Source organism: Dendropsophus ebraccatus, chromosome 15, assembly GCF_027789765.1.
Source record: "Dendropsophus ebraccatus isolate aDenEbr1 chromosome 15, aDenEbr1.pat, whole genome shotgun sequence".
Classification (NCBI taxonomy): Eukaryota; Metazoa; Chordata; class Amphibia; order Anura; family Hylidae; genus Dendropsophus; species Dendropsophus ebraccatus.
In genome coordinates, this window is record NC_091468.1 from 54,622,857 (window position 1) to 54,735,372 (window position 112,516).

Here is a 112,516-nt window from a genome sequence, read left to right on the forward strand (position 1 = left end):
AGGCTGAGGTCCGGGGGCGGGATCATGCGCTGCCCCCCCTGGGTCGAGTGGCCAGGCACCGCTGACATCTGGTCCAGGAGCGATGGCAAGAGATGGATGGAGGACCGCTGCACTGTCTCCCCCTGTGCTGTCACTTTCAGGTAGGGGGAAGGGGGGGGGGTTACTCCCTGCAGTCACTCATCCTGCCTGTCACCCATCGGCCTGTCACCGGTCCCCAGCCCTGGCCTGTCATCTGAATTCCGAACGCTTTTCTGATGTGCATCAGGAAAGCGTCTGGAGTTCCTGCACTCCCATAGACTTCTATAGGGGCGTCCATGCCTGGTATGGGTCCGGAAATCCGTCTAGATTTCCTGATAAGAAATCCAGGCAGATTCTCCAGATGTGTGAAGGGGGCCTTGTATTGTGAAATAGTGCTGAAGAAAGTGCACAAGACTGAACAGGCTGGCACTGTTCTTAGCTGATGATTTACACAGTATAGAACTAGATGACGTATGGAGGAAGAAAGGGTTAGTGATGCACTGAGTTTAGCAGAAATGAGAGTAACAACAGCAGCGGCAGCGGGATCACAGCTAAGTATTTTGCTGCTGACAGGAAGCTAAAGGTAGAGAAGATAACACTCTTTAAACATACAGTAGTGGATACATTGGTATTTACACTCATATTTACAGCTATTTTTGGTAAAATGTAATAAAGCAATACCTATAACCCACAGTTATCAACATATCCCCCTAATACTGTTGGGATTTTTCTAGAAATATCTGAAATGTCTAAAATGACTGTGACTTCTTGTTTGCTGCATAATGACTGTTCATCAATCATCAACTGATGGCTGCATAATGCTGAACAACACACATAGAATACTGATGAATTATTAATACAGCATATTGAGTATTTGTCTGCTGCCTGTTCGCCCGCTATATACACTATTAGTTCTACTGGAATATGTTCAAGCCATCGATTGTTTGCGGTATGAAATGAACATATGGCCTTCATACATGACATTAATGAGATGTCCTGATAGGGGTTTTTCTAACCTTTTTTTTTTTAACCCTTTCTGGCCCATTGTTCTTGGTTTTGTCACACAACATTGACAACTGCATGTAAATATTATGATCACAGTGATATTCTATATAGCCTCTAACCTGCTGATATGTCCCCTATAGCACATGGGGTGCTGAGGATGAAGGTAAGTTTCTGTTTACGTGATATTAGGAGTTTAATCCCTATGCTAATAAGTCGTCTTGGTGCACTGGGGGCGGGACTATCGCTGACCAATCTGATGATGACACAGGAAATCAGGAGAAACAGAAGACCAGAGGCTTGTATTGAGCTGGTGACACTGCACATGAACGGGTATTACTTCTTATGTAACAGCTGGAGTCGTGGATCCACTGACCTGCCTCTAGCGATGGCATAAGCCGCACCAGAGAGCGGAGTCTAAGGGGCCACTGGTCTGCACTACAGCCCGCTGCAAGGTGGGCTGGATTTGCTGCAACAGGCAACCCCCAGGAGAAACGTAGGCAGGAACACAGCAGGAATCACGTCTGGAACCAGGACAGCAGTCACGGGCTGCGACCACAGGAAGCAGGAACCATGGGTAGAAATCACAGGCAGAAACTGTGACCACACGCTTAAGGAAGCATGAAGAGGCTCCAACAAGGAATCCTGGTGCATGCAGGGTATTTATAGAAGTTGGCGTCCTATATTAGTTGCTGCAGCCAGCAACTAATATAGGGCACACTGGCCATTTAAGTTCAGCGTCCCCGCCACAGGGCGCGTGCACGTCGGATGAGGAAGCAAGTCCTGGGCGTAAGGCGCCCAGAGGGGCCAAAGAGATGGCAGCGCCGAGCCCCTACACATGGCCTCTGACCTCTGACACCAAATCAAGGCAGCGGGAGTGGACGTGGCAGCAGCCCGCAGCCCAAGATGCCATTACACTTTGCTATGTTTCCACCATCCCCTGCCTGCCCTGGCACAGAATCTTGCACTTATAAATATAAAATAAAAGAATTATAAAAGGTCACGTTAAAACATTACTGTTGACATGCCAAACGTTTGTATTGCATCAGATCTCAGTCCTGAGACCCACTCATTGGTTAGAGCCAGGTGATCTGAGCATTAGTATTGTCCACTCCTCGGCCAGCCTCCAGATACGAATGATTTACAGGAGTCAGGCTCCATAGACTATAATGGAGTCCAACTCCTAGAATCATTTGGATGTGGTGGCCGGCTGAAAAGTGGGACATGTTGCTGTGAAGCTCACCTGGCTAGAACTAACAAGCGCAGCAAACAACACTTGTGTTCACATTGTGTTTTTGCAATCCATTTTTTTCATCCGTTTTTTGCAAAAAACAGATGAAAAACGGATGCATTTGTGTGCATCTGTTTTGATCCGTTTTTTCATTGACTTCTATTGTAAAAAAAACGGATCTTTTTTTTTTTTTTTAACGGACACAAAAGTAGTGTCAGCTACGATCCATTTTGATCCTTTTTTTTTTTTTTTTTTTTTCTTTTTACAATGGAATCCTTTTTTTTTTTACAATGGAAGTCAAAGGAAAAACAAAAATGCATCCGTTTTTTTTCATCCGTTTTTTGCAAAAAAAGGATGAAAAAAAACGAATTACAAAAAGGCAGTGTGAATCTAGCCTAAGGCTCCTATTAGGCAAAGCGATTTTTAACAATTAACGATAAACGAACGCAAACGAGAGCTACCTAAAATCGTTCACCATATTACATAGAACGATAGTCGTTAGTTACAATCATTTCCATCTGATTTCAGCAAAAGAACGAAGGATGTGGAATTACACTGGACAATTAGCGAACGAAGGCGGAATTACAGCGAATAATTAGCGAAAAATGAACAATGACTTTAGGTTCAGCTCACAAGATGTGATCAACGACACACAAACGATTTTTCGATTGTTGCCTGCAAATACATGAAACGATTACCGTTTAAATCTGACAGATATAACGATTTTTCGCACGATAATAATCCTGTGTAACATGGCATAGTTTTTTTTCTATCTTAGAATAATTCTCTATGCTTTGTTGTGAATACAGCTTCCTATATATACTGGGTTTTGCTGCTCTTGGACACGTTCAAAGTTTTGATAAGGGTTCGAGGGGAAACAGTGAGTCAGTTTCTTGGCAGTAAGAGGTAAAAAAAAAAACACCTTACACATCGGCTGACGAGGAATATGGAGCTTACTTATACATAAACACTCTCAAGTATAACATAGAGGCCAAGCAGATGGACTGCATCTATCACTGACTATGCCACTTCATTGCAGCTGTGTGTTCTCTAGGCCAAGGGCAGAGTAAATTGAAAGCCAGCTTGTTGGTAAGAACTAATCTGGTCATATGCCAGAGAAAATCTGCAGAAAACACAGTACACTACCGGTGCATTTCCCCCACATCTGATGTTCATCAATGAGTGTATATTTCATTGTAAACTTGTAAAGAGGCGTCACAGTAAATAAAGTAGCAATGTGTGTAGATTACATTGACCAGACCAAGTGCACGCCGCTACTTGAAGCGACTCCGTATCCACAATCTGCTTTTAATCCAAGATCTGTCCTGGGGTCTGTTCGGCAGGTGATGCAGTTATTGTCCTAAAAAATAACTTTTACACTTGCAGCCCTGTCTCAAACTGGCATGGCCTAGAGTGTCTGTGCATTAGACTGGCACAACCTCTCCATCCCTCCTCCCTATCCTCTTCAGCATTAGGAAAGCTCCAGGCAGGATTTCTCCTAATCATCACTTGTCTGAACACTGCACAGGTGGCTTAAAGGAGAAGTCCGGTGAAATTTTTTATTAAAGTATTGTATTGCCCCCCCAAAAGTTATACAAATCACCAATAAACACTTATTAAAGGAAATGCTTATAAAGTGCTTTTTACCCTGCACTTACTACTGCATCAAGGCTTCACTTTCTGGATAAAATGGTGATGTCACTTCCTGGATAACATGGTGATGTCACAACCCGACTCCCAGAGCTGTGCGAGCTGTGGCTGCTGGAGAGGATGATGGCAGAGGGATGCTCAGTGTCACTCCAGTACCCTGTGTCCCACTGCCATCATCTTCTCCAGCAACCACAGCCCACACAGCTCTGGGAGTCAGGTCGTGACATCACTATTTTATCCAGGAAGTGAAGCCTTGATGCAGTAGTAAGTGCAGGGAAAAAAGGCACTTTATAAGCATTTTCCTTAATAAGTGTATATTGGTGATTTCTTTAACTTTTGGAGGGCAAGACAGTACTTTAATAAGAATTTTCACCGAACTTCTCCTTTAATGATTCAGCACATGTGCAGTGTTCAGACAAGTGATGAAGTGGCATTCCTAATGATGAAGAGGGTGGGGAGGAGGGATGGAGAGGTTGTGTCAGCCTAGGGCACAGACACTCTAGGCCATAGACGAAAGAAATATGGAATCCCCCATGGCAATCAATGAAGTGTCTGGAAAGACCAGAGATAGATTTTCTATGAACCGCATTGTGTGAATGGATATCTGTCAAGTGTTCGCTAATGCAAGTTTTCGACATTCTTTTCGTTGAACCCACATATTGTAAACTGCATAGATTACATTCCGCTACATAAATAATATATGTGCTTTTACAATTGATAAATGATTTGATTGCAAAGTTACGTCCTGTTTTGTACGATGTAATAGATGTTTGTTTAGTGGCATATTTACATAATGTACATCTAGGACTTCCACATTTAAAAAAGCCTACAGTACTAAGCCAGTTAGTGGTGTTTTTATTTTTTAAGTTGCATGCGTTAATGTTGCTAGGGGACAAAATATTGCCCAAGGTTTGACCCCTTCTAGCAACACAACGTATACCAGATGATAATACTTTCTGGCATTTGCAGTCTTGTAATAGTATAGGGACATATTTTGATATTATATTAGTAATTTCCCTATATTGGGGACTATATATAGTAGAGAAAGTAAGTTAATTCTCCTTTCTATTTCTCTTTCTATTATTTTCCACATTATTAGGGGTCTGTCTGTCCATCAAATGGTACGCTCTATTCTGAATTTCTGCCCTTTTACGTGCTCTTTCTATCACTGTAGTACTATAACCTCTAACCTTTATTCTTCCTGTGAGTTCTTCGGCCGCTTTCAATTAAGAGGCATCTTCAGAGCAATTTCTGCGAGTACGGATGAACTCACCCACAGGAAGATTTCTGGTAACATGGCTAGGGTGACTACTGTTAGCCTGCAATACGCCATTACTGGCGGTCGGTTTTCTAAATAAACTGGTAGTGATGTAACCATCTTTTAGGGATAGTTTTAGATCCAAAAATGAAATGGATTCTTTTTCAAATTGGTAAGTGAATTTTAAATTTAACGTATTCCCATTAATATATTTTACTAAATTTTCCGCATCAGACCTATTACCCTTCCATACCAGGAGGAGGTCGTCTATAAATCTCCCATACCAGAGAATACATTCTCTATACGGATTATTGTTGTGAAACACGACCTCCTCCCAGTAAGCCATAAAAATATTGGCTAATGAAGGCGAAAAACAAGCGCCCATCGGGCATCCGTTGGTCTGAAGAAAAAACGGATTCCCAAAAGAAAAAAAAGTTATTGGTGAGCAAAAATTCTATCACCATACACAGATAGTCACAAAGAACCTCATCATAATTGCTATACTTGTGTAGATGATACCTTAAAGCAACTAAGGCTAATCCATGAGGTATACTAGGGTATAGGGCAGCAACGTCGCATGAAAGCCATGCTCCCCCCTCAAAACAGGGGAGATGTTGCAGGGCTGCCAAAAGACTTTTACTATCCCTAATAAAACCTGTAGTGCGATTAGCCAAAGGTTGCAAATATTTGTCTGACCATTTACAAATTTGTTCTGAAAGCGAACCTATACCTGCCACAATGGGGCGGAAAGGAGGAGGAAAAACATCCTTATGCGTCTTTGGTAGCGCATGGAAAATTGCCATCACTGGGAAATCCGGAATAAGATATCTACCAAATTTAGCATTAAAAATACCCAAATCGATCCCAATATCCACAATGCTTCTTAGTTTCTCAGTAATATATTTTGTGGGATCTGATGGCAATTCCCTATACGTGACTGGATCTGACAGAATATTTTTTACTTCTTTAATATAAAGACCCACATCTAGCACTACCACAGAGCTACCTTTGTCTGATTTACGCACTATGATATTAGGATTATGTGCTAAATCTTGTAAGGCTTTTCTTTCACCAGGCGAAAGGTTATCTCTGTTGTTACCCAATTCAGAACTATTTTTGAGGGCAGTGAGTTCTTCCTCGATTTTATTCTGAACAATATCCATAACCGGCACTCTCGAATTAACCGGATAAAATTCTGGATTAGGAACAGAGAAACCCTTCATACACCTGATAGGATCTGTATGGGGAACATTTTGTGATTCTAGATCTAATAAGGTTTGTACACACATTTGTTCCTGAAAACACATAGAAAGAGGAATATTATCCTGACCAATTTCATTTAATGTAACATTAACATGGTTAGATGAAACAGTTGTGTCAACAGTGTCTTCCAACCTATCTTCTATCAAATTCTCTTGGCCCCAAAAAATGTCTTTTAACAGTAATTAGTCGCATAAATTTATTTACGTCCTGTAATGTGGTGTATAGATCAAAAGACTTCACTGGTACAAAATTTAGGCCTCGAGAAAGTACCTTAATATGTTCCTCCTGTAGAATGGACGCAGACAGATTGCAGACATCTAGCGAGACATTGTCCTTTAATATCTCCTTCTCCTGAATGGATTTCCTCCCCCGGGGTTTCCTCCCCGCCCGCCGGTAGGGCTTGCTCTGTTTTTTGGAAAGTCATTTCCCCCTTGTGTGCGGGAGCGGGTGTTTGGGGGATCACGATATACCGAGCTGGATTTGCCTCGACCTCTGGACTGTTAGGATCCGGACAGCAGGACAAGACAAGACAGTGAACCCTAAGCTCAGCCCCGCCCACTGTCCTCTACCTACTTGCCACAATCCGCCCTAAGATGGCGGCGAGCAACTTGGCGGCGGTCCCTGCACTGGCTAGGTGGGACACAAAGACAAGACAAACAGACAGACAGACAAACACAATGAAGAATAGTCAACAGTCCGGGTCACAACAATCGGGCAGCAAAAGTACAAAATCAATATCCAATAAACGTAGTCAAAGTCCAGGCAATATGGTCAAGGGCAGGCGGCAAGCAAGGGAAGTCAAGGAATAAGGCAAAGATCAGGAATAGCAAATACACAGAAGATACAAGCAGGCAGAGACTAAGTCAATAACCAGCAATGATATCCCAGACTGAGGAGGTTATATAGGAGGTCAGGGTTCTGATCCAGAACATCATTGGACCATCCCCCTGATCTCCAAGCACAGACACCTGAGAACAAAACAGATCCACTGGCAGGAAGACCTGTCAGTCACAGCAGAACCAAAACACAGATTAACCCTGACATGGCCAGACAGAACTCAGCAGGTGAAGTCGGGTGTGTCTCCCAAAGAGAGCAAATAAACCAGTGTTCAGACACAGCAAAACAAAACACAGAACAGAATAAGAGAATATCAGCGCCTTCTCGGCCACACAGCTTGAGCAGAGGGACGCATAACGCTCCGCAAAGATACCATCCTGACATGGACTTCTTTCGTTTAGGAAAACTTGGATGATTAACAGGTGGTAGACGATCCTCTGATTCAGAACCATCTGTCTGAGTATCAGATGTTTCCCCCTCTGTTGTGTCCAAAGAAACACTTTTCTGGCTAATATCGTGGTGCAGTGTCCCAGAACATGCAGACTACTACTCCTATTATGGCCATTTCTATTGCTGTGTCAATGCCTGTTCTGGTAAGTGTTTGCACTGCAACTGCTGCTGGTTTTCCCCTAGTATTCTCTGGTATTGTGCATTTTCATGTGTATTGTCATGTATTCCTGTGTATTAGTACAGTGTACAGTGGTATGCAAGGCTGTTGATCACGTGACCTGTAACCATGGTTCCTCCAATGGCCGACTAGTTCTGGCCAGGAGCAACCATGTGACCTCCCACTTCCTCCTAACAAGTTAGTCTTCCCCCTGCTTCCAAGCAAGGAGGATGTGTGTCGTCCCTCTCCTGCCTCAGAGGAGTTGGGCTTCTTCTCTGCAGCCTCTTCACCATAAGCAGAGTGACTGATTCTGCTGCTGTATTCAAGTCTTCGGCTGTATCTGCCTGCTCAAGTGACCGGATTCTTCTCTCTCATCTGTGTGTCATTCCGTTATCTCTCATCATCGCTACAAGGATTCACAGCAAGTATTATTCTCAAGCTAATCCACCCAGCAACGCTATTCCTCTCATACTCCTACTCCCATCATCCGGCACGTATTCTCACAGCCTATGCAGCACCACTCCTGCTTTATTTGTCAAAGCCTGCTATATACCCGGTTGCATCCGGACAGAACTGTTGCTACTAGTTACCTCATCTATAATAAAACCGCTGTTACTGAACCCTGGCATTGGTGTCCACTAACTGGTGCCCTGACTAAGTGCAGCGAAGAATCGCATGCCCATCATCACCCGCAGATTCCACAGACCGGCCCTACAGCTGTGCTGCCCTCAGGCCTATACCGTGACAAGTATAACCCCTGCAGCTGCCCCGGTCATTGCCCGCTCATAACACCAGCACTGCGGAAGTGGCCCCCAGGGGCCAGGGCATCGCATTTTTGGCGTCACGAACAGGATACAGACTGTGTTGTGCCAACTGTCAGTGTCCCCAGAACTGTACTGCTAATCCCCCCAGAGGCTTTGCTATTGCCGCGCTGCGGCCTGCTAAGGGGTCAAGTCAGCCGGTGACGCACTGTCTTCGCGCGCGCGCGCGCTCCGCCCCGGCCCTGCAGTATCCAAGCCTCTGTTGCAGGAGGGAAGGAGATTGTGCCCGGACCGCCGGAAGTGTTGATGCTGACTTCCGCCCTATTCCTCTCCGGTCCCGGACACCCTGCCTATCGGTGCCTGCTGTTCCCGCAAGCTCTCCTCGCCCCTACTTTCTTCCAGGCGCCTTACACCAGAACCCCTCGTTATGTCCACCGGCCATCACAGTGACTCTGACGGGTCCGGCAGTTCGCCGACGGCCCGAAGAAGGCTTCCCGCGGCTCCCGTTGCTATGGCTACCGCAGCGGTCCCATTCTTCATTGGGCCCAACAATCTTCCCAGTTATAAAGGAGAACCCCACACGTTGGCTGATTTCAAGGAAAAAATTTCCCGCACCCTTGAACTTGTCTCACTCTCTCCCACTCAGCAGGTGCAGTTGCTGCTAGGACAACTTGAGGGTCCCGCTGCCGAGGAGGTGCGGTCATGGCCAGCTACGGAGAAAGCTAATGTACAACAGATCCTGACCCGGCTGAGTAAAGAATTTGAGGTACAGTCACCCACGGAGGTCCGCCTTAAGTTTTATGACCGACGACAAAGGCCAGGTGAGACCCTCAGAGACTATGCACTAGCACTCCAATCTGCCTACCGGGCCCTGAGACAGGTTGATACCATAGACCCCTCGGCTGTGGAGAGTATGATCACTGACCGCTTCATAGAGGGGGTGGACTCTAGACTCATCCAGAGCCAACTGCGTATGCTAGCTGCCCAAAACCCTACAATGCCTTTCCTGGACTTCAAGACTCTGGCTCTGAGGGTGGTTGGCATCGACAGTCCCTGTGCCGGCTGTACTCCAGGTTCGGATTGCCCGGATCCGGTGGGACCTATACCCCCACCTCCAGTGCCCACTATGGTTCCACCAGTTTCCGCTATGCAAGCTGCCCAACAGTCTATCCCGGCTAATTCACCAGCGATCCCTGCTCTCCTTACGCAAGTGGTTGACTCTCTCTGCCAAGCCCTAAGGGGGCTACAAGGGGCCTATCCAACACCTCCACCACCACAGGACCCCTGCCCTGAGTATTCAGTTCCCGATCGGCCTCCTCCACCGAGACTTAGATCCCCTGAGCGCCCCTATTGCCGCCACTGTAGGCGACATGGACACTACCGCTCTCAGTGCTATCAGTTAAACGGGCTACCCCTGGGTCCGAGGGCCAACACCCAGGAGGTCGAGATCCAGGCCCGCAGGAAGCACAGTGGTTCTCAAGGTTCCTCTCACAATGCCCGCATGTGACTCTCTGGGTGGACGGAGTCCCCCTGGAGGCTCTGGTAGATACAGGTTCCCAGGTTACCACTATCCCGAGGCATGTGTTTGAAGAACATTGGGATCTGAGAACCCTAGGTCCAGTTGAGAAATACCGTCTGAAACTTATTGCTAGTAATGGTCGTCCTATTGTGCAACTAGGTTACTGGGAACCCACTGTCTGCATAGGGAAGCGGGAGCTAGCGCGTCAGGGTATCATTGTTACTGAGGCTCAGGGAGATAGTGGGACCGTGGTATTAGGCATGAATATTATCCGTCATGTATTCACTGAAGTGTTGGATGCCTTGAATGCCTCTATGTCTTGTGCTATGTCTCCTCAGTACAGGCAAGCCGTTCAGAAGACCATAAAGGTGCTCGCCGCTCAGCGGAAATTTGCCAATCCTCGAGGAGAAATCTGCCGTGTCCGCACTAGAGATGCTCGTCCGATCACCATCCCAGCTAACAGTGAGTTCCTCATCTGGTGCAGGGTCCGTCCAGGCCTCAACAATGCTGATTATGTGGCCCTTCTGGATGCTATTGAAATTGAGGGGCAACCTCTTGTCAGGGCCGCTAGAAGCCTGGTGACCGTCTCCAATGGTCAGGTCCCTGTCCGTCTGGTGAACCTTGGAGACTCCTCAGCTGACCTACCCAAGTTCACCACCGTGGCCATGTTGTACCAACTCGATCCTGAGGACATCATCTGTGAGGAGACCATCGCCTATCAGAGTTCCATCCGTGGCACTCAAAGGGACTCAAACAGGGCTCTCGCCCCTTGGTGGGATGAACTCCATATTGGCGATGCCAATACCCCACTTGAATACCTCCACGGCATCCTCAAGGTGGCCAAAAGGTATCACGAGGCCTTCAGCAAACACCCCCTCGATTTCGGGAAGACCAACCTGGTCCAGCATCGGATCAACACTGGGGACCATTTGCCTATCAAAGAGAAACATCGGCCAATCCCTCCTGCCAGCTATCAGCAGGTCAAGAAACTGCTCAAGGAGATGAAAGACTCTAACGTTATCCAAGAAAGTCAGAGTCCGTGGGCTGCCCCTATTGTCCTCGTGAGGAAGAAAGACGGTAACATCCGGTTCTGCGTGGATTATAGGAAGATAAACACAATCACCCACAAGGATGCCTATCCTTTGCCCCGGATCGAAGAGTCTATTGCTGCTTTGGGGTCAGCCGCCTACTTCTCCACCTTGGACCTCACCAGTGGGTACTGGCAGGTGCCCATGGCACCCGAAGACCGTGAGAAGACGGCCTTCACCACCCCCATGGGACTATTCGAATTCACCAGCATGCCCTTCGGTCTGTGCAACGCCCCCGCTACCTTCCAGCGGTTGATGGAAAGGTGTCTCGGCCATCTCAACTTTCAGAGTGTCCTGCTCTACCTAGATGATGTGATTGTCTATTCACGTACCTACGAAGATCACGTCCATCATCTGGCTGAAGTGTTCCAGGTCCTAATCGATCACGGCCTGAAAATCAAGCCTTCCAAGTGCCACCTTCTCAAACCCCAAGTGAACTATCTGGGGCACGTTGTGAGTGCTGAGGGGATACGACCCGATCCAGAGAAGATCTCGGCTGTGGAACACTGGGATACCCCTAAGACCGTCAAGGAGGTGAGAAGCTTTCTGGGATTTGCCGGCTATTACCGCCGCTTCATTCCCCACTTTGCCCAAGTGGCCGAGCCCCTCAATGAGTTACTCCGGGGTTGCCCTCGAGAAAGCTACAACCGACGACTCCCCGTCGAGTGGTCCGAACGGCAGGAGGTTGCTTTTCAAACCCTGAAACGCCTGTTGACCACGCCTCCTATCCTGGCCTACCCGGACTATAACCTTCCTTTCCGGCTTTACACAGACGCCAGCTTCCAAGGCCTGGGAGCTGTGCTGTCCCAGGTTCAAGATGGCCAAGAGAGAGTCGTAGCTTATGCCAGCCGGAGTCTTCGGGGTGCTGAAAAGAACGATAACAATTATAGCTCCTTCAAGTTGGAGTTACTCGCCCTAGTGTGGGCCGTCACTGAAAAGTTCAAGGACTACCTGGCTGCCACCCCTGTTACCATCTATACGGATAACAACCCGTTGGCGCATCTCAACACTGCTCGGCTGGGCGCCCTGGAGCAGCGGTGGGCTTCTCGACTGGCCAATTTCCAGTTTGAAATTAAGTACCGCAGTGGCAAGGCTAACGTCAATGCAGACCTTCTGTCCCGACTATCCAAGGGCGAAGAGGCCCCAGAGGACAGCGATTGGGAAGACGTAGAAATGCCTCCCTTCTATCAAAGGTTCGCTACCCAGAGTGCTATTGATGTAGCCGGGCCTGAAACGCCTTCGCCTCCACCTAGGGCCCCGCAAGACTTGGCCAGGTGGCAGACCATCCAGGAAGAGTCCCGTGTCCTGGGGGAGATCTATGACTACCTCTCTACTGGTCGGGTCCCCATGCGGATAAAGAGGCCCTATCCTGATGTCGAGCTAAGGCGACTCTGGAGGCAAAGAAAGAGGCTCTTCTTACAGAAGGGACTGATCCTGCGGAACTCTCTTGATCCGGTCTCCGGGGAGAGGTGCCACCAGATCCTCATTCCCCGACGAGACGCTAAGATGGTGCTAGATGCCTACCATGACCGGTCCGGTCATTTCGGGGTACACAAGACGGAGGCCACTATCCGACAGCGGTTCTACTGGATCGGGATGAGGGCTGACATCGAGAACTGGTGTGCTGAGTGCCCTGCCTGTAATACCTCCAAAGCTGGGGGAAGAGAAGTCAGGGCCCCTTTGCATCCAATCACCTCCCACCGGCCGAATCAGCTAGTCGCCCTGGACCATGTGAAGCTAGCCCCTACAAGATGCGGGTATACCTACGCCCTCACCATGGTTGACCACTACTCCAAGTGGGTAGTCGTGGTACCTGTCAGGGACTTGACCGCCAAGACCACTGCTCTTACTTTTTACAAGGAGTATGTAAAGCACTATGGGTGCCCAGAGTCTCTGCTGACAGACCGGGGTCCGGCCTTCGAGTCGCAACTTTTCCAGGAGCTGTGTGCCTACCATGAATGTAAGAAGCTCCGCACCACGGCCTATCACCCTCAAGGGAATGGTCTGTGTGAAAAAGTTAACCAGGTCTTTATCAACATGCTCCGAACGGCTTCAGTGACCAAGAGAGTAGAGTGGCCCCACTTGTTGGATGAACTAGTGGAGATCTATAACAATACCACTCATTGTTCCACTGGCTACTCCCCGTTCTACCTGATGTTCGGTCGCCAAGGCCAACTTCCTCAGGACCGTGCTCTTGGAGTCCAAGCTCCTGACACCTTCAACCCCCTACCTGAAACGGACTGGGTTCGGGAACATCAGAGGAGAATCCAGGATGCCCGGGAAATTGTTGACCGGAGGATGGGGGAGGCTCAGCAGCGCCAAGAGGATGCTTACAACCTAAGGGCGAATGCCACACCACTACAAGTGGGGGATAAAGTTTGGCTAAAGAAATATCATCGCTCTCACAAACTTGAAAGCCTTTGGGAGCCTGAGCCCTATGTCATCTCCTCTATCCCTTACCCAGAGACTGATGTGTATGAAGTCAAAAAGCCTGGGCTAGCCCCACAGACGGTGCATCGGAATAGGATAAAACGTTGCACTAAGGAGGACCTACAGGGCCTTACAGCACCGTGTCCGGTACCTGCATCCACGCCTCCGGCTCCCCCAGCAGCTCCAGCTAAACCTCTCTCTCTGGAAGAAATGTTCCAAGTTGAACCGTTCCTCATGGCCGTAGGCTATCCAGCGTTCCCTGTACCCGTTTCAGCGGTTTCTCCACTTCCAATTGTGCCTCCAACGACTCCATCTTTACAACCAGACACTGGGGGTGATCTTCCACCGGTACCTGCACCAATCACTGTTGAAGAGGATCCTCCGCTGAGACGGTCTGAGCGCTCTACCAGAGGAATTCCTCCACTCCGCTACAGAGACCAGAGCCCTTAAACTGTTTTTGTTGTCTAACTGTTTTGTTCCAGTTCCTGCAACGTTCAAGGTTCATGCCTGGTCCTCCTGACCAAGTTCCCTGTACTAACCAGCCATGAGCTGATGGACACTTACAGTAACAAAAGGTTCTCTAGTGCCTGTCCCAGAGCCTTTTACATGGACGATGTCTAATTGCCTAAAAGAGACTCTCCCTAACAGAGACACTTAACCCATTCCTTCCTAATGCACTTTCCTGTGATTGTGTGTTCCACACAGGGTATTATTGCATTTATTTCATTATTGCACTTTTCCTACTATTGTATTCCAGTGTTATCGAAGTCTTTGTATTTCCTCCTCTGAGTAAGCAAAAGGTTATTTAGATTGCCTCAGAGTAGAGTGCCTCTTTTGTAAAACAGTATATTTTTCCAGTGTCTAAGTCAGATAGCTCCTCCTCTGAGTAAGAGAAGTCAGTTTACATATACCTCAGAGAAAGTCCAGTTTATGTAGGAGTGTATTTTCTCATCCAGTCTCATTATTGTGTATTATTATCATATCTATAGCTGGAAAGATTTAGTTGAGCCAGTTCGTATGCAGATTTTTCTCAGATTTTCATTCAGATTTCTCTCCGGTTTCATTCAGATTCATGTGAGCCAGTTCTCCTCAAGACCTCGCAGTATTTGTTGTCCCTTGTGTTTCCTTTCCTTTTGTTTCCAGTATTTGTTTACCTCTGTCTTGTCCCAACGCAGTAGTTATCACACATAGTCTTACCTAATATTCACACTGGTCCATACATATTGCACCTTGGATACCCTTTCGTGTGTTTGGCCTATTGAGTAATTGTGTTGTATGATTGACCCGTATGTAAGGGGCCCCCATGTATGTTTGCTTTTATTATTTTGTTCTTTTCTCTTCCAGGTATCCAAGACATTTCACAAACACGCCAAGATAGTACACAGGTCTTCACAGTTCTTTTTTCCAGTAGGGTAACACATTTAACAGAAAACCTACTGTCTAACTGGCTGGAATATTGAGGGTCCCCCGCCAGCAGTTAAGTTGTCCTGGCTTACACGTCAGATGGTTCACGCACTAGCTACCTGGTCGCCAGAGTACGTTAGGCACCCCTAGGTGAAGTCCTGCCACTAGGGTTTCTCATCCTCTCTCTCTCTCTCTTCTCACCTGTCCCTTGGGCGTGGGAAACACACACTTCATCACACTCACTCTCATCATTCATTCCTGTTGTTTAATTGTCCAGTCTATTCATGTTTGCTGCCTTCTAGATTCGCCGAGGTCGGCTCAAATTTGCTAGGGAGGTATGCAGTGTCCCAGAACATGCAGACTACTACTCCTATTATGGCCATTTCTATTGCTGTGTCAATGCCTGTTCTGGTAAGTGTTTGCACTGCAACTGCTGCTGGTTTTCCCCTAGTATTCTCTGGTATTGTGCATTTTCATGTGTATTGTCATGTATTCCTGTGTATTAGTACAGTGTACAGTGGTATGCAAGGCTGTTGATCACGTGACCTGTAACCATGGTTCCTCCAATGGCCGACTAGTTCTGGCCAGGAGCAACCATGTGACCTCCCACTTCCTCCTAACAAGTTAGTCTTCCCCCTGCTTCCAAGCAAGGAGGATGTGTGTCGTCCCTCTCCTGCCTCAGAGGAGTTGGGCTTCTTCTCTGCAGCCTCTTCACCATAAGCAGAGTGACTGATTCTGCTGCTGTATTCAAGTCTTCGGCTGTATCTGCCTGCTCAAGTGACCGGATTCTTCTCTCTCATCTGTGTGTCATTCCGTTATCTCTCATCATCGCTACAAGGATTCACAGCAAGTATTATTCTCAAGCTAATCCACCCAGCAACGCTATTCCTCTCATACTCCTACTCCCATCATCCGGCACGTATTCTCACAGCCTATGCAGCACCACTCCTGCTTTATTTGTCAAAGCCTGCTATATACCCGGTTGCATCCGGACAGAACTGTTGCTACTAGTTACCTCATCTATAATAAAACCGCTGTTACTGAACCCTGGCATTGGTGTCCACTAACTGGTGCCCTGACTAAGTGCAGCGAAGAATCGCATGCCCATCATCACCCGCAGATTCCACAGACCGGCCCTACAGCTGTGCTGCCCTCAGGCCTATACCGTGACAAGTATAACCCCTGCAGCTGCCCCGGTCATTGCCCGCTCATAACACCAGCACTGCGGAAGTGGCCCCCAGGGGCCAGGGCATCGCAGTGGGACCCAGTTTTCAGAATAGATTGCAAAGTTCTTTGTTTTCTCCTTTCCTCCCACCAAGTGTATACCATGTTCTGTGAATAGTCCTTTAAATCTCTTGTAAATTTAGTTTTTTTAGTTTCAATGATAAGATTCTCAAACTCAGTCAAATTATTATTCATTTGTAGACTTAGATTTTCATAATCTTGTAGACTTTCATATTGTTTTAATGTAGATTCCACATCTTTAATGTTCTCCTCTAGGGCTACAAGCTTGCTCTCACCTTTAGTTATAATAATGTCCATCAATGTGAATGAGCATGTAGAGAGTGCGTTATTCCAGTCATTAACATAAGTTTCACCCTCCATAGCATTAGGAGGTTTTCTCACTCTCAAGCCCCGGTGAAGCATTTTGCGATCCATAAGGAACCCTATAAGGAACTTTCTGGGGTTACAATGGCTACACAACCACCATTGGACAACAATGCAAAAAAATAGCGGAGGTGTTTTCCGGAGGTACCCCAAATGAATCCAATGAAGAAATGAGGAAAACATTTTGGAATCTTGAAAAAGTTAAAACGAAACAACTTAAAATTTGGTGGCACGTGATATCACTGAAAGAATATGTGGATCGCAAAATGATTCCGCGGGGCTTGAGAGTGAGAAAACCTCCTAATGCTATGGAGGGTGAAACTTATGTTAATGACTGGAATAACGCACTCTCTACATGCTCATTCACATTGATGGACATTATTATAACTAAAGGTGAGAGCAAGCTTGTAGCCCTAGAGGAGAACATTAAAGATGTGGAATCTACATTAAAACAATATGAAAGTCTACAGGATTATGAAAATCTAAGTCTACAAATGAATAATAATTTGACTGAGTTTGAGAATCTTATCATTGAAACTAAAAAAACTAAATTTACAAGAGATTTAAAGGACTATTCACAGAACATGGTATACACTTGGTGGGAGGAAAGGAGAAAACAAAGAACTTTGCAATCTATTCTGAAAACTGGGTCCCACGATATTAGCCAGAAAAGTGTTTCTTTTGACACAACAGAGGGGGAAACATCTTATACTCAGACAGATGGTTCTGAATCAGAGGATCGTCTACCACCTGTTAATCATCCAAGTTCTCCTAAACGAAAGAAGTCCAGAGGTCGAGGCAAATCCAACTCGGTATATCGTGATCCCCCAAACACCCGCTCCCGCACACAAGGGGGAAATGACTTTCCAAAAACGGAGCAAGCCCTACCGGCGGGCGGGGAGGAAACACCGGGGGAGGAAATCCATTCAGGAGAAGGAGATATTAAAGGACAATGTCTCACTAGATGTCTGCAATCTGTCTGCGTCCATTCTACAGGAGGAACATATTAAGGTACTTTCTCGAGGCCTAAATTTTGTACCAGTGAAGTCTTTTGATCTATACACCACATTACAGGACGTAAATAAATTTATGCGACTAATTACTGTTAAAAGACATTTTTGGGGCCAAGAGAATTTGATAGAAGATAGGTTGGAAGACACTGTTGACACAACTGTTTCATCTAACCATGTTAATGTTACATTAAATGAAATTGGTCAGGATAATATTCCCCTTTCTATGTGTTTTCAGGAACAAATGTGTGTACAAACCTTATTAGATCTAGAATCACAGAATGTTCCCCATACAGATCCCATCAGGTGTATGAAGGGTTTCTCTGTTCCTAATCCAGAATTTTATCCGGTTAATTTGAGAGTGCCGGTTATGGATATTGTTCAGAATAAAATCGAGGAAGAACTCACTGCCCTCAAAAATAGTTCTGAATTGGGTAACAACAGAGATAACCTTTCGCCTGGTGAAAGAAAAGCCTTACAAGATTTAGCACATAATCCTAATATCATAGTGCGTAAATCAGACAAAGGTAGCTCTGTGGTAGTGCTAGATGTGGGTCTTTATATTAAAGAAGTAAAAAATATTCTGTCAGATCCAGTCACGTATAGGGAATTGCCATCAGATCCCACAAAATATATTACTGAGAAACTAAGAAGCATTGTGGATATTGGGATCGATTTGGGTATTTTTAATGCTAAATTTGGTAGATATCTTATTCCGGATTTCCCAGTGATGGCAATTTTCCATGCGCTACCAAAGACGCATAAGGACTTTTTTCCTCCTCCTTTCCGCCCCATTGTGGCAGGTATAGGTTCGCTTTCAGAACAAATTTGTAAATGGTCAGACAAATATTTGCAACCTTTGGCTAAACGCACGACAGGTTTTATTAGGGATAGTAAAAGTCTTTTGGCAGCCCTGCAACATCTCCCCTGTTTTGAGGGGGGAGCATGGCTTTCATGCGACGTTGCTGCCCTATACCCTAGTATACCTCATGGATTAGCCTTAGTTGCTTTAAGGTATCATCTACACAAGTATAGCAATTATGATGAGGTTCTTTGTGACTATCTGTGTATGGTGATAGAATTTTTGCTCACCAATAACTTTTTTTCCTTTGGGAATCAGTTTTTTCTTCAGACCAACGGATGCCCGATGGGCGCTTGTTTTTTGCCTTCATTAGCCAATATTTTTATGGCTTACTGGGAGGAGGTCGTGTTTAACAACAATAATCCGTATAGAGAATGAATTCTCTGGTACGGGAGATTTATAGACGACCTCCTCCTGGTATGGAAGGGTAATAGGTCTGATGTGGAAAATTTAGTAAAATATATTAATGGGAATACGTTAAATTAAAAATTCACTTACCAATTTGAAAAAAAATCCATTTCATTTTTGGATCTAAAACTATCCCTAAAAGATGGTTACATCACTACCAGTTTATTTAGAAAACCGACTGCCGGTAATGGCGTATTGCAGGCTAACAGTAGTCACCCTAGCCATGTTACCAGAAATCTTCCTGTGGGTGAGTTCATCCGTACTCGCAGAAATTGCTCTGAAGATGCCTCTTAATTGAAAGCGGCCGAAGAACTCACTGGAAGAATAAAGGTTAGAGGTTATAGTACTACAGTGATAGAAAGACCACGTAAAAGAGCAGAAATTCAGAATAGAGCGTACCATTTGATGGACAGACAGACCCCTAATAATGTGGAAAATAATAGAAAGAGAAATAGAAAGAAGAACCAACTTACTTTCTCTACTATATATAGTCCCCAATATAGGGAAATTACTAATATAATATCAAAATATGTCCCTATACTATTACAAGACTGCAAATGCCAGAAAGTATTATCATCTGGTATACGTTGTGTTGCTAGAAGGGGTCAAACCTTGGGCAATATTTTGTCCCCTAGCAACATTAACGCATGCAACTTAAAAAATAAAAACACCACTCACTGGCTTAGTACTGTAGGCTTTTTTAAATGTGGAAGTCCTAGATGTACATTATGTAAATATGCCACTAAACAAACATCTATTACATCGTACAAAACAGGACGTAACTTTGCAATCAAATAATTTATTAATTGTAAGAGCACATATATTATTTATGTAGCGGAATGTAATCTATGCAGTTTACAATATGTGGGTTCAACGAAAAGAATGTTGAAAACTCGCATTAGCGAACACTTGACAGATATCCATTCACACAATGCGGTTCATAGAAAATCTGTCTCTGGTCTTTCCAGACACTTCATTGATTGCCATGGGGGAGATACCAGTAGCCTCTCAGTGTGTGCCCTGGAGAGGGTTAACAAACCGACACGGGGAGGAGACTGGGTTCAGCTATTAAGGAAATTAGAAGCTTTTTGGATTTTGTATTTAGATACTCGCTATCCTAAAGGTCTGAATCTTAAAAATGATTTATATTATATTTATTGAAGTGTATTCACACTTTTGTATTAATGTATATTACTAATCCATTCCTCGTTTTCTTATGTACCTTGGTTTATAAGTAAGTCATGTGGTTTCCACGTCAGACTAGTTACGCCCCAAGGGGTGGTGTGTATGTGGAGACATGCATCTTACCATTATAAAAATGTATCAGTATCAAGCATAATCTGCCATGATTAAGAGGTTACACCTCGCAACACGTCGGCGCTGCTATGCTTTTATTTGTTTGTTATTTTAAGATGCATTCGCAATAAAGATAAAGATAAAGTTTTTACGGAGCTGGGAGCTTCTACCTTCTTTCTGGACTCTAGGCCATGCCATGTTTGACACAGGGCTGCAAGTCTAAAAGTTGTTTTTTAGGACAATAACTGCATCACCTGCTAAACGGACCCCAGGACAGATCTTGGATTAAAAGCAGCTATCTGACGGTACAAGGAGTTTGGGGGGGGGGGCAGATTGTGGGTACAGAGTCGCTTTAAATGTGCATCTGTCATCTGCTTTAACTTGGAAGGATTTTCACCATGTTTTATTTTACAGCTCATAAACTGCTGCGTGAGTATCTGCCTGGGACATCACACAAGTGAGGACTTTGGGAATGTTCTAGTTATCAGCAGATTTATCGGATGCCATTTAGTGATTACTGAGTCTCGTGCATTGTCTATACTGCAGATAGACAACTCACAGTTACTGGATGTCAGATACTGTCTGCAATCTAACTGCTGTCAGTTGTTTCAGGAGGTCCCTCAGATGGTTACAGATACAGAATAACTCATGTTAATAATGGTTTATTATTGTAACATTTATTCATTTTTCCCCTCTGTTCCCTAGGTAGAACAAGCCTCTGCCCCCACCACCAGTGGTATTAAACCCCCTTAGACACTTAAGGCCCTGTTACACAAATCGATTATCAACCGTATTTGGCAGATTATTGGCCTCTACAACCGAAAATCGATTCATGTAATAAAAGGCAATGATCAGGCGACATGCACGATGTCGGCTGAGCCTCCCCCCCCCCCCCCGTGCGCATTTCCCCGCCCCTGCACTTACCTGCTTGCTATTGGTGTGTGTAATATCGTGCGGGGAACAAGGAGCAAGCGAGTGCTGACCTGACAGGTTGGCGGTCACTTGCTCCCGCTGATCAGCCCATGTAATGGGGCCTTTAGACATTTGCATCCAGAATGTAAGCTAGGGAAATAGGACATGGCCTTGGCATCTGAGCCCACCCCATATGGAACAGGTACTAGCTCAGATATCAACTATTTAGGGCAGCGGAAGGGTTAATGTTAATATTTCTCTCGGCCAGAGAAGTCAGCAGAGAGCACTGTGTCAGACAGAAAATAAAACATTTCCTGCATGACATACAGCAGCTGATAAGTACTGGGAGACTTGAGATTTTTTAATAGAAGAAAATTACAAATCTATATAACTTTCTGACACCAGTTGATTTGAAAGGAAAAAGATTTTCACCTGACAACCCCTTTATTCAATGCGATTAGGTGGCCCATTTGTAAGAGCAATATTACAATGGAAACTGCTCCCTGGACCCTGCCTTATGACTGGAATTATTTCGTCAACACTAGTAATGGAAACGCAATAAACTATAACCCGTGCTAAATATTATCACCAGGAAGCTATTATCTAGGAAACACTGATAGTATTAGCCTAATAATAGCACATACACATATACTTTTGCTATGACACAATATTGTGGTGGGAGACAGGGAAGTCCAAGGGTAAATGTAACCCCATGTGATGATGTCATCCTGACGTGAACATTGCAAAACTGGTTTAACCCTTTCTTGGCCTTGGCTGCATCAGGGAGAGGATGTTAGAATCAAAGTTATAGTCAGATCTATCAATATTGTATGTATAGTAGAGAAGGCTGCTTTTTGTGAGATACTTGCCCATGAAATTTGGATTTAAGCTGTAATTGGATACTATGAAATAGGGTGGGTGGGGTTGAGTCGCTGCAAGTCCTCTGGAGCTTATTTCCCCAAGAACAAAAGGGTCTGACAGTGGAAAGGCACCATGCCCGATTCTACTCTTCCCAAACATTATCTGTCAGAGCCAATGTATATGTTGAATTATTTACAATAAAAAGTGTCCAGTAACATGACCAGATCGTACATAAAAAGCAAAGTCAACTGTGAAATCCAATGTAGGAAAGAGGGAATGCGGCACTCACCAGATGAATTTGTAATCAACTTTATTCCATTAAAATCATGGGATATGGATGAACGAGGCGACAAACCATTTCACGCATGCTGAGGGCCTAGACGAAGCGCGCTTACGAGTTGCACAAAACGGTCCACCGCCTCGTTCATCCACATCCCATGATTTTAATGGAATAAAGTTGATTACAAGTGCATCTGGTGAGTGCTGCATTCCCTCTTTCCTTCATTGGATTTACTAGTTGACTTTGCTTTTTATGTACGATCTGGTCATGTTACTGGACACTTTTTATTGTAAATAATTCAACATATATGTCAGCCAGTCACAGCTTTGTCTGATCTCTCTTGAACTGTTTTACCGACACCCTTGCATATATATATATATTGTAGGGATCTTTCCGGGGGATGGTGTGTTTGGACACAGCAGACTTGGACTTGTAGAATAACAGCTTGGCATTTATTTGCAGCATAAACAGTCCATCAAACAGAAATAAAGCAACACCGTGCTTTTAAGAACCAAACAAACAAAAAGGTCTTGCCCGTCTGGGCGCTTACTAACAGGTTTCTTCACCTATCAGACACTAGACAAACAGTGCGTCTTTCACCTGGATACCGCAGGGTGTATATATGCTCCAGCAGCGGCAGTATTCACAGCTCCCACCAAACACACAGGCTGTTCACTCCTGGCTGAGAGCTCTCCCCTGCACACTGAGCACACCTTTTGCCTTCTCAGGCTGATTAGGATCAGAGCTCACCTGATCCCAAAACCCACACTGGATCGAGGGGGAGGGATGGCAGATCCCACTACCAACCTATCCGCCATTCCAGTAAATCCGGCCCGGAAAATTAAATAACAACTCAGCAGTATATCACTGCTGAGCAACCGACCTCTTCCGGACTTACCATGTCACGTTATGTATCATGCAAAACAAGAGTCCGTGGAGCCTCAGTTACGAGTCTCAAAACACGGGATAGCCAGATATCTCTAGCCTGTTGCCAACGGGGTGCCTCCAAGATGGAGAGAGCACCACACCACCCTGATAAATAACCCCTTAAGTCCCACTCGGTTGCGAGTATTGGAACATAGACAGGGAAACAACAGGGTGGCCCCTTTTGTCAATGTCTAACTCAAGGTGCGAGTATTGCGATCATGACAAGGGCTTGCAAAGGCAGGCTTCCACCCACAGACAGCCGTTTCGGGGTTTTTGCCCCTCGTCAGTGTGGGGTAGGATTCTGGCTAGTTGGGGCAATGAAAAATCAACCAACAAAACACAGTAATCACTGAACTCAAGGAGAACAGCGAAAAAAATTCCAATGAAGTACTCAAGAGTCTCCACTGATGCCCCCAAAAATTTAAATATGCAAAACAAGAGTCCGTGGAGCCTCAGTTACGAGTCTCAAAACACGGGATAGCCAGATATCTCTAGCCTGTTGCCAACGGGGTGCCTCCAAGATGGGGAGAGCACCACACCACCCTGATAAATAACTCCTTAAGTCCCACTCGGTTGCGAGTATTGGAACATAGACAGGGAAACAACAGGGGTTATTTATCAGGGTGGTGTGGTGCTCTCCCCATCTTGGAGGCACCCCGTTGGCAACAGGCTAGAGATATCTGGCTATCCCGTGTTTTGAGACTCGTAACTGAGGCTCCACGGACTCTTGTTTTGCATATTTAAATTTTTGGGGGCATCAGTGGAGACTCTTGATTGAGTACTTCATTGGAATTTTTTTCGCTGTTCTCCTTGAGTTCAGTGATTACTGTGTTTTGCACGTTATGTATCAGCCTAGGTGAGATGTAGACCCCCTCGAACACTTTACCAGTGACATGTGTACAATATATATATATATATATATATATATATATATATATACATATATATATATATATATATGTTGTCCGCGTTTTATATGGTACTACGGTTTAATATGGTATGGTATATGTTTTATATGGTACTACGCTTCTTCCCATCATCTGTGACACTGCTATATCACCTTTGAATTGCCGATTCAAAGCACCTGAGCCTCACAGCTTCTCTCCTCTTGTGGATTAAGTCCTAAAGCACCTTAGATCTTGCTCCATCACCGATCATGTGGAACAGAGGAATAGGAAGCAGACCGTCTGTACTCCCCACATGCTACTGGCAGTGCCATGCTCAGAGCATGACCGCCTAAGGTGAGTGGAACTGTATTAGCGCATTAACAGTTTTACTTTCTGGCTATGTTCACACAGCGTAAAAAATATGGTAAACTACGGCCGTAGTTTCCATTAAAAACGACAGATGTAATCAGGGACGGATTAACTTTACTATAGGCCCTGGGCTGTTCACCAAGCCTGGCCCCCCCACACCACTGTAACTATGGTAACACTAGCGTGATGTTTATAGTACAGGATAGATGATACTGTGATGTCCTGATTTGTGTAAAATTGCTGTAAAAAAGGAGTGATTGTTTGCAAATCATGGCAGAACTGTAGCCAGGTGACAATACACTACTGAATGTATAAATCTGTTTGGGTGGCCATGGGCCCCCAGGAGCTCAGGGCCCCGGCCTACCACCCAAAGCGGACCTATTGTAATCCTCTACTGGATGTAATTTACCAACGCTACAGTGAACATAGATTTCAATGCAACAACGGCCGTAGTGCTCACACACAGCATGCACGACGGCCGTTGCTCACTGCAGTCATAGAAAAAAATGATCCTGACAGTTTTCTAGGCCGCAGTTGAGCAAACCCTCTGTACACACAGTGTAAGGCCGTGCTCATGGCCATAACTTGCAAGGAGGGTTATGGCCAATTGGATTGCAGGCACACCCAAAAGTGCCCAGAATCCAAATAGAAATAAAATGATGTTCTTGCGGCCAATATGGCAGTATCGGCCACATGAACATGTTAAGTAACGGCCACTGTTTTTACATAACATAAACACAGCCTCTATCTGCAGTATTACGCTATGTGCACCAAGCCCTGAACCCCCCTCCTCCTGGTGTCTTTTTGTTTTAACTTCAGTACTTCCCATGTACGATGACTGGCCGCCCCATTTTTAGAGTCTCCCACAAATCAGAACTAGGGGCCTAGACCCAAGCTTTTCACTGTAATGCCCAATGACTACATCCATGTGGCTGATACTGTACTCCAGCCCATACAAGCAAACAACATGGAGCAATAGACACAATGGTATGGACACTTGTCCACTTGTCTATGTTTAGTACTATGAGACCGCCCCCCCCCCTCCCCCATCATTTGTTGATGGCCTATCCTATTCTCATTGTATTTTTACCTTTGAAAAGTAGGTTCAAAAATGGTGTAATAATGACAAATAAGCAAAAATGTAATTATGTATATATGTAATCACAAAAACTATTGCATATCATTATATCATAGAAAGTATGTCTATGGGTAAAGCTATAGGTTGCATCCACTAATAGAGGAATGATTAACTGGTGGAGAGAAGAGAAAGTGGCAAAGTGTACAATATCACCGTCAATGTATCCTATACTAACATGACCAAAAATATACTTTGCAAGAGGAGTTAGGGTTGAACAAGAACCTCCATGACCATTGCCCACACCAACAAAATAATTCCTTATCACAGAAATAGACCGGAGAGAGAGGTTTCAGCGACTACAAAGGACTAAATTCAGTAAAAAAAAAAAAGTGTTGATATATAAACATAGTGAGTACCACCACACCAGCGTGTATCACCACCATCACATTCCTGGTATCTAAGTAACCGGAGCGCGCGCGCGGGGGGGGGGGGGGGGCAACATAGGAGAGGACGATTCAGTTTTACAGAGTTTGAGTCATGTTTACAAGATTCCGCAACTGCAAATAATATCTGTGCAGAGTGTAAGAGGGGAAGAAGTCACAAGCACAAGGTTTTGTTCCAAAGTGCAAAGGAGGAGGAGAGCGACGAAGGAAAGTTAAAGGGTCAGAGACGCAAGGGTGAGCTGGTGAATGTGCAGGACGTCAATGAAGAGGAGATATACTACCTACTAGGGACAGAAGCCGCGTAAGTACATTTTGGCAACTTTCTCATTAAAACAAAGAAATATGTTGGATTTGAGAACTGGAGGTGAGTAAAGGCCTGTACTCCATATTAGCTATGCAGTAAGCTAATGTACACATGTGTATAAAAGTGCCATCCATAAAGTGTCAGTGCTGCAATGTTACAAGTCATAAAGCATCTGCTGCAAATGGATGTGGTCCTGGCAACATGCATAATAATAGGTGGTGAATATGTTGTAAATGGTGTGCATGCTGCATTTAATGCATCTAAACAACTTTCTGCACAGTTTTAACGCATGTATATCTCTTTGTATACAGCACATTAAATAACTTTTATTCACTAAATAACACACATGACAAAATTATACAACTTTGTAATGTGTGTTATTTAAGTGAATGGCCCCCTTCTCCGTGTTCCCCCCACCCCAGAAGTGTGGTGTAGTATACTCAGTATACTGACGTCGTCGACCCAAGATGGCGGCCGGGTCGACAGCAAATACGTAAGTGTAATGCACCACACTTCCGGGGGTGGGGGGAACAAGGGGAAGGGGGCCATTCACTTAAATAACTCACATTACAAAGTTGTATAACTTTGTAATGTGTGTTATTTAGTGAATAAAAGTTTTTTTTTCTTTTACAAAATATTTTATTGTTTTTACCATAGTAAAAAGAAAACAAACAAGAATATCGCTCACAATATATAACCACCCAACCACCCACCCACCCATAGCACGGAGGGCCTAAAAAAAAAAAAAAAAAAAACACAAATGAATACATCAATCTTTCCAACCTCTCCAGAGCCTCTGAAACCTTGAGGTTGCTTTACTAGATCTCCTTGCCGCTATCTCCTCATAATTCTTCACCTTTCTAACCAGCCGCTTCCATTCTTCCACCACAGGGGGTAAGCGATTCACCCACCTCCTTGCTATCAGAACCTTTGCGCAACCCATTATCCTATTCAGTAATGAATTAATTTCCCCATCTTCCACCAACCCCCCCAATAGCAGCTCTGGAATAGAACACGACATTTGTAGAGGCAATCCCATTACTCCCTCAATATGATTCCTTATGTTCTCCCAATAGGTACAAATTAATGGGCAAGACCACATCATATGTATCATGTCAGCTCTCTCAGTGTGACATTTATTGCAACTCACAGTTTGTCTACCAAAACGGGATAGGGACTCAGGAGTTCTATAAAGCCAGAACAAAATTTTGTAGTGTATTAACCTATGTGCCGGACTACATGATGCTACTCCTAGATTCTTAACTATAATTTCCCACACTGTGTCATGTATCACCCCAAATGCCCCTTCCCATTTAACCTTTACCCTCTCTAAATGTGGTGTTCTTTTTTCTCTAACTAATATTCTATAAATTTTCGGCAAACACTTACCCCTGCCACTCCAATTACATAATACATCAATTACTTCATGTGATTCCACATATCTCCAATCCATCCCTTGTGAACAACGTACTGCATGCTTAATTTGAGCATACTGAAATCTGTGAATATCTAATAACCCATATCTGCTTTGCGCAGTTGCAAATGTGATCTCTTCTCCATTTTCAAATAAATCACGCACATATTTTACCCCCTTACTCTTCCAAAAACCTGCCAGATCCTGGCTCAAAAATTCCTTTAAATTACCATTTCCCCATAATGGAGTGAAATCCAACGACCCCTTAATTCCACACATTCTTTTCAAAGTTCTCCACACTCTATTATATAATGTAAAAAACGAAAATTTATCTAGGGGACCGCTCACGCCCTGTCCAGCTTCTAGTACTTCAAAGAAACTTTTCCCAAAGTTCCCTGTTCTAACTAAAATATGCTCTACTATCAAGGAGGTCTTCCACTTCGCCAGACCCTGGGCTCCACCAGAAATAGAATAGAGCCGAAAGTCCGGCAAGGCGAGACCCCCTTTACCAACCTCCTGACACAACATATCATATTTGATCCTAACCTGTTTCCGACCCCAGATCAACCGATCCATCATAACTCTAAGCCTCTTGAACCATACATCTGGGATCCACACTGGGGCCGCATTTAGAAAGTATAAGACCTGGGGTAAGACTACCATTTTGATGATTGCTATTCTTTCTACCATCGCTAAGGGCAACTTAAGCCAGGTCTCAACTTTCTTACCTATCTTATCCCACAAAGGTTTGATGTTCAACGCAACATAGTCCTTAACCGAGGGGCTAATCACCACACCCAGGTATTCTATCGACTCTTTAGCTTTCAGATCTTTATAGTCTATAACTTCCCCCTTCACAATTGGCAGTAATGAAGATTTCCCCCAATTCACACTAAAACCAGAGATACTACCAAATTCCTCTACCAATCTCATCACTCTATCCAGATTTTTCCTAGGGTCATCAACAAAAAGAATGACATCGTCCGCATATAATAAAATCCTATCCACCCCTCCTCTCAGACCAAACCCTACTACATCACATGCTCCCCTTATTGTTTCTGCCAAGGGTTCCATATATAGGTCGAAGAGGAGGGGGGATAGCGGACAGCCCTGCCTGGTCCCTCTTTTTAACTCAAAGCCTTCCGTGGGGACCCCATTCACTATCACCCTAGCCATAGGAGACGTATATAGCAATTTTATCCACCCTATAAATTCTGTACCCAACCCATACCGTTCCAATGTCCTCCACAGGAAGCCCCACTCCACCCTGTCAAAAGCTTTGAGCGCATCTAATGACAGAATGGAATGGGGACCCGGACCCCCCAACTGAATATTAGCAAAGGCTCTGGATATGTTGTCAAAAATCGACCTCCCGCGAATAAAACCCACCTGGTCTCGTGACACCAAATCCGGGACCACCTCAGCCAGTCTCCTTGCCAAAACCTTCGCAAAAATCTTGCAGTCTGTGTTGAGCAAGGAGATCGGCCGATACGACTCAACCAGCAAGGGATCCTTATTTTTTTTAGGGATCAAAACAATATTGGCCTGTCTCATAGAGTCTGGTAAGATGCCTTTACTACAGGATTCATTCATTATTGACAATAATCGTGGCATCAATACCTCCCCATATTCCCCATAGATCTTAAAAGGAAGGCCATCCGACCCAGGTGCTGTATCCCCTGCCATGCTCTTCAGTGCTTCGCCCAGCTCTCCCAAAGTGATGGGACTATTTAATTTAAGTCTTTGTTCTTCTGAGATTCGAGGCAGCGAGATCTTCTCAAAGAAAGCACTATATTCTCCCTCCGAGTGTGTAACATCTTCCCCATACAACTGGGAGAAGAAGTCTTTAACTACCTCCCGAATCTGTCCCTGATCTCGTGTGACGATCCCCTGGTCCCCCTGTATAGCTACAATGTGACCACTCTCCCCTTGCGCTTTTAGTACATTGGCCAAGAGCTTCCCTGGCCTACCTACCTCTATAAAATGCTTCTGCCCTGCAAAGAAAATTTTTTGTTGCGCTTTCTCCCTCAGATACTCTGAGTAAGCTTTTTGTGCACCTTTTAGTCCTTCCACATTAACCTCACTATTGTCTTGTGCAAATACTACGCCTGCCACCTCGACTGCCTCCTGCAAATTACTCTCCTGTACCCTAAACTGTTTTTTCTTACGGAATATCTCTCGACTGAGTAGACCCCTAAGAAACGCTTTAGAAGCATCCCATACACAGTGAAGGCTTGCTGTCCCTGTATTAATATCCCAGAATTCCTTCAATTCCTCAAAAAAAATTTTTTTATCATCAAACAGTGTTAGCCAATGGGCGTTGAATTTGAAAGATTTAGTGTGGTGTAGTGTCTGCTCCGCCACATCAATTTTCACTGTCATAGGAGAGTGGTCTGAAAGTGAGCGCGTCTCATATCTCATCCTTTTTACCCAGCGAAGGGCCTTTTCGTTACCCATAACTACATCAATCCTTGAGGCCGAACCCCTAGCTGGGCAAAAACATGAATATTCACATTTGTTACCATACAAAGAACGCCAAACATCAAACCACCCTACCTCTCCAGCTAATTTAGCAATAGGGGACGTACCTCTGGTAGTTTTAAGCTTAGGTCCCTTCCTGTCTAAGCATATATCAAACACACAATTTATATCACCACATATAATCAGTGGCAGCTCTTCTTTACCCTGCAACCAGGACAGTAAATCAAAAAATACCTGAGAGGAGAAGGGAGGCGGAACATAGAGAAAGGCGAGCACCATTGCTTTCCCATAGACTTTACATTGCACAAACACGTATCTACCCCGACCATCTATCTTTTTAGCCATAGTCTCAAACGGAATCTTATGGTGAACATACACCGATACCCCCGATGAGTATGAGTTAAAAACGGAGTGCAGTTCTACTCCTGCCCATTTACGCCTCAGCCTACCGATCGTTTCCTCTGTCCCATGGGTTTCTAGAAGACAAACTACCGCAGGCAGATGCCTGTTCACTACATCAAATGCCGCCACCCTCTTGGTCCTCTCCCCCAGTCCCCTCAGGTTCCAACAAAAGATATCAAAGCTCATTATACCTTAAAAAAAAAAAAAAAAAGGGAACCCTCCGTGCTTTACCCCGCCCCCCAAACCCCCGACCCCCTAACTGTCTCTCCGTGCTCCTTAAAGCCAGAGGGACTCTTCCCATTCCGTATACCAACTCCCCACTCCCCCCCCCCCTCCTCCCTCGCCCCACCCACCTCGCAAAGATATACAAAAAATGGAAATTATAATACAGAATCAATAACCCTCATTGTCTAACCATTTAAGGGCATCACCAGGATTAGAGAAAAAATGAGTGACATCCTTATGAATAATTCTAAGCTTAGCCGGAAAAATCAAGGAAAAGGAAATATTAGCCTGGTGGAGTCTTTTTTTTATATCCCGGAATGAAAGTCTCCTCTTCTGGGTGGCCCTAGAAAAGTCTGGAAAGAAAGAGACCTTCCCCCCGTTATAGGTTATTTGTTCTCGTCTGGCCAACTTAAGTAATACATCTCTATCGCCAGAACAAATAGTTTTAAAAATCATTGTCCTAGGAGGACTACCAGGTGGCAAAGGCCTGAACGGCACTCTATGCGCTCTCTCCAACGCAAAAAACTGTGAAAAAGCGTCTCTACCAAATGTCTCCTCCAGCCAAGTTGTGCAGAACTTAACAGGATCACTCCCCTCTGCCCCCTCAGGGAGGCCAATTACTCTAACATTTGACCGTCTAGAGCGGTCCTCCATTTCATTAATCCTGTCTTGAGACATCCTCAACTGCTGCGAAATGTCTTGGACCTTTTCCTGTAAATCCGCAACCCCTTTCTCCAAGGGGGAAATAGCTTTCTCACAGTCCAAAACCTTCTCTTTTATTTTAATCATATCCCCTCTAATAAGGCCAATATCAGATGAGAGGGCTCCAACTGTTAAAGATAAGTCCGACACCGCTTTGTTACAAGTTCTTATTTCATCAAAGATTTTATCCAGCGTAATTTTAGGCGCCTCATTACCCTGCTCCAGCGACCCCTGAAGCTCCTCCCCCTCCTCTTGCAGGACGTCAAACCTGGAACCTGTCTTAGTAGCTTTTTCAACCAGTGGGGAAGCAAGTGGATGATTGCGGGTTTTCCCATCTCCAACTGGAGAGTTCAAGAACTTATCCATTTTAGGGGAGACACTGCTCCCTATTTTTTTCTGCGCCGGTTTAGGGGCCATTGTAGCCGGTCAATTCACTTTCCCAACAGTCCTATCTAGGAGACAGAAGGGAGGAGCAGTTGAAATAATAAGAGCACAGAAAGAGGTGCACACTCACCAGCCCAACGTTGAGTAGTATTCACAAAATACCTGAGGAGGCTGAGGGGGCCAGAGAAGTACCACTCGTGGCCAAGGATGTCCAGCACCACAGAAAACCAGGCTTTCAAACCGCGTGACATTCAGCTAGACACCTAAGGCCTAATAGGTAAAACAAGGTGGATAAGCTTCTCCCCATACAGCAGCCCGGCTCAAGGCTGGAATCACTCAGGCCCACAGCTGAAGCTCACCCCCAAGGAGAACACAGGTCAGGCAAAAACAGTACAAGACGTTCAAAAAGAGCCACCCCTGGAATCCATGCATCCCAGCAAGTAAGCTCCCGGCCGGAGCCCCAGGGGGGAGGGGGAGCCCGGCGCGCTCGCACCACGCCAAACTCCCCCCCCCCCCCGGCGCCCCGGCCGGAGACCACCCCCTCCACCCCACAATAGAGGGGCATAGCTCAAATGTCCATCCCTCTGCCGAGACCAGCCAAAGCCATACTGTACTCACAGAGTCCCGGGTAGGATAGAGTGTGACCGAGGAGACGCGCCTCCAGAATGAAGACCGCACACGCAGCCAGACCAGGGGGCCTTCATACTCCTGTGCGCGGTCACGTGCTCCTGGCTGACCCGTATAGCGCCTGACCGGCTGCGCTGATTAATGCCACCTAACAGAGCCAGATGTCAGGCTATCACCAGATGACACGGCACTTTTACTTTACTTCTCCTCTCCTGGTGCCGGTATACGTCTCTTCCTCTCAGGCTCCTCTCCATCTTCAATCCGCACCCCGGCTTCAGTTAGAACAGTCCAGCCGAGGGGGCCTTCACATATTCGGCCAGGCTAATCCAGGGCAGCACATCGAGAGGCAGGCAGAGTCCGGAGGAGCGGGGGAGGAGCAAGGAGCCGTGCGTCCTACCTCATGAAGCACCGGACCAACGTACTCAATACACTTAACATATGGCAACTTTCTTATTAAAACAAAGAAATATGTTGGATTTGAGAACTGGAGGTGAGTAAAGGCCTGTACTCCATATTAGCTATGCAGTAAGCTAATGTACACATGTGTATAAAAGTGCCATCCATAAAGTGTCAGTGCTGCAATGTTACAAGTCATAAAGCATCTGCTGCAAATGGATGTGGTCCTGGCAACATGCATAATAATAGGTGGTGAATATGTTGTAAATGGTGTGCATGCTGCATTTAATGCATCTAAACAACTTTCTGCACAGTTTTAACGCATGTATATCTCTTTGTATACAGCACATTAAATAACTTTTATTCACTAAATAACACACATGACAAAATTATACAACTTTGTAATGTGTGTTATTTAAGTGAATGGCCCCCTTCTCCGTGTTCCCCCCACCCCAGAAGTGTGGTGTAGTATACTCAGTATACTGACGTCGTCGACCCAAGATGGCGGCCGGGTCGACAGCAAATACGTAAGTGTAATGCACCACACTTCCGGGGTTGGGGGGAACAAGGGGAAGGGGGCCATTCACTTAAATAATTCACATTACAAAGTTGTATAACTTTGTAATGTGTGTTATTTAGTGAATAAAAGTTAAACGCCGCACTACCCCTTTAAAGCAACAAGTAAGGTAGTTTGTGTTTTTCCATCTTTGCATGGTATTTGCATAGTACTGTGTATTCCAATTTTCACAGGTTTCTCCGATCATAGACGTGCTTGGTTAAAGTTTTACATTTCAAGCCAATAAACCAATAACATCAATGGCCCTACAGTGCATCAGCAATGCTTTAAGGACCCAAAGCAATGACACTCACAAAGTAAGGGCCCTATTCCACCGGACGATTATTAACATCATTAACGATTTCAAACGACAGCTATTGCGAAAGACCTGAAAACGTTCACTCATTTCCATGAAACGATAATCGTTACTTATGATCGTATTTGCAATAGTTTTTTCTTCCGTATTTCTTCGCTATTGCGTTTGTATCTACTGCAAACGACCGAACGACATCTTATTCAATGCGAACGATTTGCGAACGTTTTGCGAACGATCAACGATAAAAATAGGTCCAGGTCGTTAATCGTTAACTGCATTTCAACCAAACGATAATCATTCAGATTCGAACGATTTAACGATAATCTGAACGATTATCGTCCGGTGGAATAGGGCCCTAAGGTTGTTAAACTGATTTTTTATTTATTTTTTCAGGACAATTTATACAAAAATTACAGGGGGAGATTTATCAAACATGGTGTAAAGTGAAACTGGCTCAGTTGCCCCTAGCAACCAATCAGATTCCACCTTTCATTCCTCACAGATTCTTGGAAAAATGAAAGGTGGAATCTGATTGGTTGCTAGGGGCAACCGAGCCAGTCTCACTTTACACCATGTTTGATAAATCTCCCCTCATGTCTGTATTTTTTATGGAAAACCATAATGAATTATAGGAATCCCAAATAACATATGTCTATAGCTCAGTGACTAATATAACCGCCATAGCAGCATTCTTTGTGAATTGTAATAAGATGCGAGGTATAATCACAATCTGTACAAGCTTCTCTGGCGTCATGGACTTATCAATTTATTTTTATGGTCCCTGGTAAAAGAAGTCCCCTACTTTTACAGACTGTTTAAGAAAGGACAGGCAGCAACTATGTCACAGAGCCGCTCTTCACTGCAAACCATAGTGCATTATAACCTGCCGGCTCCAAAAGAGACATCATAGAACCCCATACACTACAAACCATAGAGCACCATAACAGGCCGGCCACAGAGCCCCAATACATTTAAAACCACTTAGCACCCATACAGTGCCTGTCTAAAGCACTGCCTAGAACCGAACTTGTCCAACAAAAATATAAAGTGCATACCTCCCAAGTGTCCCTCTTTTGGAGGGACAGTCCCTACTTTTGAGCCCCGTCCCTCTTTGCCCCTTACATGTCCCTCTTTTTGACCTAGGAATCAGATTTATATTAATAAACGTTCTATGTTGCTCTAGAAAGTGTTTGGTTTCTTACTGCATAACAGACCCAAAAATACACATTTTGATTCTGTCACGTGGTGCAAGATGGATCCTAAAAATTTTTCTAGTCAGATAAATCATGTGACATTATGGCCCCTTTCACCCATCATCTCACACATGCAGATCATATGGCCCCATACACACATCTGTAGGTGTTACGGACCTGTTTTGGGGCCATGTTCCGCGACAGGTGATAAGACCCTGCTTCAGAATATGTATTTATTGTGCGCCTTCTCTCTTGCTACTCCCAGCTGTAATCCTGCCATTGGCGGGCATGCTGAAGACCCTATTAGTTCTTTCAATCATATCCACAAAGTCCTCAGTATGAAAACTCCTCGCCCATCCCCTGTGATCGATTGAGCAGGGCAGTTCCTGACCTTTTCACTCTTTTTACCAGCGATGACTCTCCTATAAACATACAATCTCAGCTCGGCATCTGATCAGTAGTGTAAGATAGGCTGATGCCAGGGGAACAAGTGAACATACATAATAAAATTTAACATGTCCGATACACTAGATATCAGGGGGCAGATGAATTAGCCAAACACTCTCAGATGATATGAGAATTCTCGAGATTCCTCATGACGTAATATGTATGGCTACTTGCAGTTATTGCTGCTCCTTGAAGTCTTTGCATAGGTTTGTGGGTGGGAATGGAGGAGATATGTGATATAGTGTGTATACATGTATTAGAAAGTTCTCTGGCTTACTATTTTAGGACCATTTAACCCTCAATAAAACCACCTTAGGAATCGTGTGATTTGTAGTTGCCGTCACAGAACGGCCGGTGTCAGAAAAGATCGTCCCAGCTGGTACTGCAGTATCGGTCGGATGATCTTTACTGCCGCTGAATTCGGATGCGGGCACATCCGCGCAGGCCCGCATCTGCATTCCCCGCTGCCCGAAATGTGTAAACTGGCAGGAATTTCTGCGGCCGCTATTCACTGAATAGCGGCCGCAGAAAACTGACATGTCAGTTTCTTGCAGCACCTCTAGGGATCCCGGCCGGAGTGTATACTATGTGTATACACTCCGGCCGGGATTTCCCCAGCGGCAGCACTACGTAAGTACCGTAGTATTCATGGCCATGATCAATAACGGCCGCAATCAATATGGTACTTACGTAGTGTGGACATAGCCTATGGTAGTGGTAATACTTAAAGGGGTGCTCCAGCGTGGCGTCAGACACCCGGAAGCGGCCGGGAACCGGGCACCGGAGCGCCATGATGCGGGACCCGCCGCTGGAACCGGGGAGGTAAGTGGACGTCTTTTATTTCAGCCACCTCCTCCCCGGTCCCCCCAAAAAAGTGCCCCCACGCTGGCGCACCCCTTCAAAGGTAATATACAATCCATCAGAAAATGATCAGAAAAATATATTTTTTTTTAAGTTAAAGGGGTACTCAGGAGAAGAAAAATATATTTATATCTATATATATTTAATCAAACTGGCATCACAAAGTTATACAGGTTTTTAAATGACTTCTATTTAAAATACTCAAGCCTTCTAGTACTTATCAGTTGCTGTACGGCCTCTGTATTCCACCTCTGCCCATATCAGGGACTGTCCAGAGCTGTAGCAAAAACCTATGGAAAACTATTCTATTACTCTATGCACTCTTCCTGAAACAGACAGAGGAGGCAGCAGAGAGCACTGTGTCAGACTGGAAAGAATACACCACTTCCTGCAGGACATATGTGGTGTTCTAGGTTAGGTTAGCATAGTGTAGTGCTCTTTAGGTGTTGTTATATCAGCTCAGCCAAAGATGGTATTGTTGTGGTGCCAGTGCTTGTCCAGCACACAGGTATGGTGTGGTACCTGCTTTGTGTTGTGGTTGGCTGTAATGGTCAGTGACCTGCCAGGTTGTAGTGGGTCCTTTGGGCTCTTGACACAGTAGTCCTGAGTGGCAATTAACCCACCCGCACTATCAGCACCGCCACCCACAGAAAGGGGAAAAATAACCCAAGGTGTGCGGTTTGTGTGTTTGGGTGCTGGTGCGGATAAATTATGACGGAGTCCCAGTGATATGGAAATAGAACAGCTTTTACTGTGCAGTCTTTCAGTAGTACAACACACTTCAGTAGAATAGATAAATCTTCACATAGACTTTAGTACTTGAACCTGTGCTTGAGGAGGTGCCCAGAGTAGAAGAGAGGGAGTTGCAGCAGTGCTTGGAGAGTTGAGTAGAGCAGAATAGAAGAGTTGGTCGAACTTTGGAGAAATACTTTAGAGTGAATACTGTACTTGAACTCGTGTATAGACTTTAGTCTGAACACCTTGTGCCTTACAGTGTTGAGTGACCTGTCCTAATAGAGTGATACAAGCCCCAGTCGTGGTTATCTGGGTGAAGCTAAGTTTCCGGGGGTTACCTGCACTGCGAGATAGGATATGTAGACTTTCCTTTGGTGGCTTTGTCCTTTCCAGGCTAGTTCATCTGGTTCTTAGGATACTGCCCTGCACTTTTTAGACTTGTTCATGGCATGGGTTAGGGTGTTCCTGGACTCTTCTCCCTTAAAGTGCTTAGCACTGCATAGTCGATATAGTAGAAGTGATAGTAGAGGAACTAGTCTCTAGCTGCATCTGAAAACACTTGTGTCTTAGACTAGACTGTTATTTGGTCTCGGACAAGTGTCCTGGCATAAGCCAGGCCCTGGCTTGGCTACAGCAGGGATGTTTGCTCTGTGTGTCTTTCTCCCACGAGAATCTGAATAGAACTGAACTGTTCTTCCTCCACCAAGTAACTCCTCCTACAGGGGCTTAAGTGAACTTCCCTGTGAGTGGTGGGGATGAGTGTGTGCATAAGAAAGGAGAAAGATAATAGGTTATCCTATAGATCAGAAACACCACAGATCTTAACCCTTAGCTTCCTTCAGCCATGAAACACATAGGAATACAAAATACTGACATCCAGGTTTGAAACTTCAAAGTACCCTTCATCACCACTTAACCTGAATACAGAGCTTTTAAGAAAGGTACATGAGAAACATAAAAGAACACCTGTGGTGGGACACCACACATACAGCAGCTGATAAGCACAGGAAGGCTTGAGATTCATAAATAGAAGTCATTTAAATGAATTAAATGAAGCCGTTTTCATTCTGACCACTAAGCCTAAAACTCTCCCCAGTTCAGCTTTACCCTCCCTATAGAATAATCTCTATCTTTTGGTAAAAAAAAAAAACAACACCTTAGGCATGATTGCTGTCCCCATGATAATGTAAAAAAAGTAAAATAAATAAATTACAGTGAGAAAAAAAATATGATTAGATTTTTTTCCCCCGTATCTAGCAGTAATTAGTAAAAAAAAAAAAAAAGAAAAAAAAAATCGAGGCAACACATTTCACTTTAAGATGATTGGTATTAACAAACGTGTATGTTCTCATTCCATTTCATTGCCTCCGTATGAGGATATGCTTGTATTTTCTACATTACAGCACTATCAGAATTGCCAATAAATCCATCTAATGAATGAAGAATATACATGAGAAATCAATGAGCTATAAGGATAATGGGCTGCGCAGGCACGACTGTGATACATGAATTATTGAGCTGTTTCCTACAATTTCAGCCTGTCACTATAGGATTAGGAAATGGAAATGAAGAAACGTGTTCTTGGAGCGTTCATCCATGCATCACATCTATAGCTGCTAGTTGTATCTTCTATATAAAGCTCATGGAGATATGTCGGCATACATAGTTATATTAAATATGGGTTCCTAAAATGGGTTTTCTGGCAAAAGATTGATATGACGTGTAAATATGGGATCTCAGACCAATCCTTTCTATCACTTAATATTACGACAATATGGTTTCCTCCACAAGGAGGTCTCATTGCTAATGTTTAAGGAAATGTGTTATCAGAAAATGACATTGTTTAAACATATTTTTTAAGAATTTGTATGCCTTTTTTTTCAAATTTTCAATTTTTCTATCTATATTGTAAAGAAAATTTGGAAATCTTGCAGTTTTCATTCTCACCATTGGGGCTAAAACTAAGCTGAGACTTCCTGTTCTGTGTGTGGTGATAAGACATATGTCCCTCTTTGGCCGTCCAAAAGGTTGTGAGGTATGGATAAGAGGAGGCTGCTGTAAAGGGATTTGCACAGCATTGCAGCATCATGTGACATCAGTAGATAGAGGAGACAATAGCGGCTCGCTGTAGAATGACCCTTTCAAAGGTAACAGAGCGCGCTCAGTAATGCTTCACATTCATCTCAAAGGGACAGTCTGTCTATTGTCGTCTATGTCCATGAGTCTTGCTGTAAAGCATGTCACTAAATTCTGCTAAGAACAGCTCACACAATATATCAGCCCCCATAACAATGTACAAATAGTGAAATAAATAAAAATAAAAGTCAAGTTTTAGTATCTGATTGTAATCAGTAAAAGAAAATTTAGGTGGCACATCCCCTTTAATGTCCAGTCAAAATTGAGCCACCCATCCTCCCATGGAAACAGGAATGTGCGGCCAACATTCATATAATGAAGTTAATAGGCTCTATGAAGTAAGCACTAGCAGATAGGGTTAAGCGGTGACCATATCCCTTAAAAACCATCAGTTCTTAAAGGGAACCAATCAGTCCAATTGGGCTGATATGGTTCCCAGGAGCACTGTATAAAGCTCCTGCAACAGCCGCGGCACGTACCAGCCGCGGCTGCAGCAGGAGCTTTATACCAGAGAAAAAAGAGTTTTATTCCATGGTTTTAAAGGGGTTATCCAGAACTATAAAAAGCACAGCTACGTTCTTGCAAAAACAGCACCACCCCTGTCATCATTTTGGGTGTGCTATTACAATTTAGCTGCACTCACTTCAATGGAACTGAGCTACAGAACCACATCCAAACTGAAGAAAAGAGTGGTGCTATCTCTGGAAGAAAGTGGACATGTTTTTCCAAGCCTATACCACCCCTTTAACACAACTTACTTTCAGCTCTTCTTGGTGCTCATATGGTTTAAGACTATGTTCACACAGTATTTCACCGAATATTTATGCTCATTAACCCCTTGACGACCCTGGCGTACCCATACAACCAGCGGTCGCTAGAGGAGTTCAGAGCGGGGCCGCACGGAGGCCCCTCTCTGAACCACAGCGGTCCCGGGTGCTGCTTGTCCGATTGCCGTGCCTGCTAATTAAGTATTCAGATGCAGCTGTCAAAGTAGACAGCTGCATCTGAATACTATATTTCTCCACTCCCTGGTGTCTAGTGGGGGGGATCGTCCCCCCGCGACGTTGTTCCAGAGGAGCGATCCCGGCATCTGACCTGGGCTGGGGTTTACGCCGTAATGGCGCTGATCCCAGCTCGGCACTCTATTGCTTTCGGATGCAGCAGCCGAAAGCAATAGAGTGCCTATCTCATTGATCTATGCAGTATTACTATACTATAACCTCCCCTAATAAAAGTTTGAATCACCCCCCTTTTCCCATGTTATAAATATAAAGAAAAAAATAAATAAACATGTTTGGTATCACCGCGTGCGTAATCGCCGAACTATTAATTAATCACATTCCTGATCTCGCACGGTAAATGGCGTAAGCGCAAAATTGCAAAATTGCTCATTTTTGGTCGCATCAAATCCAGAAAAAGTCTAATATAAAGCTATCAAAAAGTCGCATATGCGCAATCCAGGTACCGATAGAAAGAACACATCATGGCGCAAAAAATGACACCTCATACAGCCCCATAGACCAAAGGATAAAAGCGTTATAAGCCTGGGAATAGAGCAATTTTGAGGAACATATATTTGTTAACAATGCTTTGAATTTTTTAAAAGCCATCAAATAAAATAGTTATGCATGTTACATATCGTTGCAATCATAACGACTTGAGGAACATATATAATGAGACAGTTTTACCCCAGGGCGAACGGCGTAAAAACAAAAAAATAAATAAATAAAATGCGGGGTTTTAAAAAAAAAAATTTTACCACACATTTAATTTTTTTCTGCTTTTGCAGTATACTTTATGCAAAAATTCAGCCCGTCATTGCAAAGTACAATTAGTGGCGCAAAAAATAAGGGCTTATGTGGGTTTCTAGGTGAAAAAATGCAAGTGCTATGGCCTTTTAAGCACAAGGAGGAAAAAACGAAAACACTAAAATTTAAATTGCCCGGGTCGTCTAAGGGTTAAGGCTAATGATCAGTGCAACTGATGCTCGAGACCGATCATTCGGCATTTGAAGTTGGATGCAGCCCTATTGAGTCCTGGAAAACATGGATACAGCCATATGCCATAGGTTTTATCCATGTTGTCCCAGACTCCCAAGGGCTACATCCAACTTCTTCTGCTACCGGTAATATCGGCATAAGAATTGTAAACTGGGCATCAAGTGACAACCAAGATGGCAGCAGATCCTGTTTTTACTTCCGCAGCTGACTCAAAATACAAGACTAGCAAAATCTCAATATGTTAGGAAAACACAATTAACAAATTGATGAGTAATGAAGACATTGCCTGCTTGTGTATCTATGGTTGTTGTAATATTGTATGTTCTCTTGGCTACTTGCCCAGAAATAAGACGGTAAGGTTTCCAGATAGTAAAACAAGGAACTGATGATCCAGGTCACAATGATCACAGCTGTAGAACGACTCAATAGTGTGCTGTGCTGAAAACCATCCTCTCTCACTAGTGGCACCGGAATGGAGAACGCCATCTTTCCTTTTGCTGTTATAGATAACAGCTGTCTTTTCCGATTGCCCCACACACATGCAACTTGTTGTCAATGGAGAGGAGAGAATAAGCCATTGCCATACTGGTCTGTTGGTGGCTTACCTCCCCAGGAGGAGGAATAGGTGTTTGCTGTACAGTTGTTTAATAGGAGAGAGATTAGTATAGAAGGCTGTGTATTCGGAGGGGGGGAGGTGTCTTGTATGTACTCACAAAAATTTCATAGAAGCAACACAATACCACAAGGAGAAGTCAGAGGTGGACCAGTTCCATATGTGCCACCTGACCTGTCTAGCCACTCCCAAGGCTGTTGTTTAAAGGATTTTTTACATGGGCCAATTATTGCAAAAAAAAATGGTTCCATAAATCGTAAACAATAATCTTCTAATGTAAACGCGACAACGATCAAAGGATGAACGAAAATCCATTCGTGTGTTGTTGATCGCATCTTTAGAATTGACCTCAAAACCGCCGTTTACAGTATACTTTACAAACGCAACTATGATCTTATTTGCCATCGCAAACACGTACGTATTTATAACTTTTCAATTCATCTGTACGTGGTAAGGACCCTGAGGAACCCTCAGGGTCCTGGTGTGGATGGCGGCTGTCCCAATGGGCCAAGATTGGTGCAAGGAGCTGAGGGGACAGGTAGAGACATCCAAGTACAAGCTGGGGTCTTGAGCTGGCATCAAATATTTGTAAATAGGTCAAGTGTAGGTCATACACTGTAATGGAAGCTTTTACTGGAAGGATAAGGGGTTGCAATGGTTCTTTTAGTAGCTAAAACAACTTCTATAGGCAGCATAGGAAACTGCAGAGATAGCAGTAGGAGCACAGAGGGAGGAGGCCTAACCCAGACTATGGCAGTAGCAAATATCCTGTGTCTTCTAGGAGGTGCAGCACACCAAGTACTACTATTCCCATCATTCAAGGAGTGATATCCACCTGATGCCATCAGCGACACCAAAGTCCCAAACCTTCTTGCACGGTTGTACCTCCAGCCAGCAAAACCTTCTTCTGAGTCTGCTGACAGAATAAGGCTATGTTTACTGTACATTCTTTTTATGTAAAGAACGGACGCTGATTGCAATGGAATCGTCATCTGTTCTCTACTGCAGGGGCAAAAGAAGAGCTATTGGAGCCTTATTGAAGAGTCTCAAAACACAGGACTAGCCAGATATCCCTCCGGGAAGGACCCAGCCAAGGGGTGGCTTCTGTAAGGAAACCACCAAAGCCACCATATTAAGTGGCCCTATAAGTCAATATAATGACAAGGGAAAAACCAAGGCCAGGTAACCATCCACATACAGCTGTTTCGGGGTGTTGCCCCTCATCAGTGTGGAGCAGGATTCTGGCTAGGTGGGAGCAATGCCTAGTAAAGCCATAAGAGAAACAGATCGCTGATCTCAGGGAGACCAGCCAAACGACAACACTGCCGGCTACCAGCAAAAGCGCTCAAAGGGGTGAAATCCTAGGTGCATTGCCCCTGGGAAACATGAATATGCAAAAGAACAACCCGTGGAGCCTCAAAACACAGGACTAGCCAGATATCCCTCCGGGAAGGACCCAGCCAAGGGGCGGCTCCTGTAAGGAAACTACCAAACCACCATATTAAGTGGCCCTATAAGTCAATGTAATGACAAGGGAACAACCAAGGCCAGGTATCCATCTACATACAGCTGTTTCGGGGTGTTACTGCAGTGGCGGCATTACATTGAAGTACTGTAAATGCAATGCCACCTGCTACATTCACATATTCTTTAGAACAGGCGTTAAAATAATGTACCTGCCTATTATTTCACGACGCTGTTCAATGAACAACGTCCAGAAAAAATAGTTGTTCACACAATGTAAAGTGTGGTGGCGGCTGCATTTTGCATTGAAATGAATGGTTACTTGATTTACGAGCACACCCGACGGTGCCCACAAGTCAATGTTAAAAAAAGAACTTTACTGCAGCCGATACAGAGGTATCGGCTGCAGGAACGTCCTGAATGCCACTAGGCAGACAGCAGTTTAACAGTGTCCGTTGCTATGTGTGAACATAGCCTAAAAGTGTTTTTGCGACTTTCCAAAACCACAGACATTCAGCCAGGGACAGTAAAATTATGTATGTGAGGCTAAAGCTTTCCCAGAGGCACAATGCTGGAGATGCTTCCATTCAATAAAGCAAGGATATTAACCATTAAATAGCAAACTATGGCCGACCACGTAATTGTAGTTTATCAGCTATGAGTGTTCATTGTAAATACTTTACATAAAGGGAATGGGTAATGTATTTTGTGCCGGAACATTCCCTTAAAGAACTTGGGTTGGAGACTTTAAAAAATATTAATGAATTATTTAAAAATAAGTAATTTTGTGCTGGAACATTCCTCCACATTGTATCCCTCTAAATTCACTGCTAATGCCCTAGTTATTGCAGTACCTTCGCAGATTTAACTATCGACTTGAAGAAAATATTTGGAAATTAACATTCACTGTCGCTTAGCAACATTATTCACTTATGGTTCCCTTGAGGGACAGACAATCCTCGGAGATTCAGGTTCAATCAGCATCGCTATACACCAGGGGTCAAATGTCACATGGATTTTCAGTGCTAATATGCATGAGTAAGCAATGGTGGATTACAATGTAACACATACGACTGCCTACAAAATGGTCATAGACTTGTATTTTCTTTTCTCATAGCCCACGTACTGGATTTTAGATTTAGATCCACAGTCAGAATGATGTTGTGTGTGTATATAGTATATCCTCTAACTATACTATCTAGTCAATATACGATCGCTGACCATCTACTACTAGCTCACCATGTAGGAATAGACTAAGCAATCAAAAATTGCTTAGTGTTGCAGTTTCAATGTTGAAGAGTATATATTAGTAGATCAATAAACACAAATAAATATGTAAATGTGATGAAATAGTTTATATAAAAAAAATGTGTTTTTTACCTCCATGATATGGCTTGTGATAATATTATGCTAATGTTATGTGACATGTGTAACATTATGATTAGATGCACAAGCCAAAAAAAATAAAAATAGCTGCACATCGCACCCATGGCTGACAGGAAAGCTTATTCAGCTACATTTAAAACCAACATCAGAAGTTAGTATATAATTTGGCCAAACCATATTGCCTCATGTACCACGTGCAGGTCTTCTGATACACATAAGTCCCTAACAAAAAAACATCACTGTGCCGGTCGGCGACCACAATCCCCGCAAAATGTGCGTAAGCAGAGAAGGGGGGCCACGGAATGGCCCTGCAACCTCATTGTCACAGGACCAGACCCTAAAAGGCCCCCCCAGACCCCACAGGCGGAAAAAGTGGATGCCAAGCAACACAAGTGTGAACAAGCTCTTACCTCTCTCTCTATTCCTCTGCAGGTAGAATGGGAGAATACTAGGAGATCCTCCCCTTATGTACACAGGTGCTTCCTACTAATTTGGATCACATGGGTCTTACAAAGCACGAGTGCTAGCCACAATGAAAAAAGGAACAGAATACATAAAATATGCACAAGCCGAAAAAACAGAAATGGCTGCACATCGCACCCATGGCTGACACGAAAGCTTATTCAGCTACATTTAAAACCAATATCAGAAGTTAGTATATAATTTGGCCAAACCATATTGCCTCATGTACCACGTGCAGGTCTTCTGATACACGAGTCCCTAACCAAAAAACATCACTGTGCCGGTCAGCGACCACAATCCCCGCAAAACGTGCGCAAGCAGAGAAGGGGGGCCACGGAATGGCCCTGCAACCCCATTGTCACAGGACCAGACCCTAAAGGAACCCCCGGACCCCGCAGGCGCCACCGGCGGAAAAAGTGGACGCCAAGCAACACACGTGTGAACAAGCTCTTACCTCTCTCTCCATTCCTCCGCAGGTAGAATGGGAGAATAGTAGGAGATCCTCCCCTTATCTACACAGGTGCTTCCTGCTAATTTGGATCACTTGGGTCTTACAAAGCAGGAGTGCTAGCCACAATGAAAAAAGGGACAGAATACATAAAATATGCACAAGCCAAAAAGACAGAAATGGCTGCACATCGCACCCATGGCTGACACGAAAGCTTATTCAGCTACATTTAAAACCAATATCAGAAGTTAGTATATAATTTGGCCAAACCATATTGCCTCATGTACCACGTGCAGGTCTTCTGATACACATGAGTCCCTAACCAAAAAACATCACTGTGCCGGTCAGCGACCACAATCCCCCCAAAACGTGCGCAAGCAGAGAAGGGGGGCCACGGAAGTGTGAACAAGCTCTTACTTCTCTCTCCATTCCTCTGCAGGTAGAATGGGAGAATACTAGGAGATCCTCCCCTTATGTAAACAGGTGCTTCCTGCTAATTTGGATCACATGGGTCTGTGTCAGCCATGGGTGCGATGTGCAGCCATTTCTGTCTTTTTGGCTTGTGCATATTTTATGCATTCTGTCCCTTTTTTCATTGTGGTTAGCACTCGTGCTTTGTAAGACCCATGTGATCCAAATTAGCAGGAAGCACCTGTGTACATAAGGGGGATCTCCTAGTACTCTTCCATTCTACCTGCAGAGGAATGGAGAGAGAGGTAAGAGCTTGTTCACACTTGTGTTGCTTGGCGTCCACTTTTTCCGCCGGTGGCGCCTGTGTGGTCTGGGGGGGCCTTTTAGGGTCTGGTCCTGTGACAATGGGGTTGCAGGGCCATTCCGTGGCCCCCCTTCTCTGCTTGCAAACGTTTTGTAGGGATTGTGGTCGCTGACCGGCACAGTGATGTTTTTTGGTTAGGGACTCATGTGTATCAGAAGACCTGCACGTGGTACATGAGGCAATATGGTTTGGCCAAATTATATACTAACTTCTGATATTGGTTTTAAATGTAGCTGAATAAGCTTTCGTGTCAGCCATGGGTGCGATGTGCAGCCATTTCTGTCTTTTTGGCTTGTGCATATATTTTGATTAGATGCACTTAAAGGGAACCTGTTGCCATAAAAATCTATCGGCATCAAGTTATAGAGGAGGAGGAGCTGAGCAGATTGATATATACCTTTATGGGACAAGATTCAGTGTAACTTGTCAATTATTAAATAAAATCTCTGATGTTTCAATGCTAAAGAGTCCGGTCCATTAAGTGACACCGCCCACTGGACTCTGTATCACAGAAGAGCAGGGATTTTAATTAACGTGTTACAAGTTATACTGAATCTTTTCCCGTAAAGATATATGTCAATCTGCTCAGCTCTTCCTGCTCTATAACATGTTGGTGATAGATTAGATAGTATTGTTTTGGTAACAGGTTCCCTTTAAGGGAGTTGTCCTATTATTAAGAATTACCCTTTGTCGGTCAAATGTGTGCACAAACACTCAAACATTCAATGAATACAGGAGATGCCATAGATGAGAACTATAATCTGCTATGTTCAGTAGCCCCTATAAACAGTAAATCTAGGGGAAGTGATCACCTTTGCAGCAGTCATAAAATTACTCAGGGCTAAAGTGTCAAGCAGGTGGAGTCAAACTGTTGAAGTGCTTCTGCATTGGAACCCAGTCTCACATCCTTGCCATTTCAGCCTGGAATAAATGACTTCTAGAAAGGCCCTCAGCTGTAGAAAAGTTAAAGGAGAAGTCCGGCAAAATTTTTTATTAAAGCATTGTATTGCCCCCCCCGCAAAAAAAAAAAAAGTTATACAAATTACTAATATACACATAATCAATTAACAATAACAATATACACATAAAGTGCTTTTTTCTCCTGCACTTACTACTGCATCAAGGCTTCACTTCCTGGATAACATGGTGATGTCACTTCCTGGATAACATGGTGATGTCACGACCCGACTCTCAGAGCTGTGCGGGTTGTGGCTGCTGGAGAGGATGATGGCAGAGGGACACTGAGGGACACAGGACACTGGAGGGACACTGAGCATCCCTCTGCCATCATCCTCTCCAGCAGCCACAGCCGGCACAGATCTGGGAGTCGGGTCGTGACATCACCATTTTATCTAGGAAGTGACATCACCATTTCATGCAGGATGTTTTGATGCAGTAGTAAGTGCAGGGAAAAAAAGCACTTTATAAGCATTTCCCCTAATAAGTGTATATTGGTGATTTGTATAACTTTTGGGAGGTAATACAATACATTAAAGGGGTAGTGCGGCGCTAAAAAATTATTCACAGAATAACACACATTACAAAGTTATACAACTTTGTTATGTATGTTATGTCTGTGAATCGCCCCCTTCCGGTGTCCCACCAGCCCCGCCCGTGTACCGGGAAGTGTGTGGTGCATTATACATTACCTGATCCGTGTCGAGGGCCGTCCGCCATTTTGTGCCAAACGTCATCTTCGGACGCACGGCCGAATCCCTGCCACGGCCCCCCCTCCGCCGCGTCACAACTGTGCGGGGGTGGTGGGACACGGGAAGGGGGCGATTCACAGACATAACATACATTACAAAGTTGTATAACTTTGTAATGTGTGTTATTCTATGAATAATTTTTTAGCGCTGCACTACCCCTTTAATAAAAAATTTTGCCGGACTTCTCCTTTAATGTTCGTGTTACCATTATCTGTTAGCTCATGTGTGAAGCTCATAGAGGGGGAATTTATCGATGGTGTAGTCCTGGGTAATTAAAGCCTACTCCTTGCCCTAGGCCTTCCTGTACTCCTGGACATATAGACATCAATAAGGGAAAACCCAGCTCTGAACTCCTCTTGAGCAAACCAGAAACATTGTAGTGACATGTTTGCCCAATGAATTAAAGGCGTTATCCAGCTCTACAAAAAACATGGCCACCTTTCCCCTTCTCTTGTCTCCAGTTCAGGTGTGGTTTGCAATTAAAGAGGTTATCCAGCGCTACAAAAACATGGCCACTTTTCCCCCTACTGTTGTCTCCAGTTCACGTGCAGTTTGCAATTAAGCTCCATTTACTTTAATGGAACTGAGTTTCAAAACCCCACCCAAACTGGAGACAACAGTAGGGGGAAAGTGGCCATGTTTTTGTAGCGCTGGATAACCTCTTTAGGCTCCATTTACTTCAATGGAACAGAGTTTGAAACCCCACCCAATCTGGAGACAAGAGAGGTGGGAAAGTGGCCATGTTTTTGTAGCACTGGATAACCCCTTTAAATTTCTAGCATGTAATACTACATGACCCTTGTAGTGGCCAGTCATCACCTCACCCAGTGACATCAGTGATTAGCCAGGAAGTCTCTGAAGGCTAAGGCTAGGTTCACACTGCGTTTTTGCAATCCGTTTTTTTGCAAAACAACGGAAGCCAATGGAAAAATGGATCAAAACGGATGCACGCAAATGCATTAGTTTTTCATCGTTTTTTTGAAGAAAAAAAAAAACAATGAAAAAACGGATTGCAAAAATACAGTGTAAACCTAGCCTAACCAGTGATGATCAGCTGATCATCACATGCTGGCTATTTCACTGTTATTTTCTAACCACAACTAGATTTTCTATTATCATCACTACATCGCTAATCCAAATATTTTTGGACTGTTTTAATACATATGATTTTTTTTTTCTATTTTCTTTTGTTACATAGAAATATTTTCTTAAATTTAGATTTTTTTTCTTTATTAATTTTAAAATCATATTATTTTATATTATAGCCCTATTAGGAAATCTAAGCACCTCTTTTTTCTCTGGTAATGTAATGTCATACTGCATTACATGCTGCATGTCCACATGAAGTGGATAGGATGGCTGCTAGAATGTTTGCAATACACATACATTTGCAATATCAGGGGGGCATCACTGTTCAAAGGAATCCCCAAAAATTAAAGGAGAAGTCCAGATAAATTCGGTAGCCCGCAGGGGAATTTGATTACAAGTATGAACTTACCTATCCACGTGCCAGTGGTGAGCGGCGGGAACGGTCACGGGACCCCTGCAATCATTGTGATCGGCGTCTTTTACACACTTCTCCTGCAGAGATGTCCCATAAGAGTTTATTTACTCTATGGTGATCCCAAGATGAATGTCTATTCCTTATTAATCCAGACCCAGATACCATGAATAAGAACCAGCTTGGTTCGAAACGCGTCGGTTACTTTTAAGAATGCTACAATACATTTATGAATTTTAAAGTGAGCAGAAAGAATCTGGTCCTGCTGGATTTAAAAAAAATGTCCTGACTTCTCCTTTAATAATTGTGTTTTACCATATCCATATAATATATACATATTTTTGATACTGTTACTACTATGTGAACAGAGTTATATAGTATTGGGACACAGCCCATTAAAGTGATTTTCCCATTAACAACATGTATTACCTAACCTACATGGATAAGTGATAAAGGTTTGACTGCTGAGACTCCAACTGAGCAAGGTAATGCCCCTGTAAGACCAATACTCACTGTCTATAGGACTGACAACACCAAATAAATTCTCCATAAATCCCTTCACAGAGAATGGAGCACGGGGGGTCTTGGAAACAATGTTTTCTTGAATAGCGGGGTCCTGGTGGTCAGACCTCCAGTGACCATTTATTTATCACTCTTGCTGTGGCTAGGTGATACATCCTCTTAGTATGTCCACCCCTTTAAGACATTCTATTGTCTAAACAGGACAAATCCTTTCCATGAGCTCATAGCCCTTTCTATATACTGTATATATATCTTACAGCGGAGAGAGGTGGCGCCTGAGCTCTACCTATTTGAGGGTATAAAATTATGACCTTCTCACCATACAGTGTACAGCTATTTTTATTTACAGTAAATATAGAACAAATCTCCGGTTTGCAGTCCACAATAACTTTGTTCTTCAGAGGTATGCTATATATACAGTTGCGTGAAGGTGGCAGGGTGATTCTATTACTACTGCAAAGCCAATGGAACCATAAGTAGAGAGTAAAATGCAAGGCTATTACCGGATTGTGATGAAACTATTGGTTTTTCCTACCAGGACTGGTCACATTATGAAGCGAAGTAAGGTGGAAATATCACGTTACATTATCTGAGGTCATATTTTACTCTGTGCCACCTTCTCAGCAATGGATCGGCTCAGAAAGAAGATTAAGGTATGTAACCAAATATATGTGTCAGCAGGCTGAGATCATGTCTACTAATTTGTAAATTTAACATGCATCCTTTATTCTACTTACAGATGAGTCCCTTTAAGGATTCTAGAAGAGTAAGGGTCACTCTTATTCTTCTTATGTAATCAATAGAATTATTTTATAATACAAATCAATACCAAATGATGTCCTAATATACACATTAAGGTGTATATTAGCTTCTGGGTTAAAAATGCTCTTTTAACGGTGTCAAAGAGGCAGGGCCTAGAGAGTCTGTCCCCTAGGCCTGCATTGCCTCTTGGGGCTTCTTCCCCGCCCTCCTTATCTTTAGCAATGCTCCCCGGCAGGATTTCTCCCTTTAATCTCTGTTTAAACTCGGCACATGCGCCGTCGCGATTTAAACCGACCAGACTCTTTGTTCTAGGCTACCGTGTCATTGCACCTGTGCCATCTTTTTTACCAGTGTTGCGCCACACAAATGACAGATCCCGAACTCAGGAGCAATGACACGGTAGCCTAGATCGAGTAGCCCAGTCATGTCAATGTGTCTGCCCTGCTTTGGATCATTATGGCGCATGCACAGAGTTTAAAGGGGAACTCCAGGTAGAGGTAAAAAAAAATGAAACTTCTGCAAAAGCATATAGCATTACTTACCTGTCTATCCCAGTTTGTTTTGAAACTACCAAAAATCCATTTGTTTGTTTTTTTTTTGTTCTGTATTGTGTTTCTGTCCTTCCTGGGTGAGCAGTTCCCAGAATGCAATGCTTTCCCTCAGCTGATCATCACAGTCCCCCACCCATCACAATCAGTAAAATTAGTGCTGCTTCTGGCCATTAAGAGATGGTGGATCACTCAGGGGATTGGGAGATCCAGCCAAGCCTCTTGTGAGATCACACCCTGACCCCTGTCTGCATCATCAGCCTGTGCTTAGCAAACACACACAATGTGAGACAGAGGCATGGAAGATTTGTCTCCTAAGGGGGGAGAGCAGTGGGAGCAGGAGACAATGTTAATTGGCACAGGGGCAATTTTTTTCACTTCCTGGATTTCTATCAGCTATCAGTGTGGCAGAACCATAGAGATATGGTAATACATTGTATAGACACATCTATATAACTTTTAATGTACTTTTAACAGAAAACAAGTTTTTCTTATCCGGAGTTCCCCTTTAAACAGCGCTGAAGAGAAGAAATCCTGCCTGGGGGCATTGCTAAAGACAAGGAGGATGGGAAGAAAGAGCTGAGAGGCGCCACAGGCCTAGGCCATGGACGCTCTAGGCCCCGCCTAAGTGACACTGAATTAACCGTTTTTAACCATAAAGACGGCACCAGGAAGCACTAAAGAGTAACAAAACACAGCTGCTTTCTTCCAAAATCAGCACCACACCTATGACTTCAATGGAACCCTGTTGCCATACCACACAGAAGCAAGAGTGGTACTGTTTCTGGAAAAAAACAGGGTTTTTTTGCCACCTGTGGATGCCTGGATACCAGTGATGCCTAGTGCCTGTGGTTGCTTGAATACCAGTGAGGTCTAGCACTTGTGGTTGCCTGGATACCAGTGAGGCCTAGTACATTTGGTTGCCTGGATACAATTGAGGCCTAGTACCTGTGGTTGCCTGGATACCATTGAGGCCTAGTACCTATGGTTGCCTGGATACCATTGAGGCCTAGTACCTGTGGTTACCTGGATACCAATGAGGCCTATTACCTGTGGTTGCCTGGATACCATTGAGGCCTAGTACCTGTGGTTACCTGGATACCAATGAGGCCTAATACCTGTGGTTGCCTGGATACTAATGAGGTCTAGCACTTGTGGTTGCCCTGATACCAGTGAGGCCTAATACCTGTGGTTGCCTGGATACCAGTGAGGCATAACACCTGTGGTTGCCTGGATACCAGAGAGGCCTAGTACCTGTGGTTGCCCGGATACCAGTGAGGCCTAATACCTGTGGTTGCCTGGAAACCAGTCAGGCCCAATACCTGTGGTTGCCTGGATACCAGCGAGGCCTAGTACCTGTGGTTGCCTGGATACCAGTGAGGCCTAGTACCTGTGGTTACCTGGATACCAATGAGGCCTATTACCTGTGGTTGCCTGGATACCATTGAGGCCTAGTACCTGTGGTTACCTGGATACCAATGAGGCCTAATACCTGTGGTTGCCTGGATACCAATGAGGTCTAGCACTTGTGGTTGCCCAGATACCAGTGAGGCCTAATACCTGTGGTTGCCTGGATACCAGTGAGGCATAACACCTGTGATTGCCTGGATACCAGAGAGGCCTAGTACCTGTGGTTGCCCGGATACCAGTGAGGCCTAATACCTGTGGTTGCCTGGAAACCAGTAAGGCCCAATACCTGTGGTTGCCTGGATACCAGCGAGGCCTAGTACCTGTGATTGCCTGGATACCAGTGAGGCCTAATACCTGTGGTTGCCTTGATACCATTGAGGCCTAGTACCTGTGGATGCCTGGATACCATTGTGGCCTAGTACCTGTGGTTGCCTGGATACCATTGAGGCCTAGTACCAGTGGTTACCTGGATATCAATGAGGCTTAGTACCTGTGATTGTCTGGATACCATTGAGGCCTAGTACCCATTGTTGCCTGGATATCAATGAGGCCTAGTTCCTGTGGTTGCTTAGATACCAGTGATGCCAAGTACCTGTGGTTACCTGGATACCAGTGAGACCTTGTAGCTGTGGTTGCCTGGTTACCAGTGAGGACTGATACCTGTGGTTGGCTTTGTACTGGTAAGGCCTAGTAGATGTGGATACCTAAATACCTATGAGGACTTGTACTTGTGGTTGCATGGCTACCAGTAAAGCCTAGTACTTATTATGGTTGCCTGGATACTTGTGAAGCCTAATAGCTGCTGTTGCTTGGATATCAGTGATGCCTATTACCTTTTTTTCCTGCACACCAGTAAGGCCTAGTAGATGTGATTACCAAAATACATATAATAGTTCTGGTTGCCTGGATAAAGGTGAGGCCTAACAGCTATGGTTGCCTAGCTATCAGTGATGCCTAGTACCTGTGGTTGCCTGGATACCAGTGATGTCTGGTACATGTTGTTGCCTGGATACCAGTGATGTCCAGTACCTGTGATGGTTGCTTAGATACTAGGGATGCCTAATACATATGGTTACCTAGATGCCAATGATGCCTACTACCTGAGGTTGCCTGGATACCAGTGTGGCCTAGAACCGTAGTTGCCTGGATACCAGCGATGCCTACTACTTGTGGCCACAGGCTGTATCCATGTTTTCCAGGACTCCCTTGAGCTGCATCCAACCTCATCAACCACCAGTATTCAAATACTGAACGATCCATCTCTCGATGTTTAAATACAGCTCAACTATAAAAGTGAATTACAATATCACACAGAAACCAAGGACAAGATTGGCGTCTTTTCTGTAAGAAAGCAGCTATGTTTTTTTTTTTACCACTACTAAATTACCCTTTAAGCCCCATCCTGTAACACCTACTGGATATTAACCCCGCCTCCTTTTAATGCCCAAATTGTACTAAAAAATTCAGCTTGTATGTAACCCTAAAGGGGTTGTCCAGCGCTACAAAAACATGGCCACTTTCTTCCAGAGACAGCACCACTCTTGTCTCCAGCTTGGGCAGGGTTTTGCTGCTCAGTTCCATTGAAGTGAATGGAGCTCAATTGCAAACCGCACCTGAACTGGAGATAAGAGTCGTGTTGTCTCTGAAAAAAAGTGGCCATGTTTTTGTAGCACTGGATAACCCCTTTAACCCTATGAGTTCCATAATACAGACCAGATGTGGTATAGAACTACCTATAACACAGAGACATGCTAAACCATTTATGCAAGTCCAATGAGAAAAAAGTAGAAACATAGGAGGGCACTCACCATAAAACTTGACTTTTATTGTGGTTACATTAAAAGCGATCCATTGTATTCAGGCGACCCAGAAGCCAGCACCATGCGGTGAATCACATGGTGCTGGCGTCTGGGTCGCCTGAATACAATGGATTGCTTTTAATGTAACCACAATAAAAGTCAAGTTTTATGGTGAGTGCCCTCCTATGTTTCTATTTTTTTCTCATTGGACTTGCATTTGAACCTGAACTTCTAAGGAGGAGCACCCCTAATCCGTTTTTACGGAATTATAGGCATAATCTAATGATATAACCTAACGGGACACTGTTCACACTACTTAAGTGCTGATCGCTGTTTCTTAATACAGAACTAAACCATTTATGCTTCAACTAGAATAGGTGGGGAACCTCCACCCCTTCAGCTGTGGCAAAACTACAATTCCCATTATGCCTAGACAGGCATGATGGGAATTGTGGTTTTGTCATAGCTGAAGAGCCGACGTTTGCCCATCCATGATACTAAAGCTATACAACTAGCCGCATTCCTGCCCTCATCTAACATGGCACCCCTCACCTCCTACAGGACCACGCCCACGATTACGTGCTTACGTCAAGACGTCTACTGCGGTAGACGCGACGCTATCAACCAAAACACCAGGACATAAGCCTCGCCCCCAGACTCTGTGTGACGTCAGGGCCGCCCCTCCCTCCCGCTCCCTCCCAGTCTCTGCCGCCCGCTCTCCCCCTCCCTCTCTCTAGTACGCGGCTGCGGCTCAGAGAAGGAGCGTCCTCGTTATCCGGCGGCCGGGGCCTCGTCTGCACAGCTGACATAGCAACGCGGCTTCACCCGCCACCCCCTCACACAGCGGCCCGGGAAGACAGCGCGTCACCGAGCAGACACCATGGTAAGCGGGGAGGACGGCAGCGAGGGCCGCATTGCGGTGCTGGAGACAGACACAGGCCGGGCCCCGGGCGAGCCGTCACCCCCTGTCAGCCGCTGCGGTTATTCACAGCTGATCGCCTGACGGCTGCGGTACCTGCTGTGTGTGAATGGCGGCAGATCTGTGTGTTTATTATGTGCCTACCTCCCATCCACCATTGCAGCCTATGTTGCAATGCAGCATTGCTGGAGGATAGGCAAGCTCAGCCCCTGTCTCCCACTCACAGGCGGGGTGCTGCCTGGTGTGAACGATGCTCTGCGGTAATCTACACCTTGATGTCATTGGCTTTGGCATCTTACATAGAAACCCTCCGCTCTGTGATTGACGTGGACCCCAGTTGCCCCCGTGACACCTGATCCGGGGGCATCATAAGCCAAATAAATCCTCCTCCTGTCCGCTGTATAGCCGTCGCATCTCTCCTATCCGTCGCTGGTATACAGATCCCTACGATTGGTCGGCGACTGATATAGGGGTTAATACGAGGACTGGCGGAGGAAGCGGTCAGAGGCTTATTCGCTAATTAGTACCCCCCCCCCCCCCCCCCCCACTGGTAATGCCCCCCCCCTGTGATTGACAGCTCCGAGCTCGCCGCCTTCTCCGCCCGTGCAGGGATACGGTACTCGCTGTGCTGTCATCTCCGATCCGTCCCCTCCTGATGGGGAATTACACGCTCGCCCACCAGAGCTGTGTGCGCTCCACTTGCTGCAGGCTGTGATGCTTGGAGAAGGGGGGTATGAGGGGGGTAGGGGGGGATGGAGAGGCTTCATGTGTCTGGGCGAAGGCTTTACTAGAGCGCTGTCTGAACATGCCGCCTGTGCCAGACTGTGTGTGGTAGCCAGAGGGGTGATGTGTGGCCGGCGGAGGAGAGGAGGAGGATGATATGGTTTATGGGATTAAGGATGAATACGGCTGTCAGGAGAGCGGCCATAATGGGCATGGTTAGGAAGATCGGAGACACCGAGGTGTTAACTACTTGTATGCCCTGGACTATGTTGTGGTGGTGGGTGTACAATGCAGTGTATGGCCTGTCCCAGAGGAATCCCCCTGCCCAGTGTGCTGTCATAGTGGCCCTCTTCCCCCCTGCCCAGTGTGCTGTCATAGTGACCCTCTTCCCCCTGCCCAGTGTGCTGTCATAGTGACCCTCTTCCCCCCTGCCCAGTGTGCTGTCATAGTGACCCTCTTCCCCCCTGCCCAGTGTGCTGTCATAGTGACCCTCTTCCCCCTGCCCAGTGTGCTGTCATAGTGACCCTCTTCCCCCCTGCCCAGTGTGCTGTCATAGTGACCCTCTTCCCCCTGCCCAGTTTGCTGTCATAGTGACCCTCTTCCCCCTGCCCAGTGTGCTTTCATAGTGGCCCTCTTCCCCCTGCCTAGTGTGCTGTCATAGTGACCCTCTTCCCCCTGCCCAGTGTGCTGTCATAGTGACCCTCTTCCCCCTGCCCAGTGTGCTGTCATAGTGACCCTCTTCCCCCTGCCCAGTGTACTGTCATAGTGACCCTCTTCCCCCTGCCCAGTGTGCTGTCATAGTGGCCCTCTTCTCCCTGCCCAGTGTGCTGTCATAGTGACCCTCTTCCCCCTGCCCAGTGTGCTGTCATAGTGACCCTCTTCCCCCTGCCCAGTGTGCTGTCATAGTGACCCTCTTCCCCCTGCCCAGTGTGCTGTCATAGTGACCCTCTTCCCCCTGCCCAGTGTGCTGTCATAGTGACCCTCTTCCCCCCTGCCCAGTGTGCTGTCATAGTGACCCTCTTCCCCCCTGCCCAGTGTGCTGTCATAGTGACCCTCTTCCCCCCTGCCCAGTGTGCTGTCATAGTGACCCTCTTCCCCCTGCCCAGTGTGCTGTCATAGTGACCCTCTTCCCCCTGCCCAGTGTGCTGTCATAGTGACCCTCTTCCCCCTGCCCAGTGTGCTTTCATAGTGGCCCTCTTCCCCCTGCCCAGTGTGCTGTCATAGTGACCCTCTTCCCCCTGCCCAGTGTACTGTCATAGTGACCCTCTTCCCCCTGCCCAGTGTACTGTCATAGTGACCCTCTTCCCCCTGCCCAGTGTACTGTCATAGTGACCCTCTTCCCCCTGCCCAGTGTGCTGTCATAGTGGCCCTCTTCCCCCTGCCCAGTGTGCTGTCATAGTGGCCCTCTTCCCCCTGCCCAGTGTGCTGTTTTGTAGTGCCCTAATTCCCCCAGAGAACTGTGGCTGTCATGGTGCCCCCCCCCCTCCGCCAGTTTGCCTGTTGCCAGTGCATGCCCTCCGAGCAATGTACCAGTCATAGAACATCTTCCCCCTTTACCCCAGATTGATGTGCCTGTCATGAGTGCCACCCTTCCCCCAGCGCTCTCTCCCCCATTTACCCCAGATAGATGTGCCTGTCAGGCGTGGCTCTCTTCCTTCAGCGCAGTGTGCCTGTCATAGGTAAATCCTATCTGTCACGGGTGCCCCCCCCTCCCTTCCCCGGAGGCTAATCTATAGATCACCGTCAGCTGCAGATCAGTCAGTGTCTACTGAATACTGCCACATCCACTGATGTCATGAGACTGAAGGGCTTTTATAAGAGGTCAATGAACGATACAGCGCCCCCCTGAGCTGGAGGATCCGTGGGGTTCAGGGCACTCCTGCAGTGTGGGCAGCGCCTCTTGGACTTGCTGTACATCTCATTATATGGTAGGAGCTCTGCAGCTTTTTCAGGTGCTCATTCATTACAATAGATGTTGGAGTCCCTCCAACCAAGAGAATTCACACTCCTATACTAATACAGGACTTGACCAGGATCATCGATAGCAGGGATGGGGAACCTTCGGCCCTTCAGTTGTTGCAAAACTACAATTCCCGTCATGCCTGGACAGCCAAAGCTTCACATGATGGGAATTGTAGTTTTGCAACAACTGGAGGGCCGAAGGTTCGTCATCCCTGATTTATAGCAAGTCACCTCCTACCTGATTTGATATTAGTCATAACCGGCTGCCATATGCCCGTGCCCGATACTTGCGACATGCCAGCTATGTGTGCGCCCTCCTGAGCCCACACCATGTAACTATAAGGATGCAAATGATTTCTTGCCAATACATTGAACAAGTCTAAGGGGCCTATCCCACGGGCCGATTATCGCTCTGTGGAATAGAGACAATGATCAGCCGATGATCGTGTCATCGGCTTATCGTTTATTTAGGTTCAAACCTCAAATTATCGGGCATCTGCTGCGCATCGCTGCGTGGAATAGCAATGCGACTCGGGCGACAGATGATTTCACAGATGCCATACATTACCTAAGCATGTTGCAGGTCTTCTCCTGCGATCCTTCTTCTTCCCGATCCCGCGCGCAGCAGCAGCTTCGGTGCGGCCTGTCTAAGCTGACAGATCGCTCAGCCAATCACTGGCCAGGACCGCCAAGGCCAGTGATTGGATGAGCGGTCTGTCAGCTCAAACAGGCCGCACCAAAGCTGCTGTGCGCAGGACCGGGAGGAAGAAGGATCGCAGGAGAAGACCTGCAACGTGCTTAGGTAAAGTATGATGTTTAAACAAGGGCTGCAAGGACATCGGCAACAATGTCCCTGCAGCCCTCGCTTAATGTTTATCGGGCCGTGTAATAGGCCCAGTAAACGAGCGCCGATCTAGCAGATCTGTGCTCATTTATGTTTGATCGGGCCCCCATCAGCCTGTGGAATAGGACCCTAAAACAGACAATAGAATTAATATATCCGGACACCCCTTCCCCCACCCTAAACGCACTGCCAGGTACTTGACGCTACTTCTCTCCATTGGAACATAGGATCTGGCGTTCCCAGTCCTTGTCCTCCTGACCGCATGTGTAGGAGGACACTTGGCTGCCCTCACACATTACATACGAAAATCAGACATGTTGCGTTTTAATATGATTGATCCTTCTGTTCAGCCAGGAGATAAGGTGTTGCCAGAAGTGCTTGGCGGCAGCTTGTCTCCTTCTCCCCACTGAAATAAGCAAGTGTGCTTGACCAGGGCGTGCATATGCTTTTATTGAGGTGTATGGATGAAGGGTCATTTGCCATCATGACCAGTGGTTTTGGTGGTTTCCCTACAGCAGCCACTTCTTGGCTGGGTCCTTCCCAGGGGATATCTGGCTAGTCCTGTGTTTCGAGACTCTTTGATGAGGCTCCACAGGCTCTTCTTTTGCATATTCATGTTTCCCAGGGGGCAATGCACCTAGGATTTCACTGCATTGAGCGCTTTCACTAGCAGCTGGCAGTGTTGTCGTTTGGCTGGTCTCCCTGAGATCAGCGATCTGTTTCTTTTATATCACGAGCAATTGGGGGGAGGCATCTAGCTATTATGGTAATAAAGTAGGTACAGCGGCGGTTTAGTATTGTAATCAGTGCGTTTCTGGCCACCCAGTTATGCATGGAGCCATAGCCAGCTTTATGTGCTTGGGCTACACTACGATCCCAGCACAGCCAGTGGGCCGGGAATCCCCACTGTGAAGGATGGCACGATAAACCAGGGCAATACGATGAAAGTGCTGCAGTGCATTTCCCATAGAGGATGCCCACACACTCCTAGCCTCCCCGCGGGGTAAGTGCACAGGGTGGTTAGGGCCCTATTACACGGGACGATTATCATGCAAAAAATCGTTAATTCGAATTTAAATGATAATCATTCTGCGTAATTGCAGGCAATGTTCGGAAAATCGTTCAGGTATCGTTGATTGATATCTGAACCTAAAATTATCGTTAATTGTTCTCTGTAATTCCATCTTCGTTCGCTCAAGTTCTGCATTTGTTCGCTAATCTTTCAGTGTAATTGCACAATGTTCATTGTTTTGCTGGGATCAGAAGGATTAAACGATCATAGTAACGATCACAATAACGATCGTAACTAACGGCTATCGTTCTGTGTAATATGGTGAACGATTTCAGGTTAACGATAAACAATCTCGTTTGTGATCATTTATCGTTAGTCGTTAAAAACCGCTCAGTGTAATAGGACCCTTAGGGTCCTATTCCACGGGCCGATGGGGGCCTGATTTATAATGTAAACGAGCGCCGATGTGCTAGATGGGTGCTCATTTACTGGGCCTATTACACGGCCCGATAATTGTTTAGCGAGGGCTGCAGGGACATCGTTACCAGGACCGGGAAGAAGAGGTGCGCAGAAGACCTGCAACATGTTTAGGCATGGTGCTTTTGAAATCGTCTGTCACCCACCGAGATTCGCTATTCCACGCAGCGATGTGCGGTCGGTGCCCGATGATTTTAGGTTTGAACCTAAATAAACGATCAGCCGATGATACGATCAACAGCTGATTGTTGTCTCTATTCCACGGAGCGATAATCGGCCGATTATCCCTCTGTGGAATAGGACCCTTATGCTGCGTTTACACGGAACGATTATCGTGCGAATTTGCACTATAACGATCGAATTCGAATGACAATCGTACGTGTAAACGCAGCAAACGATCAAGCGTCAAGCAAGAAATCGTTCATTTTGATCTTACAACATGTTCTAAAATCGTCGTTCGCAAAAAATTCGCAGATCGTTCTGTGTACAGTCGTTTACTGATTTTTACCTATGTGCGAGAGGCTTAAGCGATCGCAAAACGATTTTTCCGTACGATACATCGTTCCGTCTAAACGCTGATTGTTCTAAAAAAAAATCGTTCTTTTGACATCGTTAATCGTACAATCGGGCGATTATCGCAGCATTAGGGTCCTATTACACTGACCGATTTTTAACTATAACGACTAGCGATAAACGATCGCAAACGAGTTTGTTTATCGTTAACCTGAAATCATTCACCATATTACACAGAACGATAATCGTTAGTTACGATAGTTATTGTGATAGTTATTGTGATAGTTATTGTGATAGTTATTGTGATAGTTATTGTGATAGTTATTGTGATAGTTATTGTGATAGTTATTGTGATAGTTATTGTGATCGTTTACTCCATCTGATCCCAGAAAAACAATGAACAATGTGCAATTACACTGAACGATTAGTGAAAAAAACGTGGAACTTGAGCGAACAAACATGGAATTACAGCGAACGATTAACAATAATTTTTAGGTTCCGATCTATATCAACAATCAACAACATACGAACGATTTTTCGATCTTTGCCTGTGATTATCGTTTAAATTCAAACGATTTAATGATTTTTTGCATGATAATCATCTCGTGTAATAGGGCCCTTATGGCCCTATTCCACGGGGCGTCTAGAGGAGCAAATGAGCTCTCTCAGCGCTCGTTTGCTCCTCGTTCCCCGCTCGCTGCCGCCGGGTGAGTGCGGGAGGGGCGGCGGGGGGCTGCCCGGGTGATCGCTGATCGTCCGGGCAGCCCACAGGATACAGCAGCGTCTGCTGCTGCTTCTCCTATTCAACGGAGCGACGGCATGTTGAAAAGCAAGCGACTGCAACGATCAGTCAACATGAACGATGTCTGCTGATCGTTGCACTCTATTCCACGGGACGATTAGCGGCCGATATTCGTTCCGTGGAATAGGGCCTTAAGTCTGCTGCTGCAGCCCCTATTATACGGAGCGATGGCAGCAGATCGTTGCTTTCCTAATTGTTTGTCTTTCAACATGTTGAGAGACAACAATCGTCCGACGTCGTGCATGACGGCCGATCGTTGCCTTTTGTTACATGAAGCGATTATTGGCCAAATACGGCTTTGTGTAATAGGGATGAGTGGGACCCTTAGGTTTATATGTGTTTATGGTGACAATGAACGTGTGTGTGTGGGGGGGGGGGTAGTCTTATCAAGCAGCTGTCCAATAGAAATGTCCCATCTTGCCTAGAGCAACCAATCACAGCTTTCATTTCACCAGGGCTTATGAATATTTGATAGCTGAGCTGTGATTGGGTTTTACTGTAAAAATACTTGATAAACGGTCCCCCCCCCCCCCCCATAAGGTGAGATTTAGCAGAATTTGTGCTAAGGAATGGTAGAGCCTCTGCCCATTGCAACTAATTAGATTCTAGCTTTGTTTTTTTTAAATGAAGCAATCTGATTGGCTGCTTTGGGCTCCACTGTTCGTGTCTACAAGGTTTGATAACCCTCCCCCATTATGTAAGGGCTGTCAGACAGTCTCAGGGCCCTATTCCACCGGACGATAATTGTTCAGATTATCGTTAAATTGTTCGAATCTAAACGATAATCGTTCGGTTTAAATGCAGTTAACGATTAACGACCGAACGAGAAATCGTTGATCGCTTTATAAGACCTGGACCTATTTTTATCGTTGCTCGTTCGCAAAACGTTCGCAAATCGTTCGCATTGAATAAGACATTGGTCGTTCGCAATAGATACGAACGCAATAGCGAATAAATAGCGAAGAAAAAACGATCGCAATTACGTTCATAAGTAACGATTATCGTTCCATGGAAATGAGTGAATGTTTTCAGGTCTTTTGCAATAGCGGTCGTTTGAGATCATTAATCGTTAACGATTATGCAAACGATAATTGTCCGGTGGAATAGGGCCCTCAGGCTATCCGCAAAGGAGCGACTGTCATTTAATGAACAAAGCTCGATCGGTTGTCTGGTTGAGCAACATCAATGTTCATCGTGTTCTTACGGCCCTCTCTGGCACACAGTTCTCAGATGCAAATCCCCTTACTCAGGGAGTTGTACGGCTTAGGCCAATTTTTTTTAATTTTTACATTTTTGATTTTTTTTAGAGCAATTTTTAGAGATAATTGTCCCGTGTTATACAGCGCTAAGAGACAGATCGTTCCTTATACACAAATAGGAAGGCACCTGTCCTGTAATATACTGCTCTTACATAGCGGAGAGGACCTGTCCTGTAATATACTGCTCTTACATAGGAGAGAGGACCTGTCCTGTAATATACTGCTCTTACATAGGAGAGAGGACCTGTCCTGTAATATACTGCTCTTACATAGGAGAGAGGACCTGTCCTGTAATATACTGCTCTTACATAGGAGAGAGAGGACCTGTCCTGTAATATACTGCTATTACATAGGAGAGAGAGGACCTGTCCTGTAATATACTGCTATTACATAGGAGAGAGAGGACCTGTCCTGTAATATACTGCTCTTACATAGGAGAGAGGACCTGTCCTGTAATATACTGCTCTTACATAGCGGAGAGGACCTGTCCTGTAATATACTGCTCTTACATAGGGGAGAGAGGACCTGTCCTGTAATATACTGCTATTACATAGGAGAGAGAGGACCTGTCCTGTAATATACTGCTATTACATAGGAGAGAGAGGACCTGTCCTGTGATATACTGCTATTACATAGGAGAGAGAGGACCTGTCCTGTAATATACTGCTATTACATAGGAGAGAGAGGACCTGTCCTGTAATATACTGCTATTACATAGGAGAGAGAGGACCTGTCCTGTAATATACTGCTATTACATAGGAGAGAGAGGACCTGTCCTGTAATATACTGCTATTACATAGGAGAGAGAGGACCTGTCCTGTAATATACTGCTATTACATAGGGGAGAGAGGACCTGTCCTGTAATATACTGCTCTTACATAGGAGAGAGAGAGGACCTGTCCTGTAATATACTGCTCTTACATAGGAGAGAGGACCTGTCCTGTAATATACTGCTATTACATAGGGGAGAGAGGACCTGTCCTGTAATATACTGCTCTTACATAGGAGAGAGAGGACCTGTCCTGTAATATACTGCTATTACATAGGAGAGAGAGAGGACCTGTCCTGTAATATACTGCTATTACATAGGCCTATGAGGAGGCCTGTGAGGTTTTATAGAGAAGCCGTAAAAACAATAATAACAGACGTTCCTCCTAAATATAACGCTGCCCGTCCGTTGTTCAGGAGATTTATAGCCGGTGACATTTTATGGAAATGCGGAGCTGGTTCCTCTTTCTGCATTGTGTGATATCTCACTATGGTTATAATGCAGCGGTCACTCCTAGGTGATCCTGTATATATCTGTATTGCTGTATGCAGTATATTGTGTGATATCTCACTATGGTTATAATGCAGCGGTCACTCCTAGGTGATCCTGTATATATCTGTATTGCTGTATGCAGTATATTGTGATATCTCACTATGGTTATAATGCAGCGGTCACTCCTAGGTGATCCTGTATATATCTGTATTGCTGTATGCAGTATATTGTGTGATATCTCACTATGGTTATAATGCAGTGGTCACTCCTAGGTGATCCTGTATATATCTGTATTGCTGTATAGCATTGGGGTTTTTATCATTTTAGGGTATGTTCACACACTGCAGAAAAAAATAAAAGCGATATATTTATAATCTGCACCAGGTTCTCACAACGGCAGAAACAATAAATGCTGGGACTTGTAGCTCTACAACCCAAATAGTGATGACCCTGGCTGGTGACGGGGGGTAGCTAGGATGCCTAAGGCAGAGGAGTATACCGGCTATGTAAAGGAGGAACGTCCCTGACACAGGTTACCAAGCAACCTAGGCAAATCTGGCCTTCCTGGGAACTGCATTGTACATAGTACTGGAGCATGGTTCCCCCAACTTGTAGCAGAACTACTACTGCTATCATGCCCTGACTGCCAGAGGCAAGGGGCTCGGACCAGTCTCACACTGGAATTAATGAGGTTATTCAGGCTTAAAGGGGTTATCCAGCGCTACAAAAACATGGCCAATTTCCCCCTCTTGTCTCCAGTTCATGTGGGGTTTGCAATTAAAGGGGTTATCCAGCGTGGGGGCACTTTTTGGGGGGGACCGGGGAGGAGGTGGCTGAAATAAAAGACGTCCACTCACCTCCCCGCTTCCAGCGGCGGGTCACTCATCGTGGCGTTCCGGTACCCGGTTCCCGGCCGCTTCCTGGTGTCTGACGCCGCCCGAGATGCTACGTCTCAGGGCCACTCAGTGAAGGAGGCGGGATCCGTTTGAAGTCCGCTCGGATCCAGCTTCCTTCACTGAGTGGCTGAGCACCCCTGAGACGTAGCGTCTCGGGCGGCCTCCCACAACAGGAAGCGGCCGGGAACCGGGTGCCGGAGCACCGCGATGATTGACCCGCCGCTGGAACCGGGGAGGTGAGTGGACGTCTTTTATTTCAGCCACCTCCTCCCCGGTCCCCCCCAGAAAGTGCCCCCATGCTGGAGCACCCCTTTAAGCTCCATTCACTTCAATGGAACTGAGTTTGAAACTCCACCCAATCTGGAGACTAGAGGGGAAAAGTGGCCATGTTTTTGTAGCGCTGGATAACCCCTTTAAAAAACATGGCCCCAGGCTTCCAGAAACAACACCTCTCCTGTCTTCAGTTTGGGCGGGGTTTCGCAGCTCAGTTCCATTGAAGTGAATACCACACACAGCCTAAGTTGTTTAAAGGGGAACTATCAGCAGGTTAGACAAATCTAAACACCTGATGGCTCCCTAGTGGTCACGGGACAGTGAGGATGAAGGTTTCTCTGTTACCTTCTAATGGCAAGGGGGCGATAGTTCCCCTTTAATTTCTTTAAGAAGGGACTATATAGTGTGCTGCCAGAGGGAGGGGGAAGGAGAAGTTTTGCAATGTTAGGCTGGGTTCACACTAAGTTTTTACAATGCGTTTTTTTTTATCTGTTTTTTTGCAAAAAACTGATTAAAAACGGATGCGTGTTTGCATCCGTTTTGACATGTTTTACCATAAAAACGTACCTTTTTTTTTTTTTTACGGACACAAAAATGAGGTTGACTACGTTTTTTGGGTATGTTAAAAAAAAGCGGATCCATTTTGATCTTTTTTTTTTTTTAATGGAATTTATTGGGAAAACTGATCAAAACGGATGCACACACATGCATCAGTTTTTTCCATCCGTTTTGCAAAAACGTAGTGTGAACCCAGCCTTAGGGAGCATCAGAAGAAAGATAGGGAGAAAACACCAATTCCGTGGAGACCCCAGTGGTGGATGGTTGTGTTCACACAACGGCATTTTCCACCCCGATCTCTGTGCGGATTAGGATGTATCTTGTAGCTCGATCTGCGTCCGATGCTGATCCCCCGAGCTGCACCCTAGTGTTTTCAATAGGGATCCACCCTTCCAGCTTCACAGTTGGGAGATTTTATCACATTTCAATGTGGAAGCTGTACTGAGAAGCCAGGACACGGATTGGCTTCATTGTATAGAGTTATATTGGCAAGGTGCAAATATGCATCAGAGATCTATGGGAACGTCCTGGGATTGTAGTGCAGATACAATACGTCATGTGCAGACTACTATCAATGTATAGTGGAACTCGGTAGTTACTGACTCTCATATCTCAGAACTTTGTAGTTACTGACTCTCATACCTGCTACTTAGAATGCAGGCGTCAAACCTATGGCCCTCCAGCTGTTGCAGAACTACAATTCCTATCATGCCTGCACAGCCAAAGCTTTGGTCGTCCAGGCATGATGGTATTTGTAGTTCTGCAATAGCTGGAAGGATGCAAGTGTGACACCCCTGACCTAGAACCTAGGTTGTAGGAAGGAAATAATTTTGGCCAATGCTCAGAAATAGTCCTGTAACATCCACCTTTCCTATCTCTAGTCCTGGAATGGGGCTGCTAGTTGTACTTTTAATATATTTTCCCCTGCCAGATTTTTTTTTTTTTTTTAATAATTCAGGTATTCCCCACATCCAAAGCCAATAACACTTGAGAAGCTAATAATCTTGGTTCCTTGGAAGGATTTGCTGTGTACAGGCCTGTAGGGCACGTCATCTCTTACCATAATTGGTGGTGCATTACACCCCCGTGCAATTTTACATTTTGCTGCCTGCTTTAACCCGCAGCTCTGCAGTAACCCACTGCTGGCCTCGGTTATAGCTGGCCGTGCACTACAAATACTCCTAGACTCACCTGAAACGTAGCTGTATAGCACAGGTGTCATGTACAGGAGTCTTGGATGTGCTTAGTAAGTGTAAAATATAGGGTTAAGTTGTATTAAACTCTTTGCAGAACTGCAAAAATCCTACTGAAGTTAATAGAGATGTAAAATACCAGTGTGAACAGAGCTGACTCTGACAGCCGGCTAAAGGGCCTTTTACACGGGCCGATTATTGGTCAGGAGAGTTGCTAGAAATGCTCTTGCGACCAATAGTCAGTCTGTGTAAAAGTGACACTGATCAGCCGAGGATGGGGGAAACACCTTATCCTCAACTGATCGGGTCTTGAAAGAAAGCTTTAAAACTTAATGTCAGCATCACGTCTTCCTGTGTAAATGGGGTTATATATGGCCAATATGGATAAGAGAAAATTGACAGCACAGATAGGTATGTATCTGTGCTGTCAGTATAAAGATCGAATGCAGGGGCTGCACAAACAATTGCTGTATCTTTCGTGCAGCCCTGGAAACTGACATAACAGATATGTATTTATCTGTTCTGTCGGTTTCCAGATTACAATCAGCAGTCTATACTTGCATCCTTGCTGCTTGTGATCTGGCTTTTCCAGACCTCTGGCCACTGTTCGTAGCTTTAGGACCCACCTCCTCTGACTGTCAGTCATTCCAGAGGAGGCAGCGGCCTGAAGCCGGTGATTAGAGGACCAATGAACCAGATGCCAGGTCACAAGCAGCATGGTAAGTATAGACTGCTTGTGATATGGAAACTAATAACTGATAGCATGGAGATAGTTTGTTTCCCTTTATGGGAATCCGCCTCATATCCCCTGTTCACACAGAAAGATGTGTGGCATGAAGATACATTTTAAAGCAGGGGTAGAGGGAAGGTTCCTTACCCCTGCTTTAAAGGTTGCTTCAAACAGACTATTAGCCGAAGATGGGGCGTTTTCCCATTTGCTGTCAGTTTTAGGGTACTATAACACGGAAAGATAATCGGCCCCATTCGGCCGATTATCACTCTGTGCAATAAACACAACGATCAGCCAATGACAACTATCATTGGCTGATCGTTGATAGAGGTTTGGATCTATAATTGTCGGGCGTAATTGTCTTGGTGCAATAGCGGTGCGCTGTCGGCGGCTGACGATTTCCAAACTGTATACATTACCTATCCAGGCTGCAGGGCTCCTCTTGCGCTCTGCTTCTCCCCGGGTCTTGCACGCTCCAGCTTCAGATCGGCCTGTCTCAGCTGATAGGCTGTTTAGCCAATCACAGGCCGGGACCGATTTCCCCCGATATTGGGTAGCAAAATAGATTAGACTTTAAAGTCAATTGGCTTGCTGGGAACACGTTGGGCTATACAATGGCATCCCTTTTTGGCATTTTGCCAGCTTACAGTCCAGTGGTTGCCCTGAATCCTAATGTGAATTGTGCCTTTCTCTGGAGCCTGTCCCCTGGCCACCTTACCGGATGGAGGTAATTCTGGAGCCTGCCCCCTTGCCACCTTCCCGGATGGAGGTCATTCTGGAGCCTGCCCCCTGGCCACCTTCCCGGATGGAGGTCATTCTGGAGCCTGCCTCCTGCCCACCTTCCCGGATGGAGGTTATTCTGGAGCCTGCCTCCTGCCCACCTTCCCGGATGGAGGTCATTCTGGAGCCTGCCTCCTGCCCACCTTCCTGGATGGAGGTCACTCTGGAGCCTGCCTCCTGCCCACCTTCCTGGATGGAGGTCACTCTGGAGCCTGCCTCCTGCCCACCTTCCTGGATGGTGGTCATTCTGGAGCCTGCCTCCTGACCACCTTCCCGGATGGAGGTCATTCTGGAGCCTGGCCACCTTCCCGGATGGAGGTCATTCTGGAGCCTGCCCCCTGCCCACCTTCCCAGATGGAGGTCATTCTGGAGCCTGCCTCCTGCCCACCTTCCCGGATGGAGGTCATTCTGGAGCCTGCCCCCTGGCCACCTTCCTGGATGGAGGTCATTCTGGAGCCTGGCCACCTTCCCGGATGGAGGTCATTCTGGAGCCTGGCCACCTTCCCGTATGGAGGTAATTCTGGAGCCTGCCCCCTGGCCACCTTCCCGGATGGAGGTCATTCTGGAGCCTGCCCACCTTCCCGGATGGAGGTCATTCTGGAGCCTGCCTCCTGCCCACCTTCCCGGATGGAGGTCATTCTGGAGCCTGCCCCCTGGCCACCTTCCCGGATGGAGGTCATTCTGGAGCCTGCCCACTTTCCCGGATGGAGGTAATTCTGGAGCCTGCCTCCTGCCCACCTTCCCGGATGGAGGTCATTCTGGAGCCTGCCCCCTGCCCACCTTCCCGGATGGAGGTCATTCTGGAGCCTGCCCACCTTCCCGGATGGAGGTCACTCTGGAGCCTGCCTCCTGCCCACCTTCCCGATTGGGGGTCACTCTGGAGCCTGCCTCCTGCCCACCTTCCTGGATGGAGGTAAATCTGGAGCCTGCCTCCTGCCCACCCTCCCGGTTGGGGATCATTCTGGAGCCTGCCTCCTGCCCACCCTCCCGGTTGGGGATCATTCTGGAGCCTGCCTCCTGCCCACCCTCCCGATTTGTAGTTATTTTGGGTGCTTGGATGTGATCGTTTACCCGCGTCACTTGTTGGCTCGTCTTGTCACTTTCTTCGGTTTCCTTGGTATAATGTCTAGGAACAGAATGGAAAGACCTCTGGAATAGGTAATATTTGTATTCCTGGCGTTGTGCCATGTAATAATTAGCGGTGGCAATTGTTGTTGTGCACACCTTTCAGTGTGTATGAATGAGGATCGGTAAACATCCCAAGGCTTCGGCTCTACCGCTTCCTCCAGTGTTTACATTGCCAGGATAATACCAAGGTCAGCGAGCTCACATTTCCCTACACAAACAAGACTGGAAGTGAGCAGCAGATGGACCGCGCTCAAGATTTCTCATTATAGGAAAAGTTATATTTTATTTATTTTTTTTACTCCACTTTTTTTTTCTTTTTTTTTTTTTTATATTGTAATAAAAATGTTGGGTTAAAGGAGTACTCTGGGCTGGGGGATATTTTCGAGGATCGCCGGGGAGGGGGTGGAAGTTGAAGCCGGAGGTCACTTACCTCTTCGTTCCAGTGCCTGTTTCTGGATCGCTCTGCCCAGTACTCCCGTCCTGCGTCCGCTTCCTGGTCAGAGCTGCCGCATGAGATGTGACGTCTCAAGGCAGCTCTGCCATTCAGCAGCCGAGGCGGGACCCCGCTACCCCGTCTCATGCGGAAGCTTTTACCAGGAAGCAGCTGCGGGACGGGAGTACCGGGCGGCGCGATCCGGGCACCGGCGATGGAACGGGGAAGGTAAGTGACCTCCGGCTTCAATTTCCACCCCCTCCCCGGCGATCCTCAAAAATACCCCCCGGCCTGGAGTACCCCTTTAATTTTTTGTTTTTATGTCCTGTAAATTATGTATGTGTATTGTTTCTTCTCTTGTTTTTTTTACTGATCAGCGTGTACAACAATTGCTGCTGTACACACATGGCTTCTGTTTATATCGGCCATAGAAGCCATGCCATAGCTATATCCTCTGAGATCTCCATGACGTCATCTGACATACCATATTAAAGTGTTATTCCCGTCTGGGGCGTGGTGGTGACTGCCCAGACCCATTCAGAAAATGAATGGAACGTGGGGGGCTCTGAACACTCCATATCATTGCATCCATGTTGCTCCGTGTAATAAACACAACGATCAGGTGTAATAGCGGTGCCCGGCTGATGATTTCTAAACTGTATACATCACCTATCCATGGTCCAGGGCTCCTCTTGCGCTCTGCTTCTACCCGGATCCCGCGCGCTGCAGCTCCAGAGTGGCCTGTCTGAGCTGACAGGCCGCTCAGCCAATCACTGGCCGGGACCGCCGCAGCCAGTGATTGGCTGAGCGGCCTGTCAGCTGAGACAGGCCACTCTGGAGCTGCAGAGCGCAACAGGAGCCCTGGACCATGGATAGGTAATGTATACAGTTTAAGCAAGGGCTGCAAGGACATCGGTAATGATGTCCATGCAGCTCTTGCTAAATGATTATTGGGCCGTGTAATAGGCCCAGTAAATGAGCAGCGATCTAGCAGATCGGCACTCGTTTACACTTATCGGGCCCCCATCGGCCGGTGTAATAGGACCCTGACTTATCCTCTATGGACATTATAAGGGATAAGTGTCAGATTGCTGTCAGTCTGTCAGTCTTACCAGAGGGGACCCCTGGGATTTGCAGAATGGGGGGACAAGTGTTTGGCTTCCTTGGTTTTCTGTGGAGCCGGACATAGCAGGGGACAGTGCACAGTTACCTTACGCAGTTCTATAGGCAGTGATCGGAGCCATTACACGTATGTGAAAGTCACTACTTTGAGAGTCAGCTTCTCATTCTGGAGATCACAGGGGGTGCCAGTGGTCAGAGCCCCCATATACTGTGGATAGGGGATAACTTACAATGGGAGGGGTACTCCATGGAAGTTTTTAGAAAGTTATATAGATTTATAAGTTCTATTTAAAAATCTTGTCTTCCCGTACTTATCAGCTACTGTATGTCCTGCAGGACATGGTGTTGTCTTTCCAGAAGTGGCAGCAGAGAGCACCTTGTAACACTGGAAAGAATACAACACTTCCTGCAGGACATACAGCAGCTGATAAGTTCTTAAAGGCCACATACCTTCAATGAATGTCAACTGTATTGGCCAACCGTCTATTAAACCACCATATTTCTCCATGGCACCAGATTTCAGGGAAACAAAATTTCTGCTGCTTTTATGCTCAGAGAGAACAAGCCACAGCCAGAGGTGTCTGGCAGCGGCTGGCTCCACCCTTTCCATGCAGAACACATTTACCTGTGACTATCGACCTATGTGAAGTAAATGTCCGATCTGGGGCAGTTTTAGCTGTAGTCCATCTGCGTACTGTACAGATATGCCTGTATGGCGTCCCCGTTTCATGGGAAGGGACATTGTTTACTACACGTCCTTACAAGCAGTTGTATGTGGTTAAACATTGATCTTGATGTATGTATTTATATTGCAGACGTGTATGTACATAAGCCTTACCCTCCCCCTGAAGCCGGAGCTGGAGTCTGGATTGTCATATCTGATAGAGAAGCTCTTATGTGCACTTGGTCTGTTCTTCATACATCTCCACCAGGAACTTGTGATCTTTAATGTGTCACTGTCGTATTATTTATTTCTACAGAAATCAATAGTACAGGCGATTTTAAGAAACTTTGTAATTGTTTTTTTTAGGCAAATATGGCATTATCTGCATTCAAAAAAAAACAAAACTTTCCTCAGGTTCCCCCCCCCTCCTCTCTCTCTCACTGCTCATTATCAGGAAATCTCCACTCTCTTACATCAGTCGAGCCCTGTGTAACCTATGGAGAGGGGAGGAGGGAGATTAGTCGGCAGCAGAGATCAAAGGATTACACAGCGGGACCTGTTTGAAAGCCAGTATTCAGAGGTCAGAGGGGTCAGTGCTGACTTCAGAGGAGATAGCCCGGTGATGTAGCTGTAAATTAACTCTTTGTTGTCCTGTTTTGGTGCTTCCTCCCCCTCCACCCTTCCCCTCTCCATAGAGAACCATGAAGACAGGGGGGGGAGCTTCAAACTGCTTTTTCATGATAAAAATGCATTTTTCGGCTAACAAACCCAATTACAAAGTTTCTTAAAATCGCCTGGACTATTGATTTCTGGAAAAAAAAAAAATTAAATGACTGGTACACTTATCCAGGATAAGAGAACACAGCTGCTCCCCCCAGAAATAGGGCCACTCTTGTCATCAGTTTGTGTGTTATTGCAGCTTACTTACACTGAAGTGGCTGTGTTGTAATACCATAGCCAACCTGGGACAGGAGTGGCACTCTTTTGTTTTATTCAAAAAAAAAAAAAAAAAAAAAAACTTTAGTTTTGTTTAACCTGCTGATATTTCCCCTTTAAAGATGCTGCTGCTAACATCTTGGTGCCAGATACCAGAGGAGACCATTGGAGGCCTGTTGGAGCCCATCCCTGGTCATCTGGCCCGGAGACACAAATGGGATCTATACAATTTAAGGCAGTTGGTTTTATTGTTCTGGATGATCAGTATAAATGTCATCTTTCAGAGTGTGGATTTGCCTATTGCTTTCCTCTGTATACACTCACCACTAGCCCTCCCCCCATATTATATTTTTTGTCTTGCCTCTGTATCTGGCCATATAATTCCCCAGTCTCAGGAGATTAGCCTGAGTGTGGCAGCGGGGAGCGCTGTGTTACATCAGTCTTGTGCGTTGGTGGAGCGATTCCTGTGCGGCGTGTGCTCAGGCTGCAGGATTATTTTCTCTGCACCCACCTGCAGGACAGTAACAATAAACTTTGCCTGTATTCAGCTGTGCCCGAGGCAGCCGCACCGCAAAGAACAACTCGCTGCATTACAGAACATGGGGGTTTTATTTTCATAATACCGTATAGTAATACCGTCTAATTAAACAATAATGGATATTTTTTCTAATTAAAGCATAGTTGTTTTAGGTCCCTAAGCCATTGTGGTGGTGCCTTGCCTTTATGATGGCTTCTGTGCCCAGAGCACTAAGAATAAGGGTCCTGCTCTGCTGTTTCTCTATACCAAGGATGGGGAACCTTCGGCCCTCCAGCTGTTGCAAAACTACAATTCCCATGATGGGAATTGTAGTTTTGCAACAGCTGGAGGGCCGAAGGTTCCCCATCCTTGCTCTATACACTAAGGCCAAATCCATAAATCACTTTTTTTTTTTTTTTCTGTGAATCGGGATCCCAATGATTTCAATGTGGTCATCCGCACATACCTTTTGACTACTAATCTGTTCCGCAGGAAAATACTTGAACAGTTATATGGTCCGTTTTTGCTCCGACAGAAGTCAGTGGGTTCGTTTTCAACGGATGAGACGCAGATGCACTATCCGTTTGCTGTGTGTTATTCACTGAAGCAGTGCCTAGCAAGCCCCAGACAGGCTCCACTCTGTGGCCTTTTATTACCCTCTATCCATTTTTGTGGATCCGCTGGTTACATCTTCAGGACATCACCAATTCTGGGCAAAAAATTTATTTGCAGATGAGCTCTAAGCAGCAGAAGCAGCATGGAGGTCATTATAGAGCATTAGAGGAATAGTTCTGTTCACAACAGGTAGCCTTTTTAAGCTTTAGGTTGAAATATATTAGCAGTTTCCATCTGCCTTCTCACCCTCCTATTTCAATAGACTTGTAGTGGCATGTTCCTGACGGCAAAAAAGTATAAAAATAAAAAACTTATTCACCTTCTGCAGCAATGCTCTCCTCCAGTTTCTCCCTCTGTTTTACGACTCTGTGAGCCACAACGCTGGGGAGGGTTAGCGTCCTCTTGTGGCTGGAGGCATAATGCTACCAGTGGCTCCTGGCCCTGTCAAACGCAGGACTGATTTGGAGTGCACACAGTTAAAGGGCCGGTGGCACTTGCCAGGGTGCTTACATTGTCAGGTACCCGCTGGCAGAGCATCAAAAATTCTAGACATTTTCCAGACGCATCTGGAGCTGTGCAGAAATCTGGAAGCTCCCATAGGGTTCAATGGGGCATCAGTGCCAGAATTCCTTGCCAGGAATAGCCCGTGCCAGACTATTTAGCTTTATCCCTTTATTACCGGTGAGTAATTTTAAGTTTTCCGGCATGGACACCCTTCAAAAAAAATCCTTAAGGGTGCCTGTGCCCCATAGAACACTATGGGGGACATTTATGAATGATACGCCAGGGAGAAGGTGCAGAGTCGCTCCTTCGCCCTGATGTACGCCTCTCGTACACCCGCTCCCCTGATGGGCGGGCTAGGGGAGCTTGGGGGAGGGGGCGTGATGAGGTGGGGAGGAGGTGTGGCCTCCTCCCGCGTCTCATTTATCAGGATTTACGCCTGATAATCATGATCCAAATCCCCACCTACTTGGAAGCAGGTGTAGACTTAGTACGCCGTGTACAGATTCGGGCACCCGGCCGGATTGACTAAGAGACGGGAACCTCTTAGTCAATCCTACTGGGGAAAAGGGGCGTGGCCTAATATAAATCATAAATCCCCCCCCTTGGGTAGGAAATCTGTCTGGATTTCCTGATAAGAATTCTGAATAGATTTTCCTGACGTGAGCAGGGGGCATAAAAGAGACGATAGCCTGTCTTGTAAATATAGGATGGAATTATTTTTTTTTCTGTACTGAGATGAAAAGTTTTGGTAGGGAAAAAGTAAAGAGATGCTTTTCTCATGGTTTTCAGGTTTACTTTCACTATTGATTTATGAAGAGTTTGTTGAAATAACTGTGACAATGTTACCATAGGGCACCTTTTTATATTTATAATCTACTAAGAAACTTGAGTAACTTTGGTAAAACCTTGCATTACTCATACATGTACTAAGTTACCAGCTAGATTACAGCTCGGAGCAGCACTCACAATTCTGCTGCTCACCCCTGGTACCTAGGTCAGCTGCTTGCGGTCGCACACTTTCCAGCTGAACTCTGTACAACAATAACTTTTTTAAAATTGTACAGACATCTCTACTTACCATATAGTTTATTCACCTCTAAGCTGCCCTCTAGGGATAAGAGGTCACTGTGAGATCTCGATCTGTGTGCGTGACCATCGGCATCGGCGGCTTTGGACGAGGGGTCTTCACGTTGTTAGAGGGTAGGGTCCTATTACAAGGAGCGATTTTTAACAACTAATGCTACGTTTACACGGAGCGATAATTCGCCCAATCGGTCGTTTAACGATTTTGAGGCAACGATTTGGTTTTAAGAACGATCAGAGTTAGACGAATAAATCGTTAGAAAAATCGTTATTGCGACCATTTTTAAGATCACTTAAGCCTATCTAATGGTCCTTTTACACAGAGCGATAATTCGCCCAATCGAACGATTTAACAATTTCAAAGTAACAATGTGTATTTTCTAACAATCAGTGTTTAGACGGAACGATATATCGCTTGGAAAAATCATTATCGCAATCGTTTTAAGATCTCTAAAGCCCATCTCACACATGTTGTCCTTGAAAGACTGTTTACACGAAGCGATCTGCAAATTTTTAGTAAACGACCAACAATGATCGTTTGCTGTGTTTACACGAGACTATTATCGCTCAAGTGTGATCGTTATTGTGAAAATTCAAACGATAATCATTTCGTGTAAAAGGACCATAACACATAGGGTGAATCTTTGAAAGACTGTTTACACGAAGCGGTCTGCGAATTCGATAATCGTCCTGTGGAAGCGCACCATAACGATAAACAATCGCAAACAAGATTGTTTATCGTTAACCTTAAATCGGTCACCATATTACACAGAACGATGGTCGTTAGTTACGATCGTTACTAAGATTGTTATTGCGATCGTTACTATGATCGTTTATTCCTTCTGATCCCAGCAAGACAATGAGCGATGTGCAATTACACTAAACAATTAGTGAACAAATGCGGAAATTGAGCGAACGAATGTGGAATTACAGCGAACGATTAACAATAATTTTAGGTTCAGATCTAAATCAACCATCAACGACACATGGACGATTTTTCGATCGTTGCCTGCAATTACACAGAACTATTATTGTTTAAATGCAAACGATATAACAATATTTTGCACGACAATCGTCCTGTGTAATAGGGCCCTAAGAGGCCACTGTGAGATCTCCATCTTTGTGCGTAACCATCGGCACTGGCGGTATCAAACAAGGGGTCTTCACGTTGGTAGAGGGTAACATAGGGGCCTAATATCTTGGTGTCTCTACAATACATTGAGAATACTATGGCCCTTTGTGTTACTGAGGGATTAGTTTACAATATTTTTTATATACAATGGTCTTTTCTGGGCCGTTGTAACCTGAAACCATCTTCGTCATACCAAGACTGAATATAGGTCACATATGACTGGGAGATCCAAAATATCAAGTAGCAATAGTTTCTACTTCCATTGGTCTCTGAAAACACTAAAGGAATCCTATAATAAGTCATATAACTGTGCCAGCAAGCTATATATTGTGTATGGAGGAGAGAAGATTGAGGGGAAGAAGGGTCAGCTTGTGACAGATTAGTGCCAAGCACATACACCCAACCCAGCCCTAGTCTTCCTGCTCATCTAAGGAGACCAAGAATGAACTTTTCACCTTCATCAGGGGGAATGTTGTGGACGTCGTACCTCTCTCTGGCTATGCACTGGCTTACATGTTTGTAAAAAGTCAGTGTTTGTGGCTATTTGGTAATGTTTTATTCTAGAGTGGCTGTACCAAGTGGCAGATGGTTAGATTACATGTGTTTTTTTAGCATATTATATATAATCATTTGAGTTCATGATAGGACATACGCCGTGTAATGTTCCAGCTATAGGCCGATTTTCTTTAAACGGGTTTCTGTGACACTGAGACATTACAGCATGCCCAGAGAATGTCCCCTGACCGTATAACACGTTACATAGACTGCTCTGGCAGGGATACTTGAGACTAGCATGGGGGAACCCTGAGCCTCCCACACCACGGCCCTAGTATGCTCATCTCTTATGTATTACCCTGAGATCCCCATGCTTGGTTAGGTCTTATTAACATTCATTCTGCGGCAGAAGAACTCTTCACCTCCTTAGACAGCCTTACATGGGTTTAATAAAACTTTTATGTCTTCCTTTTTTTAACACAGCATTTTAATGTGAGTGTACACAACTCTCTACTACCTGTTACAATAAACTCAGACCTGTAGTTTCAGAAGAATCCTAAAGGGAACCTGTCACCCTGGCTGCCGGGGTGAAGGCCGCCCGACCCCCTGGTGGAGCCCCTTATACTTACTAGGGATGAGCGAACCGGCCGAGGTTGGGGTTCGTATGAACCTGAACTATCTGCTTCTGGTTCCCGCTGTCTGCCCGCTCTGTGGAGAGGGTGGATACAATCTTGAGGACCGCCTGGAAAAATGGGATACAGCCATAGCCATAGGCTGTATCCCAGTTTTCTAGGCGGTCCTCAGGCTGTATCCACCCTCTCCATGGAGCGGGCAGACAGCGGGAACCAGAAGCAGATAGTTCAGGTTCATACGAACCTGAACCTTGGCCGGTTCGCTCATCACTAATACTTACCCCTTCCTCGAAGTCCCGGATCCCGTCCCGTTGCCGAGAATCCACTTCGGAAGCCGTGCACACGCTCATCAGAGATGAGTCCGACACCCATAGAGAATGACTGGAGCAGGGCATACCAAGTACTGAAATACTTGCGATTTTTATATAGACATAAATTACAAATCTCTGTTGATTTAAAAGAATTTTTTTTGCTGAACAACCCCTTTAAAGGGAACTTGTTTCCTGAATGATAAGTCCTTTGGGCATTCCCCACCCCATCAGCCTTAATTGATCTGTTTGTGTATGTATAGATAGATCCATCAATCAAGGTCTGCAGGGCGGGAAAAGCATGAAAGTGACCATTGGTTCCTTTAAATCCATTTGCACAGAGGCCATGCGCTCTACTATGTGTAGTCTATATGTGTTTGGCTTGTCTTATTATTGATCTGTAGCTGTCATATAACTGACCTAAGGGATTACGAGTAGAAAAGCTTTACCTCCTGTGATCTGCAATATGTCTAGGGAATCTTTGTGGCACTTGATAGCTCGTCCTTCCAGTTTGGCCGGCTGTGTGATTACAGCCTTTACGTCGCTGACTCGATGACACTTTACTATGGAGTATAATTTGGTTAGCGCTGAGGAATATAACTGCACCATGTTTATTAGTAAAATCCACTTTTTACGCCTCCGTCTTTTGTGTAGACATCTAGTTTTTCCCAACGTTGTCTCATATGAACTTTGCTCCGCGTCGTGGTCGTCTGCTTTAAATAGTCCGGAGAGTCACTCATCGGTCCCGGGCTGTGTTTATGAACAGGTCCCATATAGGTGTGGGTTATGTGTCAGGCCTCAGAACTTGCTGCGTATGTGCAATCCCTTGGCCTTTTGCACAGATTTGAAAAGTGATATGCGGAGGGGAATCCTTACACATAAGAGGATGAATGCTGGCAGCGGGGCGGGGGACTGTCTGCTTAGACATCTGTTAAGTCACTTAAACAGAAGTTAAATAGCACAGCACAGTCCCTGCTGCCCGACTCAGCACATAGTGGGGTCTCTACGCCTATACCTTTATATGAGGAAAGCAGAGCTGGCAGGGTTTTGGTAATACCAATTACTGTTCTTGGCAGTAATATATATACACCGTGGTGCCTTGGATTACGAGCATAATTTGTTCCGGGACTGAGTTTGTAATCCAAATCTAGTCTTAAACCAAAGCAAATTTTCCCATGAGAAATCATTGAAGTGCAGACAATTGGTTCCACGCCCCCCAAATAATTTATTATTCTGAATAACATGTAACACAAATGAAACAAACATTTAGAAACATCTGAGTATGTGATGATATAAGCTATTGTACAGTATAGCAATCAGCATGTGGAGTATAATGTGTAGTAACTGCATAAGAATGAAAAAACAACAGCAGTTTGCAGATATAGGATGGAACTGCAGATCACCATAACGCAGTAGCGAAGTACAACAGGCTGGAATAGAGAAGCAGGGCTGCTGTCCGAGGTCTGTGTGGTCACATGATAGCAGTGGGGAAGGGGGGTGTTCAGCATGGACCAATCAGGAAGTGAGAATCACAGAGCTGTGCAGGAGGAGAGTGACAAACTTTTCTATACAGCAGTGTGAGTGGCGGAATGTAAGTGCAGGCACATTATAGCAGCAGTGTGTGTAGCTGAGTGTGAGTGCAGGCACATTATTGTAGGAGTGGAGAGGATGGGAGACACAAGGGTGAACAGAGCATGCAGGTAGTATGAAGGAATGAACAGGGCATATGTGGGCGCAGTACAGCAGCGGACTCTGTCCGGGGAGAGAGGGGTTACAGCTATGAAGAGGTTACCTCCCCAGTCTTGTCCCCTGATGTAAGCCCCAGCCTGAAGTGGATCTGCCATCTGCAAAGTGTGGGAGACTTCCTGAGTCAGAGTACAGTGCAATAGACCCCACTATGCAGACCTATTTCATCTGCTCCATTGTACCCATCTTCTTGCATTATGTGGCCCACATGCCCTGCTGGCCATGATTGATCGATCTCTCCTTATACCCAAGCAGCGAGAGATCTAACAATCCAGACTGACTGAGTAGGCAGAAGTCAGCAGGGGCCGCCTTGAAGAGACAAGGGCAGCATGAAAGTGATGACAGGTTCCCTTTAAAGGGGAATTCTTATCTGGCCATAAATGTCTTATAGATGCCAAGACCCGCATCTATCCTGAAATAGTGCCCCCTGGCTACTTCTGGCCTACCTGCAAGCATCGGGGGTGGTTGGGAAGTCAATACACAGCTGAACAGGATGTTTCACATAGTTTGCATGACTCCATCGAGTTATGTAACAGACATGTCAAAAGTTTCAGTAGTGGAATGGAGTAGTATGGAGTGTTCATACCGCGACCGAGAAAAGAGCGGCCACTCTGTGTGAGCAGGACGGCCCCATCGACTTACATAACGTGGACATCTCAGCGGAAGAGATTGCACTAAGGGGGCACACGCACGGTCTGTAAATGCGAATGACGTGCTACGGAATGGCGTTTGGAGCTTCCGGCATCACTTATTATGTGGAGAGTGCCGAAACTGGTAAAATCTTCATGTTACTGTACTGGCATGGCTTGTCAGTATAGTAGCACAAAGATTTAATTTAGTACGGGCGATTTTAAGAAGCTTTGTAATTGGGTTTATTAGGCAAATCTGCCATTATCTGCATTCAAAAAGACTTTCCCCACGTCCCCCCCCCTCCTCTCTCTCATCCACTGCTCATTATCAGGAAATCTCAAGTCTTTTACATTAGTTGGGCCCTGTCCTATGGAGGGGGGAGGAGGAGGAAGGAGATTAGTCACCAGCAGAGAGCAGAGAACAAAGGATTACACCATGCGTGAAAGCCGGTATTCAGAGGTCAGAGAGGTCAGTGCTGACTATCAGAGGAGAGAGCCTGTGATGTAGCTGTAAATTAACTCTTTGTTGTCCTGTTTTGGTGCCTCATCTCCCTCCACCCCTCCCCTCTCCATAGAAAACAATGAAGACAGGGGGAGAGCTTCAAACTGCTTTCTCATAATAAAAATAAATTTTTCGGCTAATAAACCCAATTACAAAGTTTCTTAAAATCGCCTGTACTATTGATTTCTGCAAAAAAAATAAAATAAATTAAACGACAGTGACACTTTAAAAGTTTGCCGGAGCTGGTAGATGCACTTGTTTAGGAACTGCCTTTTAATAGTTGTCCTACCACCCTGGATCACACTTGTATATATGTAATTTCTTGTTAGCAGCCGTTCCTTCATACTGCTTTCGTTGGGTGTGCACTCTCTATTTTAAACATGTTATAAAATAGTGGATAAAAAGTACCTGTCATTTCAGGTAACCTTGTGTGTGTATATATGATGCATAGGCTATTTATGGCCTTTATATACTTGTATAGGATATTTTTCTCCAGTTTTCTCCCCTGCCGTCTCCAGCCCTCATTTTCAGTTGTCCCTGAGCCAGAACTGTACCTGCATCTGTATCTATATAGTAAACTCTCTAGAAGAGGCAGCAGAATGGATGACATTATAGAGAAATACTGAGCAGTGTTAGCTGTGAATGCTGCAGTCGGTGAAATCTAGTATTACACACTCCTGCGGTGTCTGTCTGCTTTTCTCCAGCCACTCCTTCCACCTCTATTGTATTGACTTAAAGGGGGTACTCTGGAGAAAAAAAAATGTTTTTAAATCAACTGCTACTAAAAAGTAATACAGATTTGTAACTTCTATTAAAAATATTTAGTATTCCAGTATGTATCAGCTGCTGTATGTCCTGCAGGAAGTGGTGTATTCTGACACAAAACTTGCAAATCTGTATAGGTTGATTTAAAAACTTTTAAAGGTGGGAATCCCATATAGATATTATTGTAGATCTCTCCAATAAGAAAAAAAGTTTTCCTTTTAAGCCTGACAATTTCCTTTATTTTGTTACAGGGAAATGAAGCAAGTTACCCGTTGGAGATGTGCTCACACTGTAAGTAATCTTTGTGTTTGTAAGAAGATTTTTGTCCTTTTTGTATTCTTTAAGAAGTAGCTCCTGTACAGTAGGTCGGGGATCAGCTGATCACTGCAGATCTGTCTCTTCATACCTCAGTAGTTTGCTTTTCTTACATTAAATATTAATGCCCTTTTACACAGACCGACGATCAGGAAAATGAGCGTCCCTGGCAACTCCCCATTCCTGATAATTGGCCCCTGTAAAATGGCCAGTGCTCAGCCAACAAACAACAAACACTTGTCGGCCAGCAGCTTCACCATTACTGTTGACCACACATCACTGTGCAGATGGCGGGCTGCCAAAAATTATTAATTGAAAGGGCTGCAAAAAATGATCCAGAGATTTTGTGCTTAGTGTTACTATTAAAGGGATACTCCAGTCAAAAAAAATTTATAAAATTTTAATCAACTTGTGCCAGCGATTAGTAGCTTACTTTTATTAAAAATGACAAGTCTTCAGTACTTATTAGCTGCTGTATGTCCTGTAGGAAGTGATGTATTGCTTCCAGTCTGGAGAGCAGGAGAGATTTTCTATGGGGATTTGCTACAGCTCTGGACCGTTCCCGACATGCACAGAGGTGGCAGTAAAGAGTGCGGTGTCAGACTGGACAGAATACACCACTTCCTGCAGGACATACAGCAGCTGATAAGTACTAGAAGACGTGAGAATTTTTTTTTTTTATAGAAGTAAATTACAAATTTCTGGCACTTTCAAATTTTGCTGGAGTATTCCTTTTAAGGGCCGTATTACATGATCTGATATCCTCGATAAGCAAGCACCAATCTTCTTACAAAGCCTTACGTGGCTCGATTATTGTGCAGCAAGGGCTGTGTGTGTGTGTGTGTGTATATATATATATATATATATATATATATATATATATATATATATATATATATATATATATATATAAACAGTAATAACTCTGTTTTTGAACGCTTTGGAACTCGAACTGCTTGGTATTCGAACGAAAATTTACCCAGAAGTAGTGTTTGGAATTCGAACTTTGCTCGGTTTTTCGAACGTTTTTGCGAGCGTGGATGGTGGTTTGTACCTGGTGATTTAAGCAGTGGTGAGGCTTCACATACAGTACAGTGCTGTATAACACTGCTGGAGTGTATATACAGTGCAGTAGTAGTACAGGCAGTGCACCACCATCTCCCATACATTACAGTGCTTGGATGGGGGGGACGCTATACAGTAAAGGATGGGTGAGGAGTTGGTGACTACTGTACTATAATTGCTGGTTCTGATGAACATTTCTTATGTTTAATGTCCTGTACAGTATAGTGCTGTTCTGTACTGTAGTGATTATACTGAGCACTTATCAGTGTAATACATGAGTATTGTAGGTAATTATTGGTGGCTGCTGGAACCAATTAATCACATTTACATTATTTCCTATGGGAAGACACTGCTCGGTTCTCAAACTGCCTTCCGGAACCAATTAAGTTCGAGAACCGAGGTACCACTGTATATTATAATCTCCTTAGAGATGTCCATGCAGCCCTTGCTTTGGTGTGAAATACTAAAGATATATAACCTGATCACATTCCCCGGTGTCCCCAGGCCTTGTCTGTAGGATTCCCCAGTCACTGCAGCTGCAGCTCTCACTTCTGGTCCCGCCTCTGAGGTGACAGGTCACTCATCCAATCACTGGCTGCTGTGCAGTGGGAGCTACGGTTGTGGTGACCGGGAACACCTACAGACCAGGCTGGAGGACCCCGGGGGAGCCTGGACAGGTAAGTAATAATGGTGGTAGTATTTAATAGACAATCATCAGCCCTTGGCCGCGCTACCTATTACATGCATCGATGGAAAAGGCAACGATCAGCCGCTGATCGGTTCTTCCGCTGATTGTTGTCTTTATTAAACAGAGCAATATTGGCCTGATTTGGCAGATTATCACTCTGTGTAATAGGGCCCTAAGGGTTAGCAAATGTATCCCCCCTCCCCTGTTCCATTTTGTCGTCGTCATCATCATCATCATCATCATCATCATCATCATCATCATCATTATTATTATTATTATTATCATTGTCAGTAGCAGTTCAGTGATTAGTGTTGTGCTCCCTGTTTATTTCCCTGCTTTCTCTGTTACTAGAGACAGACCGAGCCTAAAAACAGGGTAATAAACAGCAGATTGCACGGAAGTAAGACACTTAGTGGACAAGAATTTAGAACATTTTTTTTTATGGGTTAAAGGGAGTCCTTTTTTGGTAAATTTATGTCATTTACAAATATTTTACAAATCACATACACTAGTAAATGGAGAAAAGCTGTTTATGACCCCTACTACTTTGGTGGCACAGCTGAAGAGATATCACTAAAAGCATTGAAAATATAGCGTCATTGCCTATGGTTTTGTTGTTTTATATTAAAATGTCTTTATGTGGACTGTGAATAGTGTCAAGGGGAGAAATCTGTGAGTCCCTGGGCCCCAGCACTATGCTGCTGATTATGCACAGTGGGGCACAGCAGTGCCAGGGCCCAGGGGATCCCCTTCTCAGACCAAATAAATGCTCTTACTCATATCTATCCAGCGATACCACCAATTTGGCTTTGTAACCCAGAAAACCCTCTTTAAAGTGTTACTGTCATTGTAATTTTTTGCAGAAATCAATAGTTCAGGCGATTTTAAGAAACTTTTTGTAATTAGGTTTATTGGCCGAAAAATGCATTTTTATCATGAAAAAGCAGTTTGAAGCTCTCCCCCCTGTCTTCATGGTTTTCTATGGAGAGGGGAGGGGTGGAGGGAGATGAGGCACCAAAAGAGGACAACAAAGAGTTAATTTACAGCTACATCATCGGGCTATCTCCTCTGAAGTCAGCACTGACCTCTGAATACAGGCTTTCACACAGGTCCCACTGTGTAATCCTTCGTTCTCTGCTGCCACTGCTGCCACTAATCTCCCTCCTCTCCCCTTCCCTCTCCATAGGTTACACAGGGCCCGACTGATGTAAAAGAGTCGAGATTTCCTGATAATGAGCAGTGGATGAGAGAGAGGAGGGGGGGGGGACCTGGGGAAAGTCTTTATAAATGCAGATAATGGCATATTTGCCTAATAAACCCAATTACAAAGTTTCTTAAAATCACCTGTACTATGGATTTCTGCGAAAAAAAAAAAAAAAAGTGATAAGTAATCATGTTTATTGCAAATCAGCCATGGCACTATTCCCAGAAACAAATGTTCAGTTCCCCTGCAGCGCCACCACAGGGGAGATTAGGCATTACACAGTTCACATTGAAATTATTGCATCCTTAGTGTTGTTCATTGGCATGTTGGGTCCTCCAGTGCTGCATGGGATCTCCTCTATGGTTATTGGATAAGATTCTAGATTTGGGAATTCCTCTGACTTATAAAAACATGGACACTTTCTTCCAGAGACAGCACCACTTTTCCTCTCGGTTCGGGTGTGGTATTGCAACTCAATTCCATTGAAAAGAATAGAGTTGAAATGTAATACCACACACAACCTGAGGAGAGGTGGCGCTGTTTTTGCAAGAAAGCAGCTGTGTTTCTACACTTAGATAACCCCTTCAGGACTCTTATAATTTTGTCTTTTTTTGTTTCTCTAAATGGTGGCCTTGACCTTGAGCAGTTGGTTTTCCGAGGGGAAATCCTCATCGCCACGGCCTATGTAAAAGCGCCAGTCTTTCTGATTTTGTACGTTAGAATACAAGTGTCTATGTATATCTTCAAGGGCATTGCCTGTGTAACGTGAGCCAGGAGATGGAAATAGACGCCTTGCCTTCAGCATTCAGTGCTGGGGTTATGAATCAAAGAGACTTTTAGTTCAGACGGCCATTTCTGTTCGGTGGGTGGTTGTTCGGGGTTTTAAACAGAGACGTTGACAGTAAAAGGTGTCCTGTATCACGCCGTCCTTACAGCTTCATCTCCAGTACGGTATCACTACGCCTCCTTATGCCTCAGTATAATACGGGAGATTCTTGGAACGCTCAAATGACAAGTCTGGGGATTCCCGGTGAGCTGCTGTCATTCTAGTTTATTCCCTCTAGACTTAAAGGGATTGTCCAGGATTAGAAAAAGAGTTGCATTCCCCCCCCCCAAAAAAAAACAGTGCCACTCTTTTCCTCAGGTTTTTTGGGGTATTACTACTGTTCCATTCACTTCAATGGAACAGGGCTGGAATACCACACAAACTGAGATCAGCTTCTTTCTTGCTAAAACCACCCGTGTTGTCAGGTTGTTTGCGGTATTACTATTCAGCGCTTTTGGTTGAAATGGAACAAAGCTTCAAAAACTGCATCCAAACTGGGGACAGCAGAGGTGATCTTGCCGAAAGAAAGCAGCCATGATGTTGTTGTCTGGAATAACCTCCTTTAAATCAGTTGATGTCAGAAAGTTATAGTCCAGCTTTCAAGTATCAGCTGCTGTATGTCCTGCAGGAAGTGGTGTATTCTGACAGTGTTCTCTGCTCCTGACATAGATGGCAGCAGAGAGCACTGCGTCAGACTTCAAAGAAAACACCACTTGCTGCAGCACATACAGCAGCAGTTAAGTACTGGAAGACTTGAGATTTTTTTAAATAGAAGTAATTTACAAATCTTTATAACTTTCTTATAGACACCCATTTATTCAAAAGATTTTTTTTTTTTTTTTTTTTTTTTAAGCTGGAGAACCCCTTTAAATTTTTTTTCTAACTCCGCGGTACCCTTTAAAGGGGTTGTCCATCAAAAATCTTTTTCTTTCAAATCAACGGATATCAGAAAGTTATATAGATTTGTAATTTACTTCTATTAAAAAATATCAAGTCTTCCCATACTTATCAGCTGCTGTACGTCTTGAAGGAAATGTTAGTTTATTTTCAGTCTGACACAGCACTCTCTGCTGACATCTCTGGCCGAGACAGGAACTCTGTCTCGGTTTTCTATGAATCCCCATAGAAAACTTCTCCTGCTCTGGACAGTTCCTGTCTCGGCCAGAGATGTCAGCAGAGAGCACGGTGTCAGACTGAAAATAAAACATTTCTTGCATGACATACAGCAGCTGATAAGTACTGGAAGACTTGAGATTTTTTAATAGAGGTGGTGGAGGTGGTGGCTGAGGGAAACGACGCTCTGGTCCCCGGTTCCCGGACGCTTCCTGGTGTCTGACGCGGGCCCGAGACGATAGTCTCAGGTCCGCTCAGCCAGTCAGTGACAGAGGCGGCATCTGAGCGGACTTAATACGGATCCCGCCTCCGTCACTGACTGGCTGAGTGGACGTCACGTCTCGGGCCCGCGTCAGACACCAGGAAGCGCTCAGGGACCGGAGCGCCGCGATGCAAGACCCGCTGCTGGAACCGGGGAGGTGAGTGGACGTAGTTTCCCTCTGCGCCCTCCTCCCTGGTCCCAGGAGAAAAATGCCCCCCGCTGGAGTACCCCTTTAATTTCTCACCCTTGTGTATTCACATCAGGTCAGTCTAAGGGCCCTATTACAAGTAGCGATAATCGAATCGGCCAATTATTGCCCTGTGAAATAGAGACAACGATCAGGCGATAACAACGACCCTCAGCTAATTGTTTTAGGTTTGGACCTGAAACCACATTGCTACATGTAATAACGGTACGGGGCCGGTGGCTAACGGTTCCCCAAACACCTGATACCTTACCTCTCCCCGCTCCCGGTCTTCTCTCCTTTGCTCCGCAGCTTTCCGGTCCTGGTGGCTGCAGCGTCTGAGGGGCCTGTCAGCTGACAGCCTGCTCAGCCAATCACAGGAGAGAAGACCAGGAGCGGGGAGAGGTAAGGTGTCAGGTGTTTGGACAAGGACTGCATGGACATCGCTAAAGATTATCGCGCCGTCTAATAGATCCAGTACAGGAGTGCCGATCTAGCAGATTGGAGCTCGCTTACTATCCTAGGCATACAGAGCGTCAGGATTGCCGTCCAAGGACCTGCCAGCTACCAGATCTGTTCTGGGAGATGTATCTCCTACATAAGATTTATGGTAATCCTCACATTCATTGCTGCAGGAACTTTAACCCCCTCTCAGCCAGTAACTTGATATAGTAATGCAACCGAGCTGGTCTTTCTCTAAGGCTCAGTTCACACTGTAATTTACCGATTACATCTCACGCATACATCCGCATCCTGTCAAGATGTGATGTATACATGCACAGGCTCAACTGTAGCTAGTATATGACTGCGTCAGGTCACTTCCCAAACACACAGGTGTAGTGTCTTTATAGCATGGTGGGCTGCACTTTTTTAGTTTGAGTACATACATGAATACATTCGGGGGAAAAAACAGAACTTGATCACTAGATGACTACGTTACCAGGTAAAATAGACTAATGCGCTCTCCTCATGACAGGTCATCAGTCAGTGATCCGCGGCCCCCTGCCCACTCCACCGCTGAGTGCACTATACAGTGGGTTGGGATGGAAGCAGTCGGCTCCAGTCACCATGCAGAGGTAGTAACTGCAATTCAGCTGCCGTTCATATGTACAGATCCAGAGCTGCAGTTACCAGGTCCGGCCACTACATGGTGAATGGAGCTAGCCACTTCTGTCCTCAGCTGATCACTGAGGGTGTCTGGTATCCACACTCTGCCCTATCCTGTGGGTAGCTCAACAGTCTATTTTGGCTAGAAAATCCCCTTTAAATTCTATGAGGTCAACGCCTGTCACCGACATCTCACTTCTTCCTACTGCACATGCCATGAATGGCACAATTGTAATGGGACCAAGATCTAAGATCCAATTTATAGCAAAACTGAAAGTGTCACTGTCGTTTTATTTAAAAACATTTTTTTTTTTATATATAGTACAGGCGATTTTAAGAAATGTTGTAATTGGGTTTATTAGGCAACTATGCCATTATCTGTATTTAAAAAGCCTTTCCCCAGGCCCCCCCCTCCTCTCCTCTCTCTCATTCACTGCTCTTTATCAGAAAATCTCGACTAGTTTACATCAGTGGAGCCCTGTGTAACCTATGGACAGGGGAGGGAGGAGGAGGGACATTAGTCGCCAGCAGAGAACAAAGGATTACACAGTGGGAGCTGTGTGAAAGCCGGTATTCAGAGGTCAGTGCTGACTTCAGAGGAGATAGCCCGATGATGTAGCTGTAAATTAACTCTTTGTTGTCCTGTTTTGGTGCCTCATCTTCCTCCACCCCTCCCCCTCCATAAGAGAACCATGAAGACAGGGGGGGGAGCTTCAAACTGCTTTTTTATGATAAAAATGCATTTTTCGGCTAATAAACCCAATTACGAAGTTTCTTACAATTGCCTGGACTATTGATTTCTGCAAAAAAAATGAAACTACAGCGACACTTTAAATAATTACTAGCCAAAACCCATCCTAAGTGCTTGTGCAGACTACATGCATCTATGGTGCCTTATAGGACAGATGCGGCCACTTCATGGTGACTATGATCATCCTGCATGTCTAATATCTAGGACTACATTGGGCAGCAGTACCATGCGGCAGTGTGAGCGGCTTTAGGGTTAAGCAGGCGCTGGCAGATCTGGATAGCGCTGCTGTTTCTTTTTTTCCTGGCACATTGTAGGTCAGGCAGGACTTGCATCTTGCTGTTTTGTAGGTCTTTTATTTTGGGATGCAGTCAGTGCGGGATGTGTGCTTGTCTAGGGTTGAATTTCGCCCCTCGGGCATAGAGTAGATGAGCTTCTCCTGTGCTCATTCACTCCTCGGTGTGCGTGAAGTGACCGATGATCTGCTTAGCTTGTCCACATTAATTATGCCATGTGATCGGGCGGTATTAGGCGAGCATTAGCAGCTCCTTTCTGCTTAGTCCCGGATTCGGCAGACTTCTCGGGGAGCCTCCGATTTGACTGTTATGGCGAGTGCCGGCAGAAAGCTTGGTAACCGGACGCGTTCCTCTCTGCAGGACTGAGTCCTATATACACTCTGTAAGCCACGCTCCTCCTAATAATCTTCTCTTCTCTCGCAGTCGATGCTGATGAGATCAAACGACTGGGGAAAAGGTTCAAGAAACTCGATCTGGACAATTCGGGATCTCTAAGCGTGGAGGAGTTCATGTCATTACCGGAGCTGCAGCAGAACCCCCTGGTCCAGCGAGTAATAGACATATTCGACACTGACGGGAACGGAGAGGTTGATTTTAAAGGTAAGCACGCCGTCTGACATTGATATATGACGATACGTTCCCCTTCTCCAGTCGTTTTTGTTGCACACTCTTATTAGCATGCTATATACCAGTCACCCCCCATGTCTTTGACACAAATAAGCGTGACGGCCTGCTTCAGATTAGGTTGGAGGAAAAGGGCCAAGGTGATTTGCAGCTTTAAGGCTCTTTAAGGCGCTTTAATGCGTACATCTCTGCACTGACGTCTGCCTGTATACACCGCATAATACATGCTGGACAAATGGCTTTGCAGGCTTTTTATTATAACCTTTCTAGTAAAAGCTTATGGCTTATTAAAGTGGATTTGTAAGCCCCCCCCCCCTTCCCCCATGCTATGCTATGAGTGGGAAGTAGAAGTTGTAGGCAAATACTATGGATATTGTTTATTGAAAAGCTCTGTTAGGGTTTTTTTGTGTCAGGTTTTATATTGGTGGGTGTTATGGGGTATCACAGAGACTCACAAAATTCCCCTTTAATGTAATACAACCCTGTCATCAAGTAAGGTATAGTATAAGGAAGCCTTTATGTGTGTCAGGAGCTTCCATGTGGGCAGCCAGTCAGCAACCAGTTTAGTGTAACAATCACCTCCTCGACCAGTCTGTAGAGCGATTGTCCCCAGTCTGTGGCAGTCCAGCTGTTACAACACTACAACTCCCATTGTGCTTTCTTATGGGATGGCATGATGGGAGTTGTAGTTTTGCAGCAACTGGAGGGCTGCAGTTCACACCTGTGCTCGACCGCAGTTGACACCATGTTGCCCGACCTGTGGCTGTCCGGCTATTGGAAAACCACATCTCCCACCATGCCCTGACATCAAGAGGCATGATGGGAATTGTAGTGTTGCAGGAAGAGTTTGGGAGCTGAGCCGAAGGGTCTTAAGAATTGGGTACTACCCCTGTATAGAGGTCTTGCTGAATTCTGGGAACTTGTGATCATGGGGTTTGTTGGTCAGGACTTTGACCTACTCTATGGAAAGCCAGAGTTCAGCTCATTCTCTTTATCACCTGTGTGAAATGAAGGGTCAGTCAGGACATATGAAAGGAGCCCTGATAATGTGGCATGCCTAGGCTGAGGAGTGCCGTCTGATGTCCTCAGGTTTTGCAGTAAAGGGGTATTCCTCTCAAACATAACTTTTCATATGTTGCTGCCCATGATGAGACTAACAATTCATTCCATATTATCTTTTCAGTCTCCTTCCCCCAGTTCTGAGCTTCTGCTTTCTGCTAAAATCCCAAAAAATTGTGTGTAAGCCATTCTCACTCCCTCCCCCACCCTTCTTTCCAAGACGGCTGATGTATCAAGTATCTGGAAGGCTGTATCTGCAAGTTTGTAGCTGCTTTGTAATGTTGGGAGGGTTATTCTGTGGTCAAGTTACTTATGAACCTCCCTGTGATTAATCTTCTGACATTACAAACTTTCTACAAAGTTGCAGATAGGGACTTGTTTACATCAGCTGTCTCAAAAGGGAGGAGGGGGAGACAGAGAGGCACTCACACACAGATTTTTGTGTCTTCGGCAGAAAGCAGTAGCTCAAAACTGGGGGAAGGAGACTACATAGATAGAAAGTATGGAATGAATTGTTAGTCTCACCTTGGGCAGCAACATATCAAAATGTGTTTGAATGGAATACCCCTTTAAGTTGGAGCATTAGAACTGTATTGTAAATGGCAGACTGATCCATGTATCAACTAATGTAACTTTTTTCTCTTTTGTTTGTGCAGAGTTCATTGAAGGAGTATCGCAGTTCAGTGTTAAAGGTGACAAAGAACAGAAACTGAGGTGTAAGTGTTAACAAACGCCAATGTTACATGTGATATTGTCTCACTGCAGACCCATAGGAAATGAGTAGAGACTGAAAACTACAGGACCTTAATGATGAACCCTTTTAAATTGGTTGTGTATGTTGTCGGGCAGATAGTTTTGCAATGTAATGTGGCACCTACTGCTTTTATGATGTTGTATAGCTGTAGGTAAAATAAATGACATAAGGTGCGGTGCACACAACATCTAAGCTCTGGGTTTGGCCTATACAACTGGATTCTGTATTGTATGTAGCAATGGCTGTGTGTATATGTGTGTATATGTATGTGCGTGTGTGTATATATGTATGTATGTGTGTGTGTGTATATATATATATATATATATATATATATATATATATATATATATATATTAAATACATTGAATTTTGCACGATTTGGATGTGCTGCGACTTCTTGAATATATAGAAGAGGAGACATTTATCCACTTTCCGTTGCTGGCACTCCTGCACCAGGTCTTAGAGTGCACTCCAGACTGAAGTATATATGTATATATATTATATAGTACCTGGACTTGTGTGAGGCACTTTGTTATATAGCGGACGCTCTGTGATTTCCTGTACCTCCCTTTGTCTACCATAGAGATGTGGGTTGTACACGGTCACTTCAAGTCTTTGTTTTTCTACAGTTGCTTTCCGTATATACGACATGGACAAGGACGGCTACATCTCCAACGGCGAGCTTTTCCAAGTATTGAAGATGATGGTGGGAAACAATCTCAAAGACACCCAGCTACAGCAGATAGTAGACAAAACGATTATCAACGCAGACAAAGATGGCGACGGGAGAATATCTTTTGAAGAGTTTTGTGCTGTAAGTTGAACTAAAGTCCTGCCCGTTTCTATCCCCTACTGCAGTAACCTAGACGTAAGCCTCCTGCCCACTCAGCCGATGAGTGAGCGCTGCCATCCTAGAGATGTTCTCCACAGGAATTTGCAGCATCTCTGATTTCAAGGATCAGGCTTAAGTGATTTAGTTGCACTCCAGTATCAGAAAACTGTCTTTAAAATCGCCCCAAGATATATAACTTTGTAATATGTTATTACCAAAAGTCCGTGTAACAACGGCCGCGCCTTTTCTGTGCTTCAATACTGACAGGAAATGGAAGGAATAGAAAATGTGTAGTGTGTGCAGGTATGTCGGCAAAAGAAAAGATTTCCTGGCACTCACCCAAGTAGCGTGCAATTAAATTTTATTCCATCGTGAAAGGAGGTGCACACAAACCGGCAGGACGCGTTTCGGCATTGCACGCCTTCCCCAGCTGTCAGAGAAAGGTGTGCAACACCGACACGCGTCCTGTCGGTCTGTTTGCACCGCCTTTACGATGGAATAAAGTTTAACTTCAAGCTTCTTTGGTGAGTGCAAGGAAATTTTTTCTTTAGGGTGCGTTCACACGTACAGGATCTGCAGCAGATTTGATGGCGCAGATTTGAATCTGCAGCAGATTTGAATTTGCAGCAGATTTGATGGTGCAGATTTGAATCTGCAGCAGATTTGATGGCGCAGATTTGAATCTGCAGCAGATTTGATGGCGCAGATTTGAATCCGCAGCAGATTTGATGGCGCAGATTTGAATCTGCAGCAGATTTGATGGCGCAGATTTGAATCTGCAGCAGATTTGATGGCGCAGATTTGAATCTGCAGCAGATTTGATGGCGCAGATTTGAATCCGCAGCAGATTTGATGGCGCAGATTTGAATCCGCAGCAGATTTGATGGCGCAGATTTGAATCCGCAGCAGATTTGATTGCGCAGATTTGAATCTGCAGCAGATTTGATGGCCTGGATTGCATTTGCTTTGAATCTGCACCATCAAATATGCTGCAAATCCTGTACGTGTGAACGCACTCTTACTATACACAATTTGTATTGACCCCAGCTTCTCCCTCTCTCCTGTGACAACTCATCATCCCCTGATGTTACAGGAGGCTTGGCTGGATCTTGCCTCCCACCCCCCCGAGTGATTCACCATCTCTGACCAGCCTCTCCAGCCTACACCTGAGCAGGCAAGGAGTGACAGAAGCCGCTGCTGCAAATTCACTCATTGTGCAAAAGACTGCAGTGATATTAGGGCTATGTACACATATGCTGAAGTTTCATTGCAGTACTGCAGTGTCTAAAAAGTGCGAGGATCAGAGCCTACAAAGATAAAAGATGCTTGATCATAATATGTTAGGGAGATAAAAAAGCAGCACTGACCAAATTAAATTTTAAAAATTCTTTATTCCAATCGGAGTTACAGGTAGAGAATACAGCGCGCTGTGTGGATGGGACCACAATGAAATGATACAGTACTGCAATTAAACAATTCAGCAACTCAATGAGGCCATGTTACCACTACATAAGTTTTGTAATAATCACGGCCGTCATAACAACGGCCGTGATTACTACGGAACTTACGTAGTGGTACCCTCTAAAGAATCCCGGCCGCAGTGTATACACATAGGGGAAAATGTATGAAAGTGTGTAAATATACACCAGGTGTAAACTGCCCACAGCAACCAATCACAGCTCCTCTTATATTTCACCAGAGCTGAAAGCTGAGCTGTGATTGGTTGCTGTGGGCAGTTTACACCTGGTGTATATTTACACCCTTTCATAAATCCCCCCCCATAGTAGCCCCATAGTATACATTCTGGCCGGGATCCCTAGCAGTGCCCCAAGAGCCTGACATGTCAGTGCATACAATGGAGTGGTCAGGCCGCACTCTCCATTGTGAGTAGCGGGGAATTCGGGAGCACGCGAATGGGCCCGCATCCAAATTCTGCAGCAGTGAAGATAAGTTCCGGCTGGGATCTTCTCAGACACCGGCCGTTCTGTGACCTGGCCAGGTAACGGAACAGCCAGTTTCTTACCATGTGTGAACATAGCCTGAAATTGCAATGTGTGGCCACAGCCTAGATGTTCTGCAACAGCTATGGGGTAGGGTTGAGCACTGTGATCAGCTGAGGGAAGGCAATGCATTGTGGAACTTGTAGTACTTAGCAACTGCTCAACCAGGAAGTACAACCACAATGTACAGAACTAATGGCCCTTTTACACTGAGTGATTATCATTCAAATCTGCAGGATAGAGATTTGAACGATTATCTGCTTGCGTAAATACAGCTAATGATCAAGCGACGAGCGAGAAATCGTTAATGGCGGTCTTATGGCGGTTAATGGCAGTGCATTAATTGGTTGTTCGCTGATATTGGATTGGATATGGATTTGAAAAGATGAGGAATCTCAGGCTTTCCTTAATGACCTGATCTGTTTATAGTCTGTTTCTGGCTTTGGCTTCAAATCTTTAGCAGATAATTTGTCAGATAATCTTTCTGTGTAAATGGACCCTTAGGGTACGTTCGCACGTTTAGGATCCACAGAAGATTTGCTTTGAATCTTATCTGGGCCATCAAATCTGCTGCGGATCCTGTACGTGTGAACGCACCCTAAAAGGACCATTAGTCCTCCAGAACAAATGGATTTTCGGTAGTTTCAGAACTGGGCCAGACAGGTAAGCAATGCTTTTACAGAATGTTTGTTTATTTTTATTTTTTAACCTCGTGTTGGAGTACTCCTTTAAGTAATGCGTCTTCAAGAAATGTGACGCCCTCTGCCTTTTACTTTTTGGAGTCGATACATCTTTCCTTGGGAAACCAGATTAGACAAGGACATTCGCAAAGTTCTGAGCAGTGGGATTTCCTTATTACTGTAAAGCAATTCAGGTCAGAGCTCAGAACATTGTGCCCTTATTATCTACCAGGGACCAGACACTGCACTCTCACCAATGTGCCAGCATTATAGTAAATGGAGCATCAATACATAAGCTTTACTTTATTTGGTAGAGTCTTATGATTAGAAGAATATATTTGTCCAGTAATTTATGGTGGCTTTCCTGGCTTATTCTGGGCTAGTTTATGCCTAAAGGGCTTATCCAGCAGCCTATCCTGAGGGTAGGCCATCAATATTAGATTAGCAGGGGGTCTGATTCCCCCCCCCCCCCCCCCCCCCCCCATTCCCTGCCATTCGGCTTTTAGAAGGGACATTACTACTGGTAAGTATGCTCCCTTTCCTTCAGTGTTAAGCTTTGAAACTGTTGTACTAGCATTGCCCCACTCACTAGGACAGGGGTAGGGAACCCTTGCTCTCCAGCTGTTGCAAAACTACAACTCCCATCATTCCTTTAGCTTTGGCTGTCTAGACCTGATGGAAGTTGTAGTTTTGCAACAGCTGGAGAGCCAAGGTTCCCTACCCCTGCCCTAGGGTGCAAGGACAATGTAAGGATGAGCACATAAATCATTGGTGGGGATGTCTGGTTTCTGATCCTTACCAATTTAACCCCTTCACGCCAGCAATAGGTAGATATACGTTCCTGCTACACATACCAAGTGCAGCAGGGACGTATATGCACGTTCCTGACACTGAAGGGGTTTGATGTGTGCGGGACTGCTGCAGTGAGAGCAGTCTCGCACACGTCAGTGTGTCCGGGCCTGGAGGTAATGAGAGACAGCTGCGTCTCATTAACCCCTTAAACGCTGCGATCTATAGTGATCGCTGCGTTTAAGGTACTCAGTGACAGAACAAGCATCTTCAACTGAGTGATCGGAACCCCCGCAGCGATCACATGTACCGATGGGCGGGGGTAAGCTTCTTACCTCCATCCTGTCGGTTCGGCGTTCTATGCATAGAGTCTACTCTCAGGCAGGCTCTATGCATTGATCGCTGATAACACTGATCTATGCTTTGGCATAGCATATATTAGTACATGCATGATTGCATGTTTTACTGTGGGGAAAAAAAAGTTAAAAAAAAAAAAGTTTAGTAAAAAAAAAAGTTTTAAAAAAACCCTTATTACCCCCCCCCCCCCCCCAATAAAAGTTGAATTGCCCATTATAAAATAAAAATATAAAAAAAATAAACATAAAATAAATAAACATATTACATATCGTAGCGTGCACGTAGCGGGACGACTGGGGGTTTAAATTCTGACTAAATATAATTCGGTCAAGTTGCACGATTTATGTATTTCCCGTTGACATTAATGGGAGTTTTGCAAAAAAAAAATGTACAACAACCATCAGCGTCAATGGGAGTTGTGCAAACTGTCTAACTTTATTTTTATTTTTTGTAATGTATGTATGAGTGCATTTACACATACAGGATCCTCTGCAGATTCTGCTTGTATAAATATACCCATAGGGTATATGTGTACACGTGCAAATTTGTTGCAACTGATTGTATATACATGATGGTGCAGAATCACTACACTTTTTCGCCAGCACATAGGTGCATCCCTAAAATCTTCCTTTGTTTCCTAATCCTCCTTAAGGGTGCGTTCACACCTACAGGATCCACAGCAGATCTGCAGCAGATCCACAGCAGATTTGTTGGTGCAGATTTGATGCTGTGTTCAGTTATTTAAGTGAAAATCAGCTGCGGATCCGGTAAGTGTGAACGTACCCTAAAGGAGAAGCTTGGCAAAAAATTTTATTACAGTATTGTATTGCCCCCCAAAAGTTATACAAATCACCAATATACACTTATTACAGGAAATTATATAAAGTGCTTTTTTCCCTGCACTTACTATTGCATCAAGGCTTCACTTCCTGGATAACATGGTGATGTCACGTCCTGGATAACATGGTGATGTCACTTCCTGGATAACATGGTGATGTCACTTCCTGGATAACATGGTGATGTCACTTCCTGGATAACATGGTGATGTCACTTCCCGACTCCCAGAGCTGTGCGGGCTGTGGCTGCTGGAGAGGATGAAGACAGGGGGACACTGAGGGACACAGGGCACTGGAGGGACACTGAGCATCCCTTTGCCATCATCCTCTCCAGCAGCCACAGCCCGCACAGCTCTGGGGGTCGGGTCGTGACATATTATGGTGGTTCCATATTATGCTTTATCATTTTCTTTTCTGTTTTTGCTACGACTATTTGTAATCTTTTTCTCTTGTGCCACCAGATGATATTGTTGTCCTTCCTCTTTTCAGGTGGTAGGAGGTTTAGATATCCACAAAAAGATGGTGGTTGACGTGTGACTCCTCCGAGCAACACCCAACACTTCTGCTTTCTTCTCCATCTCTGAAGATCTGCTCAAGACGTCCAGCAACGCTCTCTGTGTATTTTAAATGGAAGTATTTTTCTCTGTGAAGCCACATTTTCCAACATGAGCCTCATGAAGCCAACCTAAGTGTTATTGAACTTTTTAAATTCTCTCAATAACTCAGTGTAGCACTTTATAGTCTGAAGGACAGCACAATGGGGAAGAGCATATCGGCTTGATGGAGAAAAAGAAGGGAGTTGGCTTTTTTTTCCTCTTTTATTTATTTTTTTTGTTTAGGTTTTTTTTTTCCCTTCATCTTTTATAACAAGGAGTATATAAATAGCTTTCTATGTAGTCAGTAGGTGGGGGCTTTAACTTAAGTTACTTGAGTAAAGAAAACAAACAAACCTAGCGTAAAAAAAGAAAAAAAAAAAGTGCCAAGCAGAACATAAGCCGTTCAATACCGAAAATCGAAATCCTTACTTTTATTTCACACAGTTTTATATATATATAGTAGAGGAATGTATACTTTCTGCTGGGTGTCTGGTCAATGTGTATTGTTTCTTGTGATATAATTTTTTTTTTTTTCCTTGAGGTTTTTTTTTTTTTTGTACATTACCAGGTTGATCAACCCAGTTGCATCCTGTTAATCTACTTTACACTTTTTTTTTTTTTTTTTAAAGACAGGAAATTTGTATGTTTAATTTATACATGTTAATATATTACCAGGGACTGTGTCTCTTGCTTCTTGAAACGTAGTCGAATGTTACTGCCAAGTGAAGAACCCTTTATAATGCAGAGAACCTGCTTTACGTAGTTACTGGAGCAAAGCCACTACCCCACACATTGTTCCGTCAGTGCAGCGGCCGCAGGGACCTGTTCCTTTTCTTTTTTAACGTATGCAAAATCGACAATAGTCAAGGCGGTGAATTCGGTATCGATCCTTCTCTCACTCCCATCGATTGAATAGAACAAACTACTGCAGGCAGCATGACTGGTAATATTTAAATCGATATATGTATATTGGTTATAGGAGAGGATATTTTTATTTTTTCTGTGTAATCCTTCATGTGATATGAAACTATAACATTTGTCCTTATTTACTACATCGTGTGATATAAAAGTAGCGAGAATTTATTTTTTTCCTTCTCTTTTTCTGGAAACTCGCCTCTCCTTTTTCTGCTGTGGTACTATTGGCTGCATATATTACACACACCTATATACACGCTTTTTTTTTTTGTTTGTTTTTTTAAGCATATCCATGGTAGTTTTATATCGGGTCTGGTGAATTACTAAAAAAAAAAAAAAATGAGTGGGGGTGGGGGGATTCTGCCTGCCATAGCTGTTCCTTCAACTGAGTGCTGCACATCATGGGCTCTGTCTGTGCGAGAGAAATCAAGGTGCTTGGTGTCCTTGCATGACATGGAGTTTTGCATGTAGATCGATTTGAAATGTTCCTCTTGTTTACATAATTTGCATTATATATAAATATATATATAAATATAAAAAAAAGAAATGTTGCCAAACTTTGGTACATGTTGATGTTAACAATCGAAAAAAATAAAAAAAAAATAAAAATAAAAAAATCTCCACTTCATGTAGGTTTTTTTTTTTTTCTTCTTCTTCTCGTTCCTCTGGATCAGTCTGTGGTTCATTTATCCCAGCCAGTGGTCTTCTGTTCCAGTGTCAGCTGCCATGTGCTCTGCTTCAAGGGGGAGATATAGTCTTTTTGTGAATTTTTTTTTTTTTTTTTCTTTGTACATACATTGTGTTAAACCTTTTAGCATATGCTTTCTATTTCTAATACTTGTGCATATCTTGGCTGACGTTAAAATAGCAATCATTTCCTTATTGGAGATTTTTTTTTTTTTTAAGTTTGCGTGGGGAAATGGTTTATTGTTGAATGTTTCTTTTTTTTTCCCTCTGCATGCTATATAAATTGTAGGAAATTAGACTTCTTCATACTGTATGAATAAAGAAATGGATCTTGTTACTCAGTGTCTGGTCTCCCCTTACTGTACATGTCCAGAAGCAACTATTTTACTTTTTGTGCTATTGGTTCAGATATCACTTATTGGTCTTGTCGTCTTTTAGGCCAGATTCACACGTATCTGATCCGCTGCGGATTCCTTGCCTGTTAGTTTCTATGAGAATCCATACTCGCAGTGGGATTGTCATCCATTATACTGGGTACACGCTCCAGCTTGCTTCGGGGGCTCCTGGCTGGACGTCCTGCTCAGCCAATCAGTGTGCTGCCCCACCGCAGCCACTGATTGGCTGAGCAGGATATTCAGATGTCGGGAGCCCCGGAGCTTGGAGCAGGTAAAATATGCTCCAGCTGGGGGTTAAAGGGGTTGTCCAGCGAAAAAATTTTTACTTTCAAACCAACTGGTGTCAGAAAGTTATATAGATTTGTAACTTACATCTATTTGAAAATCTCAAGTCTTCCCATACTTACCAGCTGTTGCATGTCCTGCAGAAAGTGGTGTTTTCAGACCGTCCAGTCATGACAGCACCACCTGGAGATTGAATGCCATTAGTCCTAATAGGAACAGGAAGCACGAGAGGTTAAAAAGGGCCCCTCCCCATCTCACCCTCAGTGTTTTCCTGTTCCTATCAGGACATAGCACGTGAGGTCCTACCTCCTCCTGGTCCTGGGGCTGACAGCGGGATCAGGGTCTGAAGTGGCGGTCAGGCAGGCGGGGGGCATCTGGCCGGGTCCCCAGGTCTCCTCCACAGTCTGCACTGGGTCGCGCGGAATCTGTGCCTCCCGGTCCCATCTTCTCCTCGCTGCCGCGCTCTCGGAGTCTAAGCAGCGGGGAGGGAGTGCTGCGACTCCATTGCCGGGCCGCGGGACCACGAGTGTGTCTTCCCCTGGCCTCTTCCGGTCCCGGGGTGAGCGTGGCGTCTGACGTCACGCGCAGGGCGCGATGCATGCTGGGACCGGAAGCTCCGCCCCCAAGATGGCGCCGACCACCGGGAAATCGCTGGGTCAGCGTGGGGTCTCCGGAGGGCGTGCTTGCGCCACAGGGCGCCAATTACAAGCTGGTCTGAGGTCTGACAATCATATATAAGGTAAGACTTATAGTCATTCGGTCTCTTTGCCTCTAGCACTATGGACGCCCTCCGCTCTGAATCTGTGGAGCAGGCCGCCTCTGCCAGCAATGTGAGTAGCTAACCCTTAGGGGGTCCACTTGCTTACTTTGTGTACCTATCAGTAATGGCTTCCTTCTCTCCTTAGGGAGACAAGGAGCCACATACACGGAGATGTGTTATCTGCAAAGACAAATTGTCTGAAGGATATGTTAAACCTCTCTGTCCAGGATGTACATCCAATATTGTGAGACAGGAGTCCCCTTCCCTAGTTGAGGAACTCCGAAAAATGATTAATCAAGAGGTGAAAGCCACAGTTTCTGCTGCCCTGACCAAAGACAGGTCTGAGTCGCCTGAGCCACCTCCTAAGAAACATAGACGTATTATTTCTGATTCTGACTCCGATGAACAGCCTCTGTCTTCGGGTGACAAATCCGGTGAGGAACAAACCGTAGTTGTCCCTGAGACATTGGAAGAACCTAAAAGATACTATTTCTCGGCTGAGGATACAGATATCTTATTAAACGCAATCAGAAATACTATGGATATCAAAGAAATCCAGGAGTCTCTAAATAAACAGGACGAGATGTTTGCGGGTCTTAAGCCTAGGAAAAAGCGTGTGTTCCCCATTCATAGTAACATCAAAGATATGATTCTAGACGAGTGGCGTGACCCTGAAAGAAGATTGCAAATACCTAAGGAATTTAGGTCGAGATTCCCCTTTGATGAGACAGATGTCAACCTCTGGTCGGAGTCACCAAAGATTGATATCCAAGTAGCTAAAGTGGTAAAGAAAACCTCCCTCCCCTTTGAAGATGCCTCGCAGCTTAAAGACCCCATAGATAGGAAAATGGACGGTTTGCTGCGTAAGTCATGGGATTCTGCCGCTGCTGCGCTAAATCCTAATATAGCCGCTACCAGTGCTGCCCGATCTCTGTTTGTATGGTTGGAGGAACTGGAAAATCATCTCCGTAATAAGTCCTCTAGAGAAGATTTGCTTAAGTCTGTACCTATGCTGAAACTGGCCACAGCATTTCTGGTGGACGTTTCAGCAGAATCTGTCCGCTTCGCAGCAAAAAATGTAGCCCTCACCAACTCTGTTAGGAGGGCACTCTGGCTAAAAAGCTGGGAAGGTGATAACCTCTCTAAAACTAAATTGTGTGCCATTCCCTTCGAAGGATCTCTAGTGTTCGGATCAGTTCTCGATTCCATCCTGGAGAAAGCGGCGGACAGGAAAAAGGATTTTCCTAAAGAGAAGACACCTAAAGGTAAACAGAATTTTCGTCCCTATAGGCAGAATACCACCCCCTCTTATAGAGGAAAAGGGAAATCTGGGAGATGGAGCTACCCCAAGGGCGGCAAAGGGAGAGAGTTCATGCTCAATCCCAAACCCGCAGACAAAAAACAATGACTCGATCCCGGTAGGAGGGAGGCTCTCCCATTTCGTTCACCTGTGGGAGAATATAACATCAAATCCTTTCATATTGTCAACAATAGAGAAAGGTTACAAGATAGAGTTTTCAGACCTCCCTCCTCCGAGATTCTGCACAACCAATCTCGACTCAGACCTATTGAACACCCGTCTGTGGCTAGGCGTATTAGAACTTCTCTCGTTGGAAGCTGTTGTTCCAGTTCCCCCCTCCCAACAGGGTCAAGGCCATTACTCCCGGTTATTTCTAGTCCAGAAATCAAATGGAGCTTTCAGGACAATCATAAACCTCAAGCCTCTAAACCGAGTAATAGCCTACAAGAGATTCAAAATGGAAACTCTAAAAACAGCAATTCCATTAATATCCAAGGGAGCTTGGCTAGCCACAATAGACTTGAAAGACGCTTACTTTCATGTCCCCATCTACGAGAACCATCAAAAATACCTAAGATTCGCTCTGATACACAACAATACCACTCATCACTTCCAATTCAATGCACTCCCATTCGGAATAGCCTCTGCCCCCCGGATATTCACGAAGGTGATGGTGGAAGTGATAGCCTATCTCAGGGTAAAAGGCGTAATGATAATTCCTTATTTAGACGACCTACTTATTGTTGCTCAATCCAAAGAACAACTGAATGCACACATTGTTTTGACCATTTCCTCTCTCCAAGATTTAGGCTGGATTGTGAACGTTCAAAAATCGGATCTGACCCCAGCCCACAGGAAAAAATTTCTGGGCATGATACTAGATACGGAAAGACAGGTGACCTTTCTTCCCCAGGACAAGGTACAAACTCTTCTGGACAAATTCAGGAAGTTTGCCAGGAAGACAACAACAACGGTCCGGGAGGCAATGTCCATTCTCGGCTCCATGACATCATGCATGTCGGCAGTACCGTGGTGCCAGAGTCACTCACGCATTCTGCAAACCCAAATCCTGAAAACCTGGGACCGTCTTCAGTCGCACCTAGATGCAAAGATGCCAGTGTCAACACAGATAAAGCGGTCGATGAAATGGTGGTTAGACGAAAAAAATCTAATAAAAGGACTTCGCTGGTCCCCTCTTCAGACGGTAACCCTGACGACAGACGCCAGCCAATGGGGGTGGGGAGCACATGTTCAAGACCTATACCTTCAGGGGCAGTGGTCGGAAAAGACAAGCCGGTGCTCATCAAACCTAAGAGAACTGAAGGCAGTATACAAAGCACTAAAAGGTGCAGAACATCTCCTACACGGAAAGGATGTCAAAATATACTCAGACAATGCGACTACAGTGGCGTTCATAAATCACCAAGGGGGGACACGTCACTCGCTCCTACAAAAAATGGCAGCAGAAATCTTCAGCTGGGCGGAAGTACACCTTCAATCATTGTCAGCAGTCCACCTAAAAGGGACAAACAACACAAAAGCGGACTTTTTGAGTCGAGAAAAGATATTACCAGGAGAATGGAGCCTAAATCAACAAGAGTTCCTGAACCTGACAGAAAGATGGGGAACTCCGGAGGTGGACCTATTCGCCACAAAGAAAAACAGAAAAGTGGAAAGGTTTTACTCCCTAAACCCAAAGGACAATCCGGAGGCGGTGGACGCGCTAATCCAGCCATGGAATTTCCATCTAGCCTACGCGTTTCCTCCATTTCCCCTGTTAGGAAGAGCACTACAGAAAATCCTAGTTGCTCATACTCAGGTAATCTTCATAGCTCCGGTATGGCCAAAAAGAAGTTGGTTTTGTCTCCTAAAAAAGCTGACAATAGAAGGTCCCCTCCTACTACCTCAAAGGGAAGATCTTCTCGTCCAGGGCCCGCTAAATCACCAAGGGATTCAACAACTCCACTTAGCGGCCTGGCTACTGAGAAGTCCCTCCTAGCTCGCAGGGGCCTTTCGCCAAGAGTGATCGACACTATGTTAAGTAGCAAAAAGGATGTTACATCCTCCATTTACTTGAAATATTGGAGAAAATTCTGCACATGGTGTGGCGACATTCCCCCTGATCCCTGCAAACCGAACATGCCGCAAATACTGGACTTCCTACAACAAGGCCTGGATAAAGGACTTTCGCTTAGTACACTTAAGGTCCAGGTGTCTGCGTTGGGTTGCTTCTTCGATTCACCAATCGCGGAGCACAGGTGGGTTAAAAGATTTTTCAAAGCAGTTTCGAGGTTAAAACCGAAAATCTCGAACCTTACTCCACCCTGGGACTTAAACCTAGTCCTACAGGCACTAACCCAAAAACCTTTTGAACCTATCCAGGAACTATCTACAAGATTTTTGACACTAAAGACCATTTTCTTAGTTGCCATAACATCGGCAAAAAGAGTCGGCGAGATCCAGGCACTCTCCACGGAAGAACCGTACCTTACGGTTCTAGACGATAGAATTGTCCTCAAGCTGAACCCGTCTTTCCTTCCTAAGGTGGTTTCAAATTTCCACAGGTCACAAGATATCATCTTGCCGTCCTTTTGTGATCCTCCTAAAAACGACCAGGAAATTTGTTTCCATACCTTAGATGTTCGCAGGGCAGTTCTCACTTATCTTCAAAATACCAAAACCTGGAGAATAGATGCTAATCTGTTTCTCCAATTTCAAGGCCCCAACAGGGGCAAGAAAGCTTCAAAGGCATCTATATCAAGATGGATGAAATCAGCAATCGCAGAAGCCTATAAAGCTTCAAATAGAGAAGTACCAAAAGCCTTAAAAGCTCATTCTACTCGAGCTATGTCTGTCTCCTGGGCAGAGAAATCTGCAGCTTCGCTTGAACAGATTTGCAGAGCGGCTACATGGTCATCCCCTCATACCTTCTATCGACACTACAAGCTAAACGTGGCCACGTCCCAAGATCTAGCGTTCGGACGAAAAGTGCTGCAGGCTGTGGTCCCCCCCTAATTGATGATCTGGTATGTCTCCAGGTGGTGCTGTCATGACTGGACGGTCTGAAAAGCGAGAATTATTACTCACCGATAATTCGTTTTTCATGAGTCCATCATGACAGCACCCGTTTATTACCCGCCCTTGTTATACGATATGATACTTGTGTTAAGATATGCTATGTTGATAGTAATTGATAAACACTGAGGGTGAGATGGGGAGGGGCCCTTTTTAACCTCTCGTGCTTCCTGTTCCTATTAGGACTAATGGCATTCAATCTCCAGGTGGTGCTGTCATGATGGACTCATGAAAAACGAATTATCGGTGAGTAATAATTCTCGCTATTCTTTCCAGTCTGACACAGTGCTCTCTGCTGCCACCTCTGTCCATGTCAGGAACTGTATGGGAAGATGTGAGATTTTTAAATAGAAGTAAGATTTTTAAATAGAAGTAAATTACAATTCTATATAACTTTCTGACACCAGTTTATTTGAAAGAGAAAAAAAATCAAATTCAAATCTACCAAGATCGTGTACCTTCTACTAACCTTGAAAAAGACATTAAAGAGTTTTGATTGGTTGGAGTGTTTTAGACTATGATAGATCAGGAGAACGAGCTGGGAAAAGTCTGTGTGCAGTGCATTCTCTTCATGCTCTATGACTTGGATTGCTGCATATAATGTAGGTCTATGGGGCCATTCATGTTAGATATACACACAGGAGCACACAACAGAATGTTTGTTTTACCACTGGTTCTGAGCAGCTGTGGTCTGACCAATCAGAACGTTTGACATTTTTTTTTTTTTTTTTTTTAGACGGCTTCTCTTGTTTAAAGACCGATTTAGTAACACACTACATGACTCAGAGAATTAAAGCTTATTGAAGTCAATATAGTTTTTTTTTTTAAGAGGTTGCTTGCCTGGTCACAACTGGATAGAGAAATAGTTGATTAGAAAGTATAACTATATAACTAAACAGATTAGAAAAATAAATGTTTCAAGTGACACTGTCACCCCCTTTGTGCATTCTGACATCTCTACACAGGTGTAAAGGGTAAATTTAGCAGTTTTCATACCTTATTTTATATCATACGTCATGGTGCTTGTTCAAGTAAAAAGTCATCTGCAGATATCAACTGCAGATTATGTTAAGTGGGTGTCGGCCCCGCACCCTCACCAGCCATTGGAACAGGCTAGCCTAAAAGTCTAGGCCCCACCCCCTCTAGGTCAGCCCACCAAGGGGGTGGGGCCAATGGTGATGTTGTGGGTGGGGCTAAGTGGCGCTAATGCTGCGAGGCCCCGCCCACTTAACACAACCTGCAGTTGATAAAAGATCATTTATTACTTGAACAAGCACCATGATGTATGACATAAAATAAGGTATGAAAACGGCTAAATTTACCCTTTACAGCTGTGTAGAGATGTCAAAATGCACAAAAGGGGGTGACAGTGTCACTTTCAGTATAGGTTTTAGTTTTTTTGTAATTTAAATATCCAGTAAGTAAAAAAAAACAAAAAACTAATATAGCAGTTTGGGAATGCAGGTGTCCTGGTTAGGGTCCTTTCACACTACAGAATTGGTGGTGTGGAACCCCCGCCGAATCCTGCCTGCTATGTGTTTCAATGGGAGTCCTCGCTCGCCTCCATTCTAAGGGTGCGTGCACACTACGGAATATGTGCGAAAAGGCCGCTGTGGATTCTTTCGCTGGCCCCTGCTCGCTGCAGCACGCATCTCTGACCTTGACATAAACACCATTTTGTGACCAGGCAGATTCCGCTGAAAGAATTGACATGTCACGGCAGAATCCTTTTATGCCTAGAATAGAGTCTATGGCACAGGCGGAGAGCAGGGGCCAGTGACAGAATCCGCGTGTATTTAAGAGTTGACATGTCCATTCTTTGAGTGGAGAGGTCTCCCACTGAAACACATGGCAGACAGGATTCGGTGGGCGGTGGTTCCACACTGAATTTCAGCGGCAATTCCTTAGCGTGAACAGATCTTTAAAGCTAAATTTGTTCATCCGCCCTTTCTGCTGTGATGACTATATAATGTATGGGTTACATTCCACTTGTTGCCTTTCTATACAAAGTAGGGAGAGTAATGCATGAATGGTTGGACAAGGGAAGATTTATGTGGAAAACCACTCTGCACAAGACATGTGAACAGCTTCCACGCAGCTTTATACACCATGTATGGTATAGGGAACTCTTACTACTATGTTCAACATTCATCTACACCCAGCACGTACTTCACTACAATAGAAGACATTGTATTTGGAAAGCCTAATGAGAGGTGTGTAACATGAAGTGAAATACAGGTCAGCACATAGCAGGGCCATTCAAGGGGTAGGGAACTGTGCTTTGCTATGACAATTGTACTATAATTTATACTGTACTTTATATGATGGGAGGGGATTGTGCCTTGGGTGAAGGCCTGATGGGGAACGCCAGCTGGCCTAACATATACTTTAACTAAATGGAGAGGTGCTTACCCAAGCCACCAGACACGCAGGGATGTTTACAGACACTTCTCCGCAGCAGCTGAGCACCAAGCAAACCACCTGCTAGCCATAATCATGCTGTAGAACGTCGTAGACTGCTAATATGAGCAGTCTACAGAATTGACACCTCTGCAGCATGAAGGGGTAAAGCATGCGCTCCCAACAACCCCTTCGTTCTAGCGATCGGCGGGTTCTCAGCAGCCGGACCCCGACTAATCAGCACTTCCGACATGTTGCTATGACACGTCAGAAGTTTTTTTTTTTTTTTTTTTTTAAATAATAGATACACTTTAAAGATCCCTCTAAACGGTCATCTTGTAGACATCCTTCACCTGCTCCTTGGTAAATGGCCTCCCCCCCTCCCAGAGGAACACGCAAGATAAGCTTAGGGTAACCATGCTGAAACCAAGAACTAGCTGGAATCTCGACATAAACTTAAATTTTGAAACCAAAGCCAGGCATGAATCTGAAAAGGAGAAGTCTCAGTATTTCCTTTATGACCTGTTCCCTCGTTACACTGGGTTCCTGGCTTTGGCTTTAAAGGGAATCTGTCAGCACCTACTCTTGGTCTGAGGTGCTGACCGTGTAAGGAAGGTCCGTGTTTTCTAGTGCGGTGTCATACCTCTATTTTCCAGATCGGTGCTGTACTTTCTGTAATTTATCTTCATAACTGTCAAAGAGGGGGAGTGGTGATGGATTTGTGCCGCACTTTGGCCCGCCTCACCACTACCTCCTCCCAGCTTGTATTGAATATTCATGCCGCCCCGCACCGTCATCTGTAGCTTCCTGGTTCTGTGTAGTGCGGCACTGAGCGAAGCCATTGAGGGCATAGGCTTTGGCCCTCAGTGCGCCCACGCCGCTCCGAAGCACTACACAGAACAAGGAAAATGCAGATGACGGCACCAGGAGGCCAGGGGATGGGCGGCATGAATATTCAATACAAGCTGGGAGGAGGTAGTGGTGAGGCGGGCCAAAGTGCGGCAGGAAGCCATCACCACTCCCCCTCTTTGACAGTTATGAAGATAAATTACAGAAAGTACAGCACCGATCTGGAAAATAGAGGTATGACACCGCACTAGAAAACACGGACCTTCCTTACACTGTCAGCACCTCAGACCAAGAATAGGTGCTGACAGATTCCCTTTAAGGAAATCTGTTAGATAAATCAGTGTAAACACACCCTTAGGGCCCTATTACATGAGACGATAATAAAGACAAAGATCAGCGGCTGATCATGTCTTTTGGTCCTGACCTAAAATCGTCATCCGCCAGGTGCGCATTGCTACGTGTAACAGCGGCACGCAGCAGACGGCTGATGAATCTGTAAAGAAAATAACTAAGTTCATACATGACCTCTTCCTGTCTTCTTCATGCTCCCCACAGGCGCCGGTGCAGCTTCAGAGCTGGTCTCTAAGTGATAAACCACTCAGCCAATCACTGGGAGCTGCCTGTCACTTCAGAAAGGGGCTCTGAAGTTGCATCGGCGGCTGTGGGGAGCGTGAAGACACCGGGGAGCGGGCAGAGGTAATGTTTGAATTTTATTGTTATACTTTAAAGGTAGCTTCACACATACTGGATTTGCAGCGGATTTGGCGCTGCGAATCCTGGTACAGTGAACTTCAATAGGGTTACATAACGAGGAATGAGTATGTAACCTGGCCTCTTTAACCCTGCGCCGCATACATTACCTGCTAAGTGTCACGGTGGTCCCGCTTAGCCAATCAGTGCACAGCCCCACCTCAGGTAATTTATGCTGCAGGGGTTAAAGGAGCTGGGTTATATACTTGCAGCAGAATGAAAATTCCGCTGCGGGTATGTAACCCTATTGAAGTTTACTGTACCAGGACATGCAGTGTCAAATCCGTTGCGAATCCGGTACATATGAAGTTACTCTTAAAGCAAGTGCTGCACAGACATCACTAACACATTGGCATATATATATATATATATATATATATATATATATATATATATGCCAATGTCTGTATCCCAGTTTTCCGGACGGTCCGTAAGGCTGTATCCACCCTGTTCACGGAGGCTGCAGACAGCGGGAATCAGAAGCCGATAGTTCAGGTTCATATGAACCCGAACTTCGGCAAATTCGCTCATCTCTAGAGTCAAACACAGAAAGATTCATCACCCTTTTGTACAAGGCAACAGTAGCCCATCACAGCCAGCTAGTGTATTTTTCAAAATGGAGGAATCTGATTGCTATGGGCAACTGTTTGCTGACTCTCCATGCATGTCCTAAAAGGGTAGCAACATGGGGGGGGGGGGGGGGGTGGTTACCATGCAGCTTAGGCCAATGTCTTTGTTGCGCATATAACACATAAACATCAGAACTCAGCTTTCATTTCACCAGGGCCTATTAATATATGTAGGCTGAGCTCTGATTGGCTCCAATGTACAACAAAATCTTTCTAGAAGGCTGTGCTCCCACCTATTGCCAAAATCACGCCCCCATGTGGTCACCAACAGTTGAGAAATGTTTCCGATAACTCCCCTACAGCCCTAATACATCTCGCTCTAGACAGCTGGTTAGATTGGAGCCTGAATTTTTCCAGCTCAGCTTGGAACATTATCAGAATTTTTTTTTTTTTTTTTTTTTTTTTTTTAAGAACTTCAGAAAAATCTGTTCTTTGCTTTCCCCACACAATGGCAAAACACTCGCTTCCCATTTAGATGCTCAGTTGCTCCATGTTGTGCTGAACAGAACTTGTGCAGATTTGTCACTGCACATATTTATATAAATATTAAAAATAAAAAAAAAACTATTTTTTTTTTTTACTTTTTTTTCCTCAGCATAGCCTAAATCATATGGCCTGGAATACAGCACTATGTTTACATGGGAGTTTATACCAGGGCTGCTCCAGGACTACACCAAATAGTCTCCCTGTCAACTAAATACCACTATGTACTGCGTATAGCATCTTCTAAGCACCAAATACCTCCGTGTAGTAGGGTCCCCGGCCTCCGGTAATATTCTTCCACAAACCACTCATCTCACAGTGACAGATACACAGAATCTGGAATGGAGGAAAAGCAAGCGGTATATATCCACCTTATGTGCAGTTCCCTTTTATGATCCAGACTCCCCTTGCAGGACCTGTGGGCACGATCATGTGACCATGTGAGAAAGGACCTGTTATGACCATGGTGTCATAGAAACTACACTGATATTACTTTGTATTGATACCCAACCCAGGAAGTGACCTCACCAGTCTATGTGCTAAGTCTTAAAGGGAATGTATCACCTAATTTTTTTCTTTTTATGGATTTTTATTTCACGCTTTGTACATTGTTGTGGGGGGCTGCCATCTTGCCTGAGCCATTTTTAATAGAGATGAGCGGATCTACAGTAAAAACGTAGCAAAGGGCTTAGTTCCTACCGGGATTCTACTCATCAGGCTGCGGGCTTTAAAGTCTGCTCCGCTCCCTGCTGCTCCTCCCCAAGTGTGGGGAAAGATGGATCCAGTCCTGGGAAACTTCTCCAGGACCAGGTCCATCTTTGGGCCCTATTCCGCGGGACGATTATCGCTCGCATAATCGTTAACGGTAAAGGATCCAAACGACCGCTATTGCGAAAGACCTGAAATAGTTCACCCGTTTACATGGAACGATAATCGTTACTTATGATCGTTCTTGCAGTCGTCTTGTCGTCACTATTGCGAACGACCGAACGTCTTATTCATTGCGAACGATTTGAGAACGAGCAACGATAAAAATAGGTCCAGGTCTTATTAAACAATCAATGATTTCTCGTTCGGTCGTTAATCGTTAACTGCTATTCAACCCGAACGATTATCACTTAGATTCGAACGATTTAACTATAATCTAAATGAGGAGCAGCACGGAGCGGAGCAGACTTCAAAGCCCGCAGCCTGATGAGTAGAATCCCGGTAGGAACGAAGCAATTCGCTACGTTCTTACTGTAGATTCGCTTATCTCTAGTTTTTTTACAGCATTTAGTGACATGCTTTACAGCACACCTCATGGACAGACAATCTCAAGGGGACAGACTGTCTATCGGTGTCACATGTTGCTGTAATGCTGTACAGATCACTTTACAGCAGCCTCCTCCTATCACTACAGACAGAACAGGAAGTCTCCGCTTAGATTTAGTCCCAGTGGTGAGAATAAAAACTGCAAGATACCAGGAGTATTGTAGAATATGCATAGAAAAATGGAAAATTGTGAAAAATGGAAAATGTCACCAAAAATTCTTAAAAAAAAAGTTTAAGATAAAAACATTTAAAGTATAAGTCACTTTGCCCTGGTGTGTCTAGGATACGTACAGCACTATGGAATATGTTGATGCTATATAAGCAAAAGAAAATAAATTG

At 45.0% G+C, this 112,516-nt stretch overlaps 2 protein-coding genes across 3 annotated transcripts; both read left to right on the forward strand.

Moving 5' to 3' along the window:
• Positions 1–26,224: 26,224 nt before the first annotated feature.
• On the forward strand, positions 26,225–100,274 carry PPP3R1 (protein phosphatase 3 regulatory subunit B, alpha). Of its 2 annotated transcripts, XM_069954615.1 has the most exons (7): positions 26,225–26,310; positions 50,607–50,721; positions 82,252–82,291; positions 90,232–90,408; positions 92,148–92,207; positions 92,875–93,059; positions 98,229–100,274. In XM_069954615.1, exons 2-7 carry the CDS (start codon positions 50,695–50,697, stop codon positions 98,274–98,276), a joined length of 537 nt encoding a protein of 178 aa, XP_069810716.1. In that variant the 5' UTR covers positions 26,225–26,310; positions 50,607–50,694; the 3' UTR covers positions 98,277–100,274. The 2 variants fall into 2 exon arrangements, with proteins under 2 accessions (XP_069810716.1, XP_069810717.1); XM_069954616.1 differs by lacking the exons at positions 26,225–26,310; positions 50,607–50,721 and adding an exon at positions 55,227–55,470.
• A 1,119-nt stretch (positions 100,275–101,393) lies between these two features.
• LOC138773976 (uncharacterized) lies at positions 101,394–103,167 on the forward strand. The gene is made up of 2 exons (XM_069954499.1): positions 101,394–101,447; positions 101,523–103,167. The coding sequence occupies exons 1-2, from the start codon at positions 101,397–101,399 to the stop codon at positions 102,783–102,785; spliced, it is 1,314 nt and encodes a 437-aa protein (XP_069810600.1). The 5' UTR covers positions 101,394–101,396; the 3' UTR covers positions 102,786–103,167.
• Positions 103,168–112,516: the final 9,349 nt, after the last annotated feature.

Bases quoted from the DNA above. Each gene is read 5' to 3' on its own strand.
- LOC138773976 (XM_069954499.1), top strand. From the start codon at position 101,397: ATGGACGCCCTCCGCTCTGAATCTGTGGAGCAGGCCGCCTCTGCCAGC. The intron at 101,448-101,522 runs GTGAGTAGCTAA...TTCTCTCCTTAG, and splicing joins AGGCCGCCTCTGCCAGCAAT to GGAGACAAGGAGCCACATAC.
- PPP3R1 (XM_069954615.1), top strand. From the start codon at position 50,695: ATGGATCGGCTCAGAAAGAAGATTAAG. The intron at 50,722-82,251 runs GTATGTAACCAA...ATTTTGTTACAG, and splicing joins GGCTCAGAAAGAAGATTAAG to GGAAATGAAGCAAGTTACCC. The intron at 82,292-90,231 runs GTAAGTAATCTT...CTTCTCTCGCAG, and splicing joins GTTGGAGATGTGCTCACACT to TCGATGCTGATGAGATCAAA.